Below are 144179 nucleotides of genomic sequence, written 5' to 3'. Positions count from 1 at the left end.
TCTTATCCAGTCAGGGGACTTTTCACAAAAATACTGGACTCCTTTATTTTCACTATCATGTGAAGTATCAGAAAATATCATATTGAGATTCTTATTCTTTTTCTATTAGAAAATAAAAAGTAGTCAGATGCAGTGGCTCACACCTGTAATCCTAGCTACTCAGGAGGTTGAGATATGAGGATCAGCGTTCAAAGCCAGCCCTGGCCAAAAGGACCTGAAACTCATATTTCCGATTAACCTGTAGAAAAGGGGAAGTGCAGCTTGGCTCAAGGGGTAGGGTGGTATCCTTGAGCTGAAGTGCACGTGGACAACTCCCAGGCCCAGGGGTAGGGCGGTAACGAGCTGAAGAGCTCAGGACAGCACCCAGGCCAAGTTCAAGCACCATGACCCACAAAAAAAAAAAAACAACAGAAAAGAAAAGAAAAAAAAGGAAAGAAAGAAAAGAAGAAGTATAACTACATTAATTTTTTTCTGATGTCCTAATTTTTAACCATTCTCCCCACATTTTAAAAATTAAATCTGTTTTTGTTGTTGTTGTTATTTTGCCAGTCCTGGGGCTTTACTCAAGGCCTGGGCACTGTCCTTGGACACTTTTGCTCAAGACTAGTGCTCTGCCACTTGAGCCATAGCACCACTTCTGACCTTTTCTGAGTATGTGGTACTGGGAAATGAACCTAGGGCTTTGTGCATGCTAGATGAGCACTTTACCACTAGGTAAGCTATACTTCCAGACTAAACCTGTTTTATAAAGTAAAAAGTTTGTGTCTAAATCCAATTGTGTCTATTTCTCTATGCATATTTGAAGGTAATTTTAATCATATATGTGTTTGTTTTATGTTGCTTTTATTTGTATACTGTGTATAGTTACACTCATTGTCTTACTAGTGAATTTGGTGGATTTTTTTCCCCAACTCAAAATTTTCTTTGATGACTTTTTGCTGTTTTCAGTATGAATCTTCCCAGAATTGAGACTGTTTTATCTCCTTCTAGTTCCTTGATCTTGCAACTGTCATTTATTTTTCAGTTTTCCATTCATAGTTTTACTAATATTTTTATCCATTTTTATTGTTTATTAAAAAATGAAACATTTCTCTAATTCAGATTTCCTCTTAGGAATTTAGGCTTTGGGATAATGAGCTGCAGTATGTAGACCAGCTTCTCAAAGAGGATGTGAGAAATAACTCTGTCTGGAACCAAAGACATTTTGTCATTTCTAATACTACTGGCTACAATGACCGCACTATATTGGAGAGAGAAGTCCAGTGAGTAATTGCCCTTCACTTAAGTCATTCATTTAGAATTTGCATGCCTACCTTGTTTCAGGCATTGGGAGTATAGCAGAGATCCAAAGTGCCTCTGATCCTGCCCTCATGGGACTGGATATGGAGGTGAAACACAAGTGATACCTTTAGAAATGTTAATAGTGTCTTAAGTTTCTTGATATTATTACTAGAGAGATGATAAAGAAGCCAAATTTCAGAGTGTCAGAAAGTTTATTATAGAATTGTTTCATTAAACGCTATTGGATTTTAGATATTAGCTCTCAGATGCCATGTTATCCTATTGCATGATCTTAGGCTGTGTCTTTCTTGTGGGGGAATGTCTCTTGCAGGATATTTAACATTACTTCTGGCTTTAAACAAATACTACCTGTACATATTGCCAAAGGTCCTTTGGGGGAAAAATTAACCCAGTTGAAAGCTACTGTACAAAAAGCTGTTAGAAGAATTAGAAGTTATTGAATGGTCATGAATTTTTATATTTAATTTGATGCTGATTTTATCACACCCTGCCTGTCATCGCCCTTGCTCTCATGTCTGCACCTACTGCTGCTGGATCTTGTTCTATAGGTAGGATTTTGCTGAGTGATTTTTGTTGTTGCTTTCCTCATAGAATTGGAATCAAATCAAATCCAGTTCTTGCTTTACCACTGAGCTGCTATATATGTGTGTGTATGTATGTGTGTGTATATACACACACACACATACACACACACACACACATTGTGCTGGACTTGGGCATTGTCCCTAAGCTATTTTGCTCAAGGCTAACACTTTGCCACTTGAGCCACAGCTCTACTTCCAGCTTTTGAGAAGTTAATTGGATTTTCCTATACAGGCTTGGCTTCAAACTGCAGTCCTCTGATCTCAGCTTCCTGAGTAGCAAGGATTACAAGCATGAGAATACTGGTGCCCAGTCCTTTTTTTTTTTTTTCTTCTTTCCAGTCCTGGGGCTTGAACTCTGCCGGGGCAGGGACTAGGAAAAAATAGAAGAGAGACAAACAGATGGGGTTTGGGAGGTCTACAGCCCAAGTCTGCAGGCTTGTTTATTTCCAAATCAAGGCTTATATACTTTCTTGAAACCAGGGAACTGCCAGGTGTTACATCCAGATGGTAAATCAGGGAACTGTTGGGGGTTACATTCATATGGTAAATCTCAGATCAGTTAAACAGAATAAGGCCAAAAAAACAATAAAGCAATAAAAGCAATAAAGCAATTATCTGATGCAAATCAAAGGATAGTTTGATTCCACTCTGGCTCCCAACAGAACTCAGGGCCTGGGTACTGTCTCTGAGCCTTTTTTGCTAAAGGCTAGCACTCTACCACTTGAGCCACAGCGTTACTTCTGACTTTTTCTGTTTATGTGGTACCAAGAAATCGAACCCAGAGCTTCATGCATGCTAGGCAAGCACTCTGCCACCAAGCTACTTTCCTACCTGAGTTGTTCCTTTAAGAAAAAAAAAAAGCTTCAGGGCTGGGATGTAGCTCAGTGGCAAAGCGCTTGCCTAACAAGTGCAATGTCCTGGGTTCAATCCCTAGTACCAAAAAAAGAAAAGAAAAAAAAAAAGGCTTTAGCCCAGTATTCTCTGTTCACTCTGCTCTAGTCTGATGTCTGGAGTTGACATACCTCTCATGCTTACATGTACTTTTATTGCCTTTCCACCTAAATCTGCGCTGTCACACTATGGCAGCTTTTAGTCATGCAGTGTTGTTTAAATTTCAGTGACCTGATAATATAAAAGACACTTCCTCAGATATCAGTACCCATATGATACTCGTGACCACCATATTAGGAACCATAGATAAGGAACATTTGTAGCATCACAAGAAATTCCAATGGGAGTTACTGAAATGATATTTTACATGTGTATTTGTATACAGTGATAGGTAGGTAGGTAGATAAGTAGGTAGGTACAGAGATTGGTGCGGAGACAGAGACAGAGAGTCTCACTAAAGAGCCTATATTGGTCTTCAACTTCTAATTTTCCTGGCTTAGCCTCTCAAATGCTTGGGATTATAGGTGATATCACCATACCAGGCAAAATTTTATTATCTATAATCCATGTAGTGATATTTAAATATAGGAAACTCAGACTTGATCATCCAGCACTGTTACTTTTCTGTTAGAAGTTGACTTTCTTGTCAAAAGTTTAAATACTTCATATTATTGTATGTAAAATGTATCCACATACTGGATTTCAAACATTGATTATTCCTTATTGACTATTTCTTAATTCTTAGAAGCAAAAAACACTAAAATATTGAAAATGAAAAGTTTAGGATTGTACAAATATGAGTTGACAGATGCAGATCCATGGGTTCTATAATTTAGTTATGAGCTAGGGCTTTGCCACAGTCATCAAGATAGCCTAGTATGGGGAAAGGAAGTGACATGATTGTGCCTCCTCAAAGTTGTAAATGTAACTTGTAATCCTATCACTGCTCTTTAAAAATTATATGCAGATTTGTTTTTGGACTTTTTTCCTTCAGGTATACTCTGGAAATGATCAAACTTGTACCACATAATGAAAGTGCATGGAACTACTTGAAAGGGTAAGAGATTATTCAGGTAGTTTTCTTTTTCTTTTTTTTTTGTCGGTTTGGGGGCTTGAATTCTGGGCCTGGGTGCTGTCCCTGAGCTTTTCAGCTCAAGGTTACCACCTTACCCCTTGAACCACAGTGCCACTTCTGGTTTTTTGGTGGTTTATTAGAAGAGTCTTAGCCTCCTCAGTAGCTAGGAGTATAGATGTGAGCCACCCAGTGCCTGCTTGTTTCACAGTAATTTTACATAAACAGCCTGCTGATATGTGTGTCATAGAATATGTTCTATAGAGCTGTGGTGGCTCACACCTGTAATCCTAGCTACTCAGGAAGCTGAAATCTGAGGATCTCAATTCAAAGCCAGCCAGGGCACTGAAGACATGGAGACTCTTATCTCTAGTCAATCTCTAGAAAAGGGGAAGTGGGGCTGTGGCTCCAGGGGCAGGGTGGTAGTTCTGAGCAGAAATGCTCGGGGACAACACCCAGGCCCTGGGATAGGGCAGTAGCCTTGAGCTGAGGCCCAGAGTTCAAGCCCCATGCCCCTTCCCCCCCCCCCACAAGAATATGTTCTGTGGTCAGATTTTAGGATTATGGTAACTTCTTAGAATGCCTTTATCCTTCTCTTCATCTTCCAAATAAGAAAAGATGTTTAGAATAGTTTGTAAGTAAACAATGCCACCAGGCACTGGTGACTCATGGCTGTAATCCTAGTTACTCTGGAGGATGAGATACATGGATTGCAGTTCAAAGCCAGTCCATGAAGGGAAGTCTGATGAGACTCTTATTCTCCAGTTAACTACCAAAAAACTGGAAGTGGTGCTGTGGCTCAAAGTACTGTAGTGCTAGCCTTGAGCAGAAAGCTCAGAGGCAGTACTCAGGCCCCAAATTCAAGCCCCAAAACCCACAACAAAAAAAAGAAAAAAAATGCCTTCTTTTTCGTTGCACATATGTTTGAACTCAGGGTTTTGCATCTTGTTTGGCTAGGTGGTACTCTACTGCTAGAGCTATGCTAAGCCATGCCTCCAGCTTTTTGTTAGTTATTTTGGAGCCAAGAGTTTCACAGACTTTTTTTTAACCTGGGTTTGGTTTCCAACCATGAGCCTTAGGATCTTCAGCTTCCTAAAATAGTAAGGATTACATGCCTGAGCCATTGGTTCCTAGTCACAATAAGCATTTTATTTTTTTGTTTATATGTTTGTTTCTAGTCCTGGGGCTTGAACTCAGTGCCTGGGTACTGTCCCTGAGCTTCCTTAAAGGTTAGCAGTCTACCACTTAAGCCACAGCGCCACTTTCAGCGTTTTCTGTTTATGTGGTTCTGAGAAGTCAAACCCAAGCCTTCATACATGCTAGACATGCTAGACAAGCACTCTCTCACTAAGCCACATTCCCAGCCCCTGAATGATGCATTTTAAATTAAATTTTTTATTTATGAATCTTCTAGTGGTATTTGTCAGCGTGAGTCCTCTAGAGTTTTATGTTATACAGCAGAATATATAGGACATGCTGTTTAAAAGCAGATTGTATGGATCACTGGCATTTCTGCTTTCATTGCTAGAGATCTTCAGTTTCGTCTTATTCCTGAAACAAAGGTTTTGCTTGCTTGGTCTCTTATGTAGTCAAGTTACTTGTTGAACTTAGAGACCCTCCAGTGAAACTGGGCCCAAAGAACACTGTGTGGACCCTATCACGTTTGTAGATGTGTCAGTGATTGGGGCCTACAGTCCCTGGAGAGTTGAAGGAATTTAAAAAAAAAAAAAAAAAGTCTGGCCGTGAGTTTGGCCTCATGGTAGTACTTGCCTAACATGTACGAAGACCTGAGGTTGATTCCTCAGTAACACATACACAGAGAAAACCAGAAATGAATGGTGCTATGGCTCCAGTGGTAGAGCTCTAGCCTTGGGAAAGCCCATGGACAATGTTCAGGCCCTGAGTTCAAACCCTAGGACTGGAAACAACAACAGCAACAAAAAAAAACCCAAAACAAAATAAAAGGAATAGCACTCTATTTTTCTTTGCTTTCCTCCTCCTCCTCTTCCTCCTCCTCCTTCGTCCTCCTCCTTCCTCCTCCCTCCTCCCTCCTCCTCCCTCCTTCTCCCTCCTCCCTCCTCCTCTTCTTTTCCTTCTCCTCCTTATTCCTTTTGTTGTTGGTGGTCATAGGGCTTGAACTCTGGGCCTGGGCAGTGTCCCTGAGCTCTTCAGTTCAAGGCTAGCTCGCTACCACTTGAGCCATATTGCTGCTTCTGGTTTTCAGGTGGCTAATTGGAGATAAGAGTCTCAGGGACTTGCCCGGGCTGGCTTTGAACTGTGATCCTCATATCTCAGCCTCCTGAGTAACTAGGATTACAGGTGTGAGCCACCAGCACCCAGCCTTTCAATTCTTTAAGGATTTATTTTTTGCTCTAATTTTGTATTATACAGTTTGGGTTATAAATGATAATTTTTAAACAGTTTTATTCAAATTAAATTAGTTATCCTGATAAGGCTCGGACAGTGGTCTTCTGGACTTGCACATGGTCCTGAATTCGATACTCATTACCATCAGGTCTTTTTTTCTTTTGATCTTTTGACTCCTTTTTGTTCTTCCTCTCAAAATTCAGTTAGTTAATTAATTAATTATTTTATCTAAGAATTCTGCAGGATTATGGCCTTTCCAGATACCCTAATCTATTAAATCAACTACTTGATTTGCAACCAAGTCACAGCTCCCCATACCTAATTGCCTTTCTTGTGGATATCTATGAAGACATGCTAGAAAACCAATGTGACAACAAGGAGGACATTCTTAATAAAGCATTAGAGGTGAGTTGATGGGACTTAGTATTTTGCCTTTGGTACTTCACATTTGATTGTGCTCAGTGCCCCTTTTCAATACGGTTACTCAGCAGGGATATTTCTGTTTTAGGAAAAGATCTGTATCAGTACTATTATTCTGCAGTGTATGTCTCATTTGAAAATGATGTGAGTTCACTTGTGTTTCAAAGGCATGTGGTTTTAGTTTGAATTATACATTTGCTTTAACAAATTTTTATTTTTCATTTCAGTTATGTGAAGTCCTAGCTAAAGAAAAAGACACTATAAGAAAGGAATATTGGAGGTATATTGGAAGATCTCTTCAAAGCAAACACAGTAGAGAAAGTGACTTACCATCAAATGTACAGCAGTAACATGACCTTGATGGGATGCTTTTATTTATTTAAGAGACTCTACAGCAAGAGTTTAAAACTAGGGTGATCATTTTCTTATCCATGCTGAAAAACACGCATTGCACAGGCATTGCTTTTTAACAAGAACTAAGTGTAATGTTTCTTAGGTGCTGCTATTCCTACTAGCTCTAGGAAATTTAATGCATTTAAAGCAAAGTAATTGGAGCAGGAAGGGGGAAGGAAAAGGTCTCATGATGGAACTCTACTACTTTTGAACTCTTATCAACATTTAATATGATCCTAGATTAGATGGTACAGAATCTACTCTTTCCTAAAAGGTATACAAGTAAAGATTTGTATCAGTGATGAGTACAGATAATTTGTATGCGATGGATTTAAAGGAATTTAAGCTTTGGTTCAGTCAGCAAGGAATGTAACTGTTACATTAGAGCTGCTATGCCACACTCACAGTATCTTGCTATCACTGTAACCAACTAATGCCAAAAGAATGGTTTTGTAATAAAATTACACATTGCATCTAAAACTATACCAACGTGTGACTTTATGTGTGAGTGTGTGTGTTTGTGTGCGTGTGCGCGTGCGCGTGCGTGTGCGTGTGCGCGCGCGTGTGCGCGCTTGCGCTGATCCTAGAGTTTGATCTCAGGGCCTGGGTGCTATCCCTGAGCTTTTGTGCTTAAGGCTAACACTCTACCACTTGAGCCACAGTTTTACTTCCAGTAGTTAATTGGACATGAGTGTTTTACAGACTTTCCTACTTCAGCTGGCTTTAATCTGTGATCCTCAGATCTCAACCCTGAGTAGCTAGGATTACAGGCATGAGCCACCAGCACCTGGTCATAGTTTGACCTTTAAAACTAGCGTTTAACTGTATACAGGCACATTGAGCTGAGATAAACAGTTGAGGAAGACCATTTTAAAACTAAAGAAAACAGAAAAATTATGTGAAAGGAAATGTCAACTATCAAAATGTAAACTGGTCCATTCTTAACTAAAAGCAACAAAATCCTCTCAAGGTAGTTATTTTATTTTATTTTTCATATAAAAAGGTGAATTTATTTGGGAAGTAGATGGTAAACTGACTGGCCAGGGACACAGTGCAGACTGGGGAGCTGTCATTGTCCCTGAAGGGTTCAAGGTAAATTCTTGTTTTTGTTTGTCAGTATGTATGGCTTGAACTTGGGAGCTCTTTTTGCTCAAGCCTAGCCCTCTACCACTTTGAGCCCAGTTCCACCTCTTTTTTTTTTTTTTTGTCACTCCTGGGGCTTGAACTCAGGGCCTGACCACTGTCCTTGGGCTGTCCTCAAAGGCTAGCATTCTACCACTTGAGCTGCAGCATCTCTTCAGGCTTTTCTATTTAGGTGGTACTGAGGAATTGAACCTGGGTCTTGGTACATGCTGGGCAAGCACTCTACCACTAGGCCAAACTCTTGGCCCACAGTTCCACTTTTAATAGTTAGTTGGAGATGAGTTTCAAGGGGACTTTTCTATCTGGAGAGGGGGAGGGGAAAGCACAAAAACAGTGAGACAAAGGGTGAACCAATTCAGCAGTGAGGCTCACTAGACATTATATTGAAATGAACTATACATGATTATCTTAATTGGCAAAATCCAACATCTTGTTTTAACGAAGGAAGTAGATACAGAAAGAACATATATCAACATAATAAAGGCTGTATACAATAAATCTAGCCAAAACTGAATTATGTGGGGCAGCTTTTGACCATTTCCTCTAAGTCAGAAATGAGACAAGTGTGTTACTGTCTTCATTACTATTAAATGTAATGCTTGAATTCTCAGCCTGATCAATAAAGCAAGAGAAGAGATTCAAATCAGTAAGGAAAAAGTTATATTATCCTTATTTGCTGATTCTATCCTTCAAAAACATTAAAGACTCTAGCTAAAAACCCTTAAATATAAGACTTTTATTGGACAAGTAACATGATACAAACTAGACAAACAAAAACTAGTGGCTTTGCAACATGCCAATAATGAAATCTCAGAAATAAATCAGAAAAACAATCTCATTCCAAAATTCTTAGGAATAAAGTTACTTGTGGAGGTAAAATATCTCTACAATGAAAATTATAAAACTTTGAGGAAACTGAAGAAGGTATCAGATCTCATATGTTCATGGTTTGGAAGAATTCATACTGTAGCTATACTGCTGAAGGCAGTCTGCAGATTCAAATTCCTAATGCTGGACATGGCAATGTGGCCTAATGGTAGAGTGCTTGCCCAGCATGCACGAAGCTGGGTTTGATTCCTTGGTTCCTCATTCACAGAAAAGGCTGGAAGTGGTAATGTGGCTCAAGTGGTAGAGCACCAGCCTTGAGAAAGTTCAAGGACAGTGCCCAGGCCCTGAGGTCAAGCCCCAGGATTTGAAAAAAAAATGCTAATGCCATTCACAGAAATAAAAAATTTCTAAATTTCAAGAATGCAAAATTTTGCCTTGAGAAATAATGAAAGATTCTGAGTAGACAAAGCAATCTTGAGGGAAACAGCAATGCCCTGATGGTTCAAAGCCGGTCCTTATGTGAAAATCCATAAGATTTACCTTCAGTTAACCACCAGAAAATTGGAAGTGGCACTGTGGCTCAAGTGGTAGAGCACAGATGAGCAAAAAAGCTCAGGGACAGTATCCATGCAACAGACAACAAAGACACTAGGCTGGGGGTTTGGCCTAGTGGTAGAGTGCTTGCCTAGCATGCACAAAGACCCAGGTTGAATTCCTCAGTACCATATACATAGAAGAAAGCCAGAAATGGTGCTGAGGCTTAAGTGGTAGAGCTCTAGCCTTGAGAAAAGTCCAAGGACAGTGCTCAGGCCCTGAGCTCAAACCCAGAACTGGCAAAAACAAAACAAAACGAACACAAAAAAACCCACCTAACTTTAATTACTACAGAGGAGTAGTAAAACAAAACAAAAACAAGAAAAACTAGCCTGATAATGGTACCAAACGACATGTAGACCAAGGACTCAGAAATAAATTCACATTGATAAGAGTTGTTTGATCTTTTACAAGGGAACCAAAATACATTCGTTGGCAAAAAAGGCTGTCTTTTCAACAAATGATGTTGGAAAAATTATGTTACTCTCTGTACAAAAATCAAAATAGATCGAAGAGCTTAACAAAGTGTGAAATTATGAAACTATACAGGAAAACAAATGACATAAGCATAGGTAACTTTCCCGAATAGGGCTGCATCATCCTGGAAATCAGCAGTCGATAAATAGAATTGCATCAAAATAAAAAGCTTCTGAATATTAAAGGAAATAAATACCATATACTCGAGATGACCTGTAGAATTGGATAAAAGTCTGTCAATTTTTTATCATACAAAGGATTAATATTTAGAATGTATGAAAAGCTTCAAAACTTAAATACCAAAAGAGAAGTCCAGCTAATCAGTGAGCAAATGAATTGGACACTTCTTAAAAGGAGTACAAGCTGGGTGCTAGTGGCTAATCCCTGTAATACTAGTGACTCTAGTAGCTGAGATCTGAGGATTATAGTTCAAAGCCAGTCTACAGCAAGAAAGTCTTTAAGATTCTAACTGCAAAAAAAAAATAAGTAGTGTCCTTGTTCAAGTAGTAGAATGCTAGCCTTGAACGAAAAAACCTCATATCCCCCCTCCACACACACCCAATAAATTTACAGAAGGCCAACATGCTTAGGCACAGAGGAAATACAGTGCAAATCAGAATAACACAGATTCCATATCACTCTTTAAGAAGAATGATAACTTTGAAGAAAACAAATATTAACAAATTCTGGTTAGGATGTATGGGAAAATAAACCCTTATGCACAGTTGAGAATATAAATCAGTACAACTACTATGGAAATCATTAAGAAATATACTACCATATGATCCTGCATTCTACTCCTGGGCAAAACTTGCAAAAGTATGTAAGTCAGCATACAACAGAAATATTTGCACATCCATATTTATAGTAGCACTGTTCACAAGAGCAAAATAATTGAATCAGCATAAATGCCCAACAACAAAGAAAATGGGGTACATGTGTATAATGGAGTATTATTCAGCCATAATAAGAATGAAATGATGGATGTAGGAAAATTTATGGAAATGGAGATCATAGTGTTAAGTAAAATAAGCCAGTTTCAGGAAAAAAAAATATATACCTTTCCACATATGTGGACTCAATTCACCCCAAAATAAGAGACATGATTGTAAGAGGGGGACTATGAGTAGAAGGGGGAAGGTAAAAGGAGAATGTGCAGAGGAAGTGAATATAATTGAAGTACTTCATAAATGTGAACATGCACAAATGTAGAACATGAAACCCTTTAGTAAATGTATAATAAAGGATGATATAGACGTATGCCTACAATCCTAGCTACTTAGGAGGCTAAGATCTGAGGATTGTCATTCAAAGCCAGCCCATGCAGGAAAGTTTGCAAGACTCAACTGCCAAAAAGCCAGAAATGGAGCTGTGGATCAAATGGTAGTCTGCTAGCCTTGAGCAAAGAAAGCTCAAAGACAGAGCCCAGATACTGAGTCCCAGGACGCAAAACTAAGATAAGTAGTGATTGCTCTGGTATCACATATACTTAAATCAAAACGATGACGATATTAACATGGGCCATGCACACATATGAACTGAAGATGTTGATAGGCATTAAGGCATGTGCATGCGTGATTGGTATACTCAAAGGCAATGTGGTGTCTTAACTGGCTTCATTTTTTTTTTACATTTTCCTAGTAAATAATAGGTTATAATATGATCATATGGGGAATTAGTATATGTTTCTATTATCTTCTAACATATCAACCGTATTGAAATAAATTACCATTTAAAAATGTGTCATAGCAGAACTAACAGCATTTAGTTTTACTCATTTCTTTCAATAGCCTGTATATAGAAGATTAATTTCTTTTTTTCAAAGTTCATGTAGTCTAAGTTTCTCATAGCTGGTCCATTTTCCAATTATTCTTTTTTAAAAATGGTCGTGGAGGGCCAGGAGTTTGGCCTAGTGGTAGAGTGCCTGCCTAGCATGCACGAAGCCCCGGGTTCGATTCTTCAGCACCACATATATAGAAAAAAGCTGGAAGTGGTGCTGAGGCTCAAGTGGTAGAGCTCTAGCTTTGAGAAAATCCAAGGACAGTGCTCAGGCCCTGAGCTCAAGCCCAGGACTGGCAAAAAAAAAAAAAAAAAAAAAAAAAGGTCGTGGAGGGACCAAGGGTTTGGCCTAGTGGTAGAACGCTTGTGCATGCAACAATCCATTCTTCAGTACCACATACGTAGAAAAAGCCAAAAGTGGTGCTGTGGCTCAAGTATTAGAGCTCTAGCCTTGAGGAAGTCCAAGGAAATTGCTCAGGTCCTGAGTTCAAGCCCCAGGACTGGCAAAAAAAAATGGTCATGGGGCTGGGTGCTGCTACCTCATGCCTTTAATCCTACCTACACAGGAGGCTGAGATCTGAGGATCATGGTTCAAAGCCAGCCTGTGCACAAAACTCAATTAACCACCAGAAAACCAGAAGTGGTGCTGTAGCTCAATTTGGTAGTGTTAGCTTGCAGCTGAAGAGCTCAGGGACAATGCACAGGCCCAGAGTTCAAGTCTCATGACTGACCAAAAACAACAACAACAGAAAAATGGTCATGGCTATATCCCTGTCATGATTTTCCTGTCATCTACATATATTTGTACATCATGTTAATTACATGTTAATTACAAACTATAAAGCCATGCATTTAGTAGCTCATGTCTGTAATCCCTGCTACTCAGGAGGCTGAGATCTGAGGATTGTTGTTCGCACAGGAATTAATTTAACTTGCTCCAAATTGTACCTGTTAAAAATAACCACTCTAAAAAATCTATGCATGTATGCATGTATATAATTATAAATGCATATTTAAGCTATTTGGAAGGCTGAAGCCAGAAAATGGCAAATCTGAGGTTCATCTGGGCACAAGAACAAGAATCTGTCACAAATAAAAAGGTCTGGCAGCATGCTGGTGGCCCACACCTATAAACCTAGCTACTCAGAAGGCTGAGACCTGAGGATCTTACTTCTAAGTCAGCTAGGACAGAAAAGCAATGAAGCTTTTATCACCAATTAGCTACCAAAAATTCGAAGTGGAGCTGTGGCTCAATTAGAAGAGTACTAGTCTTGGGCAAAAATGCTCACCAAAGGGCCAGGAGTTAGACCTAGTGGTAGAGTGCCTGCCTACCAAGCACAAAGACCTGTGTTTGACTCCTCAGTACCACATACCAAGAGTTTGGCCTAGTGGTAGAATGCTTGAGCATGCATGAAGAGCCGGGATCCATTCCTCAGTACCACACACATAGATAAAGCCAGAAATGGTGTTGTAGCTTAAATGGTAGAGCTCTAGCCTTGAGAAAGCCTAAGGACAGTGCTCAGGTCCCGGGCTTAAGTCCCAGGACTGGCCAAAAAAAAAAGGCTCAGCAAAGATATGGAACCAACCCAGATGTCCCTCAGTTGATGAGTGGATCAACAAGTTGTGGTATTTATACACAATGGAATTCTATGCAGCTGTCAGAAAGAATGACACCGCCCCATTTGTTAGGAAATGGAAAGACTTAGAAAAAATCACATTAAGTGAAGTAAGCCAGACTCAAAGGAACTTAGGCTCAATGGTTTCCCTCATTCGTCATAATCAGTAGAAACCTTGGGCTCTCCTAGCAGAGATTTACAATAGAACAAAATCTAGATACATAAGGCCATATAGTATGATGCTAATTGAAAGGACCTCCAGGATATAGAAACAAAAGCCATATAATAAGTGATTGTTGTCCTTAATATACTATGTTATCTCTCATCTCTTTTGCTGTCCCTTGGTTATCTCATATTGTTACAGTATCTCACTTTGTTATCTGATATATTGGATATATTTGTATTTGGTTATTTGAAAAAGGATAGGGAAGGGGGAAAACAAGATGAGGGGTGGGGGGGGAGGGAAATGGGGACCATGTCATGAGAAAGAGTATCAATGTATGTGAATTAATGCACCTTTTATCTGGCAAATATAATGTAACCCTTCTATCAATTACAATAAAAATTATATGGAAAAAAAGAAATTGCAAAGGGAGGGGGGGAATCTAGATAAGCAGGGGGAGGGTGGGAGGGAAATGGGGGTCATGTCATGAGAAAGGGTATCAATGTTTGTGAAGTTATGCACCAGATGGTGAATATAATGTAGCCTTTCTATTAATCACTATAAAAATTATTTATAAAAAAAATGCTCAGCAACAGCACCAAGATGCTGAATTCAAGCTCCAGGATTAACACAAATAAATGAATAGTTGGATAGCTGGGTGAATAATAAACAGGTATGGGATGTAGCTCAGCAATAGAGCAATTTCCTGGCATGCATGAGATTCCAGTCAATTCCAGCACTAATAAAACATTTAAGTATGTATTTAAAATATGATTGTACCTGTATGCCGGTGGCTCACACCTGTATTCCTATCTACTCAGGAGGCTGAGATCTGAGGATTCCAGTTCAAAGCCAGCATGGGTACAAAAATCTGTGAGACTCTTTAATCACCAACTAATCACCAGAAAACTGAAAGTGGTGCTGTGGCTGAAAATGGTAGAGCAGTAGTTTTGAGGTGAAGATCTCAGGGACAGTACCCAGGCCTAGAGCTGAAGCCCCATAACTAACAACAACAACAAAAAAGTGATTGCGTCCCTATAGTATCTGTGCAATATGAATATCCTTTCATGTCAATACATATAGGTTTACAGCATTATTTTTATTAGTAATTTATTGTTATATAGATGATGTACAGAGGGATTACAATTACATGAGTCAGGTAATGATTTCCTTTCTTCTTTTTTTTTTTTTTTTTTTTTTTTTGCCAGTCCTGGGCTTGAGCTCAGGGCCTGAGCACTGCCCTTGGACTTTCTCAAGGTTAGAGCTCTTCCACTTGAGCCTTAGCACCACTTCTGGCTTTTTTCTATATATGTGGTACCAAGGAATCGAACCTGGGTCCTCGTGCATGCTAGGCAAGCACTTTAACCACTAGGCCAAACTCCCAGCCCTTTCCTTTCTTCTTGTACTGTGGTTTCTGTTCCCTCTCTTCCAGTTCCTCCCTCTTGTTTCTGCCCACAAATGGTATAGTTCATCAGTGTCCACCGAGTTCCACTGCTGCACTTTTTCCCTCCAGTTCTGTACCCTCCTCTGAACCTGATCCTTTCTGAAGGTATATACTCAAATACATCATACGTAAGGTAAAGAAGACAGAAGCATCAAAAAATAAAAACTAAAATTTTAAAGAATGAAAAAGAGGACTCTTGCCATTCCTTGGAGTTTGTTTCAATATGTGTACTATTTAATATAAATTAGAGTCACTTGGACATTGTGCCTTTGTGTTTCTCTCCTAACAGTATCCTCTGGTGGTCTCACTGTGTGAATATCTAGAATCCTGTATAATTTACCATATTCCAGTGTATTTTAGATCTAATTTCCACATATCAGAGAGAACATGGACTGGTTTTTTGAGCTTCACTTACTTCACTTAACATGATTTGTCCAAGTTCCATCCAGCTCCCTTCCAGTATTATTATTTATTTATTGGCCAGTCCTGAAGCTTGAACTCATGGCCTAGCACTGTCCTTGGTCACTTTTGCTCAAGAGAAGTGCTCTGCCCCTTGAGCCACAGCTCCACTCTCAGCTTTTTCTGTGTATATGGTATTGAGGAATTGAACCCAGGGTGTCATGCACACTAGGCAAGCACTCTACCACTAGTCCACACTCCTGACCCCCAGCATTATTGTTTATTTATTTATTTTTGTGCATCATGAGGCTTGAACTTGGCCCTGGCAATGGCCCTGAGTTCTTCAACTCAAGGCTACCGCCCTACCTCTTGAGCCACACCCTATTTCCTGTTTTCTGGAGGTTAATTGGAGATGAATCTCAGGTCTCAGGTTTGTGCTGGGGTTGGCTTTGAACCTTGTTTCTCAGATCTCAGTCTCCTGAGTAGCTAGGATTACAGGTGTGAGCCACTGCGCCGGCCCAGCATTGTTCTTATTTGTGAATATACATGAGAAAACTTACTATTTTAACACTTTAAGTACATCGTTAATGGTAGTATGTTCTTCACAATTTTAATTTCACCCTTTCTTTTCCTTTCCCCCAACTTGCCCCTCTCATCCCTTCCCACAAATTGCATAGGTAATTTTCCACTTTTCATTCTGTCTAGTGTATACTGAATAGCATGATTGCATTTTTTTTCCTGCCATGGGACTTGAACTCTGGGCCTGGTCCTGGGCACAGTCCTGGAGCAATTCAGCTCAAGACTACCACCCTACTCCTTGAGCCACAATGCCACTTCTGGTTTTCTGGTGGTTAACTGGAGATAGGAGTCTCACTGACTTTTTAGGGCCCAAGCTGCCTTTGAACCATGATCCTCAGATCTCAGTCTCTTGGATAGTTAGGATGTCAGGTGTGAGCCACTTCATCTGACTGCATGATTACATTTGTTCACTCTTCTTCCCTCTGTTTCTATACTCTCTTTTATCCTCCATCCCCAGAAGAAAAGAAAACAGCATCACCACCACCAACCAAAAGCCCCATGTAGCCTTTTCCTGGAGTTCATTTCAATAAATAATATTTTAAATGTTCAGAAAAGTTACAACTTGTGTTTCTTCCTTAAGGGTAGTCTCCTGTAGTCTGTGTGGGAATGGCTAGGTTATTATGTCCAGTCATATTTTAGAATAAGGTGCCATTTTCACTCTGAGCTTGGCTTACATTACTAAACATGATTGGTTTTAGTTCCATTCATCTTGAAGCCTTCCAGCCTTCATATCACTTCCTAACCTTTTCCAAATTCTATTCTTTTCTTTGGTCTTGCTCAAGTTCTCATCTGTTGCTGGCTCTTGAATGTGTTAAACTTAGAAAATAGTGTTCTCTTGGTGAAGCCCCATAGTTTTCTTTAGGCTGTGATTCTCAAAGTTCAGCCGCATCTATGGTGGAAGGCCTGCTCTGGGCTGAATTGATACTATGCATTTCAAATAATTTGTTTATGTGTCCAGTCTGAAGATCATCCTTTGCTTTACTACGAGTGGAGTACCAACAGTTCCCTCGTCCAGTAACCAGCACCAGAATAAAACAATAGGTCAAGCCAGGGCTGGGAGTTTGGCCTAGTGGTAGAATGCTTGCCTAACATGCATAAAGACCTGGGTTCAATTCCCCAGTTACCACATACATAGAAAAAGCCAGAAGTGGTGCTGTGGCTTAAGTGGTAGAGCTCTACCACTTTGCGAAAAGCCCAAGAACAGTGCTCAGGCCCTGAGTTCAAGCCAGGACTGGCAAAAAATAAATAAGAATAGGTCAAGCCAGTCACCGGTGGCTCATGCCTACAGTTCTAGTTATTCAGAAGGCTGAGATCTGATTATTGTGGTTTGAAGCCAAGAAAAATCCATGAGACTCTTTTACAAATGAACATCAAAAGGATAGCCCCAGCCAGGCTCATGGGTGGCTCATGGGTAGCTCACAGGTGTAATCCTTGCTACTGAGGAGGCTGAGATCTGAGGATCACAGTTGAAAGTCAGCCAGAGCAGGAAAGGCTGTGAGATCCTTATCACCAATAAACTACTCAGAAAAAGACAGAAGTGCCACTATGGCTCAAGTGGTAGAGTGTTAGCCTTGAGCAAAAGAAGCAGAGGGAGGGACAGCACTCAGGCCCAGAGTTCAAGCCCCAGCACTGGCAAAATCAAACAAAAAGCCAGGCCAGTGATGGTGGCTCACAAGATCTGACGATGAAGGTTCAAAGCCAGACTGGGCAGGAAAGTCCAATAAACCACCAGAGAAGTGGAAGTGGTACTGTGGCTCACAGTGGTAGAGTGCTAGTCTTGAGTAGAAAACAGCTCAGGGACTACACCCAGGCCCTGTATTCAAGCCCCATGACCAGTAACATCAACAACCGAAGTAGAGGCGTGGCTCAAGGGGTAGTGTGCCGGTTTTGAGTGAAGAAAAGTAAGGGATGTGGTCCTGAGTTCAAGCTCCAGTGCTGCTTGAGTCTCTCTCCCTCTCTCTCTCTCTCTCTCTCTCTCTCTCTCTCTCTCTCTCTCTCTCTCTCTCTCTCTCTCTCTCTCTCTCTCTCTCTCTCTCTCTCTCTCTCTCTCTCCCTCTCCCTCTCCCTCTCCCTCTCTCTCTCTCTCTCTCTCTCTCTCTCTCTCTCTCTCTCTCTCTCTCTCTCTCTCTCTCTCACACACACACACACACACACACACACGCATCACAGTGCTTTACACTTACAATTCCAGATGTTCTGGCGGATGAAATGCAGATGACCGCAGATTGAGACCAGCTTGACTGAAAAATTCATCAGGATGATACGCCCAGCCTCAACCCACAGAAAAGCCGTGTGGGATGGTGTGTGCACACCTGTCACCCCAAAGATGCAGTAAATTTAAACACGTGGACCGCAGTTCAGGTTTGCCAGAGCAAATAGCCAGTTAAGCAAAATGTAGTGACTCTGAAAGTAGAGCAGGCCTAGTAGTAATTGCAAGGATCTTGTCAGCACTGATTGGCAAGAAGCAACCCCGTATCATGCCTGTCACCATCTGTAATACAGAGGACGCCGCCAGAGGGAGCTCGTGCACCCGGTCCTGGGCCGCTTCCGGTCACGCAGGCGCAGTGAGCCACGCGCGCGCCGCCGACCTCAGGCGCTCTAGCCAGGCAAGTCCAGGCTTCCAGGTAGGGCGGAGCGGCTGGCTGGGCGGCGCCGGTCCGGCCTCGGGTGGCATCGCGGGGTGTCGCGAGGCGGCTGGTGTGGGCCTCCGCGCAAGCGGGGAGCCGATTGTACCCGGTGTCCTTAGGCTCTGCACCTGGCCAGGCCCGGTCCCCGCAGCCCAGGCCCAGGTTGGAGCTCCACCCCCAGCAGCCGCTCCTCTTGCGCTCCCTGCGCCTCTGCTGGGCTGCACAGCGCTCTTCTGTGGGTTCTGTTTTCTGTGACCAGAACATTGCAGATTCTAGAAGAGGAATGCTGGCCCTGTGGCCCATACACTCTTCGTTTCCGTTCGACTAAACCACTTCCCCGTGGAGTCAGATCTTTTATCTGGGAACTGGAATAACAACAGTTCATCCGTTTGAAAAACTGATTAGAAGTTGACACTAAAAACCAGTTGAATTTTGGGGTGAGTGTTTTTGTTGGGAGCGAATGAGGTCTTTGGGATAATTACAAGGCTCTTGAAATGAGAGCAAACAAGAACTGTTATTAACATTGCTTATGAGGACTCAACGTAGATTTGAATATATTTATAGTGTTGTGCATATTTTCGTAATTGATGTTAGTAGCTTTTAAACATTAAGATTATCATTATTAGGAGTTTGAACTCATGGCCTCACTCTTTTTGTTTGTAACTGGCACTCTTACACTTTGGCCATACTTCGACTTTTGTGTTGTTTTTGTTTGTTTGTTTGTTTTTAGACCGGTTAATTGTAACTGTCTTGCATAGATTTGTCTGCCAGGCTATCTTCCAACCACATTCTCAGATCTCAGCCTCCAGAATAGCTAGGATCATAGACATGAACCACTAAAAGCTACCTTGATGTTGGTATTTTTTGATTGTGTATTGGGTAGTTTTTACTGTAATGAATACCTGGGATAAATGAGAAAAGATCTACTTTGGATCACAGTCTTGAAGATTTCATTCCAGTGGTTAGTTGGCCTTGTAACTTTGGACCTGTCGTGGAAGTAAGTGGTAGAGGAAGTTGCTTTACCTCATGGTTTCTGGAAGCAAAGAGAACACAAGAAGGGGCAAGGGTCCCATTATCCCTGAAGAGAACCTATCTAATGACCTTCACTTCCTTTGCCCTTTGGAGCGTACATACCCAAGCTATGACTGCAAATGAAAAAAGGAGGACCACAGGTTATGTGGATTTAGAGACAAGTAGATACAGATTTATAATGAAGTCTGTAAACTCTTCTCTAGTACAATTCTCTTGTAAAACCCTGGTAAAGCATCCAGCAATTTAATGTTCATGAATGTGTGCTCTTTTTTTTTTTTTTTTTGTGGGTCATGTGGCTTGAACTTGGCCTGGGCACTGTCCCTGAGCTCTTCAGCTCAAGGCTACCACCCTACCCTTGAGCCAAGCCCCACTTCCCATTTTCTAGAGGTTAGAGGTAAGAGTCTCAGGTCCTTTTGTGCCCGGTCTGGCTTTGAACCTTGATCCTTACATCTCAGCCTTCTGAGTAGCCAGGCTGAGCCACTGGGCCAGGCAGATGTGTGCTCTTTTAAGAGCACCTCTCCTCTTTCAAAATTGTGTAAGCTCTATAAAACCGGAATCCACCCCTAGCAGCACAGTGGGCAAAGGAAAAGTGTCGGGTATGGAGTATTTTGTGAATTGAAAGGATGATGATGAAGTTAGTCTGAGAAAAAGGATCGTGGATGACAAGCATTAAAAAGAAGAGATGAACAGGGACAATATATATCATGTTTCTGGTCATGTGAATGCAACATTTGGGTATCAAACAATGTTGAGTATAAAATATTATATAAAATATGTTCATTAGAAAATGAAATGCAGGGGCTGGGAGTTTGGCCTAGTAGTAGAGTGCTTGCCTAGCATGCACGAAGACCTGGGTTCAATTCCTCAGTACCACATACATAGAAAAAAGCTAGAAATGGTGCTGAGGCTCAAGTGGTAGAGCTCTAGCCTTGAGAAAGTCCAAGGACAGTGCTCAGGCCCTGAGCTCAAACTCAGGACTGGCAAAAAAGAAAGAAAGAAAGAAAGAAAGAAAGAAAGAAAGAAAGAAAGAAAGAAAGAAAATGAAATGCTGTCATTGCTGTGCTTTCATTTGATTTTTAATTTAATTTTCACTTATTGTTTGAAAAGTATACTCCTTCAATAAAGGTAACTACCGTTAAATTTAGTTATGAAAGACTAGGAAAAATAATTTCCGAAAGAACTTACCAAGTTCTCTTAAAATGAACACAAATTCTTGAATGTATGATAGGAAAGTGCCACAATCAAAGCAATAAACCTTTTGCATTTGCTATAAATTTCTCAAAGGCCATATTTCTTAGTTTATATGTAAATGTTTATTTATTTATTTATTTTGTTCATGGGACTTGAACTCTGGGCCTGGGCATTGTTCCTAAGCTCTTCAGCTCCAGGCTACCATCCCACCCCTTGAGCTACAGTGCTACTGCCACTTCTGGTTTTCTGGTGGTTAATTCTAGGTAAGAGTCCCACGGACTTTTTAGTGCCCAGGCTGACTTTGAACTGTGATCCTCAGATCTTAGCCTCCTGAGTAGCTAGGATTACAGGTGTGAGCCACTGGAGCCTGGCAGTTAGTGCATTCTTTGTTGTTCTTGTTGTTGGTGGTGGTGGTGCTTGTAGGGCTTGAACCCTGGGCCACAGCGATGTCCCTGAGCTCTTCAGCTCAAGACGACCACCCTACCCCTTGAGCCACAGCACCACTTCCAGTTTTCTGGTGGTTAATTGGAGATAAGAGTCTCATGGACTTTAGTGCCCCAGCTGGCTCTGAACCGAGATCCTCAGATCTCAGCCTCCTCAGTAGCAAGTATTACAGGCATGCGCCACTGCACCTGGCTAGTTAATATATTCGTAACCAGTACTTGCTCTGTGCCTTTTGCAGCTACTAAATAAATTAGTAAACAGAATCCTGCTACCTCAGCATATGTTCACATACGAGAATTTGCCATTACTAAAAGTGCTAGATTACAGCCAGGCACTGTGGCTCACGCCTAATCCTAGCTGCTCAGGAGGCTGAGATCTGAGGACCAAGTTCAAAGCCAGCCCTGGCCCAAAGAGACCTGAGATTCATATCTCCAATTAACCTCTATAAAATGGGAAGTGGGGCTGTGGGTAGGTCAGTAGCCTTGAGCTGAAGAGCTCAGGGACAGCGCCCAGGCTAAATTCAACCCCCGTGACCCACAAAATTAAAAATGCTAGACTATATTAAGAGGGTGTGTGTGTGTGTGTGTGTGTGTGTGTGTGTGTGTGTGTGTGTGTGTGAGAGAGAGAGACAGACAGACAGACAGACAGACAGACAGAGAAAGAGAGAGACAGAGACAGAGACAGAGAGCACAGATGAACAGATTCATTGAGTGTGAGAACACCAGAGGAAAAACTGGCTGAGATCAGGAGGGGGTAAATTACACATGATCAGATAGTGTGTTTAGTTTTTGTTTTTTAGTGCCATTCCTGAGGCTTGAACTCAAGTCCAGGGCACTGTCCCTGAGCTTCTTTGCTCAAGGCTAGTGCTCTACCACTTGAGCTATACCCTTATTCCTGGCTTTTTGGTGACTTTGAACTGTGATCCTCAAATTTCCACTTCCTGAGTAGCTAGGATTAGAGGTTAGTGCATTCTTATCGAGTACCTGCTCTGTGCCAGGTATGAGGGGATAGTTGGGCAGACCTCTCAAAGTCAGTTTAGAGGAAGAAGGATGTGTAAGTATGGATCTTGGTATTCCCAAAAGGATGCATTTGAACAGCAAAGAAAACACTGGAGTTAGGATGGGATAAAGGGAAATGTTTGAAAATATAGACCCTGGATTGGGTCCCTAGTGCCTAAACCAAAACATCATCCATAAAACCTCACAGAAGGCCAGAAGTTTGCCCTAGTGGTAGAATGCTTGCCTGGCATGCACAAAGACCTGGGTTCCATCCCTCAGTACCATATACATAGAAAAAGCCAGAAGTGGTGTTGTGGATCAAGTGGTAGAGCACAAGCCTTGGGAAAGCCCAAGAACAGTGCTTAGGGCCTGAGTTCAATTTCCAAGACTGGCAAAAAAACAAAACAAAAGACAATTCACAGAATAAGGAACAAAGCCAAATAGATGATCATTATTTTATTTTTTATCTCTTGAAACATTCCATTAAAGAAAAAAGATCTGCTGTGTGGAGAATGGATTGGAAAAGAAGGGAGAGACTATACAACAGAAAACAGTCAAGAAGCTCAGGTGAGTACTGCTGATGGCTCTTGCCAGAACAGAGGCAGCAGGGTGGGATGTTGTGAACAGATAGGAGAGATTTGGGTGACAGAACTGGTTGCATGTAGTGCTTTCAAAGTCAAGGGAGGGAGGAATTGAGTTATCCAGGATTTTTACTTGAATGAGTGAGTAGGAAGGATATCTATGAATCATAGAGAAGGAGCCCTGGAGAAGGGCCATGCTAGGGAAGAAGGGAAATACTGAGTAGCTGTAGACTTCCCAGATCTTGGAACAGTCTACTGAGAAAGCACCTTAGAAGAAAGATGTGGGCTGCAGTAGAGAATTGTAAGTCAAATGCATTTTAGAAGGCCACTAACCCATTGCATAGAGACAGTCACCCTTTCTCTTTCCCTTTCCCTTTCCCTTTTCCTTTGCCTTCCTTCCTTCCTTTCCATATTTGCTCACAGCTGACAGTGCTCTACCACTTGAACTTGGTTACTTTAATTTTTATATGTGCAAGGACTCGAGTTTGAATTCAGGGCCTGGGTGCTCTCCCTAAGTTTTTTCACTCGAGGTTGGCATTCTGTCACTTTAACTACAGCTTTACTTCTGGCTTTATGGTAGTTAAATGGAGGTAAGAGTCTCATAGACTTTCCTGCCCAAGCTGATTTTGAACCATTGTTCTCAGATTTCAGCCTCCTGAGTTGCTAGGTTTACTTGATTACTTTAACTATTCTAAATATAGATGGACAAGATTTCTTTTATCTATCTCTTTAAGAGTACTTTTGAAGAATCTGGTGTATGTGAAAGAAGCTTTGGAGGCTGAAGCCTGAGTTATGAAAGTTACACAGTTTCAGCTGAAATCTTTGAAGAAGATGTGAGAGAGTAACACTCAATGGAGATGTGGGCCTGGAGTCTTTATGAGAAAGGAAGGAACTTGATCATCCTGAACACTGACAGACACTGCTAGGAAGTGAGAAGGTGGCCTTACTCAGGCAAGGAAGGCTGTCCAGTAAAGCTAAAGCAATTGCAGAGTTGTTTTCCTGAGCAACTCTTTTTTTTTTTTTTTTTTTTTTTTTTGCCAGTCCTGGGCTTGAGCTCAGGGCCTGAGCACTGTCCTTGGACTTTCTCAAGGCTAGAGCTCTACCACTTGAGCCTCAGCACCACTTCCGGCTTTTTTTTTTCTATATATGTGGTACCAAGGAATCGAACCCGGGTCTTCATGCATGCTAGGCAAGCACTTTAACCACTAGGCCAAACTCCTGGCGCAACTCTTTTTTTTTTTTAACTTTATTTTTCTGTCAGTATTAAGACTTGAACTCAGTGTCTGGGAGCTGTCCCTCAGCTTTTGCACTCACGAATAGCACTCTTACCACTTAAGCCCAGCTGCACTTCTATTTTTGGATGGTTAATTGCAGATAAGATTCTCATGAACTTTCCTATCCAGTCTGGCTTTGAACCTTGATCCTCAGATCTCAGCCTCCTGAGATAGTATTACTGTCATGAGCTACTGGCACCCAGCAAGAGTCAGTTATTTTTAATATTTCCGGTTTGAGGTGGCAGTGTTGTGCTGACCCTCAGCCCACAGCCTGGGAACTGAAAGGAAAGTGCCTTTATTTTTGAACTTACATAAGAGTTCAAAACTGGGGACAAAAGAATAGAGTTTTATGGAAAAGATTTTTGAGTTTAGGAGATATTTTTGTCTTTTAAAACTGAGATATAAAGGCTGGAAGTGTGCCCTAGTGGTAGAGCGCTTGCCTAGCATGCACAAAAGCCCTGGGTTCAATTCCTCTGTATCACATACACAGAAAAAGCTGGAAGTGGTGCTGTGGCTCAAGTGATAGACTGCTAGCCTTGAGAAAACTTGAGGATGGTGCCCAGGCCTGAGTTTAAGCCCCAGGACTGGCAAAAGTAATTAAATTAAGGTATAAATCATATGCCAGGTTCTGGGAGTTTGGCCTAGTGGTGGAGTGATTGCCTAGCATGCCTGGGTTCCATACCTTATTACCACATACATAGAAAAACCAGAAGCAGTGCTGTGGTTTGCTTGGTAGAGCGCTAGCCTTGAGAAACCTAAGGACAGTGCTCAGGCCCTGAGCTCAAGCCCAGGACTGGCAAAAAAAAAAAAAAAAAAAAAAATTATATCTGGCAAATATAATGTAACCCTTCTATTAATTACAATAAAAAAGAATATTAAAAAATCATATGCCATGAAATTACAATTTTAAAGTATTTAAATCAGCAATTTTAAATTATATTTCCAAGATTGTACAACCATCATTATTCTCTTTATTGAATAAGAAATTACATTTTCATTCTATCTGGCAAATATCATGTAACCCTTTTATTAATTACAAAAAAATAAACAAACAAAAAAAAGAAATTACATTTTAATAAGTAGCCATTGTTTATCTTCCTGATCCCATAAGTTATAGCAGCCCCTTATCTGTTTTCTGATTATATGGATTTGCTTATTCTGGGCATTTTATATAAATAGACTTATACAGTGAATTCTTTGGTCAGTTATAGGTCTTGAATGCTAGGCCTCGGTGCAGTCCCTGAGCTCTTCAGCTCAAGGCTAGTACTCTACCACTTGAGCTACATCGCCACTTCCTGGCTTCTTTAACTCAGTATATATATATATATATATATATATATATATATATATATATATATATATATATTAACATATATTTGTCACCAACAGATCACAAAGAGATAACAAAGTAGGTTTACTTAAGTTTACAATACAAATCCTGTGAAAACACATGTTTGTTTGTTTGTTTTTTTTTCTAGTCCTGGAGCTTGAACCCAGGGCCTCAGCACTGTCCTGCTTTCTCAAGGCTAGAGCTCTACCATCTGAGCCACAATACCACTTCTGACTTTTTCTTTTTTCTTTTTTTTTTTTTTTGCCAATCCTGGGCTTGAGCTCAGGGCCTGAGCACTGTCCTTGGACTTTGTCAAGGCTAGAGCTCTACCACTTGAGCCTCAGCACCACTTCCGCCTTTTTTGTATGTATGTGGTACCCAAGGAATTGAACCCGGGTCTTCATGCATGCTAGGCAAGCACTTTAACCACTAGGCCAAACTCCCGGCCCAGAAAACACATTTTTTTCTCTGCAGTTCACAATATTCTGTTCATATAAATTTAAAGCAGTTAACACTTGAAACTCATTAAAAAATCAGTAATTTAATTCATACTTCAGAAACTTGTGAAATGAAGGACTGGGTAGAAAAATACTAATAAATCTGTAGAACTACCAAATGGTCACAACATTATTTTCCTTTATAAAAACATCCCAATACAACAAAATAAACATTGAGGAAAACATGACAAGTTAAATCAGAGATTTTTTGGTTTAGTACTGTCCCTGAGTCTCATTTTTCAAAAGTCAAATTTAATGAAAGCCTATTTCAGGATTTACGTACAGCTCTTTCTTATCTCCTCTATGCTGCATGGGAAATACATTTAAGACAAGGTGACATGGTCATCTGCTTACATGGTCCCGGAATGACCCATTTTCCTATGTCTCTGCTGTAGGGTTATCTGAACCACTGATGCAACATAATCCTAAAGAACCTTAAGCTGCTAAAATATACCATGTGAAACTACAAATCAAAAGTGAATAATTTCAGTTATTAATAAATATTAAATTTCTAAAGGGATCTGTAACTATATACACTAAATTATGGTAACATAATATAGGGACATATATATACAGACATTCTAATTCCAGAAAATAGCCATTTCCTTGATCCTTAAAACAAAATTGGCCCGTTTCCATTTAATAACTTAATTTCAATCATTATGTGTTTCATTATATATATTTTAAGTTATCCCTGATGTAACATGAATTGGTGCTTTGTTCTTTTTATAATTGGATAATTTTCCACTTAATGATATAGCTTATATTAAGATATAGCTTATGAGTTGATGTATATTTGGATTATTTTCACTATTTGGGTATTCTAAATAATGCTGCCTTGACCATATGTGTATAAATGTGTGTGTCAATGTGTTTTCAGTTCTCTTGGGCATATTTTGAGCAGCTGAATTATTGTGTAGCAGATTACCTGTGTTTTGCATAGAAATAACAGGTAAATTTTTATAGTAGCTGCATTTTATACCCTCCTTAGAATTGTATAAGTATTATAATTTCTCTAATCTTCATAAGCATTCCTTATCTGATTTATTTTTATTATAATCACCATCATAGGTAGATATGAAGTGATCTACCAAGAGAAGTAATATCTCATGATTTCCCTCCCTGCACCCCCGGTATTGCAACTGAATTTAAGGCCTGTGCTTGCTTGGCTTGCTTGTTCAGCTAGTACTCTACTCCATGAGCCATGCCCCCATCTGGATGTTTTGATGATTATTTTGGAGATGGAATGTTCTTTCCTTTTTTAGTCTGAGATTAGGACTTGAATTTGGTACCTGCTGCTTTCATTCATTAGCTAGAGCTCTACCAACTGAGCCACACCTCCAATCCCTGGAGATGGAATCTTGAGGACTTTTCTGTTCAGGCTGACTGAGAACAATGTTCATCTGGATCTCAGTCTCTTGCGTAGTTTGGATTACAGCTACCAGCACCTGGTTTTACTTGCCTTGTTGGCAAATAAAATGGAATTTTTTTTTTGCTGTCTGTGGCTATATGGATGTTTAGGGAAATGCCTCTTCATGTCCTTTATATATTCTGAAATAGACTTTTGTTGTTGAGTGAAATATTTTAGAGTTGTCCATTAGACATCCAAAAGTGAAGAAAGCAAGTTCTAGCAAAGGCTAGGATTGAACTTATATTTCTGGGACCCATCAGCAGGCAGGGATGGAAAGCACAGAATCTGGTGAGCTCATTCAGAGTTAGTGGGGAGGTCTAAGGTCTAAGCTCAGAAGACCTAGCACATAGAGAGATGAGAAGGAGCCATTAAAGAGTGGTTTCCTCAACCCCATTACAGATAAATGGATACAAAAATGTGGTACATATATACAATGGGATTCTATATAGCCACCAGACAAGATAAAATAATGGCATTTGCTGGGAAGTGGATGAAACTAAAGCAAATCATGTTGAGTGAGATAAGCCAAGATCAAAGGAACAAAAGGCATATGATCTCCTTGATATGTCAATATTAGATCCGAACAGTACAAGAGCAATGACTCAATACTCTTGTACTCAAGATCATTGACATGATCTTGGAGATATAAATACATCTACATAGACGTAAAAATTTATGATGGGATATATATTCTATAGACAGATTGATATATAGATCAATATGTATATATGGCATACAAATTCTCAGCTTAATTTTAATTTTGTTCTTAAATTATGTGCCAGTGATTGCATATGGAGATTCCATTTTTAAATACTTGTTTGTTAAACTTTTTTTTCTTTTGGTGGGTCATGGGGCTTGAATTTGGCCTGGGTGCTATACCTGCACTCTTCAGCTCAAGGCTACAGCCCTACCCTTGAGCCAAGCCCCGCTTCCCATTTTCCTGAGGTTAATTGAAGATAAGAATCTCAGGTCCTTTTGTACCACAGGCTGGCATTGAACCTTGATCCTCAGATCTCAGCCTCCTGAGTAGTTAGGATTACAGGCCTGAGCCACCATGCCCAGCTGTTTGTTAAACTTGACTTTTGCAATATGATGTAAAAAAAAAAAATCACTGTTGTTAAAATCTTTTAATTTAAAAAAAAAAAAGTGGTTTCCTGGAAAGCAAATAAGAGAAGTGCTTTAAGTCAGACTTCTGGCTGACTGGTGAGGTATTTGTTCAGATAATGTCAGTTTGGGTCAGCTGGCAGTGTGGTGGAGATGTGAGGAACACCATGGAGAGAGTGGGTTTGGGCACTCTGATGGAGTTTGCTGAAAAGGAACAAGAGAGATAGGGCAAAGTTGAAGGGGAAAGTGGGGTGAAGATGTGATGTTTTAGTTAAAGTGGAAATCATGGCTTTCTTGGTAGTGTCGCAAAAGAAGAGAGCAAAAAGAAGTGTCGCAAAAGAAGTGATTTCCTAAGCCAGGAGAGAGGCTAGTTTTGTAGTAACAGGAGAAAAAGTAGTATGGGAAATTGCAGAAATGCTCTTTAATTGCTTCTGTGTTTCAGTGAAATGAGAGCCAAGATCATCAGCTGACAGTGGGAATATTAGGTTGAAGGGAAATGGTGATTTGGTTCAACCTAATGCCTTGTAGAGCTAACCTGTTGGTCTTATGAGATCCTTGCTGTGAGATTGCACACTGGTGGGATTTGGATGTTGGAAAGGAAAAGAAAGGGTTATAAAATTTTGGAGGATGGAAAGTTTAAATGAAATAATAGGGGTTTTGTTTTGTTTTATTTTGCCAGTCCTAGGTTTGAACTCACTCAGTACCTAGGCATTGTCCTTGAGCTTTCTCAAGTCTAGTACTCTACCACTTGAGCCACGGTATTATTTTTGACTTTTTCCATGTATGTGATACCAAGGAATCAAACCTAGGGTTTCTGGCCCCAGAAGTAGATTTATTTTTATATATTTTTTAAACGAGCTTCGTATCAAGCAGTGCTGTATAGAAGGAGTCAAGATCAGGTCTGGATTAAAAGGATAATAGCCGGGTGCATTGCCTACCGTGGCTCATGCCTGTAATCCTAGATACTCATGAGGCTGAGATCTGAGATCATGGTTCAAGGCCAGCCCTGGCATAAAAGGACCTCAGACTCTTATCTCCAATTAACCTCTAGAAAATGGGAAGTGGGGCTTGGCTCAAAGGTAGGGTGGTAGCCTTGAGCTGAAGAGCTCAGGGACAGCGCCCAGGCCAAGTTCAAGCCCTGTGACCCCAAGGGAAAAAAGAAAAGACAACTGAGGCTGCTGAGAAATCCTGGGACTCTGATCCCACACTAGCTGACAGGTTTTGGTAGTGATGGCCTGGCTAAGGACTGCTCTGTGGCTTCAGCATCACCCTGAAACATGAGCATTTGAGGGACACCTGGGTTCTAGCATGCCATGGGAAAAGTCAGACTTCTGTTATTTATTTGTATACAGAGTTGCATTTGTAAAAGCAACATTTTAACAGCATTTTTAAAAAAAAAAAAAAAACAAACAAACTTCCTTTTTGGTACTTTGCACAGAGGGCTTTCACACCAGCCCCTGGGACCAACCAGAGCACTGACCAACTCAGATATCTGGATAGATACCTAGCTGGGAGAAAGAAGACGCTGCTAGAAGTAACATGCACATCTTAGTGTTCCTGTGCCTCTCACTGCTGTTGCTCAGCTGGCCACCCCTGTTACACTGAGTGCTTCTATTCTGTTTCGTAAGTACTTGCTCCCTCTGAAGGAGAAGCACCCTCTGTCCCAGACTTATCCTCAGGCCTATCCCTGTCTGTGTCTCTCCATCACAGCGTAAAGTGGCTCCAGTGTTAGAATCTTTGGTTATCTACTGCCAGTGACACCTGAGTCATCTTTCTCAGATTTATCACTGCTACTCTATATCAGGAATTTGTTCTCTCTTGCCCAGGATTGTTGCCACTGTGTCCCAAATAGTCTCTGAGCTTCAGTCTTTTCCATTCCCTTTCATTGCTGCTGAGTAGTCTTTGCTTATTAAAAATGTTCAGGGGCCAGGAGTTTGGCCTAGTGGTAGGGTGCTTGCATAGCATACACAAAGACCCAGGATTGCTTCCTCGGTACCATATACATAGGAAAAGCCAGAAGAGGTGCTGTGGCTCAAGTGGTAGAGCGCTAGCCTTGAGAAAGCCCAAGGACATCACTCAGGCCCTGAGCTCAAGCCTGGGACTGTCAAAAAAAGAAATGCTCAGGATTCAGGATGGGGGTGGAGCAGCTCTGTGACATTAGTGACATTAGTTCAATCCAAGAGCCACAAAAACAAACCTGAAGGTTTGGTTTGGTGTTTGCTGTGCTGGGGATGAAACCAGTGAGTTGCGCATGTTTTACCATTGAGCGCATTCCTGGTCTGCTCAGGCAGGAACACTCTAACTCCTTACCTGAAGTCAAGAGGCTTCTACTTACTACCCTACCTAATCTTTTTTTTTTTTTTTTTAATTTTATGCTGTAGCCTCATTGGGCTAACAAATAGACATTCTGCTTCTATTTTAGTAAATATACATGAATAACTACTTAATATGAAATGCTGTGGGTAAGTCGAACACCAATATCTTCCTTTTAGCCTAATCTAATCTGAATGAATCCAAACTTTAGTTTGTAATCAAAAAATATTTCTTATGGGAGCATCTGACATTGAGCCAAACAGTGATGACAAAGGTAACTGAACTTGTGAGGGTATGAGGCATGAGAGATGCGGTCATTTCTAGGCCACCTTCTGTGTCATCCAAACTCCTTCACGGAAATAAAGATGAACACTATCTGTAATTACTACTCCGTGTCTTCTACTATATTCTAGGAGCTGACACAATATGGAAAGGAAACCCCAGGAGAGCAGGAAAGGTCTCACCCACAAAGCAGTATCCCGAATTGTTGTTCTGCTGCTCGCCATGGCCTTCATGAATGTGCTTCTTTACCTCTGCCTCAACCAACTTTTCATTTCCCCTCAACAATCCACTGAGGACCCCAGGTCCTGTCCTTATGGTTACTTCAGAATGGGACAGATGAAAGGCTGCTCTCCTTGGCTGTCCTGTGAGGAGCTGAGGACAGAAGTGAGGCAGTTAAAGTGCATTGGGGAAGGAGCTGTGAAGAAAGTAAGTGCATCTGTTATTGATTTGTATCTTTTTTGTTGTTGTTTCTGGTGCTGGGGCTCCAATTCTGGGCTTGGGCACTGTCCCTGAGCTCTTTTTTGCCGAAGGCTTGTTCTCTACCACTTGAGCCACAGCACCACTTCTGGCCTTTTTAATAATTGGAGATCAGAGTATGAATAGGACTCTCCTTTGTGGGGAGGCTTTGAACCTCAATCCTCAGGTCTCACCTTCTGAGGTTAGTGTCATCTTTTTGGGAGAGTGATTTGGCTATAATAAGCCAGGTGTGGTGGTTGTAGCCTGAGCAATGTAGTAAGCCTGGTTCCAAACCAAACCAAAACAAAATGAGCCAGAGATTACTACACTCTAGGTCGTGATTACCCTAATAAGATACTCCAGAGTGGTGGGGAAGGGCATGGAGGGGGGAGGGAAAAAAGCTGCATGTATAGAAAACTAGTATAGTAACTTTAGAGTACTTACTTACATTATCGTCCAACCCTTAAGTGGAATGTTTTGTAGATAGTAATTGTAATTAAGAACCATATCTGGCAATAGGAGGAAAAGGGAGATGAAAAGTGTGTATTGTTTTGATTTTCAGAATTACTTATTTATGTGGAAAACCACAAAAATGATTATGAGTGAAGGGATTATGAATTCATTCTTTCTTTCTTTTTTTTTTTTTTTTTGGTCATGGGGCTTGAACTCTGAGCCTGGGTACTGTTCCTGAGCTCTTCAGCTCTAGGCTATCACTCTACCACTTGAGCCACAGTGCCACTTTCAGTTTTCTGGTGATTAATTGGAGATAAGAGTCCCACAGTCTTTAGTGCCCAGGCTGGCTTTGAACCTTGATCCTCAGATCTCAGCCTTCTGAGTAGCTAGGATTACAGACACGAGCTACCGGCGCCTGGCTAGCTCCTGCTTTTATAGTTGAAATAAAGCTTCAAAACCAGAGACCATATTAAAATTTTTTTACATACAAATATTCTTATTTTTGGTTTACTATGTGCTTTTTAGCACTAATGACTGATAGGCATTGTTTATATTTTGTTTGTCTGGGGATTAAATTCAGGGTCTTGCATTTGCTGGGCAGGCACTGTACCACTTGAGCCATTCCCTCAGCCCCCTCCCCACTTTTTTCTTTTTTTTTTTTTTTTTCGTACAAAGGAAAGTTTATTTGAAAATAAAAGGAAAGTAGAAAAAGAAGTAGAAAGTAGAAAAAAAAATGATTTAGCAGACTCCCCAAGAGTGAGAAGGGGATTTTCTAGTCAACATGGGGAAAATATGAGGTTTCATTCGTCCATTAGATATTTGGTCCCTAGTTCTCTCACTTTTGGGGAATGTGTCTTTGCTTTGATTTGTTAAGTGGCCGTAGTCCTCTGTGGAGTGCCTTTCAGAGTGGATGTAAGTTCCTATTTGGCTGCATCTCTCCCTCCCATCTTGCAGCACAAGGGCAAAAGTGGTAGCGCTTGCTTTCCTAGTTTTGCATGGACTCTAAGCATACACATGGAATCCACTATCCCTGCCATCCAGGAACAGAAAAGTGATTTATGGGGCCGGGAGTTTGACCTAGTGGTTAAAGTGCTTGCCTAGCGTGCACGAAGACCCGGGTTCGATTCCTCGGTACCACATACATAGAAAAAAGCCAGAAGTGGTACTGAGGCTCAAGTGGTAGAGCTCTAGCCTTGAGAAAGTCCAAGGACAGTGCTCAGGCCCTGAGCTCAAGCCCAGGACTGGCAAAAAAAAAAAAAAAAAAAAAGTGATTTATATATTTCTGACCATGCCTCAGCCCTTTTTGCTTTTAGTTATTATTATTTTTTTTTTAATAGGTTTTAACACTTTTTCACAAGAAAGTGTGGACTGAGATCTTCATGTTTTATGCTTCCTCGTGTAGCTTGGTTAATAGCCAGTTAAGTTGAAATAACAATTTGTTTGCCACTTTGTGCCTAAAGGCACAACTCTTGGGTTTGCCTTCCCCATACTGAATGTCTGCACTGCTACTTCTGAATCATCCTTTAAGATCATCAATCAAACCACTCAACACTTCTCCTGCTGGTTGGCTCTCAGCATCCAGACCACAGGCATTCCCTTCTGCCTTCTGCCCTAAAATCATAGTTGCTTACTGTGCTAAATGCTTTTGTTTATTCACAGTTGGGTCTTTACATCTAGACTAAATACAAGTCTGCAATAACAGAGAGTGGATTTGTGTTTCATTGGCTTCTGTGTCTTCTATACCATACCTGTCCCTTAGAAGGTATTTGTTTCCCCTTGTGCTTTAGGTGACAGTTTCAGCTTGTGTTTCTATGTCTTCGTTTCAGGTCTTTCTGTCTGAGTGGAAGGAACGCAAGGTTGCTCTCTCTCGGCTGACAAGTCTGGAAATGAAAGATGATTTTTTGCATGGGCTGCAGATGCTAAAATCTCTCCAAAGCAAACACATTGTCACACTGATTGGCTATTGTGAGGATGACAACAGTATCCTTACTGAATATCACCCCTTAGGTTCTTTGAGAAACCTGGAAGAAACATTTAACCTTTCAAAGTACCAAAATATGAATACATGGCAGCACAGGCTGCAGTTGGCTATGGGTTATGTTAGTATCATTAACTACCTGCACCACAGCCCTCTGGGTGCACTGGTCATGTGTGATTCTAATGACTTGCCAAAGACATTGTCCCAGTACCTGCTCACAAGTAACTTGAGCATTGTGGCAAATGACTTGGATGCCTTGCCCCTGGTGAATCACAGTGCTAGGATGTTTGTGAAGTGTGGCCACAGGGAGCTTCATGGGGATTTTGTGGCTCCAGAGCAACTGTGGCCCTATGGAGAAGATACACCTTTTCATGATGATCGTATGCCTTCCTATGATGAGAAGGTTGACATCTGGAAGATTCCAGATGTCTCCAGCTTCCTTTTGGGTCATGTCGAAGGGAGTGATATGGTTCGGTTCCATTTATTTGATATTCATAAGGCTTGTAAGAGCCAGAATCCTGCAGACAGACCCACGGCTCAGGATATTCTGGATGCTTATCAGAAGGTTTTTAACTCACTCAGAGATACTGTAAGGTCTCAGACAAGAGAAATGCTATAAAACCCAGTCTAGTTGTTGAAGGGTGGGATTTAAATACCGAATCAAAATTACAACTCTTCTGTGATGATGGGGGATGTTGCTTTAGCTTGGGGTTTTCATTGTGTTTTTCCAGTTAGCTATGTGGTTCTTTTTCTACAACTGTTTGCACATTTGATATGTTCATATCTCCTGTCAGCAAAGCAGATCTGATTTCCCGTTTCCATGGACACTTGCTTTTTGGGGCCGATACAGAGAAGCAATGAGGCTACACAGTATCTAAATTAACTAATAAAAAAATGCAATCATAAAGAAACCTTACCTACCCTAATAAAGTTATAAGCTCTTAAGAAATATTAATAGAGATTTGAAAATAGTACAACATGAAATACATGTAGCCATTTATCAAAGAACATTTTTTTTCTTCCAAATTTAAAAAATGATGAGATACAGGACTCTAGGCATTCACACACACAGTGAGACCAAAGGAAGATACTCTTAGGGGAAGAACATAAGGGCACAATGCCTCTGAACCTCTGATCATATAAAATAATATTTATCAAATTAACCCCAGGAAATGGAAATGAGGCTTTTTCTTTCTTTTCCTTTTGTCTTATTTGTTCTTTTATTGGCCTTTTGGGTGGGAATAGACACAGAAATAGCAGGAGGAAGGATGAACAAATGCAGCAGTGGTACTCAGTAAACACTGTCAAAAATGAACTGTGCTGCTGGGTGTGGTGGTCATGGCTTTAATCCTAGGTACTCAAGGGGCTGAGATCTGAGGATCTCAGCCTGGGTACTAAAGAACGTGAGGCTCTTATCTCCAATTAATCACTAGAAAATGGGAAGTGGGCTGTGGCTCAAGGGGTAGGGTGGTAGCTGAAGAGCTCAAGGATAGCACCCAGGCCCACAGTTCAAGCCCCATGACCCACAAAAGAAAGAAAGAGAGTTGGGGAAGGGATGGTGGGAGGGAGGAAAAAAAAATGAACTGTACAACTTGTGGACAGGGCCAGGAGGGAAAAACTGGAAGAGAGTGAGGAAAGGTTGGCATTTTCCAAAAAGAAGTACACTCATTACCTGACTTGTGAAATGGTAACTCCTTGGTACATTACCTTTACATTAACAATAAAACAAATGATGATGACAAATTTAAAAAGGGAGAGTAAAAATAGAAAAGAAATGATGAGGGGTAGCTCAAAAATGGTAAAGTCTTACTAAGCATGTGTAATATCCTGGGTTCCATTCCAGCACTAAGAAAACAAAACAAAATATTGAACATATGGAGGTTGTCGAACATGTACTCTCCTTTTTCAATCAGTATTCTCTGTCATCTCTGTGCAGTCCTCTTTCCAGTGAGGTAAGAGAACTATGAGAGTATGATCTTGAGATTTTGAATGGATAGGAATATTTAAAAATAGCAAGTTGAAGTATATCATGTTACTAACCTTGGATGGTGCTTTGAAATTCCTTCTGAGCTGAGTTTTCTGTGTGAATACATCAAGTGTCCTCATTACTAGAGAGTGTCAGGAGTTTCTCCTGAATATTAACTACTTCAGAAAATTCTTTTCTAAAGCTGGGCATGGGTAGAGCACACCTGTAATACCAGCACTTGTCCAATTGAGGTAAGTTTGAGTTCCTTGTGGACTATATAATGAGATCACTGCTTGAAAAAAAAAAAAAACATACTTCTCTATAGTATGAATATCCTCATTTTAGGGGATTTGGTATACATTAAAGATCACTAATAAGATGGATACAGCTCATGTTCAGAACCAAAGATGATCTATAGTGGACGCTGCCTTCCCCCAAACTGGAGTAGGTTTCAGAATCATCTGGAATCATAGACAGCTGAAGCCTGTATGAGTTCCTGTCTCAATAGATCTCGATTAGAGTCTAAGAATTCCCACTTGTAATAGGTTCCTAGTGATGATGGGACTCCCTGGGACTTCATTTTAAGAAGCGCTACTCTTTATTGTCAAGTAGGGCACCACTGGCAGTAGGAGAGAAAATATTTTCAGCATGTCCTTTGTCATAGGGTAGCCCTTGGATGCAAGGCATGTAAGTCTTTCACCACAATGTCCAAGTCACTGTGAAGCTCACAAGACACATGCTCGATCTTGGATTTATTTATTAAGAAAGTTCTGGCTGGGCACTGGTGGCTCATGCTTGTGATCCTAGCTACTCAGGAGATTGAGATCTTGAAGATCATGGATGGTTAGAAGCCAGCCTGGGCAGGAAAGTGTGTGAAACTCTTATCTCCAATTAGCTATTAAAGAAATTGAAATTGGAGCTGTGCTTAAGTGGAAAAGGGTGAGCCTTGAGCTCAAGGATAATGCCCAGACCATAAGTTCAAGCCCCAGAACCAGCACAAAAAAAAGGGGGGGCGGGGAAGGAAAGAGAAGAAAGAAAGAAAATCCCAGCTTAACCAGTTAGAGTCAGCTAGAGTTAAAAAGATAATAACGTATTGGGTGAAAATATGAAGAAACTGGAACTCTTTTTTTTTTTTTTTTTGCCAGTCTTGAGCCTTGAACTCAAGGCCTGGGCATTATCCTTGGGCTTTCTCAAGGCTAGTGCTCAAGCACTTGAGCCACAGGGCCACTTTCAGCTTTTTCTGTGTGTGTGGTACAATAGGAATTGAACCCAGGACTTCAAGAATGCTAGGCAAGCAATACCACTAGGTCATACTCCCAACCCTGAAACTGGAACTCTTATGATATCAATGTAAAGGATACAACCACTAGCAAAGAACATCTTACAGTACCTCTCAAATTTTAAAATAGCCAGGTGACTGGTGGCTCACATTTGTAGTTCTAGCTACTCAGGAGGCTGAGATATGAGGATCACAGTTCAAAGCCAGAGGGCAGGAAAATCTATGAGACTGTTATCTTCAATTAGCCACCAGAAAACTGGTGAACAGAAGAGCTCAGGACCTGCACCTGGACTCTGAGTTCAAGCCCCATGACCACCACCAACAAATAGTTTAAAATAGAGTGACCATGTGACCCAGCAATTCTACATTCAAGTATATACCTAGAAAGATTCAAAACATCTTCACACAAAAAGCATGTCTACATTATCCATGAATGTTCATGGTACAATTACAAAGATAAAAATATAGCCCAAATGTCTTTCAGTGAGGAAATAAGTAAACAAAAAGTGTAGTATATTGGTGGCTGGGAGTTTGGCCTTGTAGTAGAATGCTTGCCTAGCATGCACAAAGACCAGGGTTTGATTCCTTAGTACCATATACATAGAAAAGGCTGAATGTGGTGCTGTGGCTTAAGTGGTAGAACTCTAGACTTGAGAAAGTCAAGGACAGTGCTCAGGCCCTGAGTTCAAATCCCAGAACTGGCAAAAAGAAAAAAGTATATATCTGCACGACTTTAATCCTGGTGCATGCTTCAGTGTTGGTGAATTTTGAAAGCATGCTCAGTGAGAGAAGCTACTCAGAAGATAGCATGTTACATGATTCCATGTTCATATAATGGCCCGAATAAAAATTCATAGATACATGTTTTTCAGAGTCTACTAGATTGGGGTTGAAAATTAGGACTTTATTACTACTAGTTGCAGGATCTTTGAAGGATGATGAAAATGTGGATTACTAAATTTCACAAATGGAAATTTTTATGATACGTGAATTATATTTCTATAAAGCTATTGAACATTTTCCTGTAAGTCTGTGCATTTCTCATGCTCCACTTTCTATAGAACTGATTTGGGGGCTGAGAGCATAGCCTGGTGGTAGAGTGCTTGCCTAGCCTGCACAAAGATATGGGTTCAGTTCCTCTGTACCACATACACAGAAAAGGCTGTGAGTGGTATTGTGGCTGAAATGACAGAACATTAACCTTGAAGAAAAGTGTCTAAGAACAGTTCCCAGATCTTGAGTTCAAGCCCCAGGACTAGGGAAAAAAAAGTGACTTGGTGTTTTTTTGTTGATGTTACAGTTTTGTTTGAAGATATTAAATTGGAAAAACTAAGGTTTAAAGTAATTTTTATTTGCTTATGATTTTATTGTAACTGATCTATCCATGTATACAGTGCATTCAGTAATCTCCTCATCATTTTCCCTTACAGTTTTCCCCATGACCTAATACATTTTCAGTAGGTTTAATTGTTCCATTTCATATATGCTGGAATCTGTTTGGACTGTATTCACCAGAACCAATTGCTCCAGCAAACCCTGTTTCTGTTCCCCTCTCCCCAACCCCTCATTGATCAAATAATTTATTTTTAAACACTAGCACTAAGGCTAAAACACACAGCATAGTATGGAGGAACAGGACTGTACTAGGATGAGAAGATGTGCTTTTAATTATTTGTTACTGATATCCAGGCCCTAGTGGGAGTAATAACCAAATTTTGTTCTGTCTCCTGAGGTTCTCTGATGCTTTATCTTTTCAGTGCTAGTCATTAAGCAGGAGCACTGGTTTGGGGAGTTCAGTCTTCATTTTGTATTTTGATATAAACCAGAGCCAACATCAGAAAAATGTATGAGATGAAATTATATTCAACACCTCCATGAGGAACTGTTGCCATATAACTAGCTGGCTAATTATTTTTTTTATTATTATATTTTTTATTGTAATTAGTAAAAGGGTTACATGATATTTGCCAGATAGAAGGTGCATTAATTCACGTACATTGATACCCTTTCACATGTCTTGGTACCCATTTCCCTCCCCCCCTAGCTGGCTAATTATTAAAGATTCATTAGAAGAAGTAGGAAGTGAACCATAATCAGTATCACCAACCATCCTGCTTACCTTCCTCCAGCTGTATTCAAAGCAAGTATTTAGCCCAGGAGTGTGGCCTAGTGGTAGAGTGCTTGCCTAGCATGCAGGATTTGATTCCTTGGTACCACATACACAGAAAAAGGCCAGAAGTGGTCATATTGCTCAAGTGGTAAAGCACTAGCTTTGAGAAAGCACAAGGACAGTGCCCGGGCCAAGTTCAAATCCCATGTATTTTTTTTTTTTTTACTGTATCTGGATATTTTATTTTTTTATTTTTTAATTGTCAGGGTAATGTGGAAAGGAGTTAAAGTTACATTTGTCAGGCAGTGGGTACATTACTTCTTGAACAGTGATACCCCTCCCCATGTTTTTCTCCCACTTTCCTCTCTGCCCACCCCCTCCTTATTTCAAATAAACATATATACAATATACCAGTTACTAAAATCAGATACAATAACAACATGAGATAAGAACATGAGGAAAGATAAGAGCATGAGGAAAAGAAAAGAGAAAAGAAATAACTTCACATAGTACCTTAAGAACAACAATCACAAAGATAAACCTCTTCTGGAGTGGTGCTCTCACTTAGCACCAGCTTATTGAAGTGGGTTGGGGCCCCATTAAAGTCACAAATTTTGACTGATGGTAAAAAGTCTGAAGTTTATTGTGCCGCCCAGCGGGGGATAACTCAACTTGGGAGTGAGCAGCCCTCAATTCAAAAAGCAAGGGGAGGGGAGTTTATAAAAGCAAAAGCCACACATAGCCACACGCAGTTGGCCAATAATTTTTTACCACTTAACCATACCAGTTCTAGACTGACCAGTGGCAGTCATGGTAACCATACAAATGACCCTATCATTGTAAAAGTCAAAATTGGCACTCGCAAGACTTGGAAGTGGAAATAAGTGCTTGTTTTTGCAAATTGACCCCATATCCCTGGCATGACATTTCCAGTACATTTGCTGTTGGTCTAAGGATTATCTGATAAGCTTGATAAGTTTTTAGTAACTTGTCCTCAAAGCTAGCTTATGTTGACAATTTCCATCAATTTTAATCTTGAACCCGTTACACTGTATGGCCATATGTACATAGCTTTTGAGCTATTGCAATCCTCTGCTAGGAGAGTCCTAGAGGTATACTAATTATTACAAAGGAGGGAAACCAAGGAACCTATGTTTTTTGGGGTCTGGCCTACTTAATATGATTTTTTCCCAAGTCTTTCCATTTCCTTACAATGGGGCGATGTCATTCTTTCTGATGGCAGCACAGAATTCCATTGTGCATAAATACCACATTTTCTTGATTCATTCATCTACTGAGGAGCATCTGGGTTGGCTCAATATCTTAACTATGGTAAATGTTGCAATGGCCATCGTTGTGCTACTGGCTTTAGTATGTCCTTGTTTATAGACATTTGGGTGGGATTGCTGGGTCATATGTTTGGTCTATGAGGAACAACTATACTGATTCCCATAGTGTTTGAACAAGTTTATACTTGTGGGCGTCCTTCTCAGACATCTACGAGGGGGGTAAGATGGTGGTGGAGCCCACGAGTAATCCCAAGAACAGAGACTAAGTAGACAACACTCTCGGTGCAGATCTACCTTTATTTTACAAAACGTGCTTGCTAAATACAGATCGAGTGGTCACAGCCACGTCATCAAATAAGGACGACCATCAGGCAATGGTGTCCTGAGACAAGCCCCACTTGCTCCAAGTGGGTGGGGTTGGGTGCCCTCTGGCTCCTGACTGGTCACTGAATGTGTATGTGCTGAAGGGCAGATGGCAAACAGCAGGGTTCCGAGAGCTACCCCACATATACTCACACCATCAGTGTAGCAGTGTTCCCTTCTGGCCACATCCTCGCCAGGATCTGTTATTAGATTTCTTGATAATGATGGTTCTAACTGGAGTAGGGTGGAATCTCAAAGTTGTTTTGATTTGCATTCTTTTATGGTCAGAGATGTCAACCATATCTTCTTGTCTATAGGCCATTTGTATTTCCTCTTCAGAGAAGTCACCAAGTCTTTAGCCCACATTTTTAATGGGATGGTTGATTCTTTGAAGATTTGTTTTGGAGAGATTCAATTTTTTGAGCTCTAGATGTATTTTAGATATAAGGCCTTTGTTGTATGGCTAGTGAAGATCTGTTCCCACTTTGTGGGCTTCCTATTTAACTTGCTAGCTATGTCCTTTGCCATACAGAGCTCTACAGTTTAATGCAGTCCCATTGATCCAAACTTTCTTTAATTTGTTGCATTTCTGGGCCTTTATTAAGAAAGTTTTTTTTGTTTGTTTTTGGGGTTTTTTTGGTGCCAGTCCTGGGCTTTGTTCTGAGCCTGAGCTTTGTTCTTGGGTTTTCCCAAGGCTAGAGCTCTACCACTTGAGCCACAGCACCACTTCTGGCATTTTTTTCTATGTATGTGGTACCAAGGAATTAAACCCAGGTCTTCATGCATGCCAGGCAAGCACTCTACCACTAGGCCAAACTCCTGGCCCCTTTATTAAGAAAGTTTTGACCTGTGCCAAGGAGCCCTCATGTATCTCTTATTCTTTGTTGTAAAGTTTTCAGGGTATCTGCTTTTACTTTAGGTCTTTGATCCATTTGGAGTTGATTCTGGTGCAGGGTTTAGTTTTCTACTGGTGTTTAGCCAATTCTACTAGCTCCATTTGTTGAAGAGGCTGTCATCTAGCCAGTATTTTTGGCTCTCTTATAGAAGATTAGGTGGCCTTAGTTCTTCTGGTTTATTTCTGGGTTTTCAGTTCTAGTCCATAGGTCCTCAGGCCTGTTATTATGCTTGAATAGGGTGGAGTTGTAGCCTATCTGCAATAGTTGATGAACTTCAAAGACTCTTTGACTTTGCCTGAAGCCACTATTTTTTGTTTTTTGTTTTTGTTTTTTTTTTGCCAGCTTAGCTGCAGTGGACAAGGAGTGGGTCCGACTTTGGCTCTATTTATCTAGATGCCCCACCCTGGGAGGACTGTCTCCCTCCAGGGCAGTGAACTAATCTTCTGGCTGAGCTGACACTTGATCCTTTGCCCTTTTGCAAAATGGCACAGCAGACATGCTGCTTAGGCTCCAGTTTTCTGCTAACTGGCCTGACAGGTTCATTTCCAGTAGCCAAGATGGCACTGTTCTTGATTAGAGGGAGAAGGGCTCCCTTTCTAGTGCTGTTCTGTGAGGAGTGATTAAGTCTTTTGTGGGGTATTCATGCTTCCCTTTAGTTTTTGGAGCTGTCCGTGATCTGTGCACATGGCCTGTGCTGTAGGTAAGTGGAGATCTATACATTCAGGCTCTGGGGCCTTTGTCCCAGTGGTATTGTATGGAGGACAGCTGCTGCCTGGGCCTCTACTAGAGCCATCATCACCAGGGCTGGAATCACTGCTGCAGTGGCTGCTGTAGCCACTACCACTCTTGGGGCCACCACCGCTGGAGCAGGAGATGCCAGAGCCGGAGTTGCCACAGGAGCTGGAGCCTCTGGAGCCCTACCATGGTAAATGGAGACAGAGTAGCCTCGGAAGCCAGAGCCATTGAGGTTGCTGGAGCTGGAGCCAGAGCTGGAGCCATCGGAGGAGGAGTTGCCACCAGACCTGGAGCTGGAGCTGCCAAAGCCAGAGCAACAGCTGCAGCGGGAGCTGACTCGAAACTCAGCTCAAAACTGTTTTCTTTTAAGCAGATTTTCTAACTTTTTTTCTCTCTGGCTGAAATCTCTGTTCTATTAAAGCGCACTTGGTATGATTCTTCAGCTGAGAACTTTTCAATAGGGTGCTAAATCTGGTTTCTTGGCTCAGCTGGCCTCCATCTATCATTCTGCCATTTTCCTGTAGTCTTTTTTTTTTTTTTTTTTTTTGCCAGTCTTGGGCTTGAGCTCAGGGCCTGAACACTGTCCTTGGACTTTCTCAAGGCTAGAGCTCTACCACTTGAGCCTCAGCACCACTTCCAGCTTTTTTCTATGTATGTGGTACCGAGGAATCGAACCTGGGTCTTCATGCATGCTAGGCAAGCACTTTAACCACTAGGCCAAACTCCCAGGCCTTCCTGTAGTCTTTAATGATGTAATGCCCAGATTTCAAGATCCCCAGATGTTGGGGACTGACTGTGGGGTCAGTGACAGTGACTGTGGGGTCAGTGATCTTGGACCCGCACAATTGAGTACGCAAGGAAGTAAACTCTTATGATTTTGGGCTGTGTCAATAGCTTCTCATTTAACCTATTTTGGACTTGATCGCTTCTCATTCAACCTATTTGAGACTTGATACTGTTTGTACGAATGTAGCCCCTGGCAGTTCCCTAGTTTTAGTGAAGTGTAAGGTCAGAACTTGAAATAAACTGGGCTACAGTCTTGGGCTACAGGCTTCTTAAGCTGTGGCTCCTGATTTGGGCTGTAGTCCTCCCGAACCCCATCTGTTTGTCTCTCTTCTATTTTTTCCTAGTCCCTTCCCCCTATTTCAGGAATCTCAATTTGCGAACCCTGGTTCGCTGCTGGCTGGCCCAGCACCCAAAGACCACCAAGTTGCCGACCAATGTAATGCATTCCAGAGTTTTATTGCAAGCTAGAGCCAGGGCTGTCAACCGTCACTGATGCAGCAGATCTGAATTGAGAGCCCCGATCTTCCAGTTGGAGGGGTTTTTATATAGTTACAGTTAGGTCTGAGTTGCTGCTAAAGGGTGATTGGTTACAAAATACAGTTACATGTATGCTTTTGTTGATTGGATGTCTCTACCTGGCTAGTCCCAACCCTGTTATATGTTAGGGTCCGTGATCAAAGGAACGAGTCTGACACAAAAGCGGAATTTGGAAGTTAAGTTAAACTTAAGTTTTATTCCGCGCCTAGCATCGAGGATCATACTGACGGGTCAGGGCCGCCTCTAAGATGTGAGTGAGAGAGCGGCCCGCCTGATCTTACAGGCTACTTTTATAGGCCCCAGCCATGTGGTTGGGCTGGCCACATACAGGTGGCCAATGGAATTCAGCATGGTTGATTGATGGCTGGGGCAACCACTGACACCTTTGCTGTTTGAACGGACCTATCATTTCAGTGGGCTTCTGGCACACTGCTCTGACGACAAAGGAAGGGGAGGGAATTCCCTGGCAAGCCAAGGGGGTAAGGGTGGGGAGGAATTCTGGTAACTCCACCTGGTTTAGCTGCTCTTGTAATCTGAGCTGTTATCAGAGATTCTGCAGCCCCTGCCTCAGGTCAAGTCCTTTGTCATAAAGATGGGAAATGCCTAGAGTGGATGGATTTTGGGGAGTCAAGAAAGGGGTCCCTTCATTATTGAGCTTTGTTATTGAAAATTGACTGGCCTTGGGGACTGTTTTGTAAGTCTTTCATGGTCAAGTCAGAATGAACATAAATGAAAAGTTTTGTTTTGGTCATCTTCTTCAAGCAAGGACAGTTTATATTTTTACATACATAACAGAATGGCTGTTCAAATAAGATGGAGTTACTCAGGCTAAGATGGAGTTACTCAGGCTAAAAACTGGTCCTTACAGTATACTCTTTGTTCTGTGTTAACTATTGTATGTTTAGGAATTTTTGTTTTTTCTTGTTTGTTTATTGCTCTACCACCTGGATTAAAGAGGGAAACATTTTCTGCTATAATTTTACTGAATAGGTTATCTATACCTTTAGTTTATATCGTCTATTTTCTTTCATGAATGTAGGCTTGTCATATATTTTTTTTTTTGCCAGTCTTGGGCTTGAGCTCAGGGCCTGAGCACTGTCCTTGGATTTTTCTCAAGGCTAGAACTGTGCCACTTGAACCTCAGCACCACTTCTGGCTTTTTCTAAGTATGTGGTACCAAGGAATTGAACCCGGGTCTTCATGCATGCTAGGCAAGCACTCTACCACTAGGCCAAACTCCCGGCCCTAGGCTTGTCATTTTTACATAGTGTTTTTGAAAACATGTCTTTGCTTGAAAAACCTCTGCTTTATATCCAGTCCTTTAAATCCTATTTTCAATGTGTTCTTTTCTATTAGGTAAGCTTTCATTGAGTTTTCTAGTTTTTTTTTTTTTTTTTTTTTTTGTTGGGGTAATGTATAGAGGGGTTAGTTACATTCACCAGGTGCATTACATCTCACACATTGATACCCCTTCTCATGGTTTTTGTCCCCATTTCCCCCCACCCCCTCCCAATCATCTTGTTTTCCCCCTTCCCTTTCCTATTTCAAATAAACAAATAAACATATATACAATACACCAGGTAACAAAGTCAGATACAGTATCAAAATGAGATTAACCAAAGGGCAAAAAAGAGAAGAGAAATCACATAGTACATTAAGAACAACAATCACACAAGATTTTTTTGTTGTTGCTTGTTTTTTAGTTTGGACTGTTGATCTTTTCCAATATTTCAGTGTTTCCCCAAAACTTGTGGCCTTTAATTCCTATTTCATATCCAGCAGTCTTCATTATTTTATTTAGATGTTTGTTTTGATTTTCTTGAAGCCTAACAAGTTGTTTATATTCTCTTTGAAACCATTCAACAGCTTAGATATCTCTTTAATTTCATTGAAATCATTGTTTGGAAATTCTTCCTCTTTTCTATCATTTAAGTCATTTATTGTGGATTTGTTGACATTTGAGGAAGATATGTTGCCTCGTTTATCCATGAGTTATGGGACTTAGGTGGTTTGTGTGTGTGTGTGTGTGTGTGTGTGTGTGTGTGTGTGTGTATGAATCATAGGGCTTGAGCTTGGCCTGGGCACTATTCCTGAACTCTTCAGCTCAAGGTTACCACCCTACCCCTGGGCCTATGCTTTGTCCCTGAGTTCTTCAGCTCAAGGCTATTGCCCTACCCTTGAGCCAAGCCCGTTTTCTAGAGGTTAATTGGAGATAAGAGTCTCAGGTTCTTTTGTGCCAGGGATGTCTTTGAACCTTGATCCTCAGATCTCAGCCTCCTGAGAAGCTGGGATTACAGGCCTGTGAGCCACTGTGCCCCAGCCGGGACCTAATTTTTAGGTGGAGCTTTCAATATTCCATGCCTTTTAGTTGTTCAGAAACAACTTAAGAATGGTTATTTCCTTATTAGTAGAACAGTATAATTCTTCTGATGAATAAGTAGAGTTCCTTTGTTCCACATTTTCTTGATCCATTCGTTCACTGAGGAGCATATGGGCTGGTTCTATAGCTTTTGACTGCATCCTCACCAGCATTTATTATTGTCTTCTTGACAATGGCCCATCTATTTGGTGTGAGGTAGAATCTGTGTTTTCATTTGCATTTCCTGTATGCCACAGATTTTGAACATTTCTTCTTGTGTTAATTAGCCATATTTACTACTTCTGAGAAGTTTCTCTTTGAGTCATTAGCCCATTTATGAATTGCATTGTTGTTTCTTTGAGGGTTTATTCTCGGAGGATTTAACTTTTTACGCTTTAGGTATATTTTGGATATTAGGCCCTTGTCTGCTGCATGACTGCTGAAAAATCTTCTAACATTCTATGATCTTCCTATTTAGCTGGTTAGCTAGTCTTTTGCCATGCAGAAACTTTTAAGTTTGATGAAATCCTATTATCAATTCTTTTTTTGATTTGTAGTGTTTCTGGATTTGTATTAAAGAGTTTTGACCTGTGCCTAGGAGCCTTCGTGTTTCCTCCATCTTTCCCTGTAAAAGTTTCATTCCTAAGGAAATGTAAAGACATTCCTAATGTAAAAACATTCCTAAGGAAATGTAAAAAAAAAAATTAAAACCTGAATATGAATTCTCTCAAGATGGCATTTTACTATTGCTTTCTGAGGTAAAGGAAGTCACAGAATATTTTTCTTCAATAAGGCTAATCTTTCCCACTAAAGTAGTGTCTGTCTCACAAATTCTTATACTGAGATTAGTGCTTATACTGTATGGGCTTTTCCCACATCTAGAATTCACAGTCTTTCTCCAGGGATATATATATTTTTACTTTGTTAATGAAATCTTTCACTTCACCTCACTGTTCTGTGGAATTAGATGGGCTTGAAATTCTTTCTGTATTTCTTCTGCTGGCATAATTTCTCTGGTTCGTTGTCTTTCCATCACCTTTATAGTTTCTGGTTCTTTTCCTCTATTCACTATCTTTTGTGTTACAGGAGTCTTCTCAGTCACAGAGAAAAAAAGTGGTAGCAGCTCCTAATCTGCCATCTTTCCCTACCTTCTCCCCCTGTTTTTCTATTGCTGGAGATTTAAGGTCTTTCAAGTACAGGATCATACTATCTGCAAATAGAGGTGATTTAAGTTCTCTCTCTTAGTTGTATCTCCTTTCTTTCTTTTTCTTTTTTTCTTTCAACTTTTTTCTTTATTTGTTCATTTCTTGCATTTGAAGTACTCTTCGATGACATCCTTGGCCTGAGACTCTTTGCCATAGTCCTTAACCACTACACAGCTGCAACCAACCACTTTACGGGGTTTCCCCTCTCGATCAATTTTGCAGAGGCCTACCCACTCCCCCAGTCTTTTGTTGTCATCAACGTTAATAAGGTTGATTTGGTGCTCAGCACAAAGGGCCTCCACCAACTTGACATACCTGGGTTCACTGCAGTTGGATGCAAGCACACAAAGATGTGCTTGGCGTTTGTCTAAGGCTTTGGCAGCTTCACGGATTCCACGGGCTAGGCCGTCGTGGATGAGGGAAGTCTTCAGCACCTCTTGTAGAGCAGTATTAACGTCTATTACACCTCCAGCAGCAATGCCTTCCTCCGCCATGGCGGTGGGTTACGGGTGAAGCCGAATCTTGAGTGCACCCGGGCCTCTGCCTCCGCGTGGCTTGGTGGCGGCAGGGAAAGAGTCTTTCTTTTTTTTTTTAGTCCCTCACATGAAGAGTATAAGTACTATATTGAATAGGAGCAGAGTGAGTGGATACACAGCTCGTTACTGGCATTAGAAGAAATGATTTCAGAAGAATTCTGCAAAGATGGCAGAGGTTTGGGGCCGGGAGTTTGGCCTAGTGGTTAAAGTGCTTGCCTAGCATGCACGAAGACCCGGGTTCGATTCCTCGGTACCCCACATATATAGAAAAAAACCAGAAGTGGTGCTGAGGCTCAAGTGGTAGAGCTCTAGCCTTGAGAAAGTCCAAGGACAGTGCTCAGGCCCTGAGCTCAAGCCCAGGACTGGCAAAAAAAAAAAAAAAAGATGGCAGAGGTTCAGGGTGAGACTGAGCTCTTACCAAGATACCCATTTTAGCAGTGTAGTGGAAAGGTTATAGTTAAAGAATGATACCAAGTAAGCTGTAGTAGCATAGATATCTCAGGAAAAAGGCAGCTTGCTTAAGAAGACAGTTCTGAGCCCATACCAGCGGTGGTTGCCGATCCCCAGAGCCACTGTGCCAGGACAAAGGCACTGGAGCCTGAGCACTCAGCACCTCACTTACCTGTAGCACATACCTGATGACTATGAGCACAAAGCGTCATCCTGCTGGCTTCAGATAGACTCAGACGACCAAGGGGCAGTGTGAGTACCTCATTACAAACATTCTCACTCCTCACAGAATGGCATTGGGAAGGTAGCCCCTCCTCCACCAGCCGAGAGCAGCACCATCTTGGCTACTGGCAAAGATCCTGCCAGCCCAACTAGCAGATAACTGGAGCCTGAGAAGTGGTGTTGGCAGCGCCATTTCTCAAACCAGTGTTAGATCAGTGTTAATCAGTGCCCTGCCTTGGAAGGAGCAATTCTTCCCTGGGCATTGCAGCTTTCCTCACCTGGTAAAGCCAGAGGTGGCTCCACCCAGAGGCTAATCTCTGCTGAACAATAGTGGCTCCAAGATGGATCAGAGTGAGTTCTGTAGCTCACCATAGACTCCAGATACTCCATTCACATTCAAGCTACCAAAAACAGCCAACTTTCTCCTGCCGGACACATAAAGCCCTGCCAGTAAATTAACCTGGATGGGCAATCACAAAGACTCCAAATCTATAAGGCAGAACATTTTCTGCCCACTCAAACTGATTGGAAAAACCAAGTAAGCCAAAGGAAAACGAATCATCACAGGAGATAAGACACTTCATAAAGAGACTACATCCTGAATCCAGTGGAGACATGTTTCCCCCCAAAAAAACCTGAAGAATATTTTCTTTCTACTCATAATTTAAAATATTTAATACTTTTTTCATTTTCACTTGTTCCTCTTTTTGCCATTTTTTTCTCCATCCTTTTTCCTCCCTTTTTTTTTTTTTTGCCAGTCCTGGGCTTGAACTCAGGGCCTGAGCACTGTCCTTGGACTTTCTTAAGGCTAGAGCTCTACCACTTGAGCCTCAGCACCACTTCCAGCTTTTTTTTTTTTCTATGTATGTGGTACTGAGGAATCGAACCCGGGTCTTCATGCATGCTAGGCAAGCACTTTAACCACTAGGCCAAACTCCCGGCCCCTCCTCCCTTTCTTTCATTATGGATTTGTTCTTTCCTTGAAACATAATGACAGCAATTAGTAGTAGTCCTCCATCATTGCATACATACTTGTTTTGAATTATGTTTTTGACTCAGCCCCTGCTTTTTAATATTTTGGTTTTTAATTTTAGCGTTTCTTATTTAAGAACTCATAATTGTGAGTTTTTAATCATTAATCTCATATATATATTATATTTTTTATTCTTTTTATTTTTTAAGTTTAATTTAAATTTTTTATTCATATTTTCCCTTTCTATCATTTTTGGTCACAGTTATTTTCACTCTATTCCTTTCCTTCATTACTACATTACTCTTACATCCCTATATTATTATTCTCTTATTTCCCTCTCTTGTCTTTCATACTATCTATCTCTGGTCCTTTGCTCTTTCTTCAGTTTCCCTAGTGTATGGATCTACAGTTGGTTGACCCAAACTGTACATATATTTGTTCAATTATAGTATAGGTCCAGAGTGATTCAAATCTCAGGGATGGGATTATGGTTTGTGTTTTTTTGGGAGAGGGTGTTCAGTGGTGGTGTTTGATTTTTTTTTTGTAAGTGCACAAAAGGAGAAAGAAAGAGTAAAAATACCAGTCTAAGATTGTGAACCACTGTAGTCTGGGAAGCTATAGAGCACTAGGTTTGTTATTATCTTAAAATTGTAATCTTGTGTGATATTAGTCTTGCTCCCATTTTCAAATGGGCAGAACAGGAAACTCAAGAAAAATGGGAAATCAAGGAATTGCATCTCCCATTCAAATTAAAAGGCAACAGAGCAGTCAATGGAAAACCTAGAGGAGACTCCTCTGTTCTTTTTTTTTTGCCAGTCCTGGGCTTGAGCTCAGGGCCCGAGCACTGTCCTTGGACTTTCTCAAGGCTAGAGCTCTACCACTTGAGCCTCAGCACCACTTCCGGCTTTTTTTTCTATGTATGTGGTACCGAGGAATCAAACCCGGGTCTTCATGCATGCTAGGCAAGCACTTTAACCACTAGGCCAAACTCCCGGCCCCAAGAGAGACTCCTCTGTTCTAAAAATGCTATTGGTAAACATGATCAATGAAAAGTTTGAAAGCATGAAGGACGTATGTGAACGTGAATGTGAATCTGATGAAACCAATCAACAAATAATGGAAGAATAAATGGAATCCACAAACAGAAAGCTGAATGAATTCCAACAAAAGTCCAATGAGAGTAAAGCTTCTGAGATAAAGGACTTCAAAGAGAGCACTCAAATTGAAACCAAGGAGGTAAAGAAGTCCATACACAATCTAAAATAAGAGATGCAAGGCATCAAAAATGTCCAATTAGAAGAAAAGGAGATTAAGAGCAAAGTAGAAATTATTGATAACAGGTTAGACAGTTTCTCTCTGTATCTCTCTGTGTCTCTGCTTCTGTCTCTCTCTGTGTCTTTCTCTATGTCTTTCTCTGTCTCTGTCTCTCTCTTCACCAGTCCTGTGCCCTCAACTCAGAGCCTGGGCAATGTCCTTGGACAGTTTTTGCTCAAGGCTAGTGCTCTGTCATTTGAGAGACATTGCCACTTCTGGCCTTTTCTGTGTATGTGTTACCAAGGAATCAAACCCAGGGCTTTGTGCATGCGAGGCGAGCATTCTACTGCTAGTTAATAGAAGGGTTACATTATATTCACCAGATAAAAGCTGCATTACTTCACAAACATTGATACCCTTTCTCATGTCTTGGTCCCCATTTCCCCCCCCTTTACCCCCACCCTCATCTTGTATTCCCTCCTTTCCTATCCTATTTCAAATAACCAAATAAGCATATATAAAGTATATCAGATAACAAGGTAAAATACTGTAAGAATATGAGATAACCAAGGGACAGCAAAAGAGATGAGAGATAACATAGTACATTAAGGACAACAGCCACTCATTATGTGGCTTTTGTTTCCTTATCCTGGAGGTCCTTTCATTTAGCCTCATCCTATATGGCCTTATGTATCTAGGTTTTGCTCTATTGTAAATCTCTGCTAGGAGAGCCTAAGGTCTCTACTGATTATGACAAATGAGGGAAACCATTGGGCCTATGTTCTTTTGAGTCTGGCTTACTTCACTTAATATGATTTTTTCTAAGTCTTTCCATTTCCTTACAAATGGGGCGATGTCGTTCTTTCTGACAGCAGCATAGAATTCCATTGTGTATAAATACCACATCTTGTTGATCCACTCATCAACTGAGGGTCATCTGGGTTGGTTCCATATCTTTGCTATGGTAAATAGTGCTGCAATGAACGTCATTGTGCTAGTGGATTTAGTATGCCCTTGTTTCTGGATGGTTGGGTAAATGCCAAATATTGGAATTGCTGGGTTGTAGGGGAGTTCTATGTTTAGTCTTTTGAGGAATTGCCATACTGCTTTCCATAGTGGTTGAGCGAGTGTGCACTCCCACCAACAATGTTGTAGTGATCCCTCCTGGCCACATCCCCTCCAACCTCTGTTGTTATTAGATTGCTTGATAATGGCCATTCTAACTGGAGTGAGGTGGAATCTTAGAGTTGTTTTGATTTGCATTTCTTTTATGGCCAGAGATGTCACATTTCTTTATGTGTCTATAGGCCATTCTTACTTCTTCTTCAGAGAAGACTGTCTTTAATCTTGAGCCCATCTTTTAATGGGATGGTTGTTTCTTTGGAGATTAGTTTTGGAGTGATTCAATTTTTTTACCTGTTAATATATTTTAGTTATGAAGCCTTTGTCTGTTGTATGGTTATACACTGGTTTTTATACACTGATCATGAATGCTATGACCATTTCAAACTTGCTTATAGTTTTAATGTGTACATAAGCTTAAGGATATCTATCTATCTATCTGTCTGTCTATGTATATGGTGATATATTGTGAGAGGAAGCCATGAGATTACATGAATAGTGAAGGATCTTCCAAGAAAGGGAAATCCCTTTTGTGGCCCTAAGTTAGAAACTCTAGACTTTCTTGGGTATGGAGGGCTTTTTTTATTTTTCTTTTTGTCAGTCATGGGACTTGAACTTTGGGCCTGGGTGCTGTCCCTGAATTCTTCAGCACAAGGCTAGTGCTCCACCACTTGAGCCACAGCACTACTCTGGTTTTCTGGTGGTTAATTGGAGAACTGGGACCAGGAGCGTGGTCTAGTGGTGGAGTGCTTGCCTAGTAGCATGCTTGAAAACCTGGGTTCGATTCTTCAGTACCACATATGTAGAAAAAGCCAAAACAAGAGTTGCATGGGCTTCCTTGACCTAGCTGGCTTTGAACTGTGATCCTCACATCTCAGCTTCCTGAGTGGGTAGGATTACAAGTGTCAGCCACCAGTGCCCAGCAGAATAGACTTTTTGACCAAGCTGAAAGAGCTAGGTTTGAGAGTGATGAGGGCCACCTACAAACCTTTATGGTTCAATTCATAGTTGGGACGAGAGAGACACAGCTAAGTGGATGGGCAATAGCTGTGAACCTGGGAATAGACTAGTTGACAAGTAAAGGATGGGAGATTGGCACAGCTGGGAGAGATGACAGAGAGTGAAGATGTGAGAGATACTGATCAAGATGCGTTGTACTCATAAACCAGTAGGATGAAATGAAATCCCTTTGTACAACTGCTGACAGATTAAAAACAAACAAAAAAACCCCAAACTAACAATTGGTCTATTTCCCCACTAAAGAACATTCAGATATAGTGCTTGCTTTTGTAAACATCTTGGTTACAAATATTATAGTAGTTTTATAAATATGTTCAAGTTTCTCTGGCTTATAATCAGAAATGGATCCACATAATCTTCCTTCATCCTCTGGCATTTTAAACTCATATGAGATAGGCAACACTAGGAAGTTTTTTTTTTTAAGAATTTATTAACAATGTAATGTAACCCTTCTATTAATTACAATAAAAATATATGAAAAAAATTTATTAACATTGATTTTTACATCATATTTCAAATGACATAGTTAACAAACAAGTATTCAAGAAGGGAATCTCTATATACAATCACTGGCACTTAGATTTTAGAACATAATTAAAATTAGGCTGAAGGTTTGTATGTCATACTAATCTATGTAATAAAACATTATGTCTATGGAGTCATAGATTTTTATGTCTATGTAGTTGTGTTCATATTTCCAATAGCATGGGTATGCAAATATTGAGTCCTCGCTCTTGTACTGTTTGGACCAAATAGCCACATATTAAGGATACCATGTGCCTTTTGTTCCTTTGGTCTTGACTTGTCTCCCTCAACCTGATTCGCTCTAGATTCATCCACTTCACTATGAAGTTTTTTTTAATGCATTTTGGATGGTGAGAGGTACAGGGGAGGGGACTATGTATTGTTTACCACGGCATTTTCTAGAATAGAGGACTCTAAACTCTGTATGATGAGTACAGCAGGTATTTAGCCAAGTGGCTTAGAAAAGTTGAGAGCGATTGGGGTGCAAGAGCCTCTCCTCTAGATGTTTCTCTTCTCCAGAGAAGAAATATGGTTTGCTCATAGGAGTAGAAGTTTCTTTGCTTCTTCCCTTTTAATTTCTACTTTTTGGGTGTGTGTGGGGGGTGGTTCTGGTCTGGAAGCATGGAGCTCAGGCTCTGCTTGCCCCAAGGTAGGGCGTAGTAGAGGGCCCTGCGGGCCTCCGGCCCCTCCTCGGTACCGCACCGCCTCCGGAGCACTCAGCTCCAGTCACTGGAGGCCAATCCGGGGCCTCCCCCCGCGGGGATTTCAGGCGGAGGCGGTGACGGCATAGGAGGGGGAGGCGATGTCGGGCGCGCGGCCTACGGCAGAGGAGAGGCGCCGAACTGCGGGGCTCGGCGGCCGGTGGGCGGAGGCGAAGGCTTCGGACTCAGACATGAATGCCGAGCGGGTCGCAGGCCCGGCGCTGGCCGCGCTGCTGCTGGCATCGGTGCTGAGCGCCGCGCTGCTGGCCCCTGGCGACTCTCCGGAACCGGGTGAGCGCGCGCCTGGGGCGGGCCGGCCATCGCTCGCCCGGCCCGGCCCGGCGCTGGCCGGACTCAGGCCTGCCCCACTGTCTGTCAGGCCTGAGCCACTCGGGCCTGGGCGCTCTCAGCTACGGCTGCAGTCGTCTTGGCGCGGAGCGAGTGGCGCCTCTCTCTTCCTCTCCCCCTCGCCTCTCCCGGTGAAGGCCCAGCGCTGGAGGTGTGCGGAGGGGGGGGGGGGGGCGGGGCCAGAGGGGCGCTGCGCCCGGGGCGCTGGGCCACCGTGCTAGCTGAGATACCTGGCATCTAGACACTTGGGAGTCAGCTCTGCAGAGTCTGAAGCACAAGGGGCAGAACTCGTGACTCTTGGTCAGCACAGGGATTATTTGCGCCGCGCCAACAGCGTGCAGCCTGCGGGAGGTGGCGCGGCGGTGGGGGGTCTGGGGTCTGGTGTTGGGGGAGCTACCTTGCTTGCCTCCTTGATTCAAATTCAGCCGCCAGGCTGGGCTTGCTGGCTGCGTTGCCCGGGGTGGCAAGGGCACTCTCTCAGGCCGGGAGCCGGGAGGGGGGGCGCGGCTGGGTGCTTTGCCTCTGGTAAATACTGTGTAGCTGGGACAGGAGAAGCACCAAGTTGGTCCAGTGATACCCAACTTGCTTTGTTCTGGAGCTCACCCGGGGAGAGGGCATGCACCGAGAGCACTGTTGGTGGAACTTTTTGGGCTATCTACAAATTGGTGCGGGTGTAATAGAAAACAGGACGACTTCTGTGACCCCGAAAGGCTGAAGTTTTGCATTTCTAACAAGCTGTTTAGGCTTTCGAGCTCACAGCCTGGTTATTGTGGCTGAGAAATGTTGGGGTTTTGAAATCATACAACTTTGGTTCAGATCAGTGATTTCATTGAAAAACTTTCATGAGCATGGTCAAAAACTCTTTTGGTCCTTACTATGTTTATTTGTAAAATGAAGAAAAACTTAGCTTATATTCGTGATCACATGGAAACTATTAAGTTGCATTTCTCTCTAATTCGTATTAGATTTAGACCAAAGAAAGCATGTAGCGCTGAAAATGGACCAGGCTTTGCTACTCATTCACAATGAACTTCTGGGAACAAACTTGGCTGTCTACTGGAAGTCTGAATATTGTTATCATGTATGTATTGTTTGTACACTCATAGTTTTATTTACTGTGGAGTCCTTATTGCTCATGTATCTAACACTTTCCCCTGCAATTTGACAGGTAAGGAAATAAATGAGAATTAGAGGAGCTATAATAAAAAAATGAGACCCTTTCTAAAAAGTAACCAGAGAAAACAGGGCTGGAGGTGTTGCTGAAGTGGTAGAGCACCTTCCTAGTAAGCACAAAGCCCTTAGTTTGAACCCAGTATGGAAAAAAAAAATCCAACGAAAAGCCCAAAGTATTAAATTTATAAAGAACACATTACATTAAATGCATATAAGCAGTTATACTTTATGATGTTGTAGATGTTGGAATACAAGGGACCAGTAAACTTTAGCATTTACATAAACGATAAATATTTTATATGCTAAATAAGAAGCCTCTAAATTCATTTGTTCCCAAAGCACACAGAAAACAGTGGTGGAAACTACAAAGTGAAGTTGTAGAAAGAAATAATACACTTTTATCAGACTGTGACAGACTAATAGTGGTAAAGTTAAAGAGCATGGATTTTGTAGTCAAAGTTCCAGGTTGGAGTACTGCCTCCGTTACTTGGTAACTTTGAATGTAATATTTTTGTGCTCTGTTCCTCAGTGTCTTTACTTGGAAACCTAAAAGATTAAAAGAATCTGCTTACTAGCTTCTTGTGAACATTTAAGGATGCAGAGTATGTAAACTGAAGCAGAGTAACACCTTTCTATTATAAATACCAGTCTTACAGGCAGTAAGTGTAAGAAATACTTGTTGCAGGAATTAAATAGAAAAGTAGACAACTGAAGACATCTGTGTATTTCCCAATAACATCAATTATTTCAAATGAGAATAAATAAAAAGACTTAATCCCATCTCTCTGCCAAATAGAAAATGAGCTATTACACAATAAGAGCTATGATACAAACATTAAATATTTAATAGAAAAATGTTTAGGCCAGGCATAAGTAATTACTTTGAAAAAATTTTAAGTATTCATGACAAAGTTGATGACAAATGTCACAGGTCCTGTTACCTGAGGGCTTCTTCTATTGTTTTAGGAAACTTAGTTTTATCTGTATAGCAATCCAGGAGACAGGTAATGCAGTAGAGAAAATTTTATAAGTGATTCTGAGATTAAGTAAAATATAGTGACTTTTTCTGTACATAACTGTTAAGTGGCAGCATGGTTAATTTATTCATTTCTGTAGTATTAGAACCTGAGCTTTCTCAGAATTCTGCTTCCTAATCTGAAGGAAAAAGGGAAATGCAAGACTATTAAGTATGGATCTCAAAGTTTTGGAAAGCAAAAAATCCAAACAACAACAAAAAGAGAAATAAATATGTAAATTAGAAAAATGTAAATTAGAAACAAGAGAACAGAAATAAGTGAAGACATGAGATATATTTTAAATTAAACAGTCATAGTTTCTGATGAATATAATGTAACCATTCTATTAATTACCATAAAAATATATTAAAGGAAAAAAGTCAGAGTTGACAAATTTAAGGGAATAATAAAGTTTAAGATGATTTGAAATTAAGATAAATATGACTTGAAATTAAAATAATTATGTTGTGAATAGATTAATGAAATTTACTAGGTGATAAATTTGACATTCAAAATATACTAGATGTGATGGCAGACTTCTGTAATCTCAGCATTTGGGAGACTGAGGAAGGAGAACATGAGTTTAAGACCTAGATTTCAGTGTTCAGCAATTTCTTCTTTTCTCTCCCTCCCCCTACCTCTCTTTTTGGTGGGCCTGAGGATTTAATTTGGGTCCATTTCTCTGCCATTTCTTTTCTTTTTAAAAAATGTTTTATTGTAATGTATAGAGGGGTTACAGTTACATTCACCAGGTAGTAGGTGCATTGATACTCCTTCTCATGTTTTTTTTCCCACACACATTGATACTCCTTCTCATGTTTTTTTCCCCATTTCCTGTGGATTCAAGTCCATGGCTGCTGCAAAGATCTGGAGCATGAATGTTCAGACATCACAGGCTTATCTATTTACAAACACAGATTAACTATAATAAACCAAGCAAAGCAAAACTGAAAGGCCTTTCTACCTGTGTGCTTTTATGACTAAATCCCCATGATTGATACGGCTGATGGCTAAGAAATGGGCTACGAGTGGGAGAAATGGGAGAAATGTCCCGATTGCCTGAGATGCCACGCAGACCCAGCCTGCTCCAGGCCCCAAGCCACCTCGGTCACTGCATACCCAGCTTTTTGTTGAGTTAAGGTCTTGCTAAATTTTTTTTTTTGAGGTTAGGATTTTTTTTTAATAATTTTTTTTATTGTAATGGAAGGGTTACATTATATTCACCAGATAGAAGGTACATAACTTCACAAACATTGATACCCTTTCTCATGACATGGTCCCCATTTCCCTCCCACCCTCCTCCTTGATTTCCTCCCTTCCCTATCCAATGTCAAATAACCAATTAAGCATACATAAAATATACCAGATAACAAGGTGAAAAAGTGTAACAATATGAGATAACCAAGGGACAGCAAAAGAGATGAGAGACAACATAGTACATTAAGGACAACAGCCACTCTTTATGTGGCTTTTGTTTCCTTATATTGGAGGTCCTTATATTTAGTGTCATACTATTTGGCCTAATGTCTCTAGATTTTGTTCTGTTGTAAATCTCTGCTAGGAGAGCCCAAGGTTTCTACTGATTATGACAAATAAGGGAGACTATTGGGCCTATGTTCCTTTGAGTCTGGCTTACTTCACTTAATATGATTTTTTCTAAGTCTTTCCATTTCCTTACAAATGGGGCGATGTCATTCTTTCTGATAGCAGCATAGCATTCCATTGTGTATAAATACCACATCTTGTTGATCCACTCATCAAGTGAGGGTCATCTGGGTTGTTTCCATATCTTTGCTATGGTAAATAGTGCTGCAATGAACATCGTTGTGCTAGTGGATTTAGTATGCCCTTGTTTCTGGACGGTTCGGTAAATGCCAAGTATTGGAATTGCTGGGTCATAGGGGAGCTCTATGTTTAGTCTTTTGAGGAATTGCCATACTGCTTTCTATAGTGGTTGAACAACTTTTCACTCTCACCAACAGTGTAGTAGTGATCCCTCCTGGCCACATCCCCTCCAGCATCTGTTATTAGATTTCTTGATCCTGGCCATTCTCACTGGAGTGAGGTGGAATCTTAGAGTTGTTTTGATTTGCATTTCTTTTATGACCAGAGATGTTGAGCATTTCTTCATGTGTCTATAGGCCATTTTTGTTTCTTCTTCAGAGAAGACTCTCTTTTAAGTCTTTGGCCCATCTTTTAATGGGATGGTTCTTTCTTTGGAGATTAGTTTTGGAGTGATTCAATTTTTTGCTTGCTAAATTTTTTAGGGATAACCTTGAACTCAGGGTCCTCTGCCTCTTTCTCCCGAATAGCTAGAATAACAGTAATATACTTTTTTGCCAGCTATGAAATTATTTTTTTCACTTTCTTAAAATATAATATGAAAATTGTCTTAAGAAATTGAGAACATATCAAGAAGTAATGTACCGCATTACCTGATGACTGTAACTGTAACCCCTCTATCCTGACAATAAAATACAATAAAAATTGAGAACATAAAAAATAGATTATGAAAAGTTATAAAAAGTTTTTTCTCTACCTAAATTTTTGTACTTTCAATAAATTCTTCTTTTTTTTTTTTTGGACAGTCATGGGAATTGAACTCTGAGCTCTTTAGCTCAAAGCTACCACCCTATCCCATGAGCCATAGCACCACTTCTGGTTTTCTGGTGTTTAATTGAAGATAAGTGTCTCATGGACTTTGTACCCTGGCTGGCTTTTAACTGCAATCCTCAGATTTCAGCCTTCTGAGTAGCTAGAATTACAGTCATGAGCCCCTGTGCCTAGCTAAAAATATGTACTTTTTTAAAAATACATACTTTTTTTTATTAAAGAATTTATTAATGTTGATTTTTACATCATATTTTAAATGACAAGTGTTCAAGGGAATCTCTATTTACAATCACTGGGACTTAGTATTTAGAACTTAATCAAAATTAGGCTAAAGGTTTGTATGTCATAGAAACATATTAATTTATGAAATAAAACATTATGTCTATGGAGTCATAGGTTTTTTTTTATATTTCAATTATTTTTATTACGTTTTTCCAGTAAGTAAAAAAGAGGACGTGTAATACCAATTTCTTTATGACAAAATGTTTGTAAAATATTAGGCTTACCTTACCAGGCTCAGAGTAACTTCTAAGATTTGAACAATATTTTACAAGGAATCAGCTTTTGTGCCTCACACGTGTTTGTTTTTTTTTAGTTATTTGTCTGCCTTTTTTATTTTTTTAATATATTTTTTATTGTAATTAATAGAAGGGTTACATGATATTTGCCAGATAAATGGTGCCTTAATTCCCACACGTTGATACCCTTTCACATGTCATGGTCCCCATTTCCCTTCCCCCCTCCCCCACCCCTCATCTTGTTTTCCCCCTTTTGGAATCATAGGTTTTTATGTCTATATAGTTATGTTTATATTTCCATTACCATGTCCATAGCATTGGGTATGTAGATATTGAGTCCTCGCTCTTGTACTCTTTGGATTTAATAGCCACATAGTAAGGATACCATGCGCCTTTTGTTCCTTAGGTCTTGACTTGTCTCACTCAGCATGATTCGCCCTAGATTCATCCACTTCCCTGCGAATGCCATTATTTTATCTTGTCTGTTGGCTATGTAGAATTCCATTGTGTATATATACCACATTTTCTGCATCCATTCATCTGCAGTACGGCATTTGGATTGTTTCCATCGCCTGGCTATTGTGAATTGTGCAGAGATGAACAAAGCTGAGCAGGTGTCCTTTTCACATCTTGGGTTATGATGTTCAGGGTAGATGCCCAGAAGTGGTATGGTGGGATCGTAGGGAAGGTCTATTTTCAGTTCTTTAAGAAATCTCCACACTGCTTTCCAGAGTGGCTGAACTAGTTTACATTCCCACCAGCAGTGTAGTAGGGTTCCTTTTTCTCCACAACCCCGCCAGCAACTGTCTTTGTCTGAGTTCAAAATCTTGGCCATTCTTGTTGGAGTAAGGTGGTATCTTAGGGTTGTTTTTATTTGCATTTCCTTTATGACCATAGATGATGAACATTTTCTCATATGCTTTTCTGCCATTTTAATCTCTTCTTCTGATAAGTCTCTCTTTAGTTCCCTTGCCCATTTAGTGAATGGTTTATTGGGTTTTCGGGAGATTCGTTTCTTGAGTTCCCTGTAGATACTGGATATTAAGCATTTGTCAGATGTATTATTGGTGAATATCTTTTCCCAGTTGGTTGGCTGTGTCTCTACTTTTGTGACTATGTTTTTATCTGTACAGAAAATTTTTATTTTTAGGTAGTCCCATTTATCAAGTCTCTCTCCAATCTGTTGTGACCTTGGGATTCTGTTCAGGAATCTTTTGCCTGTGCCTAAGAGTTCCAATGTCTCTCCTACTTTATCATGTAGCAGTTTCATGGTTTCCTGTCTGACGTTGAGGTCTTTGATCCACTTTGAGTTAATGCTTGTGCATGGTGAAAGGCTAAGGTCAATTTTTATTTTTCTGCATGTGGCTGCCCAATTTTGCCAGCACCAATAATCGAATAGACTGTGTTTGTTCCACTGTATATCTTTGGCTCCTTTGTCAAATACAAGTTGCCTATAGGTATGTGGTTCTATTTCTGGGTCTTCTGTTCTGTTCCACTGATCTTCTCATCTGTTTTTGTGCCAATACCAAGCAGTTTTTGTTATTATGGCTCTATAGTAGAGTTTGAAGTGTGATATTGTAATACCACCAGCATTGCCTAGAATTGTTTTGCCTAGAATTGTTTTGGCAATTGTTAAACTCAGGGCCTGAGCACTGTTCTTGGACTTTCTTAAGGCTAGAGCTCCACCACTTGAGCCATAGCACCACTTCTAGCTTTTTCTATGTATGTGGTACCAAGGAATTGAAGCTGTGTCTTGGTGCATGCTAGGCAATCACTCTACCACTAGGCCAAACTCCTGGCCCTCAATAAATTATTCTTGTCCTATATAAAGTCCCCACATCACTCCAAAAGAAATTGACTTGCTCTCTGAGTTCTTCTGCAATATAGGTAGTGTGTTAATTTTAAAACCTTGCAAAGACATGGAGAGAAATTCAGGCCAATCTTTCTAATTAATATCAGTGCAAAAGTTTTTTTTTTTTTTTCCAGTCCTGGACTTGAGCTCAGGGCATGAATCCTGTCCTTGGACTTTCTCAAGGCTAGCATTCTACCACTTGAGCCTCAGCACCACTTCCAGCTTTTTGCCATCTATGTGGGATACCGAGGAATCAAACCCGGGTCTTCGTGCATGCTAGGCAAGCACTCTACCACTAGGCCAACCTCCTGGCCCATAAAAGTTTTTAAATTCTATCAAACAGATAGCGTATGTAAAGATTTACTAATGACATTTTCAGTAGGCATCATGTGTAAGGGAGGTGATACAATTTTGACAAGAAACATATAGGCAAAATGGAGAAACAGTTAATGTACTGATATGAAGATTAGCATAGGAAAGATGACAGCACTTCCTATATTTATTCATATATTGAGCACAATTGCTATGGAATGCTTTGTAGAATCTGCATAAATGATTCCAGATTTCACATGAAAAAATAATGAGCCAAAGGATTACTGACGGCCCAAAAGGAGACTGGGCAAAGTGGAGACTTGATGTAGTAGATAAGACACATGATGAAGCTACAGTCACTTCGTAGCCAAAATGACTTTGGTCTTTTTTAACCACCGTACTAAAATAAATATAAAAAGTAGAACTGATCTATTCAACAGGCTGAAATAAGAGCATCATGGTTTGAAACCAGCACATGAAGAAAAGTCTATGAGACTCATACCCGATTAGCCTCTAAAAAGCCATAAATGGAACTGTGGATCAAGAGCTAGAACATTAAAGCTCAGACACTAAGTTTAAGCCCCAGAACTAGCACACAAAAAAATGTAAAGTTGAATTTATGTATCTCCTATTCCTTCTTGTAAAGTTTTCAGTGTATCTGCTTTTACCTCGAGGTCTTTGATCCATTTGGAGTTAATCCTGGTGCAGGGTGACATAGAAGGATCCAACTTTAGTTTTCTGCAGGTGCTTAACCAGTTCTGCCAGCACCACTTGTTGAAAAGGCTGCTTTTCTTCCAATCTATTTTTTTGGCTCCCTTATCAATAAAAAATCTATTTAAAAATGTTGAATTTATGTATTTTTTTTCCAATCTTGGGACTTGAACTCAGGGCGTGGGTGCTGTCCCTGAGCTTGTTGCTTAAAAACTAGCCTTCTACTACTTGAGCCTCAGTGCTACTTCTGGCCCTATCCCTGACCCTGAAATTATTTTTCAGTTAATCAAGTAACAAGAAATAAATGAAATTGTCAGATTAGTATGTTTAAATAAACTTTAAAATTTTTAAATATATGTTTATTATAATTAATAGAAAGATTATATTCATCAGATAGAAGGTGCATTACTTAACAGAAATTGCTACCCCTTCTCATGTTTTTGTCCCTATTTCCTTCCCCTTTCCTCCTCCCCTCATCTTGTTTCCCCTTCCCTTTCCTATTTCAAATAAACAAATAAACACATATACAATATATCAGATAACAAGTTTCAAGATACTATAACAATATGAGATAACCAAGGGACCAAAGAGATAAGAAATAACATAGTTCATTAAGAAAAGCAATCACACATTATATGGCTCTTGTTTCTGTATCCTAGAGATCTTTTCATTTAGCCTCATCCTATATGATCTGATGTACCTAGGGTTTGAGCTATTGGAATCCTCTGCTAGGAAAGTCCTAGATGTGTACTAATTGTTACAAATGAAGGAAACCATTGAGCCTAAGTTCCTTTGGGTCTGGCTTACTTCACTTAATATGCTTTTTTCCAAGTCTTTCCATTTCCTTAGGAATGGGGTGATGTCATTCTTTCTGAAGGCTCATAGAATTCCGTTGTGTATAAATACTACATTTGTTGATCCATTCATTTACTGAGGGGCATCTGGGTCAGTTCTGTATCTTTGCTATGGTAAATAGTGCTACAATGAACATCATTTTGCTAGTAGCTTTAGTATTTCCTCGTTTCTGGACATTTGGTATATGCTAAGGAGTGGAATTGCTGGGGAACTCTGTTTAGTCTTTTGAGGAACTGCCATACTGCTTTCCATAATGGTTGAACAAGTTTACACTCCCACCAGCTGTGTAGTAGGGATCCCTCCTGGCCACATCCCCTCCAGCATCTGTTGTGATATTAATAAGATTTCTTGATCGTGGCCATTCTAACTGGAGTGAGGTAGAATCTCAAAGCTGGTTTGATTTGCTTTTCTTTTATGGCCAGAGATATCGAGCATTTCTTCATATTTCTACAGGGCATTCTCATTTCCTCTTCATAGAAGTCTCTCTTTAAGTCTTTAGTCCATCTTTTAATAGGATAGTTTTCTTTGAAGATTTGTTTTGGAGAAATTCAATTTTTGGAGCTGTAGATACATTTTAGATATGAGGCCTTTGTCTGTTATATGGTTAGTGAAGATCTTCTCCCACTCTGTGGGCTTTCTGTTTAACTTGCCAGCTATGTCCTTTGCCATACAGAAGCTCTGCAGTTTAATGCAGTCCCATTTGTCCAAACTTTCTTTAATTTGTTGTGTTTCTGGGTATTTATTAAGAAAGTTTCAACCTGTGCCAAGGAGACCTAGTATATCTCCTATTCCTTCTTGTAAAGTTTTCAGGGTATCAGCTTTTACCTTGAGGTCTTTGATCCATTTGGAGTTAATCCTGGTGCAGGGTGACAGAAGGATCCAACTTAACTTTCTGCAGGTGCTTAACCAGTTCTGCCAGCACCACTTGTTGAAGTGGATCTTTCTTCCATTCTATTTTTTTTTTTGGCTCCCTTATCAAAGATGGCCATAGGTCTGTGGGTTGATTTCTGGGTCTTCAGTTCTATTCCATTGGTCCTCAGGCCTGTTCTTGTGCTAGTACCAAGCTGTTTTGGTTACTATAGCTCTGTAATAGAGTATAAAGTTTGGTATTGAAATTCCTCCAGTGCTGTTCTTTCTGCTAAGGACTGTTTTCGCTATACAGAGTCTTTTATTATTCCATATGAAATTTTGGATTGCTTCTACTATTTCCTTGAAGAATGACACTGGGACATTGATGGGTATTGCATTGAATTTGTAGATAGCCCTTGGCAGGATTGCCATTTTCACGATGTTAATTCTTCCAATCCAGGAGCATGGGAGGTTTTCCACTTCATCAGTTCTGCTTTAATTTCCTTTTTCAGGTTTTTAAAGTTTTCATCATAGAAATCTTTCACTTCCTTGGCTCAATCCTAAGTATTTTATTTTCTTTGAGGCTATTGCAAAAGCAGTTGCTTTCCTGATTGCTGCCTCCCTTTTCTCATTGTTGTCATACAGGAAAGCAGTTCTTTTTTTTTTTTTTTTTTTTTGCCAGTCCTGGGCTTGGGCTCAGGGCCTGAGCACTGTCCCTGGATTTTCTCAAGGCTAGAGCTCTACCACTTGAGCCATAGCACCACTTCTGGCTTTTTGCTACATATGTGGTACTGAGGAATCGAACCCGGGTCTTCGTGCATGCTAGGCAAGCACTCTACTACTAGGCCAAACTCCCAGCCCCGAAAGCAGTTCATTTTTGAGGGTTACTTTTGTATCTTGTTCTTTGCCAAAGTTTCGAATCAGCTTAAACAACTTTGGAGTCTATAGGGTTATTTAAATACAGAATCATGTCATTTGCTAAGAGGGTAAGTTTCATTTCTTTCTCTATTTGGATCCCCTTTATGCTTGCTTCTTGCTTTTTTGCTCTGGCTAGGAATACTGCATTAAAGAGGAGTGGAGAAAGTAGGCATCCTTGTCTCATTCCTGACTTTAGAAGAAATGGCTTTAGCTTTTTGCCATTTAGTATAAAGCTAGCTGTAAGTTTGTCATACACAGCCTTTATTTTTTCATATATTTTTTATTGTAATTAATAGAAGGGTTACATGATATTTGCCAGATAGATGGTGCATTAATTCCCATACATTGATATCCTTTCACATGTCTTGGTCCCCATTTCCCTCCCCCCACCCCCACCCTTTATCTTGTTTACCCCCCTTCCCTATCCAATTTCAAATAACCAAATACAAATATATCCGATATATCAGGTAACAAAGGGAGATACTGTAACAATATGAGATAACCAAAGGACAGTAAAAGAGATGAGAGACAACATAGTACCTTAAGAACAACAATCATTCATTATATGGCTTATGTTTCTGTATCCTAGAGATCCTTTCATTTAGCGTCCTACTATATGGCCTTTTGTATCAAGGTTTTGCTCTATTGCAAATCTGCTAGGAGAGCCCAAGATTTTACTGATTATGACAAATGAGGGAAACCATTGAGCCTAAGTTCCTTTGAGTCTGGCTTACTTCACTTAATATGATCTTTTCTAAGTCTTTCCATTTCCTAACAAATGGGGCAATGTCATTCTTTCTGACAGCAGCATAGAATTCCATTGTGTATAAATACCACATCTTGTTGATCCACTCATCAACTGAGGGACATCTAGGTTGGTTCCATATCTTTGCTATGGTAAATAGTGCTGCAATGAACATTGTTGTGCTGGTGGATTTAGTATGTCTTTGTTTCTGGATGATTGGGTAAATGCCAAGTAGTGGAATTGCTGGGTCATAGGGGAGCTCTATGTTTAGTCTTTTGAGGAACTGCCATACTGCTTTCCATAGTGGTTCAACGAGTTTGCACTCCCACCAACAGATATACAGCCTTTATTATACTGAGGAATGTTCCATGGATTCCTAGTTTCTGCAGAGCTTTTAGGAAAAAAGGAGTGTTGGATCTTGTTAAATGCATTTTCTGAATCTATTGAGATAATCATGTGATTCTTGTCCTTGCTCCTGTTGATGTGATGAATTTTGTTGACATGCCTATATTGAATCAGCTTTGCATCCCTGTGATGAGTCCTGTTTGATTGTAGTGTATAATTTTTTGATGAATTGTTGAAGTCAGTTGGCCAATATTTTGTTGAGAAGTCTTGCATCAATATTCATCAAAGAAATGGGTCTATAATTCTCTTTCTTTGATGAATCCATGTCTGGCTTTGGGATGAGGGTTATGGTGGCTTCATAGAGTGAGTTTGGCAAAGAGCCTTCACTTCCAATTTCATTGAAGCGTTTGAGGAGTATTGGTGTGAGCTCTGCTTTGAAAGCCTTATAGAATTCGGCTGTGAATCCATCAGGTCCTGGGCTTTTCTTGGTTGGGAGGTCTCTTATTGCCATTTCTATTTCAATACTTGAAATAGGTCTGTTTAGTTATTTTAGTTCTTCTTGATTCAGTTGGGTATGTTAATATTGGCTAGAAATTCATCCATCTCTTCAAGAATGTCTAATTTGTTACCATAAAGTTTTGAAAAGTATTCCCTTATGATGTTCTGGATCTTGGTAATTTTTGTTGTGATATTTCCATTCTCCATGCTTTTGCTAAGGGTCTGCCAATTTTGTTAATTTTTCAAAGAACCAACTCTTTGTTTTGTTGATTCTTTCTATGGTTTTTTGGGACTTTAATTCATTTAATTCTATTTTGATTTTAATAATTTGCTTCCTTCTACTGGAATTCGGATTGGTTTGTGTCATCGTCAGAGGGGGTGAAGAGGCGATGGAGCACACAAATAATCCCAAGAACACAGACTCTGGAGACCATACTTAAGGTGCAGATCTAACTTTATTAAAAAATGTAGTCGCTTATATACAGCACATCATCCACTGGCAGCCACCTCATACCACCAACAGCAAATAGGGCTTCCTGTTGTAACCATCAGCAAATGGTGTCCTGAGACAGGCGCCCTTACCAGGAGTTTCTGGGAGCTCCTGCTGGCAGCTTTAAGGATCCTTTCCTTGGTCTCTATTGATCCTGTACAGATTAGGATTATAACGTGGCAGTGGTATATCCTTTTCTGGTCAGGTCTGTTTGGAGTTCTAAAAACTTCTTGTATCTGGATGGGTCTGTCCTTCTGGATATTTAGGAAGGTCTCTGAGATGATTCCCTGAAGTATATTTCCAATTCCATTGACCTCCTTCTCCAGGCCCTCCTCAATACCTATTTGCCTTAAATTAGGATTCCTAAGTGTATCTTGGAGCTCCTGAAGAGATCTGTCATATTTCTTATAGTTTGTATGAATCACTTTCTGGTCTTTCTCTATAAATTCTAGGTTACCTTCAACTCCAGAGATTCTCTCTTCTGCATTGTCTAACCTGCTATCAATACTTTCTACTCTTGTTCCTTCCAATTGGTCATTTTTGATGTCTTACATCTCTTGTTTTAGATTGTGTATGAACTTCTTTACCTCCTTGATTTCATTTTGAGTGCTCTCTTTGAAGTCCTTTATCTCAGAAGCTTTACTCTCATTGGACTTCGTTGGAATTCATTCAGCTTTCTGTTTTTTTGGATTCTATGAATTCCTATATTATTCTTTGATTCACTTCTTCCCGTTCACATGCATCCTTCTTTAGTTGATCAGTTAAGATTATATTTGTAATAAATTTTCAAGAAAACTTGAGACAGATTGAGTATTATTTAGCCATTCATAATGGAAATTACTGAAATGCTTATTTTATCTATCATTCTCACTTTTGGAATTTACCTTTGGGAAAGAATTTAGGGTGTAAGAATTTCATGTATTGATCTTTTTTCTTTTTGTCTGTCATGGGACTTGAACTCTGGGCCTGGGTGCTGTCCCTGAGCTCTTCAGCTCAAGGCTACTGCCCTATCCCTTCGGCCACAGTGACACTTCCTGTTTTCCAGTGGTTAATTGGAGATAAGAGTTTCACATTCTTTAATGCCTGGGTTAGCTTTGAACTGAGATCCTCAGATCTCAGCTTCTGGAGTAGCTAAGATTACAGTTGTGAGCCACCGCACTCTGCTTCCTGTATTGATCCTTTAAAGTAATATTTTAATAATACAAAAAGCAAGAAGATAAAAGCCTTAAAATATATCCTAAATATATCATCCTGAATATATTTTAAGTAGTTGATGAGTTGTAATGTTTCCATCAAATATAGTAAATATGCTCTTTAGCATTCTGAAAGTTTACTTAAATAATTTTTAGTAAAACAATTTAATGTCTGTTAGTGAAATATGAATAAAAAGTTTAATTATATTTTTACAGTCATTATTTTAATAAAAATAGCTGATAATTTAATCTATTATTGAGGTATAGAAGTGTTATAAGTATGAAGAAAAAAAATCATGTTAGGATATTCAAGTGGGGCCCTGGAATGTGGCCTAGCATTCATGAAGCCCTGGGTTTGATTCCTCGGTATCACATACATAGAAAAAGCCAGAAATAGTTTGTGGCTCAAGCGGTAGAATTCTACCCTTGAGAAAGTTCAAGGACAGTGCTCAGGAACTAAGTTCAAGCCCCAGGACCTGCAAGAGAGAGAGAGAGGGAGGAAAAGACAGAGAGAACTTGTGTGAGTGTGGGAGAAAGAGGGAGAGAGACAGAGAGAAGAGAGTGAGAGAAAGAGAGGATATTTAAGTGGGTGCTCATGTCCTTCAAACACTGAAAGACTTAGAAATGTGTAACAGGGCTAGATGTGGCTCATTGGTGAAGCACATGCTTAGACTATGTAAGGCCCTGTGTTAGATCCCTAGTATTACTGAAAACCCTCTAGAAAACAAAATAAAACACAATTCCTAAGCATTCACATGTTGTGTTTTTATCTTACAGTGCTTATATCAGTTTCTGGTAAATGTTTCTTATAGTGGAAAATCTGGGAAGCCAAGCATTGCAGCTACCCCTCTCAGTACCCAGCATGGATCCATTCTACAAATTAATGATAGCTTGGAAGAGAAAGAAATTTGTAGGTTTGTGCCTGGTTTGATTTAAATTAATTGAAGTCTGTATTTTTCTTGTGCTTTTTTTTTCTACATTTTTTTTTTGTTTTCTCCTTAAATATTTGTCTTGGGCTTGGAGTTTGGCCTAGTGGTAGAGTGCTTGCCTAGCATGCATGAAGACCCGGGTTTGAGATTCCTTGGTACCACATATGTAGAAAAGCCAGAAGTGGTGCTGTGGCTCAGGAGGTAGAGCCTTGAGGAAAGCCCAAGGACAGTTTTCAGGCCCTGAGTTCAAGTCCCAGGGATTGCAAAAACATATTGTCTTTATCGTTCCTGATATGTAGCTAAGAATGAATATTCTATATGATAATTAGCAAAGACAGTTTTTTATTTTTTGATCTAATCATTTGTCTTAATTTTACCTCATCTTTGTAGGTTAGAATACAAATTTGGAGAGTTTGGAAACTATTCTGTCTTGGTAAAGCATACCAGCAATGGACTAGGTGAAATTACCTGTGACCTTGTTGTTAATAAGAATCCAGTTGACAGTAACCTTCGTATGTATATGCCTTTTATTTGTTGTTGTTGTTGTTATAAAGTGTTACAAAACAAAGCAATACATGAAATTTTAAATAGTTTAAAATGTACAGGGTGAGAGTTTGGTCTAGTGGTAGAGTGTTTGCCTAGCATGCGCCAAGCCCTGGGTTCAATTCCTCGGTACATAGAAAAAGCTGGAAGTGGTGCTGTGGCTGAAGTAGTGATGTACAATTCTTGAGAAGGCTGAAGGATAGTGCCCAGGTCCTGAGTTCAGGCCCAGGACTGGCCAAAAACAATAAATAAAAACAAAACCAAAAAACCTCTTGTTGCCAGGCATGTGATTCACACCTATAACCCTAGCTACTGAGAGGCTAAGATCCGTAGATTGCAGTTCCAAGCCAGCCTGGGCAGAAAAGTCTCTGTAAGACTCTTATCTTCGATTAACCACTCAAAAACTAGAAGTGACACTGAGACTCAAGTGGTAGAGTGCTAGTCTTGAGCACAAAAAGGCTCAGGGATATTACTCAGGCCCTAAATTCAAGCCCCACAATTGACAAAAAAGAAAGAAAAGAAAAAAAAACCCTCTTGTTTCTATTTCTTGGAGTTCATTTCAATACACATTATTTTATATGATCATATGCTCATAGCTATTGAGCCTTTGTGATCCTCTCCTAAGAATATCCTCTTTTCTGTGTGAATATTTAGAGTTCTATTTAATTTATGTCCAGGTGTAATTTTTTTGTCGTTTACTATTCATTGTGTTTACCTGTAGATTTTTATAGGTACAGTCTAATTATTACACATGAGGAAGGAAAACCATGCTATCTATCTATCCATCTATCTATCTATCTATCTATCTATCTATCTATCTATCTATCTATCTATCTATCTATCTCCTTCCCTCCCTCTTCCCTTCCTTCCTTTCCCTTCCCTTCCCTTTCCTTTCCCTTCCTTCCTTCCTTCCTTCCTTCCTTCCTTCCTTCCTTCCTTCCTTCCTTCCTTCCCTCCCTCCCTCCCTCCCTCCCTCCCTTCCTCCCTCCCTCCCTCCCTCCCTACTTTTTCCTTTTCTTTTTCTCCTCCTTCTCCTTCCTTCTTTCTTCTTTGTTTTTTTGAACTCAGGGCTAGAGAACTGTCCTTGAGCTTCTTTTTTCTTAAGGCTAGCACTCTACAACTTGATTTGGACCCCTCAATATAATAAAGGTATATATGACAAACTTATAGCTAGCATTATACTTAATGATGAAAAGTTAAAACCATTTTCTCTAAAATCAGAAACTAGACAAGGATGTCCACTCTCTCTGCTCCTTTTCAATATAGTGCTTGAGTTCCTAGCAAGAGCAATAAGGCAATAAAAAACATAAAGGGGATCCAAAAGGAAAAGAAGTAAAATGATCTTTCTTTGCAGATGACATGAACCTGTATTTACAACACCCTGTAGATTTGTCTCCAAAGTTATTTGAGCTGATCTGAAAATTTGGCAACGTAGCAGGGTGTAAAATGAACCCACAGAAATCAGTAGCTTTTGTATATGATAACAATGAGAAGTGTGAGATTGAAATTAGGAAAGCATATCCATTTGTAAGTCTCAAAAAATTAAAATACCTAGAAATTAACCTGACCGATGATGGGGGGAAACCTCTACGATGAAAATTTTAAAAGTCTGAAAACATATTAAGCAGATTTAAGGAAATGGAAACACCCTTCATGTTCATGAATTGGAAGGATTAACATTATGAAAATGGCAATGTCGTACAAGCTACCTATAAATTCAATGACATATCCACAGGATTGTTAATAAAACTAAAAAGAATTTTGGTTGCCTCTGGGCTAACAAGGGCAGGTGATTTTGACTAGGTTGATTTAAAAACTATCATTTGAAAACTTTACCTGAGAACAGTGTTATATACCTGTATTCCAATACTTATGTTTATGGCCAGCCAGGGTTATGTAGCAAGTTTCAGGACAGTTTGGACTACATAACAGGATCCTGTCTGAAAAAAGCAAAAACAAGCAAGCAAAACAAAGAATATACAGAAAAACCCCAAATTAAAAAAGATAAAAGTGAAAAAAGAAAAGTCAAGATACATTTTTGGTGTCAGGAATTTGGCTTAGTGGTAGAGTGCTTGCCTAGCATACACGAAGACCTGGGTTGATTCCTTGGTACTACAAAAAGTCAAAAGTGGTGCTTTGGCTCAAATGGTAGAGCTCTAGCCTTGAGAAAGCCCAAGGACAGTGCTCAGGCCGTGAGTTCAAGCCCAAGGACTGGCCAAAAAAGAAAAGATATATATTTTGTTTTTCCTGTTCTAACTGTAACGTAGGTTAATGTAACCTAAATGTGAATTATTTCAAGAATTCCACTAGTGTGATAGGTTGACAGGATATTTACCCATTCTAAAAAAATAATCAACAGAGGCAAATAACCATCTAATGGAAGAACTTTACACTAGGGGTTCAGGTAATCACCATTTAGCTCCTCCATTACCGTATTGTAAAAAGTATCTCCTTCACTATTATCAAAGCAGCTATAGCTATAGCTTTGTGTGCAAAATAGTTTTAAGTTTATAGAAATGTTACAAAAATAGTTCCCAAATATCCTATGCTTACACCCATAAACTGTATAATCTTGTTATGATTATTGAATCCAAGAAGTTAACATTCATACAATACTGCTCTGCAAACTTATTTAAATTTCTCAATTTTAATTTTTTATGGCCCATGATCCAATTCAGGGTCCTGTGATGTATTTAGCTGTCAAAACTCCTTTGTTTACTCCAAGCTAGGATTATTCCTTACCCTTTCTCTGTCTTTTATACTCTTGACAGTTTTGAAGATTATTGACTACTTGTTTTGTAAACTGTGCTTGGACTTATATTTGTTTCATATTTTCTCGTGACTAGGTAGAAATCTTGTAATTTTTAGTCAAATATTACCAGGGTGATATGGTATCCTCCTCAGCATAGTCAGGAGACACATGAGTTCAGTTTGTCTTTTGAGTGATATATTGAAGTACGTAGGGATGAAGGGACATGATACCTGGGATTTAAAATAATTTAGATCTGGTTGATACAGGCTCATGCCTGTAATCCTATCAACTCAGTAGGCTGAGATAAGAGGATCACTGTTTTAAGCCAGCATTCCCAAGAAAGCCTTAAAATTCATATTTCTAAGCACCAAAAATTCAGGAAATAGAGCTGTAGCTCTAGTGGTAGAATGCTAGCCTTGAACAAATAAAAGCTTAGGAACAGTGCCCAAGCCAAGTTACAGCCCCAGGACAGGTACACACATGGCACACACACACACACAGACACACACACACACACACACACACACACACAAATTAAATCAACCAAAAGAGAGGAAGGCTAGCACTTTTATTTTTGCAGGTTGGAGAACAAATCCAGAGTTTTGCAAATGCTAGGCAAGTGCTATGTCATAATCTTAAACCCAAGTGTGACAGTATCTTGATAGATGTGGAATCTGGGTCATGGTTATATAATTATCTGTACTTTTTGTAGATTTGGTATGTTTCACAATAAAAGTAATAAAGATTCCTTCATGAAGAGTGTTCTTAATTGTTTATAGGAAATTTATCATAAAAGTCTAAGCTTTTTTGACATTTGTTCTCTTTTTCATTGGTAAGTTAAAAGTAATGACTTAAGAACTTTGATGCTTATGATAATTTTGATGATAATGTTTTTCTTTCTATTTTCTAGCTGTAACTATTGCATTCCTCATTGGTTTAGCGCTCATTGTTGCCCTATCCTTGCTAAGGCTCTTGATGAGGTAAGTTATTGGGAAGATTATAACCTGGGTAGTCTGACTTACCAAATGAACATTATTCTGTTCATGTGGAGTAGCTAACTGACTTTTTCCCCGTTTTGTTTTTTTGGTGTCAGTCCTGGGACTTGAATTTAGGGTCTGTACACCCTCCCTGAACATTTTTTTGCCTAAGCTGACACTCTACCATTTGAGCCATCTCTGGCTTTGGTTAATTAGAGATGAGACTCATGGTCTTTCCTACCCCAAAAGATGCTGGCATTAAACTGAGGTCAAGCACTTACAAAGAGGAAAAAACCCATCTCTTCCACTGCAAAACCTTTGCACTTGATTTTGCCCTGCCTGTTTATTGGCAATATGCTATTGTTGACACTATTGCTATTGTTGTTTTCTATTTCTTGCCGGAATGCTTTCCAAAATACTTGCAGAAAGTCCAGGGAAATGTGTGTATTATCTGAATCAGAAATAAAAGAGGAATAATAAAGAAGCTTCCTTTCATTTAGAGAACACATATGTACAAGAGAATTAGTGTTTTAATTTTTTTGTTGTTTGTTTGTTTGTTTGGTGGCCCATACGTGGAGTGCTTTAATTTTTTTTTTGCCAGTCCTGGGACTTGAACTCAAAGCCTAAGTGCTGTTATTGGGTTTTCTCAAGGTTAGAGCTCTACCACTTAAGCCATAGCACCATTTCCAGCTTTTTTTCTATGTATGTGGTACTGAGGAATCAAACCTTGGTTTTCTTGCATGCTAGGCAAGCACTCTACCACTAGGCCAAACTCCCAGCCCCTAGTGTTAATTTTTTTTTTTAGTTATTTCAACTTCTTTATATGCCCTTCCTTAGCTATTTTAATATTTTTCATGTGACAGTGACATAAGCAATTCTGGATAAACTCAAAGTAAGAATTGCATTGTGAGGAAAAAAAATTACAAATGGAAGGACTGACTATATGGATTTTGTTTGAATACTAACTTTTGCAATGGAATTATAAACATGTTAGAGACAAACTGAATTGGCTATTTGGTGATAACAAGAAATTATTGCTAATATTTAAACTATGATTTAATGTTAGGATTATGTTTATAAGAAAAAATATAATTTTATTTTTTCTTTTCTTTCTTTTTTATTTTTTTTGTCAGTCCTTGGGCTTAAACTCAGGGCCTGAGCACTGTCCTTGGGCTTTGTCAAGACTAGAGCTTTACCACTTGAGCCTTAGCACCACTTCCGGCATTTTTCTTTGTGTGTGGTACCGAGGAATCGAACCTTGGTCTTCATGCATGCTAGGCAAGCACTCTACCACTAGGCCAAACTCCCAGACTCCCCAGCCAAAAGTTTTATATTTTAATGATACTGACATATATGCTAATATGTAGATGAAATGATGTCTGGGATTTTCAATAAAATAATCATAGCAGAGATGAAAGGCAGGGAGAATGAAGTGAGATTGCATGTGGATATTTGGTGAAGCTGACGGTTCATTATTTTAGTGTCTCTTCTGTACATGCTTGAAGCTTTTTTTTTTTTTTTTTTTTTTTTTTTGCCAGTCCTGGGCTTGGGCTCAGGGTTTGAGCACTGTCCTTGGACTTTCTCAAGGCTAGCATTCTAACACTTGAGCCTCAGCACCACTTCCAGCTTTTTTTTTGTTATGTATGTGGGGTACCAAGGAATCGAACCCGGGTCTTTGTGCATGCTAGGCAAGCATGCTACCACTAGGCCAAACTCCCGGCCCCTGCTTGAAGCTTTTAATGACAATAAAGGGAGCAGATCTATGCATTGAATGATTCAAATGTGGCAAAGTTAATGCCAAACACATTGACACCTTTGTTTTTGGTAGGCTAAGATTTACTTAAAAATTTTTTTTTTGTCTTCCTGTGCTGGGTAGTGATTTGAGGTGTGTGTGTGTGTGTGTGTGTGTGTGTGTGTGTGTATGTGTATGTGTATGTGTGGTGTAAGTGTGTTTGTATGCGTATGCATGCCAGTGTTGAGGCTTGAACTCAAGGGCCTGAACATTGTCCCTGAGCTATTTTTGTCAAGGCTAGTGCTCTAATTTGAGTTACAACTCTACTTACAGCTTTTTGAATGGTTCATTAGAAATAAGAATCTGACAGATTTTTCTGCCCAGGGTTTTGAACTGCCTCCTGAGTAGTAAAAGATTACAGGCATAAGCCACCCATGCCCTGCTGAGATATACTTTTTTTTGAAAGATTTTTACCCCAATTAAACATATTGTTGTTGTTGTTATTATTATTATTATTTTGCCAGTCCTGGGCTTGAGCTCAGGGCCTAAGCACTGTCCTTGAACTTTCTCAAGGCTAGAGCTCTACCACTTGAGCCTCAGCACCACTTCTGGCTTTTTTCTATGTATGTGGTACCAAGGAGTCAAACCCAGGTCTTCGTGCATGGTAGGCAAGCACTCTACCACTAGGCCTAACTCCCGGCCCCATTATTTAAAGAAAATTCAGTTAATTCTTTTTTTTTGTGTGTGTGTGTGTGTGTGTGTGTGTGTGTGTGTGTGTGTGTGTGTGTGTCGGTTGTGAGGTTTGGACTCTGGGCCTGGGTACTGTCCCTGAGCTCTTTAGCTTAAGGTCACTGCCCTACCTCTGAGCCTGGGCACTGTCCCTGAGCTCTTCAGCTCAAGGCTACCCCCTTACCTACCCTTGAGCCACAGCACCACTTCTGCTTTTCTAGTGATTAATTGGAGATAAGAAGAACCTTATAGGAGATAAGAAGAACCTTATAGGCTGGCTTTGAACTGTGATCCTCAGATCTCAGCTTCCTGAGTTTACAGGTGTGGGCCACTGCACCCAGCAATGTATTAATCTTTTGTTAATTATGCAAATGAATGTAATATTGTCAGGATATCTTTTAAAATTAAATCAACTATATTAAAAAATAACTCTAGGGGCTGGGAGTTTGACTTTGTAAGAGTGCTTGCCTAGCACACAGGGCCAGAGTATGGTCTGGTAATGGTAGAGTGGTAGTGGTAGAGTGCTTGTTTAGCATGCATGAGACCCTGCATTTGCTTCCTAAGCACCACATACAGAAAAAAGCCAGAAGTGGTGCTGTGGCTCAAGTGGTAGAGCACCAGCTTTGAGAAAGTCCAAGGACAGTGCTCAGGCCTTGAGTTCAAGCTCCAGGACTGGCAATAAAATAAAATAAATAACTCCAAATATTAACCATTTGAATTACTCCAAACTGCTTTCCAGTTTTCTCAGTGTGCAACCAAACAGGGATATTGGGATTAGGCTTTTTGTATGTATTAATTTGTCTTTCTATCTGTTTATACAGAGTCCCTGTTTTTGCAGCTGTAGCTCATCGTGTTACAAGGCTCTTAGCTCTTGTGTTGAATAATTGCTCTATTGAGTACATTTGATTGCTGCCACTTTTTTCAATTTTAATTTTAATTGAATAATAACACAATAATTATATATTTGTACAATGGAATATTTGATTTTTAAATTTATGTATTAATAGGAAATCTGGTCATAAAACCATTTCATATAATTTTCACAACTCTTAATTAACTGCCCTTTTATAATTCCTGTTTAACTAGTGAGGACTAATGAGTACTATGAGTACTTATGAATCAAACATTTATAAGTATGGCTACTCTAAATTTGACTTTTTTTGTGTGTGTGTGTGGTTTGGGGGGCTTGAGCTCTGGGCTCTGACCCTGCGATTTTCAGCTCAAGGCTACTGCCCTACCCCTGGAGCTACAGCCCCACTTCCCATTTTTCTAGTGATTAATTGGAGATAAGGGTCTCACAGGTGTTTATTGCCAGGATGGCTTTGAATCATGATCCTCAGATCTCTGCCTTCTGAGTAGCTAGGATTATAGGCATGAGCCATCTCGCCTGGCCTTGACTTTGGTTTTTTTTTTTTTTTTTTTTTTTTGTGAGACATGTTTGAACTCAGAACCTCAAGCTCACTAGGAAGGTTCCATAGCCCTGAACCATGCATTGAAGACTTTTTGTTCTGGATATGATTATTATTTTTTAATTTTTTATTATCTTTAAGTAGTTGTACAAAGGAGTTATCATTTAGCATGGTAATTTGTGAATAGAATTCATCTCGAACAGTGTCAATTTTTTTTGCAGATTTTAAATTACATCAGTTTTATTCATTCAAATATTCAAATATTATCTGATACAGTATAATAGAACTAATTTTTTTTTGTTAGCCATGGGGCTCAGAGCCCCTTAATTTTTTGCTCAAGGCTAATGCTGTACCACTTTAACCATACTGCCTGCCACTTCCTAGAATTTTATTATATTTCCTTAAGTATATATGCAAATGCCAAATTCACGTATAAGATGTAATTTCCTCACCAACTACAGATCTACAATTAAAAAAATTTTTTTGTTTGTTTTTTTGCCAGTCCTTGGACCTGAACTCAGAGCCTGAGCACTGTCCTTAGGCTTTTTCCTCAAGGCCTGCACTCTACCACTTGAGCCACAGCACCACTTCTGGCTTTTCTCTGTATATGTGGTACTGAGGAATTGAATTTTTTAGGGGGTGGGGGCTGGGAGTTTGGCATAGTGGTAGAATGCTTGCCTTCCATGTACAAAGACCCAGGTTCGATTCCTTGGTACTACCATACATAGAAAAATCCAGAAGTGGTGCTGTGAGTAAAGCCCAAGACAGTGCTCAGGCCCTGAGTTCAAGCTCCAGGACTGGTTAAAAAAAAAATTCTTTTTTTTTTGGTAAGTCATGGGGCTTGAACTTTGGGCCTGGGCACTGTCCCTGAGGTCTTCAGCTCAAGGCTACCACTTACTCCTGAGCCACAGCCCCACTTCCCATTTTCTACAGAATAATTGGAGATAAGATTCTCTTGTTCTTTTAGTGCCTAGGCTGGCTTTGAACCACGATCCTCAGATCTTAGCCTCCTGAGTAGCTAGGATTACAGGCATGAGCCACTGCGCCCAATTGATTCAAGATTTTTTTTTTTTTGCCAGTTCTGGGGCTTGACCTCAGGGCCTGAGCACTGTCCTTGGGCTTTTTCCTCATGGCTAGTACTCTACCACTTGAGCCACAGCACCACTTCCAGCTTTTCTATGTATGTGGTCCTGGGGAATCAAACCCAGGTCTCTGTGCATGCTAAGCAAGCACTCTACCATTAGGCCAAACTTCTCGTCTGACTCAAGAAATTTTAAAAGCAATGCTCAAATTCTGTTTTAGTATGCAGTGTCACAAAATCTGAAATTCAGAAGCAAATCAGACATTATATATCATTTTTGAATAATGAAAATAAATAACATCCTTATATAAAAGTAAATGCCACCTATATAAGCATACTTCTAACTTCTAGAAGTGGGTGGGTGGAATAGTAGTATAAAGTAAACAATTTGCTCCTATTTTTATATTGTGGGTTTATATTTTAATGTTTTCATTCTGTGAAGCAAATTAAGACTTTCTATCTGGCTTGCTAGAATGCTGTCTTGAGAATGAATATTCTTAGCCCAATGTTTAATTCATTTTTTTTTCCTTTCCAAGTATAAGAGCATCAAAAACTACAGAACAGAGTGTAGCTCAGTGGCAGTGTACTTGTCTAGCATGAACAAGGCCCAGACTCCGATCCCCTGCATCAGACACCCCCCAAAATGAAAATTTGGCAGTTTCTCAAAAAGTTCAACACAGCTTTGCTTAGTAGTACATGCCTGTAATTCCAGAACTAGAGTGGTAAGGCAGAAAGACTGAGTTTGAGGTCCACCCTGAACAATACAATGAAGCCCTGTCTCTAAGAGAAAACAAAAAAAGGAAAAAGGAAAAAACAATTAAACATAGTGTCACCATTTCACTCAATAATTCCTACCTAGGCAAGTACTAAAGAACTGAAAACACAGATGGAATATATATATATATATATATATATATATATGGATGGGTATATATATATCACATTTATATATTATATAAATATATATCTTATATGTATAAAATTCAGCCATAAAAAGAGAAATTGTATCATGTGTCATTTGCAAGGAAATGGATGAAATTTGTTATCATATTAAGTGAACAAAGCTAGATTCAGTAAAAAGTTAACATGTTTTCTCTTACATTCAAATGCTAAATCCATATATTTTGTTGATTAAACCTCTTCTATTTTTTGTTTGTTTTGTTTTTTGCTGATTAAAAAAACATGCTATTTAATCTTTTAAGCATTAAAATAGATTTTTGGTGCAACTGAGCAAATCTTTTTTTTTCTGCTGAAAGCTCTGCAGAAGGCAGAAATGTCCACTCGAGTGTCCATCAGGAATATGTTTCTATCCTTCTGCAGATGGCTAGTGAGCATGGGAGCTGGTCTTGGTATTTTTAAGAAAAGATGTTGCTTTCTTCCGTGGTACTCATCAGGACTGTTATCTTCCTATTTTTGTCTTCCTGGCTATAGCTAGGATGACCACACCCATCTTCCATTGGAGTCTCAAGGCCTTTTCTTTCCAGGCTAGATTGATAGGTGCATACCACCATATTCAGCTATAGATTGAGAAGAAGTCTCAAGAACTTTTCTGCCAGGGTTGACCTTTAACTATGATCCTTCCTATCTCAGCCTCCCAAGTAGCTGGTATTATAGATATGAAACATACCCATATGATTTATAAATATTTTAAAAATTCTAATCAAGAAAATTTGTCTTTTATTTACAGTTTGTATGACTTTAATAATTGGATTTCTAAGGCAATCAATTCTCGAGAAACTGATCGTCTCATCAATTCTGTGAGTTATTAGAATGCATTATGTATTGTCTATGAAGTTTACTGCATTTAAATTCACACTTTCCTATTTAATAATCAGTATTACTAGGCAAGCACCCTACTTCTGAATTACATTCTCAACTTGGGTCTTATATTCTTCTTCTACTTCTTTTTTTTTTTTTTATAAAGGGTCTCATTTCATATTAGTCTTCAATCTATCCTGAAACTTGTCATTCTCCTTCCTTAGCCTCCTGAATGCTGGGAATATTGGGATTGTAGGTCTTTACCACTGACATATTTTGTGGGGGAGAAGGTATTGGGCCTTCTGCATGCTAGAAAGGCACTCTACCACTTACGCCAGGCTCCAGCCATATATATATATATATATATATATATATATATATATATATATATACATACATACATACATATATATATATGTGGCTTGAATTCTAGGGCCTGGGCACTGTCCTTGGGCTTTCCTCAAGGTACGTGCTCATCACACTTGAGCCACAGCACCACTTCCAGCTTTTCTGTGTATGTGGTACAAAGGAATCAAACCCGGGTCTTTTTGCATGCTAGGCAAGTACTTTACCACTAGGCCAAACTCCTGGCCCCCAGGGCATATATTCTTATTTATTTACTTATTTATTTATTCATTTATTGTCAGGATAATGTATAGAGGGGTTACAGTTAAATTTGTCAGGTAGTTGGTGCATTACTTCTCACACATTGATACCCCTTTTGTCCCCATTTCCCTCCTCTTACCCCCTCCCACTCATTGTGCTTCCCCCCCATCCTTTCCTATTTCAAATAAACAAAATAAACTTATATACAATAAACAAGGTAACCAAATCAGATACAGTAACAACATGAGATTGACCGGAGGGGAAACAAAATAGAAGAGAAATAGCATAGTACATCAAGAACAACAATAACACAAGATAAGCTCTTGTTTCCATATCCTAGAGTTCCTTTCATTTAGTCTCATCCTATATGACCTGATGTACCTAGGTTTTGAGCTATTTGAATTCCCTGCTAGTAAGTCCTAGGTATGTACTGATTATTACAGTTGAGGGAAGCCATTGAGCCTATATTCCTTTGGGTCTGGCTTATTTTACTTACTATGATTTTTTCCAAGTCTTTCCATTTCTTTAGGAATGGAGTGATATCACTCTTTCTGAAGGCAGCATAGAATTCCATTGTTTAAGTACTACATTTTCTTGAACCATTTGTCTATTGAGGGGCATCTGGGTTGGTTCCACATCTTTGCTATGGTAAATAATAGTTCTGCAATGAACATCGTTGTGCTGGTGGCTTTAGTATGTCCTTATTTCTGGACATTTATAAATACCAAGGAGTGAAATTGCTGGGTCATATGGGAGCTCTGTGTTTAGTCTTTTGAGGAATTGCCATACTGCTTTCTGTAGTGGTTGAGTGAGTTTACACTCCCATCAACATAGTAGTAGTGATCCCTCTTGGCCACATCCCAGCCAGCATCTGTTGTTATTAGATTTCTTGAGCATGGTCGTTCTAATTGGAGTGAGGTGGAAACTCAAAGTTGATTTGATTTACATTTCTTTTATTGCCAAAGATGTCAAGCATTTCTTCATGTGTCTATAGGCCATTCTTATTTCCTCTTCAGAGAAATCTCTCTTTAAGTCTTTAGCCCACCTTTTAATGGGATAATTGTTTCTTTGAAGATTTGTTTTAGAGAGATTCAATTTTTGAGCTGTAGATATCTTTTAGATATGAGGCCTTTGCCTGTTATATGGCTAGTGAAGCTCTTCCCTGTGGGCTTTCTATTTAACTTGTTGGGGTATATATTCTTTTTTTTATTTTTTGTTTTTATCATTTCAAGTTTATTAAAACTTTTAGCAGTACATATTATCCAGGTTGCAGATTATCAAAAGATCAACTCAATGAAGTCCACATTAAAAAAAACCCAGACAAACAGAAAACAACTCAAACAATGAAACAACATAGAGATATTCATCAAGTCTCTTAAAATCTGAGACAATAAATTTATACAATTTACTCATCCACTTTTGTCTTCATCTGTTCCAGGACTTGATTCAGGATCAATTTTTTTATTTTTATCATGTACATGGTCATTTTCTTGACCTTTTGATTTTTGGTTTTCCTTTTCCTTTGAGGCTCTTGTCTTTTCATCCTCCTTATTTTTCAGTGTAGAGGACATTAATTCATTGTTCTGACTGCTTTGTTTTATTTTTATTTTTTGCCAATCCTGGGCCTTGAACTCGGGGCTTGGGCACTGTCCTTGGGCTTTCTCAAGGCTAGAGCTCTACCACTTGATCCACAGAACCATTTCTCGCTTTTTGCTATGTATGTGGTACCGAGGAATCGAACCCTGGTCTTTGTGTATTCTAGGCAAGCACTCTTCCACTAGGCTAAACTCCTGGCCCCTTTGTTTTATTTTTGATAATGGACTTTGACCTCTATCAGCCTTTTTTCCCCTCCTGTTATTATTTGAACTACTGTGATCACAATTTTTAGAGTATGTTTTTTTCTCACTCTCAGAATTTTCTTTGCTGTATGAACTCCTATTTTCTTGGTTTCTGTATTTTTCTTTGTTTCTGCTTTGACTTTCTTCTCTCTCTGAGCTCTGTGAATCTCTCCTTCTTCTCCTCCTATCTTTACTTCTTGATGTTCCTGGTGATGTTCTTCTTTCTTGAGTTCGTGATCTTCCTCTTCTTCTATACTCCTGTTCTCTGTATCTATGGTACTCTTTGCTTCTACTGCGATCTCTGTCATAGCTTCTAGATAGCACTCTTCTGTTCCTGTCCCTACCTCTGCTCTGTTCCCTTGTTCTACTATTGTAATTGTGTTTGCTTTTAGTTGCATCTCGTTCTCTACTTCTAGACTGTGCATGTCTATTTTCTTTGCTTTTACTATAATCATGCTCATTACCTTTTGATTCTAACTATTTAGATTTCTCTTCTACTCCTTTCCTGATCTGTGCCTTTAGAATCAGACTGCTTTTCTTTTTCCTTAACATTCCCATTATCCCTTTCTTTACTCCTTCACTTCAACCTTTTTTCTTCATGTTGGTTATGTTTTGAATATCTTTCCATACTTTTTGATTTTTCTTTACTCTTCTACTTTTAGATTTGGCTCTTTTCTTCACTTTGTTTTTATTATATTTATCATCTTTTTCTAAATTCCTTCTAATGTCTCTCTCTTTGCTGTTAGATTTATGCTGTTTAACTTTCTTTTTCTTTTCTGTTTTTTTTCTGTCTGGACTCTCAGATATATGCCTGTGATCAGTTATTTTTCTTTCTTTCACTCTAACTGGGCTCCTTTGATTTTCTTTAACTTGCTGTTATCGCCTTTGATCCATCTTTCACCACTTGTCATTCTCATTCTTTGAGCTATGTGCATCTCTTGCCTCCAATGTGGAGGAGTTTTACCACGTCGGAAACGATCCCTTGATCTTGATCTGGAAGGATTTCTATAACACCTTGATCCTCTTCCTTTAATTTTCCTGCCAGACCTAGTAACTAAGAGTCATCTCTGATATGAAGGAGGCTGAGAGTTAGGTAGATTTTACACTCTCTGTCTCTCGTTCTCTCTTTCTGGTTTTCCTTCCTTTGTCATCAGCTTTTGGAGGACTTTTTCTCATTAGAAATCTATTTTCTGGCATAGGAGGGATTTCTTCTGGATGGACAGTAGACTGGGGATGTGCTTCAAGATTTTCAGCTTCACTTTCACTAGAAGAGCTTTTCTTTCGCTTCTTTTCCTTCTTATGTTTTCAGGCTTTTTTCCTATGTTCCTTTGTTTCTTCTTTCTTTCTTTTTTTTATTTCTCTGCAGAAGCACTTTCAGAATCAGACGAGTCAGAAGAGGACCGAGAATCACTTGAGCTAGCTAAACCACTAGATGAAGATGGTGATCTATGCCTTTTCTTTTCTTCTTTCTTAACTTTAGATTTGGAAATTAGCTCTCCACAACTGAGTATTCGCACTTCAGCAAATGGTTTGCTAGCTGCATCCATTTTCTGATTTTCTATCTCTCTCACAACTTCTTGACCAAAGATCACTTGCCCCAAAACAACATGATGCCCAGCTAAATGAGGAGTTGGTTTTGTTGTTATGAAGAACTGTGAACCATTCATATCCTTCCCTCTGTTAGCCATTGACAAGACAAATTCTTTGTTGTGTTTAATAGCAAACTCTCATCTTCAAAAAAATCTTTCATGGGGCCGGGAGTTTGGCCTAGTGGTTGAGTGCTTGCCTAGCATGCATGAAGACCCGGGTTTGATTCCTCGGTACTACATACATAGAAAAAAGCCAGAAGTGGTGCTGAGGCTCAAGAGGTAGAGCTCTAGCCTTGAGAAAGTCCAAGGACAGTGCTCAGGCTCTGAGCTCAAGGCCAGGACTGGCCAAAAAAAATAAAAATCTTTTGTAAGTAGATTCTCCTCCTCTCCTACTTCTTTCACTGGAGTCACCACCCTGAACCATGAAATCCTTGACTCTGTGAAAGAGGCAACTCTTTTAATATAATGGCTTCTGAGTTGATTTCCCTGTCCCCTTTTCACCTGTACAAAGGCAATGGAAACTCTCACATGTTTTGGGGTACACCTCAGAAAATAATTCAAATACAACTCTTCCAGTAGGTTGATTGTTAATGGCAATGTCAAAAGAAAATATCGAGGACTCTGGACCTTTATTCCCATGGTTCCAGTGTTCTGTTGGGGTCCTTCTTGGATGTCTACGAGGGGGGTAAAATGGTGATGGAGCCCACGAATAATTCCGGAACACAGACCACTACTAAGGGCAACCAATCTAATCTTGTTCCAGCACCGTTACTTTCCTCTTCCCTAGGATCTGCCCTTTAAAGTGCTTCAAACCTATTGCCGTCAGAAAAGGCGCTAAAGACTACTAACGGCTTCCCTCTCCTGACCACCCAGTCCAGGCGTGGAGGGAATGTGGGGTATATATTATTAATAATGACCAACTGCCCGCAGCTCTTAGGAAGGTTCCATGTCTACCTGTTTTCAGTGAGGTTGGAAGTCTGGGCTTTGATACAATGTGTAGTTGGAGATACTTTTCATTCTTGCAGTCTTTCCAATTAAGTAGTCTCAAGAAGAAAACAAGTGAAGGACATGAATTGCAAATATATAAGCACTGATAATTTAATGATTAAGCATGCCATTACATTTGAGCTAATAGATTATCAGCATGTTTGCTTCTATACTTGTACAAGGTATACTTAAGAACCAGTTGTTTTTTAGTGGATGTAGTGGCTCAAGCCTGTAATTCAACTACTCAGCAGGTTGAGATCTGAGGATCTCGGTTAAAGCCAGCCCTGGCACTGAAGTCCCTGAGACTCTTTTCTCCAGTTAATCACCACAAAACTGCATGTGGTGCTGTGGCTCAGGGGGTAGAGCAGAAGCTTTGAGATGAAGAGCTCAGGATGGTGCTCAGGCCCAAAATTCAAGCACCATGACCAACCAAAAAAGAAAGAGAACTAGTTTTTTGAATCATTACACATAGACACTTGCAAGATCTGTAAAATGTACCTCTGAATGTTCTCTTTTTACAAATATAAATTATCTTCATCTTTCTACTTTATTATCTTCCCTTAAATATCAGATAATAAATATACTGTAATCCTTGGCATTATTTTTTTCTGTAACAAACATTCAAATACATTTTATTGATTAAAAACAAAATGATACCTAATAAAATATTAGTTAAAAACTATCTCTTCCTTTAAACATGAATAGAAAGTTACATGATCACAATTTTGTTTAGAAATATTTTAGAGAAGAGAAAGGGGAGTTATTTCAGAAGGTATATTCTGTGTACAAGATGATTAGTATTTGATCTAATCCTTGGCATTATTGAAAAACATCTGTCTCTCTCTCTCTCTCTCTTTAAGGACCTGGGGTCCCCAAACAGGGAAGATCCTCTCAGTGCTGTCTGCCAACCAGAAGCACGACACTTGTCTACCTTGCCACACCGTCTCCGCTCTGTGGATACATTCAGAGGGTATGTGGGCTGCCTTGTAACACAGTGGTGCATGATCTTGATATCTAATATATGTTATATATGTTGAAATAGAGGTGTGGGAGTGAAGTGTGTCAAGGTAATGTCATTTGTATATGAGAAAGTGGATAGATATGGGCCATAAACTGTGCTACCACAGTGGTCTAACAACTTTGAAAATTCAGCAGTCTACAAAGAAAATACCAACATTCAACTTTCAGAAAGTGTTTATCTTTCAGCATCAGCAGAACAACCTAAATATCAGGCCCTTTTGATAACAGATCCAACATAATGTCACAAATTCTTGTTAATTGGTTTTAGATTTCATAGTTGAGTAAAGCACAGAACCAAATTCTGAAAATGAAATATAAAACTGTATAGTTGAAAGTAAATTTATATAGGCATTAGGTCTTTCATTTCTACCCACTGAAGGTTTTAAAACTCCAACAATAACCTTATAATTTCTTTCTAGTCTCTCCAGAGTGAGTTCTGAGTTCTCCTGGTAAGAGTATTTGAAGCTAAACAATATTGGTCAAGTTTCTCTTATCCAAAATTGTTGGAAATAAACCTATTTCAGATTTGAGATTGTGGAATATATGCATATACACACATAGTAAGATATCTCAAAGTCAGGATCTAAGTCTAAACACAAATTTAGTTTTGCTTCATATGTATATGTATAATACACACATGTATCCCCAAAATAATTTTAAACAATATTTTTAGCATGCTTGTTTTTTCCCTCATATTCTGTTAGTGGTGATTGTTTTGATACTGGAAATTGAATCTAGGGCTTATATTCTCTATACCAGATTTACACTACCTGCCCCATGCCTATATTTTGATTGTGAGGTTTCATAAGAGGTCAGATGTAGAATTTATGACTTATGACTTCATGTAAGCACTCAAATTTTGGATTTTGGAGTATTTTTCTATTTTTAGAGATACTTAGCTTATAAAACAAAATTTTAAATTGCTAACAGTTTTTGAGTTCTCTGTGTGTCAGTAACTGTTTTTACTTGTCCTAATTTATCTAATCTCTTAACAATCCAATAGTATTCTTTTTTTTTTTTTTTTTTGCCAGTCCTGGGCTTGAGCTCAGGGCCTGAGCAATGTCCTTGGACTTTCTCAAGGCTAGAGCTCTACCACTTGAGCCTCAGCATCACTTCTGGCTTTTTTCTATGTATGTGGTACCAAGGAATCGAACCCGGGTCTTCATGCATGCTAAGCAAGCACTTTAACCACTAGGCCAAACTCCCGGCCCATTTTTTTTTTTTTTTTGCCAGTCCTGGGCTTGAGCTCAGGGCTTGAGCACTGTCCTTGGACTTCCTCAAGGCTAGCACACCACTTGAGCCTCAGTACCACTTCTGGCTTTTTTTTTTTTTTTTTTTTTTTTTTTTTGCTATGTATGTGGGGTACCGAGGAATCGAAGCCGGGTCTTCGTGCATGCTAGGCAAGCACTCTACCACTAGGCCAAACTCCCAGCCCCAGTATTCTCTTTTACTTTGCCTGTTTCATAGTTGATGAAAAAAAATTGACTAATTTAAATAACTTTCCCAGTTACTCAGGTTTCAAATGGGAAAGCCTGAATTTTATTTTAGGCAGCTGGGTTACAGAGATCTCACATTGCTTCGACTCATCATTCTGCACAGTTTTCATCAAACATTAGTATATTCCAGTGCATTTTATTGTATTCATCTTTCTTTCTTATTATCACTTCCACTTCTGGAGATCAACTGTGCACAGTCAGAAGCCAGCATCAAGTGCCGAATATTTAGATATATGTGATGAGATTATTGCTTGGTGTTCATTTACTGAAAGAAAATGACCCAGGATACAAATCTTTAGTTCTCTGATTCCAATGACTGTTTACCTTCTATAACAGTTTCTTACAGAGACGTCTAATTAATTAGCATAAAATTGAGTTATTGCAAATATTTTGCTGTTTTCAGTTTATATGATTTAATAAAACTACATTTTTTCCTTAAGAAATATTGGAATAGCAACTGAACTTTAAATGTGTGGTCCCAATTGATGTACTAAAGGGGAATAATGTCTTGCTCTTTAAATCTCTATGTTGTAGAATCATGTTGTGAGTGTGAATATCATTCCTTGTCATATTGCAGTCATTTATTTATTTTTTGTGGTTTATGGGGCTTGACCTCTGGGCCTGGACGTTGTCCTTGAGCTCTTCAGCTCAAGACTACCGCTCTACCCTTCAGCCAAGCTCCACTTCCCTTTTTCTAGAGGTTAATTGGAGATAAGAGTCTCAGGTCTTTTGGGGCCAGGCTAGCTTTGAAACTTGATCCTCAGATCTCAGTCTCCTGAGTAGCTAGGGTTACAGGCATGAGCCACCACGCCTGGCTTTCAGTCATTGCCTGTAATATTGCAAACATTAAAAGTATTCTCTCCTTTGGCTTTCAGGATAGCTCTTACCCTCATGGTCTTTGTCAATTACGGTGGAGGAAAATATTGGTACTTCAAACATTCAAGTTGGAATGGTAAGATATTAGTGGTATTGTTCATAGTTCTTCTCAAAGCAGCTAGAGGAAAGGAGAATCCCTCAGCATTTTCTCCAGGAACTCCATAGATGAGTTCTGGCCTTTCCTAGCCACTGAGCTCCTGCCCACTGTGTGCCATGTATCTATAATATGTTGCTTTCTATGAAAACATGAAAACTGAACAATAACAACAACATACATCTGTGAGACTCAGATGTAAAGAAATTAGTTTCAAAATGATCCTTGTCACAGTGTAGGTAGGGCAGCCACCATATATTGGAGATTTTGCCTTCTAAAACTTAATTTTTCTTGGTGTACCATCACTGGATGGTGCTGGATAGTCTGACTTGGTAGTTGCCTTAGGAGTACATTTTGTGGAAACCAAGAGAACAATGTAGTATACTTGACTATTAGGGACAATTGACATTCCAGTTTTCTTTGTCCTGTGCGGAGATCATGTCTATAAAAGACTAGGCAAGGCTTTTTTAATTTTTGTTTATTTTTATTTTTGCCACTCCTGGGCTTAAGCACAGGGCCTGAGAACTGTCCTTAGATTTTCTCTAATCTAGGGCTCCACCACTTGAGTCTCAGCACCAATTCCAGCTTTTTTACTATGCATGTGGTACCAAGGAATTGAACCTGGGTCTTCAAGCATGCTAGACAAGCACTTTACCACTAGGCCAAACTCCTGTCCCTAGGGAAGGCTTTTTAAAGGGGTTCTTTATGGTCATATTTGATCATTGGCACCCTGTTCCACGTAGTGATTACTGGTGGAAAAGTAAAGCAGATTCTCAATTCAGACTTGAGTCTAGATGGCTATGGGACCTATTGTGTTTAAGTATTTCTTTAAAAAAAGATTATATATCTCAGGATATGTGATTCTCTTTTGTACAGCTAACTATGTTCTATATTGTTGCCCCAGACCAGAGTTTTAGTTTTTGTGTCAATATATAATAGAATTAATTTGGAGTATGGGAAGTATTAATATCCTAGAATCCTGTTTCTTACTGTTTGTATACGTGTGTTCTGCAGGACTGACAGTAGCTGACCTTGTATTCCCATGGTGAGTTGGCAGTTTACCATCAATTCTTCCACAGGTTATGTGTAGTTCTTTTTCTTTGAAATGATGCTGGAGTCCTAGTTTAAAAAATTGTTGTTATTAAGGTGTGTACAAGAGGGATTACAATTTTATGATTCCGGCAATGTGTACATTTCTCTTTTGGACAGTATCATCCCTGTCTTTGCTTTCCCCTAGTTTCCCCTTCTTGTCCCTGCCTACAAGTTATATCATTCATTTTCCATGTAATGTATACTGAATACCATGATTACTTTTGTTCACCCTTCCTCTTTCCTTTTCTGTGCACCCCCAAAAGCCAAAAGCCAAAATACAAGAAAACAAAAAATTGCATACAAACATGACCACTACCACCAAGAACAACAACATAAATACCCCATGTTTCTGTTTCCTGGAATTTATTTTGATAAATAGTATTGATAAATTTATTGATAAATAGTATTGATAAATATTCATGAAAGTTATGTCTTTGGGTTCCTCCTCTAAGATTCATCTCCTTTGCTCTGATGGTGTGTATGGATGCCTAGAGTTCTAAGTATCATATCCAGTTATATTTTAGATCTATCTTAGACATGTGAATGGAAATGTGCAATTTGTCTCTCTGAGTTTGGTTTACCTGATTTAACATTATGTATTCTAAGTCCATCTCTCTTTCTCTTCCTTCCTTCCTTCCTTCCTTCCTTCCTTCCTTCCTTCCTTCCTTCCTTCCTTCCTTCCTTCCTTTCCCTTCTTCTACCCCTCCCTCTTCTCTCTTTCTTCTTCTTCTTCTTTTTTTTCCCAGTCCTGGGCCTTCACTCAGGGCCTTGGCACTGACCTTAGGGCTTTATCAAGGCTAGTGCTCTATCACTTGAACCATAGCACCACTTTTGGCTTTTTCTGTGTATTTGGTACAGAGGAATTGAACCCAGGGCTTTATGCATGCTAGGCAAGAACTTTACCATTAGGCCATGCTCTTAGCCCCTAGGTTCATCTATTTCCCTGCAAATGACGTAATATTCTAATGGATGAGTAAAATTCCATTTTATATATTCATCATTTTTTTTATCCACTCATTTACTGGAAGTCAAAACATTGCTATTATGAATAGTGCAGCAGTGAGAATGGATGTGCATGTAACATTCTGGCTGTGGTATAGCTGGGTCATAGGGAAGTTCTGTGTTTAGTTTTTTGAGGAACCTCCATAATACCTTCCAGAATGGTTGTACTAATTTACATTTTCACCAGCAATGCACTAGGATTTATTTTCCTTATATAACCATGCCAGCATTTGTTGTAGTTCGAATTCTTGATGGTGGCCAATCTAACTGGGGAGAGATGGAATCGCTGTAGTTTTGATTTGCATTTCCTTTATGGCCAGGGTTGTCAAGCATTTTCTCATGTGTTTATTTGCCATTCGTACTTCTGAGAAGTATCTCTTTAGCTACTTAGCCCATTTGTAGGTTGGTTAGTGTTTTATTTTGGAGGAGAGTAATTTTGGAGTTCTTTGAATGTTTTGGATATTAGGCCTTCTGGATGTATTGGTGGTAAAATATCTTTTCCCAGTCTGTTGGCTATCTTTCTAGTTCAGTGGCTTTGCTGGGCAGAAACTTTTTATTATTATGTAATCCTGTTTATCAAGTCCCTTCTCTCTGCTGTGTCCCTGGTACTCTTCAAGAAGTTCCTGCCTGTGCCTATAAGTTCTGCGTTTCTCTTAATCTACTTTGCAATAGTTTCCATGTTTGAGGTCTGATCTTAGGGTCTTTGATCCACTTTGAGTTGATATTGGTACATGGTGACAATCAGGGATCTAATTTTAGTTTTTCTATGTAATAATGTCCAGTTTTCCCAACACTACCTACTCATTGCAAAATCTTAATTTTTTTTTTTTGGTGCATATAGCCTTTTTTTTTTTTTTGCTAGTCCTGGGGCTTGAACTCATGGCCTGAGCACTGTCCTTGGGCTTTTCCCTCAAGGCTAGTACTCTGCCACTTGAGCCACAGCACCATTTCTACTTTTTTCAATGTATATGGTACCGAGGAATCAAAGCTGGGTCTTCGTGCATGCTAGCCAAGCATTCTACCACTAGGCTAAACTCCTGGCCTGGTATAGCCTTTTTTAAGACCAGCATTGAGCAAAGCATGTGTTTATTGTTATGAAGTCTATGCAAAAGTTGTGTTACTGGATGGTTTTTATTCTTTGGTATAATATTTATGTTTGGGTACATTCATGATGAATGGTTTTCTAAAAACTTGTGTATTTATTAGCATACAGTAGTTATACAAGAGAGCTCCACTGTGATATTTTCATACATATGTACAATGCATTTTGAGCAAATTTATCTTTAGATTTATTATACTTCCTAACAACTCTCCCCACGATTGATTGATTGATTGATTGATTTATGCCAGCTCTGGGGCTTGAACTCAAGGCCTGGACATTGTCTCTACCACTTGAACTACTTCTGGATTTTGGTAGTTAATTGGAGATAACAGTCCCATAAACTTTTCTGTCCAGGCTGGCTTTGAACTGTGATCCTAAGATTTCAGCTTGCTGAGTAGCTAGGATTATAAGCACGAACCACTGGTGTCCTTATCCATTTGTAATGAGTTTCATGAAATAACAAGCTAGATCCTGTTCACCCCTCAGTATCCTTTCTTTTCTTCTTCCCCTTTCTCCCTTATCTCCAGACAGCCCCCTTTTACATTCATGCCCTAGCATCACCATCACCTTCATCTTCCTACTCCTCCTCATTATCATCATCAAAATTTTTTTCTTTTTATGCTGATTCTGGGAACTTGAACTCACCTATGTGCTGTTACTGAGGTTTTTGGCTCAAGATTAGAACTCTACCACTTTAATTACAGCTCCATTTTTGGCTTTTTTGGTGGTTAGTTGGAGTCTCATGGACTTTTCCTCTTGGCTTTGATCTGTGATCCTAGATCTCAGCCTTCAGAGTTGCTAGGATTGTAGGACCCAGTACCCAGCATTATGAAAAGTTTTGGGTCTAGGTGATTTATATGAACAAAGACATTTAATTTTGTTTTTGTTGGATGTTGGGCTTGAACTCTGGACCTGGACTCTGACCCTGAGCTCTTCAGCTCAAGGGAACTGCTCTACTCCTTGAGCCACAGCATGACTTCTGGTTTTCTGTTGGTTAATTGGAGACAAGCGGGGCGCCGCTGCAACCCCCTAGCAGGTCCCAACATGGTGACCTCCCTGGATGTCCATGTCCGAATCTGCAACCAGGAGATCTTCAGGTTTGACCTGGAGGTGAAAGAGCTGATCCAGGATATTAATGATTGCTCGGGATCCTTAAGTGCACTCACTGAACTGAACACAAAAGTCAAGGAGAAGTTCCAGCAGTTATGGCTCAGCAGACAGGAGCTGGAGCAGTCGGCTAAGGAGCAGGACAAGGAGTTGGAAAAGCACATCCTGTTGCAAGAAGTAGAGAACCACAAGAAGCAGATGCTCAGCAATCAGACCTAATGGAGGAAAGCCAATCTTACCTGCAGAATTGCGATTGACAACCTAGAGAAAGCGGAGCTCCTGCAAGGAGGGGTTCCCCTGAGGCACAAAGGTAGCCCTGCTTTAGTTTCTCTTTGGCCTTGGAACCCCAGAACCGCAGCACCCCTGCATTGAGCGCCTCTCCCTGTGAGCCCAAAGATGGTACTTAATACCGTTGGATGTATACGAGCTTTTATGTTTTAATGTGCTGATCCTAGAGCTTGAACTCGGCCTGGGCGCTGTCCCTGAGCTCTTCAGCTCTAGTAACATTCTACCTCTTGAGCTACAGTGCCACTTGCCGTTTTCTGGTGGTTCATGGGAGATGAGAGAGATGCCCTGCTGGCTCTGAACCGTGATCCTCAGATCTCAGCTCCTGAGTAGCTAGGGTGACAGGTGTGAGCCACTAGGCACCTAGATGAGTACATTTTCTTTCGGACAGTGTCCCCCAGATCCCCGCTCCTGTCACTGCCCACAAGTTACATATGGTCATTTTCCATATCGTGTTTACTGAATACCCCGAGTGCCTTTGTTCACTATTCTGTACAAAAAAAAGACAAAAACAAAAATTCAAAAGCAATTAAAAAAAAAGTCTTCAGGGACTTTTGTTCTCAGGCTGGCTTTGACCCATGATCTTCAGATCTCAGCCTCCTGAGAAGCTAGGATTACAAGCATGAGCTAATGACACCTGGCTAAAACATTTGATTTTTGATCAAAGACATTTGATTTTATTTTTGAGCTTGGGTTTATACTCAACCTGATGATCATCTGTTCCATGCATTTTCTTGCAAAGGATACAATTTCATTTTTATTTTATTTATTTTTTGCCAGTCCTGAAACTTGAACTCAGGGCCTGAGCACTGTCCTTGGGCTTTCTCCAGGCTAGTGCTTTACCACTTGAGCCATAGCACCACTTGTGGCTTTTTATATGTATGTGGTACCGAGGAATTGAACCCGGGTCTTCATGCATGCTAGGCAAGCACTCTTACCACTAGACCAAATTCCTGGCTCAAAATTTCATTTTTTTTTATTGCTATTCAATTATCTTCATTCTCTATGCCTTCCTCAGTACTTATTAACCTTAAATTGAGCTTTTTAATTGAATGTTAGAACTCTTGAAGAGTTCTGTCATATTTCTTGGATATGATTTGAATAATTATGGTATTTATAAAATCTAGACAATCTTCACTTTTGGAAATTCAATTTTCTGCATCGTCTAACTTGCTGTGAATATTTTCTGTTTTTTGTTATTTTATGATCAGTGTGATGTGTAGAGGGAGGGGTTACAATATACTTATTAGGTAGTAGGTACATTACTTTTTAAAAATAATATTCTACGGTCAGCTTAATGTATAGAAAGGTTACAGTTACAGTTGTCAGGATTGGGCACATTACTTCTTTTTTTCTCAATCATGGGGCTTGAACTCTGGGCCTGGGAGTTGTCCTTGAGCTCTTGAGTGTAAGGCTACCACCTTACAGCTTGAGCCACAGCACCTGTTTTCTAGTGGTTAATTGGAGATAAGAGTTCGTGCCCTGGCTGACTTTGATCCTCAGATTACAGTTACAGGTGGCATGAGCTACCTTGCCCAGCTAAAGTACATTACTTATTTACAATATCTATTAACCTTAGATTCAATACCTATTAGCCTTAGATTAGGCTTCCTAATTCTATCTTGGAGCACCTGAAGAGATGTGTCATATTTCTTTGACATTTTTTGAATAATTTCCTGGTCTTTCTCTGTAAACTCTAGGGTATCTTCAATTCTGAAGATTGTCTGTTTTGCATCATGTAACCTGCTATCAATACTTTCTACTGTTTTTTTTTCTCCCTTTCTTCTAGTTGGTCATTTTTGGTGGCTTATATCTATTGCTTTAGATAGTGTATTGACTTCTTTACCACCTTGACTTTTTAAAAATTTTTCTAATCCTAGGCCTCAGGACCTGAGCACTGTCCTTGGGCTTTTTCAAGGCTAGAACTTTACCATTTGAGCCACAGCACAACTTCTGGCTTTTTTCTATGTGTGAGGTACTGAGGAATCGACCTGAGTCTTCATGCATGCTAGGCAATCACTCTATAACAAGGCCAAACTCCTAGCGCCTTAATTTGTTTTTTAGTGCTGTCTCTGAATTCCTTTAGCTGAATGGCAGTACTATCAATGGGCTTTTGTTGTCGGTTTCTATTTGTGGATTCCTTTATTAATTCTTGATTAGCTTCATCATGTTCACTTATAGCCTTTTTTGTGCTTTTAAACTTTCCATTCCTCATGTGTATTTGGAGAGCATTTTGAGGACTCTCTTCGAGGTTGCCTGTTTATTTTGAGTTGGAGATGAGATTCTTTGACTTACGATTTTTCTTGAGTTTTTTGTTCTCACCGGGGATATGGGAGCAAGTCTAATACCATACAAGATTATACTTTTAAGATAATATCCAACCCAGTGCTCTATAGCTGCACAGACTATAGAGGTTCACAATCAGACTGGTATTTTCACTTTTTCCTTTTTTTTTTTTGGTGGATCACTGGGTTTGTACTCTGGGCCTGAGTGCTGTCCTTGAGCTCTTCAGCTTAAGGCTACTGCCCTATCCCTAGAGCCTCAGCCCTCTTCCTATTTTCTAGTGGTTAATTGGAGATAAGAGTCTCAGGGACTTTAGTGCCCGAGCTGGCTTTGAGCCTTGCTCCTTAGATCTCAGCCTCCTGAGTAGCTAGGATTACAGGAGTGGGTCACCACACTAGTTCTCTCTTTTTGTACATTTAAAAACAGATCCTATACCACCACCGTACACAATTTTAAGGCAAAAACCAACCTGATCTGTATGAGATTTAAATCAATCTGGACCTCCAGTAAAATTTAACAAATGCAATCTGGGTTAACAACAATCAACTGCAGATTCACTAACTATGGAAATTAAAGAAGGAGCAAAGGACCAGACGTAATGAAAGGCAAGAGGAGAAAATAAGAGAGTAATGTAGGGCTGGAAAGGAATAGAGTGAAGATAACTGATACCTAAAGTGAGAGAAACAGAAAAAGAATGAATAGAAAATTAAAAAAATTAAACAAAATAAAATTAAAGGTTCACTAACATGTTTATAGTGCCATCTTGGGCTTTTTTTCATATGTTTTTTATTGTAATTAATAGAAGGGTTACATTATATTTGCCAGATAGAAGGTGCATTAATTCACATACATTGATACCCTTTCTCATGTCTTGGTCCCCATTTCCCTCCCCCCACCCCCACCCCTCATCTTGTTTTTCTCCCTTCCCTAGCCAATTTCAAATTCAAATAACCACAGCCTGGGCTTTTCACCATGTATTCTCACAAGTCTTTCATAATCAAGTGGTTTCTGGCCAAGAAGCAAAAGCAAAATCTTCCCATTCCCCAGTGGATTCAGATGAAAACTAGTTACAAAATCAAGTACAACTCCAAGAGAAAACACTGGACACAAGAAGACACAAGCTGGGCCTGTGAAGAATATACCAGTTGCCCACATATTTGTGCTTCAGCATGAACAAATTAGCCTGAAATGTCACTACTGCCTGAACTGACAGTTGGGCATTTTTTAGACTGAATTTTCTTTGATTGCTTTAAGAATGGGCATACTAAATAATATGTGAGATACTAAAACAATAAAAAATAAAAAGGGATATAAAAGATAAATATAAATGATCAAGAATTGAAAAACACCTTAATATGTGAATTTAAAGAAGTAATACTAAAATTAAAAACACAGATTTAAAAATAGAGGATTGAGTAAATAAAAATATAATATGAATTAAGTATATACACAATGAAAGAGGATATCTACTAATTGCTGTTGCTAAATTTCTAGGAGTAAACAGAAGCACAATGAAGTTAGGGAAAAAATGGTTGGAGGAAAACTGGTAAAAAAAAGAAGCAAAAGCGAAAATGAAAACAATGAAAAAAGTAGTAAAATTTAAAAATTTTTAAAGAGAAAAATTTAGCTTATTTGAGGAAACTTGTGTGTCCCCTGTATTCAGGATCCAGTATCTTGATGGAGCCTTGGATTTCTGAAGGGCCCCCTTTCTTGACTTCCCCTAAAATCCATTCCCTATTGGCATTTCCCTATTCATGACAAAGGAGTACTTGACTCAAGCTGGGGGCTGTAAATTCCCTGATAACAGCTCAGATTACAAGAGCAGTTTAACCAGGTGGAGAATTCTTCCCCCACCCTACCTCCTTCACCTGCCAGGAAATTCCCTCCCTTTCCTTTGTCATCAAAGCAGTGCTCCAGAAGCCCACCTAGTTGATAGGTCAGTTCAAACAGCAAAGGTGTCAGTGGTTGCCCCAGCCATCACTCAAGTATGTTGAGATTCCATTGGCCACTTGTGTATGGCCAAGCCCAACCACATGGCTGGTGGCCTATAAAAGTGGCCTGTGAGATTACACGGGGTTGCTCTCTCACTCACATCATACTGCCCGGTCAGTATGATTCTCTATGCTAGGCGTGGAATAAAACTGTTTAACTTCTGCTTTATGTCAGACTCATTCTTTTGATTACGGACCCTAATATTGGGGGATTGGACCCTAACAATTTCCTTGTGATGACCCGTTTTTCCAATCAGATTGTTTGGGTGGTTAGAAAAAGTTCTGCCTGACAGACTTTGGGACTTGTGACTGTCCTCCCAAGCTAATTTACTGGCCGAGTGATGTGCTTTATACCTCTTGCAGGAGAAAGTTTGCTGCTTTCTGTAGCTTGAATTTGGGTGGAGATGTAGCCTATCAGGAATAAATGATGAGCTTCTGAAACTCTCTCTGACCTAGGGTTGGAGCCACTATTGTTTTTGTCCAAGGGGTGAGGCCCCCTATAGCTTTGTTTAAGAAAGCTGCCTCACCCTGGGAAGTATTTCTCCCTCCAGGGCAGTAAACCTAACCCTATGCTAAGTTGACACTGGTCAAATTCCTTTTCCCTTTTGTGAATGGTGCTGCAGAGTCTGCTTCTTAGGCTTCAGTTTTCTGCTAGCTGGTCTGGCAGGGTCTTTGCCGGTAGCCACGATGGCAGTGTACTTGGCTGGTGGGGGAGAAGCTATCTTCCTAGTTCTGTTCTGGGAGAGGGAGTGAGTCTGTCTTATGTGGGGTACTCAAGTTTCCCCTTGGAGCTGTCTAAGATCTACAGCTCTGAAGATTTCTGCTTGTGGTCTCTCTGTCTGCATTGCAGGTAAGTGAAGAGCTGAGTGCTTAGACTACAGTGCGTTTGTCTTGGCCAGCTCTTGTGGGAAGCAGCAGCTGCCTATGCCACTGGTGCTACTGCTACTGCCATCACTATCACCCTAGCCACTAGTATGGGCTCAAAAATGTTTTCTTCAGCAGTTTGCCTGGCTTTTTTTTTTTTCTCTGTTTGAGATCTCTGTGCTAGGACAGCTCACTTGGTGTGTCTCTATCTCAAACTTTTCACTAGAATGTTAAAATTGGTATCTTGGCCAGAGCTCAGATAATCTCAACCTGAACCTCCATCATCTTTCCAGAATCCCTTGTCTGGTTGTTTGTGTTGCAGTATTTTCATCATGATCTTTCACTGACAACTGTTTGGGGAGGTTATCCCTTAAACATTTCATTTAATGCTAAAGAACTTCCTCCTTAGATGTTACTCAAAGATGTACTGTCAAATCCCTCAGCCCTAATAAAGTATGCTCTAATACCTACCCGATGTTATTGCAGTAATAGATAACTTTAAGTGGACAATTGTAAGGTCTTAATGGTGCATAAACAAAATATTGAGACAATATTCACCTAACTAATTGCTTTCATTTTTAGGTTTGTATTTATTATGGGATCTTCAATTTTTCTCTCAATGACATCTCTATTGCAACGGGGATGCTCAAAATTCAGATTGCTGGGGAAAATTACATGGAGGAGTTTCCTATTAATTTACATAGGAATTTTTATTGTGAACCCCAATTATTGTATTGGTCCCTGTAAGTATTTCCACTCTTTGTTGGTCTGTAATCAGATTGAAATCTGTAATATACTATGTGTGTGTTTGTGTGTGTGTGTGTGTGTGTGTGTGTGTGTTGTGTGTGTTGATGCTTGAGACAAAAGTTAGAACATTGCTAGGAAAATGCTGTGCTGTTGAGTTATATCCCAACCACAATTTATTATTATTTGAAAAAAATGTAATTCCTCTATTATTAGAAATTAGTATTGGCCCAATGATTTTGAGCATTATTTTATTGCTTTAGTATTTTAGAACTTGGAAGAGCCTTTGTGACTATTCAGACCATCCCTGTGGTATGAAAGAGAAATCAGGCCTAGAGAGGTTTTTGGTTTTTGTTCTACTTGTGTACATGTATTGAGAGAGAGTAGACTTGATCAGATTACTTTCTATCCTGATACTTTGGTTTCATTGACTGTCTATGTTGGGTAGTAGTTTATGAATCCACTTCTTTTATTATATGAATGCCAGCCAGATTTCTAGACAGGATGATATTTGTTACTAAGTTGTAGGTAGTGAGTCAGGAAAGTTGAGAGAAGGATGTAAACTCTGTGCTTTGAAACAGTAAGGATTAGAGAAGTCAGTCAGGCTTACTGTGTCATTGACAAAAGAGGACCAACTATATAGATGATAGCAAAGTCAAGCCTTCAGGCAAACTACTGAAGACTTAAGGCACTAAGAGGAGAGACAATAGTCACTTGTACTTCATGTCACATAAAGTTGGATTTGTTAGACTTTCCAAAGGGGAAAAAAAAAAGCAATTGTCCCTGTAGATTTCATTATAGGATTTGCTAGAGGACTATTTTTTTTCCCCGCAGAACTTCCTTCTTCCTTCCTTTCTTCCTTCCTTTCTTCCTTCCTTTCTTTCTTTCTTTCTCTCTCTCTCTCTTTCTTTCTTTCTTTCTTTCTTTCTTTCTTTCTTTCTTTCTTTCTTTCTCTCTCTCTTTCTTCCAATTGTATTTTATTATGAGATAATATATAGATGGGTTAGAGTTACATTTGTCAGGTAGGGGTACATTATTTCTTGAACCTTTTTGGCCCCTTTCTCCCACCCCCTCCCAATCATCTTTTTCCTCCCTTCCCTTCCCTATTTCCAATAAACATATATACAGTATACTGGGTAACAAAGTCAGATACAGTAACCACATGAGATTAACCATAAGAGGAAAAAAGAGAAAATAAATAATTTCACATAGTATATTAAGAACAGCAATCACAAAGATAAACCTCTTGTTTCCATATCATAGAGTTTATTTCATTTAGAGAACTACTTTATGATTAGTGCTAAACCTCTGAAAAATAAATGAGAGAACTTAGATTCAAAGCACTCTTCATTCACTGGAAAGAAATACGAAACCTTGATACAATTACAAAGAGCAGTCCCCGGGTTCAATTCCTCGGTACTGCATACACAGAAAAAAGCCGAAAATGATGCTGTGCCTAATGTCGTAGAGTGCTAGCCTTGAGAGAGCCCAAGGACAGTGCCCAAATCCTGAGTTCAAGGCCCAGAACTGGCAAAAAAAAAAGTCGCCTCTTGGGGTTCCTCATAATCACTTGCTACTTTCACTCATCATTGAGGGGAGAGTTTGCTCTAGAATACACTGTGATTCTTTCTTTGTGGTTTTCATATCCAGAAAATATTGTCAATCTTAGCTACCTTTTCTCTTTCCATTTCATAGAGTCTTATATTAGAATAGTGAAGGCAAAAATGTGAATAATAACCAGACTAAATCAGCCATCCAAAATCTCATGATGGAGGTTGTCATCAACTCCATCCCTCAGGTTGTAATAATACAAAGAATGAATTTTTGGTCGATGAATGTATTCAGCATAGGAGCTTGGGTGGTAATCGGTAGTGCATTTTTTTCTCTGACAAATGGAGTTTACAATTAGCTATAACCGTGCTTCCTTATGATAATATATTATGACAATATGTCTCTAACCTATCAAGAATTCATAATTATCTCAATCTTCCCATTTGCAATTAGGAATCTCTGCTGGTTTCCTATCCTCTTGCAGTACTTTTAGTGATGCCATCATAGAGCCTGTACAGCAGAGTGAGTTGGTGACTTGTGTTGGCTTATAAGTTGCTGGTGCACATGTTGGTTGTGTTTGTATTCCTGAGAGGAAGAGACCAGGAAATGAAATTCAGGGAAAATAGGAGATAATATCCTTGCCTTAGTTCCATACCTGAGTAAGATACTTTTATTTTTAGTCTCCTGATAGACAGTGGGATTGATCTGTTTTTTGGAACTAGATTTTATCCTTGTCTCATGACCATGTATATTTCCATCTCCAAAGATGTAGGTGTTGCCTTGGAATAGTGAAGTGTGTGTGTGTGTGTGTGTGTGTGTGTGTGTGTGTGTGTGTGAAGTATGATTCCTAATGCCTAATGTATCTTCTGCAGTATCATGGGATAAGATACGAATTCCTGGTGTTCTGCAACGGTTGGGGATGACCTATTTTGTGGTTGCTGTGTTGGAGCTCCTCTTTACTAAATCTGTACCTGAAAATTATGCCTCGGTGAGAAATTGTGTTTTCTAAACATGGGAGAGGAACAATTGAGTATAAAGTTACCAGAATTTTTTCAGTTCTGAATGTAATGTCGTTTTGTTTTCTTTTTGTGCTGTGTCTATGCTTTTAACTCAGGGCTTGGGCACTATTCATGAGCTCAAAGCTAGCATTCTACCACTTGACCCACAGCTTCACTTCTGGCTTTTTGATGGTTTGTTGGAAAAATGAGTCTCATGCACTTTCCTGTCTGTGCTGTCTGTGAGTGTTCATCCTCCTCAGATCTCAGCATTCTAAGTACTAGAATTATGGATGTGAATCATTGGCACTTAGCTCTGATTCTTTTAAATATTTTATGATTTTGTTCTATATTGTGCTTTCTAATATTTCTAATATTTTTTTTGGAATAGAAATCAGATACCATCATATAAACTTAAAATTTTTGAATTATAATTATACATTTCAACAAAATAATCATTGTGTGTTTTCTAATCACTATACTGATTTTAGTTCCATTCTGTTTGCATTTAGTTTACGTATGTTTTTTCTTGCCCCTAATTCAGGAGAGAACTTATTCTTCTCTTCAAGACATTTTTTCCAGCTGGCCTCAGTGGCTTCTCATTCTGATGCTGGAAAGTGTTTGGCTGGGCTTAACGTTCTTGTTACCTGTCCCTGGATGCCCCACGTAAGTGAACCTTAGACAGGTAATTCCTTTTGCATGCCTCTCTGTGATAAATAAGAGGTTCTGGGCAGCTTAAAGCTTTCATATTTCTTAAGTCAGAGGACTTCTTCTCTTTTATTCACCTTTTATGGTGTCCTTTGTATTGGAATAGGGGTTTGGTGTTGTCTTAGAGTCAAAGTGAGTACAACTTGGGCCTTTTGTCTTATTAGTGAAAGAGAAATTGCCAAAGCAAAAGAGCAGTGATGACAGTGAATAGAATCAGAGGGATATTTTTGGCATAAAAGTTACTTTATTTTTTTAATTTATTAATTCTTTGTTTATTTTAAATTGTTACAGTATGTTAATTCTAATCTAAATTGTTGACAGTAATATATTTATATATATTTGCATTTAAAAGTTGTTATTGTAAACTGATGTACAGAGGAGTTAGTTACATAGTCAGCTAAATAGTACATCTTTTTGTATACAAAGATTTTTAATTGGCACATACTAATTTTACAAAGGAAGTTTTACATTTCCATGCACAAATTACCTCTCTCATTCTCCTTCATCCCCTCTTCTGCTTTTTCACAGAATTTCAAGATGTTTGCTCTATTTTTTATAAGAGTACATATCATTTTTTCACTTTGTCCCACCATTTCTGTATTGGCCTTACTCCTCTCAAAGATAAATAATACAAAAGAAAGCAAAAGCAGGAACAAAGCTCATTTCCTGAAACACATTTAAATAAATATTATTTGATATGGTCAGATGCACATCACTACTGTGCCTCTGTGAACCTCTCCTAAGAATATTCTCCTTTGGTCTCACTGTGTGTGAATGCCTAGAGACCTGTATAATTTATCATGACCTAGTGTATTTTATTTTTACTTTGTGCATGTTTGGCTCTTTGAGTGGGGACATTTATATATATTCTCCTTTCCTAGTGGGTATCTTGGCCCTGGAGGCATTGGAGACTTGGGGAAGTATTCAAACTGCACTGGAGGAGCTGCTGGCTACATTGACCATTTATTTCTGGGAGATGATCATCTTTACCAACACCCATCCTCCTCTGTGAGTAAGCTTGGCTTTTACTTGGAAGTAGAATGTTAGATAGAGTGAGAGGAAATAGAAACCTGGTCAATTTTGAACTATGTTTATTTAGCAGAATGTTATGGAAATAGTTTTTATTTGGAAACATGGCTACTGACTTTAGTGTTTATTATTAAATGACAATTTAGATAATAAGATAAGAATACATCATGTAAGGTGTGTGTTTCTGTATGTTAGATAAGTGTCTGGGGAGCAGATTCTGAGACAGTGGTGCATACGCAGGACACATAGCAGGGAGTCCTTGTTGGATCAGTCACTGTAAGGAAGTGGCACTTCAGAGACACTTTACAGTTCAGAAGAGGCGACTGACCCACATGCCTAGGTTTTCAACTCTGTAAAGTCAAAGACAATCCAGAGAAGGTATTTGGCTCTGTGCTTTTGGTATTTAGTACTTTTAGCAGTTTGAGGAATGAATGGTTCACTTTTGAAAGGGTTATGAGAGTCTGGATTGTGTATTGGAGCATCTACATACACTTCTGCAGTTTTAGCATCTCTTGATAATTAAAGAAATACAGATGTATTTTTATCTATTTATTTCAATATTGGGAAGTAAGCTGTGAGCCTTGTACATGGTAAGTATATCCTCTACCACTCATTAGACTTTTACAATTTTTTTTGCTGGTCCTGGGGCTTGAACTCAGGGCTTGAGCACTGTTCTTGGTTTTTCTCAAGGCTAGAGCTCTACCATTTGAGACACAGCACCACTTCCAGCTTTTTTCTATATAAGTGATACTGAGGAATTGAACCTGGATCTTTGTGCATGCTAGGCAAGCACTTTACCATTAGGCCAAACTTCTGGCCCCACCACTTATTATACTTTTATCCCAAATGTATTTTAATTTTTTTTCCTCTCAAGTTCTGGACTGTTCCTGAACTCTTTACCTCAAGGCTATCGAGGCTAGCCAGTTTTCTGGTAGTTTATTTGAGATAAGAGTCTCATGGACTTTGGTACTTGGGCTGGCTTTGAACTGCGATCCTCAGATCTAAGCCTCCTGAGTAACTAGGTTTACAGGCCTGAGCCACTGGTGCCTGGCATATTCTAATTGTTATTTGCCAGAAAAGAAGTTAAGAGATTATTGCTTATGATAGGGATGATCAAAAGAGAACAATAAGATTACGGAGACATTCTGTAACGTATTGAAAATTGGTTGCACTTTAGGTTCAGGACTGTTAGCTAAGATAGGTGCAATTGAAGTGGCTCCTGATAGATGGTGGGTTATTTCTGGGCTCTGCATTTTCTGTACATGCTACTTTGTTTGTGGTGGGAAATATTTTGCCTGTGATCCTCATGAGTTGGCAGTGAATATCTATAGAGGAAGCAAACAACAAACAAACAAACAAAAAAACCCAAGAAAGCATTGACTATGGAATCTATTTAAATGTGTAATTATTTATTAATTCAATCTGACTTAATTGTGTTCCTTTTTTTGGTTGAGTGACTGCTGCCTTCTTGTACTTTTGTTAAGGTGCTTTATCACACTGAGGTGGCCTACGATCCAGAAGGAATCTTAGGGACCATAAACTCCATTATGATGGCATTTTTAGGAGCTCAGGTATTTGTTCATTTCATCAGGATACATTTTTTTGAAAGCTTGTGATTATTGATTTATGATAAATGGAAAAGCTATTTCATTAAAATAATCGGAAGTAAGTCCTCCTTCATGCTATGGGTCTAAAAAACTGTTTAAGTTCATCAAATTATGCAAATGTAGAATTCAGCACATTCAAATAAGGTTATTTTTGACAGCACTGGGGTTTGAACTCGGGGCTTCATGATGCTTGCTCTAACCTGTACTTGTGCTACTTATTATTTTAATTTATTTATTATTGTAGTGGTAGGTAGAGGCATTACAGTTACATTCATAAGGTAGTGAATACGTAAGTTCTTGAACACTGTTATCTCTTCCAATATTTTTCTCCTACTTTCCTTTCTCCACCTTTGTCCTTTGACTCATCATCTTGTTTTTCCTCTTCCCTTCCCTGATTCAAATAAGCAAATAAATGTATATACAATGCACCAGGTCCCAAGGTCAGATACGGCAGCAAAAGAGGATAAACCAAAAGGGAAAACAAAAAGAAAAGGAGGAAAAGTAAAAGAAAAAAAAGATTAAAGAAATATCTTACATAGAACATTAAAAACAACCACCACAAAGTTAAATCTCTTGTTCTCTATCCAGGAGTTCATTTTGCTTAGCTTCTTCCTATATGGCCACATGCACGTAGCTTTTGAGCTATTGTGCTTCTCTGCTAGGAACATCCTAGGCATATTCTAATTATTCCAAATGAGGTAAACCATGGAGCCTATATTTCTTTGTGTCTGGCTTATTTTGCTTAATATGATTTTTTCCAAGTCTTTCCATTTCCTTAGAAACAGGGAAATGTCATTCTTTCTGATGGTAGTATAGTAGTCCATTGTGCATAAATATCACATTTTCCTGAGTCATTCATTTATTGAGGGGCATCTGTGTTAGTTCCATATCTTTTTTTTTAAAGTTTCATAGTTTTATTCAAACAAATTTGGACAAAACGAGACTCACAGTGGCATTTCCATAGACAAACAGCAAGCATTTACCAAGTTCACCTATGCTTCGAACTCTCCCCCTCTTTCTGTCCCCTTCCAATTTTTTAATAGTCCCTCTTCTTGGCATTTTTTTTTCAGTCCTGGGGCTTGAACTTAGGGCCTGAGCACTGTCTTTGAGCTTTCTCAAGGCAAGCTCTCTACCACTTGAGCCACAGCACCATTTCTGGCTTTTTGTGTGTGTGTTTCTGAGGAAACAAACACTAGTCTTTATATATGCTAGGCAAGCATTCTACAAGTAGGCCAGACTCCCAGCCCCTTAAATTCAGGTCTTGTGCATGCTATGCAGGTGTTCTTTATTAGGTGAGCCTCACCTCTAGATTGCGTCAACCATCCTACTTATACTTCCTTCATAGCTGAGGTGTCAGATGTGATCCACCTTTTCAATGGCTATTTTGGCCTACATTGCCTTTAACTGGTGATCTTTCCTAACTTTGCCTTCTAATTAACTAGTATTATAGGATCCATAGATGAAAAAACAAGCGGTGGTTGACTGAGTCTGTGGCTCCATTTCCCTGCAAATAACAGGTTTTTACTCCTCAATTAAAGCTCCATTGTATTTTAAAATCTGTTCTGTTGACACTCAGGATGATTCTTATCTGGGTTATTGTGGACACTGGACATATTTATGTCCTTCCAGTATGGTGACATCTGTATGGAATGGAATCTCCTTTTTTACAATAGGAGCTGTAAGAATTTGAATCTTACTGTAGTTTTCATTGGCAATTCTCTGACGGGCAAGAAATTTTTCTTAAACTGACCATTTGATTTTCTTGAGAAAGATCTATTCAAATCATTATGCATTTCTGAATTTTATTCATTTGTGGGCATTATACCACATAAATAGCAAAGTCTTCCCCTAATCACCATTTCTCTTCACAGTTGCCTCCTTTGCCATGTAGCTTTCATTTGATATAATCAAAGCAGTCATTTCCTTTTGTTTCCTGTGCTAAGTTCTTATTTGGAAAACAACTACAAGTACCAACTACTACAATAAGGTCTCTGATCCATTTGGATCTTCGTTAGGGAGGGAGGAGAGTAGTCTCTAGTTTCAATATTTTACATGTAAATATTCAATTTTCCCAGGAACACTTACTTGAGTTTCTGCTTCATCTATTACTCATGGCCCATAGTAAGTTTATTTACATAAAACCTAGTGTTCCCACACTTGGCACATATGAACATATTTTTCTTGACAAATTTTTCCCTTGGTCATTAGTGACATTGTCAAGATTTTTTTCTGCGTCTTTCTACTGTATGAGTTTCTAGTGAGTTTCTAGCAGGCTATATAGTGGGCCTTCATTCCATAAGCCCAGAAATTTTATCTGTAAGATTTAAGATTATTTACATTCAGTACTGAAAGATGGACACATGTCCCTATCACTCTAGTTCTTCAAAGGTGTTTTGTTAATTTATTTCTTTTATTTATCTCTGAAGTTTTATGAGCCTTATTTCACTCTTCTGAGTGAAGAATTCTCTCAAATATCATTTGTAATATTGGTTTAGTGGTTATAAATCTCCTTAACTCATTCTTATCTTGGAATGTCTTTATTTCTCCTTCAAAGCTGAAAGACAGCTTTGCTGGGTATACTAATCTTGGTTGGCAATTATTTTCTTTCAGAACCTGGAGCACATCATTCCATGCCCTCCTGGAATTTAGAGTTCCTTCTGAGAAATCGGCTGTTAATCTAATAGCTTTGCCTTTAAATGTTACTCGGTGCTTCTCTCTTGCAGATTTTAGAATTCTTTCTTTGTCTTTTATTCTTGATAATGAAATTATGATATGTCTTGGAGAAGTACTTATCTGGCCAGATCTACTTGAGGCTCTAAATGCATCCTGTACATGGATATCCATGGTTTCCCCAAGGTCTGGGAAAATTTCTGATATTATTTCATTAAATAGGCCTGCCAGGCCACCAAAACTTAGCTCCTCTTTTTCAGGTATGCCAATGAGACGGATGTTTGATCTCTTTATTGAATCCCAAAGAGTTCCCAGTTGTTCTTCAGTCTCTCTTAATTCTTTATGCATATTTCTCCCTGACTCTAATTGGTTAAAAGTCCTGTCTTTGAGATCTGTTACTCTTTCTTCCATTTGGTCTACTTTGTTACTGAGGCTTCCTACTGATCTTTTCATCTGTCCTGTCTTTTCTGAGACTTCTTTTAGATCCTTTCACAGACCTTGTACTGCTTTCCTCAATTCTTTACAATTACTTCTTACAGTCTCCTTCCATTCTTTCCAATAGCAGCTTACAGTATCATCTACCTGCTCAGAGGGTTCATCAAATGTTTTAACTGATATTCCCTCGATTTCCTTCATTGTTTTTCTCAGATCCTCTTCTGTCTTTAAAGGCCATTTTTTTTTCTCTTTTTGCATTTCATTCACTTTAGAATGAGTTACCAGAGAACTAGGAACATTATATATCTTATCTTTTTTCCCCTTATTTCTGGTGCTTCTACGTTTAGCCATCTTTATATTTTGGGTTGGATACCTCTTCCACTTTTATGTGATAAATGGTTTTCTCAATCTGCTGTAGGGAGCCAGCTACCCCACTATCAATAATGCTCACCTTCTTTCCAAATGAATTCTAGGTAAATTCTTCCTATGGCTATGGTGGATGCAATTAGTGGGTGCAAACACAATGAATCTACACTACCAAAGTCTGAGGGACTGACTATTTGTAGATCTTTCAAGAGTGTAGATTCTAGAAACAATGCACTATACTTACAGGAAAAATAAAAAACTAAACCAGGTGACTGGTTTCCACAGAAACTAGTGATACTGGCTGTATTACTAAATCAATCTGGTACTGGTTACTCTAATCATTGTAATGAGCTCAAAGCTCTTAGTCACTCCTGTAGCATATTGCCTTGTGTTCCATTGGAGGAGTGGGAGCTGGGATCACAGGTTCCCCTCTTAGGGAGAAATCCAGTCTTTACAGCAACGTATAACCTGAGATGGAATGGGGATGAGCAAGACAGAGCACCCTTGTAGGTGAAGCTCACACAACAGCTGTTACTTTGGAGTTCCCTTCCAAGAGTGGGGCTTAAAATTCCATCTTAGCTGTCCCAACCTTGGCAGTGGTCACTGTCCAGGAACTTTTGTTACCCTATGCCTCAAGTCGAAATATGTAGCAAAGTTTGAGCAGGTCTTGATGATGACTGGTACTGGATACAGTTTCTTTCAGCTGGAAGTATGAAGCTCAGGGGCAGAGTACCTGACCAATTTGTACAACTGCCTGAGTTTGATCCACAGCAATTTTCCAGTCATATATTCATGTCATTTATCTCCAAGGCTATTTTTATACTTTACTATTCCTCGCGAGACCCGCGTGGACGACCCACCTAAAATTAGAAAGTGGCATAGCGTCTGCTCACATGCGCACCCAGCCGACTGAGTCACGACCACGCCCCCTAGTTCCATATCTTAGCTATAGTAAATAATCCTGCAAGGAGCATGGTTGTGCTGGTAGGTTTGGTATGTCCTTGTTTCTGGATATTTGGGTAAATGCCCAACAGTGGGATTGCTGGGTTGTAGAGGAGCTCTGTTTAGTCTTTCATCTATACGTTTTCCATACATCCATACATTCATCCATACAGTTTCCAGAGTGGTTGAACAAGTTTACACTCCTACTAACAGTGTAGTAGTATTCCCTTCTGGCCACATCCCCGCCAGCATCTGTTGTTATTAGATTTCTTGATCGTGGCCATTCTAACTGGAGTGAGGTGGAATCTCAGAGTTGTTTTGATTTGCATTTCTTTTATGGCCAGAGATGTTGAGCATTTCTTCATGAGTCTATGGGGCATTCTTATTTCCTCTTCAGAGAAATCTCTCTTTAAGTCTTTAGCCCATCTTTTAGTGTGATGGTTGTTTCTTTGAGAATTTGTTTTTGAGAGATTCAATTTTTTTTTTGATTATGGGGCTTGGACACTGTACCTGAACTCTTTAGCTCAAGGCTACAGCCCTACCCTTGAGCCACAGCCCCACTTCCCCTTTTCTAGGTTTTAATTGGAGTCTCTTGTTCTTCATTGCCTGGGCTGGCTTGGAACCAAAATCCTCAGATCTCAGCCTCCTGAGTAGCTACGATTACAGTTATGAGCCACTGCGCCTGGGGTAGAGATTAATTTCTTTCAAGCTGTAGATATATTTTACATATGAGGCCTTTGTCTGTTATATGGCTAGTGAATATCTTCTCCCACTTGGTGGGCTTTCTATTTAACTTGCTGATTGTGCCTCAGTCATAAAGAAGCTCTGCAGTTTAATGCAGTCCCATTGGTACAGACTTTTTTTATTTTTCTTTATTTCTTTGTTGTGTTTCTGGGCCTTTATTAAGAAGGCTTTGGCCTGTGCTAAGGAGCCATAGTGTATCTCCTACTCCTTCCTGTAAAATTTTCAGGGTATCTGCTTTTACCTCAATGTCTTTGATCCATTTGGAATTAACTCTGGTGTAAGGTGATAAATTAAGTATCCAACTTTAATTTCTACAGGTCCTTAGCCAATTCTGTCAGCCCGATTTGTTGAATAGGCTATCTTTCTTCCAGCCAGTATTTTTGGCTCCCTTATCCAAGATTAGATGGCCATAGGTCTGCTAGTTGATTTCTGGGTCTTCAGTTCTATTCCATTGGTCCTCAGGCCTGTTCTTGTGACAAGACCAAGCTGTTTTGATTACTCTAGCTCTGTAATAGCGTCTGAGGTTTGGTATTTATTTTCCTCCGGTGCGGTTCTTTTTCCTAAGGATTGTTTTTGCTATAGAGGGTCTTTCATTATTCCATATGAATTTTTGGATTGCTTCCTCTATTTTGTAAAGAATGGCATGGGAATATTGACAGGTATTGCATTGGATTTGTAGAGAGCCTTCATGATGTTGATCGTTTCAATCCAGGAACAAGAGAGCATATTCCTTTCCTTAATTTGGCTTTAATTCCCTTTTTCATCCCTACTTTTTTTTTTTTTTTAAGTTTTCATCATGGAAGTCCTTCACTTCCTTGGTTAATTCCTAAGTATTTTATTTTCTTTGAGGCTATTGCAAATGGAATTGCTTTCCTGATTTCAGCCTCACTATTTTTGTTGTTGGCATACAGGAATGCCATTAATTTTTTTCTTTTTAGTGGGTCATGGGACTTGAACTCAGCCTGGACGCTGTCCCTGAGCTCTTTAGCTCAAAAGCCATTGATTTTTTTATTAAATAATTAATTAACATTGATTTTTACATTGTATTTCAAATGATGTGTTTAACACACAAGTATTCAAGAAGGGAATCTCTATATACAACACTGACACTTAGATTTTAGAACATAATTAAATTAGGCTGTCATAGATATATATTAATCTATGTAATAAAACATTATATCTATAGAGTCATAAATTTTTATGTCTGTGTAGTTGTGTTTATATTTCCAATACCATGTCCATAGCATTGGTTATGCAAATATTGAGTCCTCGCTCTTGTACTGTTTGGATCTAGTAGCCACATATTAAGGATACCATGCGCCTTTTGTTCCTTTGGTCTTGTCTCACTCAACATGATTTGCTCTAGATTCATCCACTTCCCTGCAAATACCGTTAAAAAGCCATTGATTTTTGAGGACTAATTTTATACCCTGCTACTTTGCCAAAGTTTTCTATTAGCTCAAGTACCTTGGGAATGGAGCCCATATAGATCTTTACATACAGAGGCATGTCATCTGCAAAGAGGGTAATTTTTACTTCCTCTTTTCCTTTTTGAATCCATTTTGTTTTTGGCTCTTGCCATATTGCTCTAGCTAGGAATTCTAATATTGTATTTAAGAGGAGTGGGGAGAGTAGACATCCTTGTGTGATTCTTGATTTTATTGGGAATGGCTTTAACTTTTCACCATTAAGTATAATGCTAGCTGAAGGTTTGTCATACACAGTCTTTATTATACTGAGGAATGATCCATGGGTTCCTAGTTTCTCTGGATCTTTTATCATAGAGGGGTGTTGGATTTTGTCAAATGCTCTTTCTGCATCAATTGAAATGGTTATGTGGTTCTTGTCCTTGCTCATGTTGATGTGATGAATTATATTTATTTATTTATTTACATATATTTTTTATTGTAATTAATAAAAGGGTTACATTATATTTGCCAGATAGAAGGTGTATTACTTCACAAACATTGATACCCTTTCTCATTCTTTGGTCCCTACTTCCTCCCCTCCACCTTCTTTCCCCCCCTCCCTATCCTATTTCAAATAACCAAATAAACATATATACAATATATCAGATAACAAGATACTGTAACAATATGAGATAACCAAGGAACAACAAAAGATGATAAATAACATAGTACATTAAGGACAACAATCACTCACTATGTCTTTTGTTTCTATATCCTGGAGGTCCTTTCATTTAACCTCATCCTATATGGCCTTATGTATCCAGGTTTTGCACTATTGTAAACCTCTGCTAGGAGAGCACAAGGTTTCTACTGATTAGGACAAATGAGGGAAACCATTGAGCCTATGTTCCTTTGAGTCTGGCTTACTTCACTTAATATGATTTTTTTCTAAGTCTTTCCATTTCCTTACAAATGGGGTGATACCGTTGTTTCTGATGGCAGCATAGAATTCCATTTTGTATAATTACCTCAGTTGATCCATTGTCAACTGATGGTCATCTGGGTTGGTTCCAAATCTTTGCTATGATAAATAGTGCTGCCATGAACATCATTGTGCTGGTGGATTTTAGTATGTCCTTGTTTCTGGACGATTGGGTAAATGCCAAGTAGTGGTATTGCTGGGTCATAGGGGAGCTCTACGTTTAGTCTTTTGAGGAACTGCCATACTGCTTTCCATAGTGGTTGAGCGAGTTTACACTCCCACCAACAGTGTAGTAGTGATCCCTCTTGGCCACATCCTTGCTTCTGTTGTTATTAGATTTCTTGATCATGTGATTGAATTATATTTATTGAACCAACTTTGCATCCCTGCCATGAATCCTGTTTGATCATGGTGTATTTGGTTTTGATGAGTTGTGGAAGTTGATTGGCCAGTATTTTGTTGAGAAGTTTTGCATCAATGTTCACCAAAGAAATGTGTGTATAGTTTTCTTTCTTTGATGAGATCCTGTCTGATTTTGGAATGAGGATTATGTTTGTTTCATAAAATAATTTTGGTTTAAATTTCATTGAAGAGTTTGAGGAGTATTGATGTGAGATCTGTTTTGAAGACCTTATAAAATTCAGCTGTGAATCATCAGGTATTAGGCTTTTCTTTGAGGGAAGGTCTCTTACTGCCATTTCTATTTCATTACTTGAAATGGGTCTGTTTAGTTGGTTTAGATCTTCTTGGTTTAATTTGGGTATATCAATACTTGCTAGAAATTCATCCATCTCTTCTAGATTCTCAAATTTGTTGGCATAAAGGTTTGAGAAGTATTCCCTTATGATGCTCTAGATCTTGTAGTTTATTTCATGATATTTCCATTCTCATCCCTGTTTGGTTATTTGGGTGTGCTCTCTTCTTTTTCTTTTTTGGTAAGATTTGCTAAGGGCTCCCAATTTTGTTAGTTTTTTTCAAAGAACCTACTCTTTGTTTTGTTGATTCTTTCTATGTTTTTTTTTGGACTCCAATTCATTTAATTCTGACTTAATATTAATAATTTGTTTCCTTCTACTGCATTGGTGTTTGGTTTGTCACCCTTTTTGCAGGAGCTTAAAGTACATAATTAAATTATTGGTTCAAGATTTCTCCAGTTTATTTATTTAGGCACTCAGAACTATAAATTTACTTCTGAGTAATGCCTTTGTTGTGTTCCAAAGTAGCTGGTATTTTATGTGCTCCTTTTTGTTAAATACCATAAGCTATTGAATTTCTGTTCTGATCTCTTCAGTGAACCACTGGTCATTCAACAATGTGTTGTTAAGTCTCCATGTGTTATAGGATTTTGTATGTTGGCATTTGGTATTTAGTTCCAATTTTATGCTATTGTGGCCTGAGTGAATGCAGGAGATAATTTCATAGTTTCCGAATTTGCACAGATTTTTCTTTGGGCCCTAAAATGGGATCTGTTTTTGAAAATGTTCTATTGACTGCTAAATAGAACTCTGGTTTTGCTGGGTGGAATAATCTGCAGATACTTGTTTGGTGTAGTTGTTCAGTTCTGAATTTTCCTGTTTTTGAAATATCCAGATGTGACAGTGGTGTGTTAAAGTCACCAATGATCATGGTGTTTGGATCTATGTGTATGTTCAGTGGAAGTCAAGTTAGTTTGATGAAGTTGGGAGCTCTGGCATTTGGTGTGTAGATACTTACAATGATTATATGCTCTTTATTAGTACGTAATAACCTCTTTACACTAATTTTAGCTTGAAGTCTATTTTATCAGGTATAAGGATGGCAAGTTCAGCCTGTTTATATGGGCTATTTGCTTGACAGATTTTATTCCAACCTTTCACTTTCAGAATATCTTTATTTTTGCAGGCAAGATGTGTCGCTTGAAGGCAGCAGAAAAACGGATCTTGCTTTCTTTTTTTTAATCCAGTTAATCAGTTGGTGTCATTTAATTGGAGAATTAAGTCCATTCACAGTGAGAGTTAGGATTGAGAGGTGTTTGTTAGTTCCTGTTATTTTGTCTTTTTTTCCCTCCAATGGACTTTGTGTAGTCAGATTTTGCTATTATTAGGTGATAGTCTGTTTAGGTGCCATTTCTTTGTCAATATCATGTTTGTGTTGACTTTCAATGTGTAGGATATCTTTAAGAATTTTCTGTAATGCTGGTTTGGCCAATATATACTGTTTCAATTTTTCCTTGCTGTGGAAGGTTTTTATTTTTCCCTCAGCTAGGAATGAGAGCTTAGCTGGGTACAGTATTCTTGGTAGTTGGTAGTTATTTGACTTTAGGGCATTGCATACATAACTCCAAGCTTTTCTTGTTTGCAGGGTTTCTGCTGAAAAATCTGTGGTTATTCTCATTGGTTTTCTTTTATCAGTGATTGTTCTGTATCCCTGGCCACTTTAAGGATCCCTTCCTTGGTCTCTATTGATTATGTATGTATGTATGTATTATTATTATTATTATTTTGTGGGTCATGGGGATTGAACTCTGGGCGCTGTCCCTGAGCTCTTCAGCTCAAGGCTACCACTCTACCCCTGGGCTGGGGCGTTATCCCTGAGCTCATCAACTCAAGGCTACTGGCCTATACTTCAGCCAAGCCCCACTTCCCATTTTCTAGAGGTTATTTAGAGATAAGAGTCTCAAGTCTTTTTGTGCCTGGGCTGGCTTTGAACCTTAATCCTTAGATGTCAGCCTCCTGAGCAGCTAGGATTACAGGCATGAGCCACCACCCTCAGCTCCTGTATGGATTATAATGTGGCAGTGGGATGTCCTTTTCTGGTCTGTTCTGGTCTGGTGTTCCTAAAGCTTCTTGTATGTGAAAGGTTTTTTTTTTTTTTTTTTTTGAGATTTAGGAATTTCTCTGTGATGATTCTATTTAATATATTTCCTTAATCATTGGCTTGCTTTTCCACTCCCTCTTTTATACCAATTATCCTTAAATTTGGCTTCCTGTTATATTTTGGAGCTTCTGAAGAGTTCTGTCATATTTCTTGATTTTGTTTTGAACAATTTTCTGGTTTCTCTCCATGATGCTTATACCATCTTCAATTTCAGAGGTTCTGTCTTCTACACCTTCTGTTTGTACTTTTATTTTTTGCTACTTAAAATTTTTATTATTTGCATCAATAAAAAGTTTTCCTTCTTTCCACAGAAAAATGGCAATGCTGTCAGTGCATTTTTGATGGAAATTTCTTCTCTTAAGTAACTAGCTGAGAAACTTGAGCCACCACTGTCAAAGCTAGCATGCCAGGTCAAAGAAATGATGCTGCCATTTTGTTAGCACACAGGAAGAACACACATCTGTTAGGAATCTATGGACAAGTTCAGAAAATTGTTGCAGGGCATTGACTTTTTAGAGGTACAGAAAACAAAGGAGCACAGAATATACCTCCTGAAATTAAAAACAAACAAACAGAATCCAGTAGATCATAGTCACAGTGCTCCAACTTTATCACCTTCTGCCTAAATGATGTGCATTCATACCTTCCATTTTAAGTTTAGAGCATTATTTTCCAGCAGGCCATTTTTCATCTGATGTGTAAATGGCATTTTGTATACTGGTTTCCACCTAGCAACTAAAAGTAATAAGGATCAGGCAAAACCAGTCTCACCAAAACAAAAGCAAACCAATCATGTAGCTTTATGCATCTTTACTAAAAAGATGATCAACTCACAAATTTGTGCTCACTTTCTTAAATAAACCTTATAAAACATAAGAAAGCTGTCATGATTACTGTTTTGACTGAATGCAAAACAGTTTTTCTGCAAGCATACTGAATAAACATACAAATATATCCTTAACAAAATATTGTCAGATTAACATGTATAACCAGCTTCTAAAAAGGTACCAATAATCATGAGATTCAAATGACCACTATAAGGTGATCCTGCATGGTAACTGGGAAGTTTTGGTCAGGTTTGCATATAATCCATTTGGCTTTTTCATTAATTCATATGACAAACACCTTTTATGAGGAAATAGCAGATACATCATGATGAAACTCAAACCTAAGTGATTCAGAGGTATATGGAAAACTTGTCTTAAATTCTAAATGACATATAACAGAATCTTAAAATAGAAAGTATTCTTACCATGATCTAAACCTTAAATTGTGAAAGTATTATCTGACAGAATAACAAGTGGCCTGTTAATCACATCCAGGCCTTGCAAGCGAGGGGCACTCAGTGTATGGCATAGCAATTATTTCCAGATGATTCAAACATTCCTACGTATTATTAAACTATATCTGATAGGTTATTTTACTTAATAATCCAAAATTTCACTTATAAAAACAAATAGCAGCTGAGTGCGGTGGCTCACACCTGCAATCCTAGTTACTCAGGAGGCTGAGATCTGAGGATCATGGCTCAAAGCTAACCTTGGCAATATAGACTGACAGACTCTTATCTTCATTTAATTACTAGAAAGTGGGAAGTGGGGCTGTGGCTCCAGGTGTAGGACAGTAGCCTTAAGCTGAAGAGCTCAGGGACAGCACCCAGGCCCACAGTTCAAACCCCATGACCCACAAAAAAATAGCATCTAAACAAGGGAATTTCTTTCCACTCTGAAACTCACTATACTTTTGATTGTAATAAACATAAATTAAGACCATCTCAAAAACATTCTCTAACAATTAGGAAGAAATGCACACTTTTGTAGCAATTCCACAAAATATTTTCAATTCAGAAAACACCTGTCTTCTAGTAAAACCAGAATCCCTTATGGAGGTTATGAGCATTAATACTTTACCCCTCTGAGGTATAAATGCAGCTATATTTCCATTAAGTTGAAAGTGCATGATGCTAATGGTCTGCATGTATGCATAAAATTGGGAGTAATATCATCCTGACTGATTGAAAACTTATTTTTATATTTTTTATAACAATGGAGATTAAGCTTGAGAAAATACATAGTTTAGCCCAGTTTAGTCAGTAGTAATCTCAATCTCTAAACCAATGCAAATGATTATGACATCCAGAAAATGTTTAACAATGCATATGGATTAAAAAAGGAAAGTGAGCAGTGGAGACACATGAATATTTTAGATTCAACAAAGCACCATGAGAAACATACAATAAATAAGTGTTTAACCAGTCAAGCTTTTCCAAAAGAGAAAATCATTTTAACCCTTCAGCAAGTCTATGGAAATAGTATACATACAATAAAAGTGAGGAGGGAGCATCTAGAATACCTCCCACAGGCTTGCTACATCAGTGATGTTTCTGTCTCTCTTTATGGGAGCATGATGGCCAGCAGAGGACAAGAAGTCCACATGACAGTAGTTCAGTAACTCTTTTTTTTCACTACTGTTGCCACCTGAAGTTCTCATTACTTCTGAAGACCAAGAACAAGCCTAGTATAGTTGCAAAGAAGACTGTTTCCTGTGAGAACAAGTGCACAAGCTCCCCATGCAATTTGTATACTGGTAGGTACATCCAAACATCAAAAACATTTGCCCAATTGCTCCTCCAAAGGACAAACTAATCAAAATGTTGATGCTAGCCATGGCTGTAAAGTCACTCCAAACTCCCAGGCAGGGGCAGAAGCGTCCAGGAGACTCTGTACTCCTTTTTTGGGGGTTGGTTGTGGGACTTGAATTCTGGGACTAGGTGCTGTCCACCTGAGCTCTTCAGCTCAAGGCTACACTCTACCCCTTGAGCCACAGTCCATTTCCAGTTTTCTGGTGGTTAATTGGAGATAAGAGTCTCAGGGACTTTTATGTGTGGGCTGGCTTTGAACCACAGTCTTCAGATCTTAGCCTCTTGAGTAGCCAGGATTATAGGTGTGAGCCACTGTGCCCAGCTAGCTGTACTTTTTTTTTTAATCTCCCTTCCTTCTAGTTGTTCATTTTTGCATCTCTTGTTTTTTATCTTGCCTGGTCTTCCTTAGCTCCTTGGTTCTGGGAGAAGTCTCTGGCACGCTGGCTCACTTTGGGTCCTGGAACGTCTCAAGCTGGCTGAAGGTTGGTCCATCCAGGCAGCTTTGGTGGACACAGGAAGGGCTTAGGGAGAGGTGGAGATAATGGCTGCTCTGAGGTTCCTATTTTTTTAGTGGGAGCAGCTGCACACCAGTGGGGACCATGTGGGAATGGACATTGGCAGGAGTACATGGATGATGTTCCTGTTGAGATTGGCTGGGGCTCTCAGGTTTTCTTGGAGTATGAATAGCAAGAGTTTGGGAGCCACTTGCCACTTGTGTGTGGCTGTTGCTGCATAGCAGAGAAGCGCACACTTTTTTTGTATTGTTCTTTTCTTTTGGCTCTCCCTGGAGTTTGATCTTGTCAGCATAAGTCTTTATCTGTTTAAAAGTCTGATGGTGTGGGATTCTTGATAGAAAGTGAGACTTAGACCCTAAGTCTCTACTTGTTTCAAGAGTTTCAGTGGATTTACCTGGGAAAGTGTTGCCATCTTCCCGGAAGTTCTCTGTGCTACTTTTTTTTTAGATAAAGTCTTGCTTCCTACATTTGGGTACATGTCTCAACTGTAGTCCTCATGTGAGTGTGTGCGTGCGTGCGTGCGTGTGTGTGTGTGTGTGTGTGTGTGTGTGTGTGTGTGTGTGTCTTATTCCATCTTGGAGCTTGAACTTAGTGCCTGGGAGCTGTTCCTGGGCTGTGTTTGCTTTTGACTAGTCCTGTACCACTTGAGCCATAGCTCTTATTATGTTTTTTTTTGGAGTCTCACAGACTTGTCTGCTGGGGCTGGCTTCAAGCTGGGATCCTCAGATTTCAGGCTTCTGAGTAGCTAGGATTACATGTACCTGGCAGTCCTCTTGTTTTTTGTTTTCCACTGTAGCTGGATTGACAGATATGTTCTACCTGATCCAGCTTCTGCTGAGATGGAATCTTATTAACTTTTCTTCCTAGCTGGCGTTGAACCACTATCCTCTTGGTTTCAGTCTCCTAACTAGATTACAGGCATGAATTATTAGTGTCAAGCTCTATGAAGGCATTAATTCTGTGACATATTTTAGCTGATCAGTTTTTGGATAAAGATTCACCACATGGGTATGGTGGGTATACCTATGATTCACCTACAATCTGCATTCTTGGCAGACTGAGGTAAGAGAGTGTTGTCAGCTTTTTTTTTTTTTCTAAGATACTGTCACGAGCAAGCAAGCAGGTGAATGAATGAACAAACAAAAACTGCTGGAGGTGGCAGTGTTTGGCTATTACTAGCTGTGGTAATTTAATTATGTGTCTTGTCTGTTGTTGTTCACATATAATTGTTTTAGTATGTTTGTCCTACTGTGGCAAATTACCTGAGGCCGGGTAATTTATCAAAGTGGAAATTTATTTCTCATAGTTTTGGGGATTAGGAATTCCAGATCAGGTTGTAGGAATTTTTTTGCCTTGTGAATATGTAGTCTCTTTCTAAGATGGCAGCTTGAGTGCTCATTCTCCAGAAAGGAGGAGTGCTGTGTTCTTACACAGTAAAAGATTAAGGAGTAGAGATACTGGACTTTGTCTCAAGCTCTCTATCAGAGCATAAAATGTGTTCAGGAGGGCAGAGCCCTTATATTATAATCATATCCCAGAGGCTTCTGATACTTTCACCTTAGTGATGAGGTCATACATTTTAGAGGGACAGACATTCAAATCTTAACAAACACTGTATATGGCTTCAGAGTATGTATATTTTATGCCACAATCAATACTGGTTAATCTTGGTGTGTCTTCCCAAAGTTCTCATTGATGTTTGAAATTGTTGAGAAAAGTAAACTGGTAGGGGGAAAAACTTGTACCGTAGTATTCATAGAATTTTCTGTGATGATGAGAGTATTTACTCTATCATTAGGTACTAACTAGCCAGGAGAACTTTTGAGTACTTGAATGTGGCTATAGTATTACTAAGTATTTTTTTTTGCCAGTCTTGGGGCTTGAACTCAAGGGCCTGGGCACTCTGCCACTTGAGCCAGATCACCACTTATGGCTTTTTTGTGTGTATGTAGTTTCAGTGAATTGAACCCAGAGCTTCATGCATGCTAGGCAAGCACTTTGACACTAGGCCACACTACTAGCCCCTGACTGAGGCATTTTTAATTTTATTTGATTTAGAACAGATATAAACCATATATATTTTGGTGATGAAGTAATTTTAGTTAGAAATCCTATCTTTATAGCACTTGATGTTTTTATATTCTGTTTTTATGTATATTCAGATTTCTTCTTGATGCTGTGGTCAATCTAGGGTAGAAGTTGAGAAAGTGCCCTGGATCTGTACTGCCAAAGTTTAATTTAAGTCTGTCACTTACTGGTGACTTTAGGCATATTACTTGACTTCTCTTTGCCTTGCTAGCACCTTATAAATAGGTTAATTTATACGGAGTTTTAACTACTAACATACAGAAAGCATTCAAAACTGTAGCTATTTTAATAAATTATTAACACTTTCTTAACCTTTTATCACTTGGAAAATGACAGCTAGGCTGGGTGCAGTGCCTCATACCTGTAAACCTAGCTACTCAGGAGACTGGGATCTAAGGATTGTGGTTCAAAGCCAGCCCAAGCCATAAGACTTATCTCCAAAAACCAGAAAGTGCCACTGTGGCTCAAGGAGTAGGGAGTGGTAGCCTTGTGCTGAAGAACTTAAGGACAGTGCCCAGGCCCAGAGTTCAACTCCCATGACTGACCCGCTCCCCCCCCCCCAAAAAAAAATAAAACAAAACAGCCATGGACCAGTGGCTCATGATTGTAATCCTAGCTATTCAGGAGGCTGAAATCTGAGGATCTTTTTCCTTGGGGGAAAATTTTCCTTGGCTCCCATCACTTTTAGAAGGAAGCCCTCACATGAAATGAGACCTATTGAGCCTACTTCCTAACCATTTTTATAGCATTTCCCTATCCCCCGGCTTTTCCACCTCAGCACAACAAGGTACAGTGGTGCCTTTCACTCTTGGATATACTCCTGTGCAGTTCCGTTCTGTTCAGAATGCCCTTCCACTTTTGACCATCTATGCTTGTGGCTGTTTGATGTCTTCCTACTTTTGTTTAACTTCTGGTTTTTTAAATTTTTTAAAAATTGTAATGTTTAGAGGGATTATAGTTATATTTGCCAGATAGTAGGTGCATTACTTCTCACACATGATACCCTTCTCATGTTTTGTCCCCATTTACCTCCCAATCATCTTGTTTCTCCCCCTTCCCTTTTTCCTGGTATTTAAAAAAATTTTTTTTGGTCATATTGTTTTCTTCTTCAGGCAGGAAAAATACTATTGTACTATAAGGATCAGACCAAAAGCATCCTCATTAGATTCACTGCATGGTGTTGTATTCTAGTAAGTAACTTCTCACTGAGCCTGCTTTTCTCACTTTATAGATTTAAAAAGAAATAAAGTATTTAGCAGCAGCACTTATATATAGCAGATGTTACCATGATGTGACAAGAAACATTTTTCACTGAAACCAGAGAGGAATAAGTCTTAGAAGTGTGCATGCGTGCTGGGGATGGAAGCCCAGCAATCCATGTATGTACAACACTTAAATTATCAAATTTTAATCTGGACAGTGTTTGGCATTGGACACCGGAATGAGCAATGCCTCAAGAAGAGTGGATTCTAAGTAGGAAGCTTTATTAGAAAAACTAAGCAAATAAGAGCTTTATAAAAAAACCAACTCCAGATTTATATATAAAACATGATTATAAGTTTGGCCAAATCTTAATTATGTTCCTAACTTTGTAATCATGTTTCTCTTTGGATTCACATAATTTATTAATTTTTCTTTTTCATCTCAGAGGAATACTGAGGATTTATTTTAGTTATACCTTTTAAAATGTATTCCCAATTAAAAGATAACAGGCACTAATTTTATGAGACTGATGCACTGCCTACTGCGCTAAGGAGGCAGATAAAAGGCACTAATTTTAGTCTTCACTAAGAAATTAAGTAACTTTGGTTTTGATGCGCAATTATGTTTTGGGAATATAGTATAAAAATTCAACATATTTCTCTTCCTCATTACAGGGGATTATTTCTGTTGCATTGACAAAGGCTTCTGCAAATGATGGCTTTATTCCAATAAACAAAAATCTTTGGTAAGCATAGAAAAACAATGTCATCTTAATATTGATGGTTTCTCCTGTTGACATTGATTATGTTACTCAAGAGCTCTGTAAACCCTCCTTACTTAACTTCCTGCAGGTCCATTTCATATGTCACCACACTGAGCTCTTTTGCCTTCTTCATCTTCCTGGTGCTCTACCCTGTTGTTGATGTGAAGGGACTGTGGTCAGGAGCCCCATTCATTTACCTAGGTAAGTTAGAAAATTTAAGCAGAGATTTGGTGACAGAGGTCTAGAGAACTGGTCAAGAGACCTGAGCTTCTGTAGTTCTGTGCCTTTGAGCTCCTGCACAGGAGTAAGGAATAAGCAGAGTGAGAAAGCAACAGTGCCTGTGTTGTCTCAAGTCACATAAGTCTGCTCTGAAGCAGTCCACCTTTGCGTGCGTGTGTGTGTGTGTGTGTGTGTGTGTGTGTGTGTGTGTGCGCGTGTGCATGTGTGTGTGCGTGTGTGTGTGCCATTCCTGAGCTTGAACTCACGGTCTAGGCACTGTCCCTCAGCTTTTATTTTGATCAAGGCTAGTACTCTACCATTTGAGTCACAACCCCATGGTGGTTGATCAGCGATCAGAGTCACATGGATTTTCCTGCTCAGCTTGCCTTTGAACTACAATTTTCAGATCTCAGCCTTTTGAATAGCTTAGATAATAGTGCCTAGCTCCCACCTCATTTTTATCCATTTAGGTTTTCCAGTTATCGTATTCATGAGCTCAACTTATTTCTTTAGGTAATACCAGTTTAGACTTTTAGATTTTTAAATAAGACTTCCATTTCTCAATGTAAAGGTACTACTTTAAAGTTTATGCATGATAAGGAATATTATTATATTTTGTTACTTTGTATTTATAAGAAATAATGTATTTATAAACTTGATTTGTTAAACAGCAACTCCTTTGTACAACTACTTGGAAACAATAAAAATTCAATTTAAAAAAAGGAATGAAAAGGTCATATCAAGGTTTAAATGGAATGGTTTAGATGTATTTCTAAAGGACTAAGAGTAGATCATTTCAGTAACTCAGTTCTTTGAATCTAGTGATAATTACATTCTGTGGACCTCAAATTTTCTATCTAGAAAGTATAAGTTATGTAATCTTCCTTTTTGAGTTATTGGGATGGGGCTATATCTCAGTAATAGGGCATGTACATTGCATGCACGAAGCCCATCCTCAGAAAAATCCATTAGTAGACAAATATTTTCTCATATTTTAAGAATGCTGAGGTGGGAGGGGGTTTCAGCCTTTGAGAGAAAGCATCGACACCAAATTCAAGTCTGGGTCCAGGATAAATTCCAGACCCTCCGAAGGGTGAAATTGAGATGCATTGAAATCATAAACTGACATGTTGAAATGAAATCCTTAAAGGTAATAAGAAGAATACAGTCTATACTTAAATAGCTCAGATATGCTCTATTTATTTTTGGCAGTTGCAAATTCATGCTTTTTGTCTTTGTTTTTCTGAACCCATTTCAGTATTTAAAAAGATAATCTAATATGCCTCAGGAAAAAATACTCTGTTTCTTTCCTTAAGGAATGAACTCTATTCTGGTGTATGTTGGCCATGAGGTGTTTGCGAATTATTTTCCCTTTCAGTGGAAGCTGGAGGATAAGGAGTCACACAAAGAGCATCTGACTCAGAACATAGTTGCCACTGCTCTGTGGGTACTTATTGCTTACATTCTCTATAAAAAGAGGATATTTTGGAAAATCTGATCAGTGACTGCTGAAATGTATTGCTGGAAGATATAGTGATGCATCCATTCAGAAAATCATCAGTGTTAATGTTAACAATGTGGAAATCTGCTATTTCCAGATTATTGTGAAAGATGCTGATGTCCTCAAGCCATTTTGCCATTACATATGTTCTGCCTGTATATCTGTGACTTAAATATTTGGAATGTTATGGTCTTTTCTTTCTCCATCTTACATGAAATAAATACATTTGGAACTTTATTCAATGGAAATCTTCCTTTAAAAATTGACATATTATCCCGCCATACCACTTCTGGGCATCTATCCTGAACAGCATGACCCAGGATATTATAAAGATACCCGCTCAGCTATCTTCATCTCTGCACTATTCACAATAAATAGCCAGGTGATGGAAACAATCCAGATGCCCTACTGCAGATGAATGGATACAGAAAATGTGGTATATATACACAATGGAATTCTACATAGCCAACAGACAAGATAAAATAATGGCATTCGCAGGGAAGTGGATGAATCTAGAGTGAATCATGTTGAGTGAGACAAGTCAAGACCTAAGGAACAAAAGGCGCATGGTATCCTTAATATGCGGTTATTAAATCCAAAGTGTACAAGAGCGAGGACTCAATAACTGCATACCCAAAACTATGGACATGGTAATGGAAATACAAACATAACTATATAGAAAAAAAACCTATGACTATAATCATAATGTTTTATTTCATAAATTGATATGTTTCTATGACATACAAACCGTTAGCCTAATTTTGATTAAGTTCTAAATACTAAGTTCCAGAGAATGTAATTAGAGATTCCCTCCTTGAACAATTGTATGTTAAACTTGTCATTTAAAATATGATGTAAACTTATGCCATATAATGAATGATTGTTGTTCTTAAGGTACTATGTTATCTCTCATCACTTCTATGGTCCCTTGGTTATTTCATATTGTTACACTATCTTACTTTGTTACCTGATATATCGGATATATTTGTATTTGGTTATCTGAAATTGGATAGGGAATGGGGGAAAACAAGATGAGGGGTGGGGGAGAGGGGAAGGGAAATGGGGATCAAGACATGTGAAAGGGTATCAATGTATGGGAATTAATGCACCATCTATCTGGCAAATATCATGTAATTACATGATATTAATTACAATAAAAAATATAAAAAATTGACATATTAGTTTTAGAGAGGTTTCATGGTTCTGGTCTCCACACAGTGTGAACATTACATTGTATACCAATCAGTTTCATGCTTCCATAGTGAATAAAATAGTCTAAGGTTTATGGGCTCAGTTGTATGGCTTATTGATAGAGCACATGTCTAACATGTGTGATATACTGGTTTTAATCCCTAGCACAAGAAAGCAACAATGAACCAAGCCAAGAACAACAACAACAACAAACCCCTCAAATAATGCAAAGTGCACGTCTAACTGGTCCTATTTACTGAAAACTGCCTTCCATATGAACATTCATGACAACAAAGAAAAATACTATGATTTCATGTGGCAAACTATGAAGCTTTTGATGAAATAATATTGTATAAATTTTTTACTAAGTATAACTTAATGCTTTAAGAAAGCCAGAGTAATTTTATTTCTAGATTTTAATTCTCTGGTGAATGAAAAAATAGTCTATCTGATATTTTATCCTTTTTTACACTTAAAAAAAACAAGATATATGTTTTCTGGCCTCCTACTCTTGCTTATCTCCCTCCCTCCCTCCTTCCCTCTCTCCTTTCCTCCATCCCTTCCCTCTCTCCCCCCCTCCCTCCCTTAGTCCTGTTTACCTAATCTATCATCTATTTACCAGTCCGTCCATCTTTAACTATTATCTATTTTCATTTCTTTTTCTTTTTTTGCCCATTTTAGGGCTTGAACTCGGGGCCTGGGTACTGTCCTTGGGCTTTCTCAAGGCTAGCGCTCTACCACTTGAGCCACAGCACCACTTCTCGCTTTTTCTTGTATACAGTACCAAGGAATAGAACTGGGGTCTTTGTGCATGTTAGGCAAGCACTCTACCATTAGGCCATGCTCCTGGCCCCTAACTATTATCTGTTTTCAAACTAGCTGTATTCAACCCAATTAAACTGTTAGTTCCACATGTCTCAGCTCCTAAAACTGAGTGTGTTGATAAGAGATCATTTGGCTAATACCAACTATTTAGGATTTAGAACCTGATAGTTCGTTACCTCCAATTAGATGCATGAATACAAAGTTGTCCAAGATAGATGTTTTGAAGAGTTCAACACAGTGATACACTCTTAGGTTTCCATTCATCATCACTGCAAATTGAGTGTGTATCTAAGAGTTCATTCGGGTAACAACAATCCATTCTAATTTAGTAGCTGATATCCCAATTAACATTCTGGGATCATTGAGTTCAAAACTGTCTTACATCTCCATTCTACAAATGTAAACCAAGCAAATTGCTATCAGGTTCATGTTACTCAGGTCCTCACACTATGTCATTGTGCAAGATTTCATTTGGCTAATATAAAAAGTTTATGGTTAAAAAGGTGATATTCCAGTTAGCTTCAATATTTCCCATTGATTTGGTCAGAAATTTGTCATGTAAATTTTAATGCAAGGACATGCTGTTATGTCTGTAAATAGCTCAGTAACTCACACTGGGGAAGTTTACAGATTATAATTCAACTAATATCAACCACTTAAAACTAATATTCCTAGTTGGTCTCTACAAGGCATATTGAGTCCAAAGTTCTCCTAAATCTGTGTCCTGAATACTTCAATACAGAGAAATGCTTTGGGGGGCCATACTGTTCAGCATTTCAACCGGAGTGAGCTTTTAAGAGTTTATTTGGCTATTATCAGCCATGTAGATGCTAATACTCCTGTTAGATTAAGTAGCTCTTTGAAATCAAAGTGTTCTGTAGTATAAAGTTCAATTAACAGAGCAGCTGTTATTTCCACATAGATCAGCTACTAAAACAGTGAGTTCTTGCCAAAATGAAGTAAGTTTATCCAATTTCTAATCCATTTCATAACACTAAGCACAAACAGCCCTATAGGAATTCAGAAACAAAACTTCAATGATGCTAAAGAGTCAAATAAATTTTGCTTCTGTTTATTGTTCAGACACTCTTTTTCACCCTAAAGCTGACCTTCTCTAACCCTCACCTTCAACTAAACTGAGCTCAAAACTAAAACTAGCTGTAAACCATGCTATCAGGTATACAAATATATCCTTTTTTAAAAAAAAATTGAGGTAAATTCAACTGATTCTTGTTAAAAATAGATTGTGGTTTTAACTAGTAGCTGATCCAGTTCTTAACCCTAACCATAAATACCAGGCTCAGCTTCTCACACCTGTAATCCTAACTACTCAGGAGGCTGAGATCTGAGGATCGTGGTTCAAAGCCAGTCTGGGCACTAAAGACCATGAGACTTTTATCTCCAATTAATCACTAGAAAAGGGGAAGTGGAGCTGTGGCACAAGGGGTAGGGCAATAGCCTTAAACTGAAGAGCTCAGGGACAGCACCCAGGCCCAGAATTCAAGCCCCTTTTACCCCACCCCCAAATATCCATAAAGGCAATCAGAAACTAAATCCTATGATGTTAAAAAGTAAAAGAAAGGATACTCCTGTACTTTGCTTCTAGTAGTATGTAGTATGGTGTATGCGGCACCAAGGGAAGGAACCCAGGGATTTGTGCATGCTAGGCAAGCACTCTACCACTAAGTCACCTTTCCAGCCTATTAATTTCTTTTTAGAAGATTAATTTAATGATGTGAGCCACAAATGCTGGCCCACTGTCAGGTCCAGTTACCTAAAGGAGCCCAAACCTTGGCTCTATCTCCTGCAGCAAGTTTTTAACATCTGGGCAGTCTCTATCCTAATTGGATAAGCCTACAACTAACCTGAGAAAGTGTCTACAATGACAGTCAAATACCTATATCCATATCTCTCTGAGGTACTCACCTCAGTGAAATCTACTTCCTAGAACTCTTCAGGCAAAAGTTCAATAAGCTCTGGAAAGAGGTTTAGAGGTTGTTTTGTTATTCACTGGCAGCTGACACACCGACATACAGCAAAGGTAATACTCAGAAGAAAATTTATAGCTCTGAGTGCCTATATCAACAAATTGGAGATATCTAAGCTCCTGGAAAAAGAGCAACAAACCAAACCAAATCCATAGAAGGAAGCAAATTATCAAGATTAAACCAGAGGAAAATGAATTAGGGTTAAAAAAAAAACATAGAAGGAATCAACAAAAGAGTTGGTTCTTTAAAAAATAAAATTGATAGACCCTTAGCAAATCCCACAAAAAAGGAAAGAACAAACAAAATTGGAGAAGAAAATGGAAATACCACAACAGAAATTGTCAATGTACAGAACTTCAAACCTTTATGTCAACAAACTTGACTATCAGAAAGAAATGGAAGAATTTCTAGCAACTATAAATATATTCAAACTAAACCAAGACAATATACACCAAATAAATAGACCCATTTCAAGTATTGCAATAGAAATGGCAATAAGAGTCCATCCAGAAGCGAACTGCAGAAGATGGCGGCGGTTCAGTGTGAGTCTTTCTGAGCTCTCGCCAAGATACCAGTTCTAGCATCATAGGGGAAAGTTCATACCCAAGGATCCATCCTAAGTAAGCGTTAGCACCACAGAGATCTCAGAGAGGAGAAAGGCAGAAACCTGGAACAAGAAGACAGTGTGGAGCGGCATTAGCCGCTTGGAGCCGCCGCGAAGACAAAGCCTCCCTTCAGCACCTGAGCAGACAGCACTTCTCGGCAGCACAGACCTGCTGGCTCCAGACAGAGCCACACAGAGCCTGCATGAGCCCAGAGCTGTCACCTGGCCATGGCGTGGACCTGCCAGCTTCACAGAACCAGAAAATCCAGCCATTTGTGGGTTCCTCGGTGGACATTTCCACTTCTGTTCATGGAATGCCATTGGGAAGGAATCCCCTCCCCCACCAGCTGAGAGCAACGCCATCTTGACTGCTGGCAAAGACATTGCGAAACCAACTGGAACCTGAGAAGTGCTGCTGGCAGTGCCATCATTCAAAAGAGCAAAGGTTTTCCCAAAGGCATCCACCCCCAGCGCTAGTGGAAGTTCCTCCCCCTGGATGGGGCCACACTCCTGGTAAACGAAGCCACTTGTGGCTCCACTGGTTATTTTTTTCTTTTCTGCCCAATCAAGCAAACTAATCAGAAAAACCGCAAAGCCAAATCGCAAGAGAAAAAGACTTTTTGAAGTGTTTGGATCCTGAATTTAGTGGAGGCACAAGATTCCTCTCCCATTCCCTTCCCCCACAAAAAAACAAACTGAAGAATACCCCCCTTTTTTTCTTTCTTTTTTCTACCTTTTTGATTTGCATTTTTATGTGTTCTTTTTTTTTTGCCAGTCCTGGGCTTGAGCTCAGGGCCTGAGCCCTGTCCTTGGACTTTCTCAAGGCTAGAGCTCTATCACTTCAGCCTCAGCACCACTTCCAGCTTTTTTCTATGTATGTGGTACTGAGGAATCGAACCCGGGTCTTCGTGCATGCTAGGCAAGCACTCTACCACTAGGCTAAACTCCCGGCCCCATGTTCTTCTTTTTTTTTTTTTTGCCATCTTATCTCCACCTTTTTTTTTTTTCTTCTTTTCCCCCTGTTTTCCTTCTGTGATTGTGTTCATTCCTAGAAACATAGTGACAGCACTGGGTTCAGACTGGATAAAAATGATATGTTTATTGATATAGTCACCTGCTTTGCAATCTGTTGGTTTCTTAACCCTAGTATTTCTTGTCCAAGAACTCACAATTGTGTGGTATCTCCCCCCAACTTTTTTCTTTCTTTCTTTTTTTTTTTGGTAGGCAGGGATCAGCTTTATCAGCAGCATCTCCAACAGGCCTTCCTCCAGGATCCATAGGTTTCAAGGCTCATTCACAGTCTGAGCTGACTCACCATCACACTATGGTGGCAAAAACAATGGATCATTCTAACATAGAAATGGGAGCACACTTCACACTGAGTAATTGTGATAGAGTAGATTGAAAACGCCACAAACTGCCATCTCAGTATAGACACTTGAAAGCACATAAGAAGGTTGTAGTGTGTGGGGAAGATGATGGGGTCAAATAGGTTTCCTCTCAGGAATATACCTCATGTGAGTTGCCCTGGTGTTTCCTGGCTTTCTTCCTAGAGAAAGGCCTGGCACTGATCCAGCATCTACATCTTCCAGTGAGACATCCATATCTCTCATGCCTGAGACCCAAGTCTCCTGACCTTTGGCAACAGCACAGCAACATCTTTCTTGTTCCTGAGCCACAGGCCAAGTGAGATGGCTTGAGCTGGTTGTCAGTTACAGTGGCTTGGTTACCAGGGTTTCATATTCTGTTCCATTGTGAGGGAGGTAGGGTCACCTTTCAGGGCCCAATGGCCAAAGCTCCTTGCTCACAGAAGACCTCCCAAAGACATACTGGACTTTGAATCTCCCCTCCCACCTCACAATATACATGTGGATGTAGTAAACAGCACACCTTGTTTGTCAAATCCCAATGTCTTTAACTAGGCCTAGGTACTGGCCTGGTGTCAGGCTCAAGGAGCCTTTCTTAGGTAAGATCCAAACTTAACTGTCACTATTCCCCTCATCCTTCACAAGCCATTTTGCTTCACAGTGGCTTCTCAGCCTGCATTTTGCCCCTTGTGGAATTTTTTTTTTGCTAGTCCTGGGACTTGACCTCAGAGCCTGAGCATTGTTCTTGGGCTTTCTTTAGGCTATAGCTGTCCCACCGAGCCACAGCACCACTTCCAGCATTTTCTATATATGTGGTAGTAAGGAACTCACAATTGTGTGGGATCTTACCCCAACTTTTTTCTTGCTTTTCTTTTTTTGTTGTTTATTTTTACTTTAAAAAATTATCATTGAACTCTCCTATATATACCTTCCTCCTTTCTTTATATAGTCTTATTACTCTTCTGATTTTCATTTTCTTCATTACTATATTAATCTTACCCTCCTACATTACTCTTTTCTTACCTCCTCTCTTGTCTTTCATATTATTTTTCTATCTCTGGTCCTTTGTTGAACCTTCAGCTTTTATAATGCACGTATCTACAGTTGATGGTTGATGGTTGTTGAGCAATACTGTATATCTAGGTGTTCAATTATACTGTAGTTCCAGAGGGACTTGAATACAATAGCGATTGGATTGAGGGGTTTTTTTTTTGGTCATAAAACACTGACTTGTGGTGGCATTAGATTTGTCTGTAAGTGCAGAAAGAGAAAGAGAGAGAGAGAGAGAGAGAGAGAGAGAGAGAGAGAGAGAGAGAGAGAGAGAGAGAGAGAGAGAGAGGGAGGGAGAGGGAGACAGAGACAGAGAGAGACAGACAGAAGGAGAGAGAGAAAGAAAGAAAGAGATAATACCAATCTAAAATTGTGAACATCTATTGTCTGGCCAGCTAAAGAGCTCTGGGTTGGTTATATCTTAAAAATTGTAATCTTGTGCAGTATTAATCTTGCTTTTGTTTTCAAATGGGCAGAACAAGAAACTCAAGAAAAATGGCAAATCAAGAAATAGCTCTCCCCACCCAATATAAACAGGCAATGGAGCAGTCAATGGCAAAACTAGAGGAGAGTCCTCTAAATGCTATACAAATGAAATTGATAAAATGATTAATGAAAAGTTTGAAAACATACAGAAAGAGATACGTGAGGAAGCCATATCTAAATGAGATGAAACCATACAGAGAAGATGATACGTGAATGAGAGAAAGCCATAAAGGATGCCATAATAAAGGATTTACAAAGAAAAATGGATAAATTCATAGAATCCAAAACAAAAAGCTGACCAAACTCCAACAAATGTCCAATGAGAGTAAAGCTGCTGAGCTAACCACTTAAATGGAAATCAAGGAGTTAAAGAAGTCTATACATGATCCAAAACAAGAGATGAAAGGCATCAAAAATGAGCAATTGGAGGGAAAGGAGATGAAGAATAAAGTAGAAAATATTGATAGCAGATTAGACAATGAAGAAGAAAGAATCTCTGGGGTTGAAGATAATCTAGTTGTTATAGAGAAAGAACAGAAAATAAGTCAAACCAAATCTAGGAAATATGAGAGAACGCTTCAGGAGGATCAAGATACAATTAAGAAACCTAATTTAAAGCTAATTGGTATTGAAGAAGGACTGGTCTATGGTACTGGAAATATACTTCAGGGAATCATCTCAGAGAACTTCCCAAATATCCAGAAGGGTAGGCTCTTCCAGATACAAGAAGCTTTTAGAGGCCCAAACAGACCTGACCAGAAAAGGACATCCTACCACCACATTATAATCTGCACAGGATCAATAGAGACTAAAAGCAGCCAGGGAGAAGAGAACAATCACCTACAGAGGAAAACCAATCAGAATAATCACAGATTTCTCAGCAGAGACCATGCAAGCAAAAGAGATTGGAAGGATATATGTCATGCCCTTAAGACAAATAACTACCAACCAAGAATACTGTACCCAGGTAAGCTCTCATTCATAACTGAGGGAACAATAAAAACCTTCCATTCCAAGGAAAAGTTGCAACATTATGTAGCAACCAAACCAGCATTCCAAAAAATTCTCAAAGATGTTCTACACATTGAAAACCAACATAAACGTGATACTGACAAAGAAATGGCACCTAAAATTCATACCAGCCAAGTATCACAAGAACTTTCAAGCCACAGGCCCTAATGAAAGCTTTTAAAAATGATAGACACACAGACACACAGAAACACACACAGACACACACACAGACATAAACACAGACACAGAAACATCCAGACTCCCAGACACACGGACACAAAACCACAGACAAACACACACACACACACACACACACACACACACACACACACACACACAAAATCACCAGAGAGACACACAGGCAGACAGAGATATAGGCACAAACACATAGACACACAGAGGCAGACTCATAGACACACAGGAACACAGAGAGACACACAGACTCACAGACACACAGACAGACCCACAGACACAAAGACTCACATACAGAAACAAACACAGACAAAAAAAACTACAAAGATATACAGACACACAAACACACACACAGACACATAGACACAGAAACAGACAGACAGACATGCAGACACAGACACCCACACAGACACACAGTCACACAGACACACACACAGACACAGAAACACACATTGACAAACACAGACACCAACACACACAAACACACACACAGACACAGAAACACAAACAGACACGCAGACATTCAGAAACACACACACACAGACACAAGGAGAGACACACAGACACACAGACAAGTACATACAGGCAAACCCAGAGACAGACATATAGACACTCACACAGACACAGAGAAAAACAAACACAGACACACAGAAACACACACCGACATACAGACACATAGACAGACACACACAGACACACACAAAGACACACACAGACATACACAAAAAATACACACAGTCACCCAAATACACAGAGACACAAACAGACAAAAGACAGACACACAGACACAAAGATTCAGACACACACACAGAAAGACACACAGACACACACAGGGACAGACACACAGACATAGACACGAAAACAGACACCCAAAAAACATAGACATAGAGACACACACATACACACAGACAGACACAGAGACACAGAGACAGAAACACAGGCAGGCACACAGACACACAGAAAAACAGACACAGAGACACAGAGACACAGACACACAGACACACAGAAACAAACACACAGGCAGACACATAGTCACACACAGACAGACACACACACACAGACATACATGCAAACACACAGACACCAACACAGAAAGACACACACACACACACAAACACACAGGCAGACACATAGTCAGACAGACAGATACACACACACAGTCACACAGACAAACACAAAGACACACAAAGAGACAGACACAAAGAGACAGACACACAGACAGACACAGAAACACACAGGCACACACACAGACACACAGATAGACACACACACTGACAAACAGACACACAGACATACACACAGATCCAGAGACACACAGACACACAGACAGATACATGGAGACACAGACACACAAAGAGACTGACACACATCCAGACACAGAGACACCCAGACACAAACTCAGACCTAGACACACAGTCCGAGAAAGACAGACAGACAGACGGTCAGACACACGGACGTGTGGACAGACAGACATATGGCCAGAAAGATGGAAGGAAAGACAGATGAACAGACAGCAAATGGATGTACAAACAAACAGATGGATAGACAGATGGTTGGACGGACAGAGAGACATGTACAGACAGACGGACACAAGGACAGAGGGTCCTACAGACGGACAGAAAAACAGACAAACAGAGAGTCATATGGACAGAGAGAGTGAGATGGATGAACAAACAGATGGATGGACATACAGATGGATGGACAGACAGAGAGACAGACAGATAGATGGATAGACAGATGGAGAGATGGAGGGTCCTACAGCTGGACAGACAGACAGACATGAAGACAGACAGAGAGACAGACAGGCTGAAGGACCGACAGACTGAAGGATGGATGGACAAACCAACAGACAGAAAGTCTGAAAGACAGATGGACGGATGGAAGAACAAACAGATGGATGGACGGACAGAGAGACAGATGGACAAACGGACAGACAGCTGGACAGACAGACAAACAGATGGACAGACAGCAGAAAGGACAGAGAGAAGGCAGGACATACAGATGGACAGAGTGACTTACAGACAAATGGACAGATGGATGGAGAGTCCTATGGAGGGGAAGACAGACAGGCAGAGTGTCAGGTAGACAAACGGAGAGAGAGAGAGAGATAGACGTACGTACGGACAGACGGACACAGACTGACAGACGGATGGACGATCAGACGGACGGACGGACAAACAGATGGATGGACAGACGGACAGACGGACAATCAGATGGACAGATAGGTGGACAGATGGATGGATGGACAGACAAACAGATTCATGGACAGATGGGTGGACGTACAGACAGAGACAGATGAACAGATGGACAGATGGACGGAGTGTCCTACGAATACACAGACAGACATGGAGACTGACAGTCATGCGGACAGACACAGAGACAGACAGGTTGAAGGCCCAACAGTCTGACTGAACCATGGACAGACAGACTGACAGACAGACTGACAGTCAGACAGATGGAAAGTCAGACAGACAGACGGATGGAAGAACAGACAGATGGACAGAGGGACAGAGAGATGGATGGATGAACTAACAAATAGACAGTGGACAGACAGACAAACAGACGGGCAGACAGACGGACAGACAGACAGACTGATGGACGGATAAACAGACAGACAGAAGGATGGACATACAAATAGACAGACAGATCAACAGATAGACAATCAGACAGGCAAACAGACAGATGGATGGACGCTCAGAAATTGGTTGAACAGATGGATGGACAGACAGATGAAAGGACAGGCAGACAGACAGATGGACGGATGGACGGACATACAGACATACATACAGACAGACAGACAGACAGACAGGCGGAGAGATAGACAGAAAGATGGGCAGATGGACCGACAGACAGGCAGATGGACAGAGTGATGACGGACATAGGAGCTGACGGAAAGAGACAGACGAACAGACCAATGGACAGATAAATGGACAGATGGACAGACAGACAGACATGGACAGATGGATGAATGGATGGACAGACAAACAAAAAGACAGAAATACGGACAAACAGATAGATAGTCGGAATTATGGACAAACAGACTGACAACAGACATACAAACTGATGAACAGACAGACGGACAGACACACACACACACAGACAGACATACAGAGAGACAGACATGGGGACGGATGGACAGACAGACGGATGGACTGTCAGACATATGGTCGGACACACAGACCGACAGATGGACCGACAGATGGACAGACAGACTGATGCACGGATAGACAGATAGACTGAGAGACAGATGGGCGGACAGGTTGACAGAGAGACAGACAGATGAACGGATGGACACACAGATGGAGAGACAGATGGAGGACTGACAGACAGACTGATGCACAGATGGACAGACGGACAGACGGAAGGAAGGTCAGACAGATGGACAGATGGACAGACATACATAGACGAACAAACAGATGGACAGATGGACAGACAGACAGACAAATAGATGGATGGACGAATGGACAAATGGATGGACAGACAGAAAGAAGGACAGACGAACAGACAGATGGATGGACAGGTACACAGACACAAAGACAGACCGACGGACAGACAGACGGACACACGGTCGAACAGACAGACACATGGATAAATTGAGAGACAGACTAATGGACAGAGACAGACAAAAGGATGGACAGACAGATGGGTGGACAGACAGATGGATGGACAGATGGACGGATGAACACACAGATGGATGGAGGGTCCTATGGACAGGCAGATAGCCAGAGAGACAATCATGTGGAAAGACAGAGAGAGAGACAGACGAACGGATGGATGGATGGATGGATGGACACAGACAGATGGATGGACGATCAGATAGACGGACAGATGGACAGACAGAAGGATGGATGGACAGACAGACCGACAATCAGAGAGACGGACGGACTGGCAGATGGATGGACAGACAAACGGATGGATGGACATACAAATGGATGGGCGGATAGATGGACGGACGGACAGACAGGGATGGACGGATGGATGGACGGGCCTAGGAATGGACAGACAGACAGACATGGAAATAGACAGTGATGTGGCCAGACCGAGAGACAGACAGGCTGAAGCACCGACAGACTGAAGGATGGACAGACAGACTGACAGAAAGTCTGAGAGACAGACAGATGGACGGAAGAACAGACAGATGGATGGGCGGACAGAGAGACAGACAGACAGATGAACGGACAAATAGACAGCCGGACAGACAAAGAGATGGACAGACAGAAAGACAGACAGACAGACAGACAGAGAGAAGGACAGATAGAGAAGGACAGACATGTCAGGACAGACAGACAGAAGGATGGACAGGCAGATGGACAGAGATACAGACAGATGGACCGACAAACAGAGAGACACATAGATGGACAGACAAACAGATAGACAGTCAGACTGACAGATGGACGGACAGACAGGCAGACAGAAAGACAGACAGATGGACGGACGGACGGATAGACGGAAGGACAAAGAGACAGACAGACAGACAGAGGAAAGGACAGACACATGGACGGATGGATAGACAGATGGAGTGTCGGACAGACAGAAGGACAGGTGGACGTATGGACAGAGAGACAGACGGAGAGACAGAGGGACGGACAGACACATGGACGGATGGATAGACAGATGGAGTGTCGGACAGACAGAAGGACAGGTGACAGACGGAGAGACAGAGGGACGGACAGACAGATGGACGGATGGACGGAGTGACCTACAGACGGACAGACAGTCATGAGGACACAGAGACAGACGGACGGATGGACGGTCAGACGAATGGACACGTAGACAGACAGACAATTGACAGATGGATGAACAGACTAATGGATGGACGGACAGACTTAAGGATGGACAGACAAACAGACGAACAACAGATGGAGGGAAGGACCAACAGACACACTGATAGACTGACAGACAGATAGACTGACAGATGGACAGACGGAAGTTCTTAGAGACAGAGAGACAGACAGGCGGACAGAAAGACAGACGGATGGACAGACGGACGGATGGATGGCCGGACGGACAGACAGAGAGACAGACATACAGATAGACATACTGACAGATAGACACATGGTATGAGAGACACACAGACAGACAAAAAGACACACAGATTCATGGATGGATGGACAGACAGATGGTCTTACAGACAGGTAGATGGGCAGATGGACACACGGACAGACAGACAGACTGAAGGACGGACAGACAGACAGACAGTTGGAAAGTCTGAGAGGCAGATGGACGGATGGGAAGACAGAGACAGATGGACAGACAGACAGGACTGACGGACACATTGACAGACAGAAAGACAGACAGACATAAAGACAGACGGTTAGACAGACGGACAGACGGGCAGATGGACAGATGAACAGAGAGACGAACAGACGGACAGATGGACAGACGGAAGGATGGACACATAGAAAGACAGAAGGACAGACAGACGGGCAGACAGATGGACGGATGGGTAGACGGACAGATGGACAGATGGACAGGAGTGTAGCCTAATTGTTGAGTGCTCTCCTAACATGTGTGAAGCTTTGGGTTTGATACCTTGGTACATAAGCCACAAAACTGGTGTCAAAAAAAGTATGCCATTAATATGTCACTTTCTTACTAAAAAAATTCTCTTGAAACATGCTTTCCACTAAGGCCTAGTGGTAGAGTGCTAGCATGCACAAAGCCCTGGGGGTTCAGTTCCTGGGTTCCACATACACAGAAAAGGCTGGAAGTGGTGCTATGGTTCAAGTAGTAGAACGACAGTATCTGACATTCTTCCTTGGTATATTGTATATATGTTTATTTGTTTATTTGAAATAGGAAAGGGAAGGGGGAAAACAATGTGATTGGTAGGGGCTGGGGCAGGGAAATAGGGACAAAATAGAAGGGGTATTAATGTGTGAGAAGTAATGCACCTACTACCTGGCCAATGTAACTGTAACCCCTGTACACCTTACCCCAACAATAAATAATCAATCAATGAAAGCCCAAAGACAGAGCCCAGGCGCCAAGTTCAAGCTTTCATCTAACACTACTATTTGCAACACAACATTTTTAAATTTATTTCTATTCTTATTTTGGGTACTGATGGATACAACCTAGAAATGTACGTTGGAGGTCATCAGTGATTTTCTTTCCTTTTGCTCAAGGCTAGCTACAACTTGAGTCATGGTGCAACATCAGGACTTTTCTGTTTATGTGGTACTGAGGAATTGAACCGTAGGCCACATTCCCAGACTGTCAGAAGAAATTTTTAAGAGTTGTGACACGAAACATACATGTTTATGCTGACATATAAACCTAATTACTTCCCTCTTCCATCTTCTTTTGTGGCAGTCCTGGGGCTTGACTCAGGGTCTGGACACTGGGCCAGAGCTTTCTTTTCCCAAGAGCTAGTGCTCTACCACTTGAGCCAACAACTGCACTTCCAGCCTCTTTGGTAGTTTAGTGGAGATGAGAGTTTCATAGATTTCCCTGCCCAGGCTTGCTTCCAAACACACTCCTTAGATCTCAGACTCCTGAGTAGCCAGGCATGAGCCACCAGTGCTGGCTTACCATCTTTTTTGTAATAGAGACTGTTTAAAACTGTATAGTACTCTGGCTCCTGTCTCATTTTAGAAATCAGTTATAAAACCCCTTCAGATCCCCCAATTATTTTTTATTGTAATTAGTAAAAGGGTTACATGATATTTGCCAGATAGAAGGTGCATTAATTCACATACATTGATACCCTTTCACATGTCTTGGTACCCGTTTCCCTCCCCCCCCACACCCCCCACCCGTCTTGGTTTTCCCCCCTTCCCTATCCAATTTCAAATAACCAAATACAAATGAATTCAATATATCAGATAACAAAGTGAGATACTATACCAATATGAGATAACCAAGGGACAGCAAAGGAGATGAGAGACAACATAGTACATTAAGGACAACAATCATTCATTATATGGCTTTTGTTTCAATATCCTGGAGGTCCTTTCAATTAGCTTCTTACTATATGGCCTTATGTATCAAGATTTTGCTCTATTGCAGATCTCTGCTAGTAGAGCCCAAGGTTTCTACTGATTATGACAAATGAGGGAAACCATTGAGCCTAAGTTCCTTTGAGTCTGGCTAACTTCACTTAATATGATTTTTTCTAAGTCTTTCCATTTCCTAACAAATGGGGCGATATCATTCTTTCTGTCAGCAGCATAGAATTCCATTGTGTACAAATACCACAACTTGTTGATCCACTCATCAACTGAGGGGCATCTAGGTTGGTTCCATATCTTTGCTATGGTGAATAGTGCTGCATTGTTGTGCTAGTGGATTTAGTATGCCCTTGTTTCTGGATGATTGGATAAATGCCAAGTAGTGGAATTGCTGGGTCATAGGGGAGTTCTATGTTTAGCCTTTTGAGGCACTGCCACACTGCTTTCCATAGTGGTTGAATGAGTTTGCACTCCCACCAACAGTGTAGTAGTAGATCCCCCAATTTTTAAAACTGATTTCAAAGCAAACACAGCTATGCCCCTTACCTTATCATTCTTCAGGACCATAAAGTAGTAGTGGATGTTTTTGTTTCGAGCATATTCCTTTACTTGAGCTTTAAACTCCTTGTGGTCAAGTATTCTTCCACAGTATTCTAGGACAAAGTATTCCTGCAAAACCAAGAAAAGGCCTTCTCACTCATGACTTCAACTACTGGTAGGCCCAATGTAAACAAAGGCTTCATTGTGCGCTAGTCCAAAGTTCTGTCCTGCGTCAAAGAAATTTTTTAAATGTAAAGTATTAGGTAAACTTTAATAACATGTTATTAAAAAAATGGATCTGGCCGGGAGTTTGGCCTAGTGATAGAGTGCTTGCCTAGCAAGCACAAAGACCATGGTTTGATTCCTCAATACCACATACATAGAAAAAAGCCTGAAGGGATGCTGAGGCTAAAGTGGTAGAGCTCTAGCCTTGAGAAAGTCCAATGACAGTGTCAGGCCCTGAGCTCAAGCCCAGGACTGGCCAAAAAAAAATGTGCCTAAACAAAGACAACGTGGTTAATGAGGCCAAGGACTAAAGCAACTTTCAAATAATTAAACATGCCATATATAAGAAATTCAGGTCAGGTGTCAGCGGTCCACACCATGTAATCCTAGCTACTTCAGGAGGGGGATATCAAGAGGACTGGGTTTTGAGGACAATATGGGTATAATAATCCCAAAAATCTCATCGAAAAAGAAACAGCTGCATCAGGAGTCCACAAGAAGCTGAGATGACGAGGATCATGCTTCTAGGCCAGGTAGTGAGGGTGGTGGGCAGGGTGGGGGGCAGAGAGGGGCAGAGGGGCAGAGGAGACGCTGCTTCTTCAGGAACCTGAGCTGGCCATACAGCCTGCTGAAATGATCTCCTCCCGGCTGGGTACTGTCACCTCACACCAGTCATCCTAGCCACTCAGATGCCGAGATCTGAGGGTCACAGTTGAAAACCAGCCCAGGACTGAAAGTGTGTGAGACTCTTCACTCCGAGGGACCCCCAGAAAACCAGAACCGGGGCTGGCCGTGGCTCGGAGTGCTAAGGCGCTAGCTTTGAGCCGAAAAGCTCAGAGACGATCCACCTCTTTGTGGAACACTTCTTTGCTTTTCTTAGCCAGCTCACTGGAGGTGTCCGCTTCTGCTGTCTTGGGCTTTTTCCGTGTCTACAGAAGGAAAGAACATGGCTTCCTTGGTTGGATAAGGAAGAGGGAGATCACGACCTGACTGCCTTTCCTCACTCGCCTTCCATTCTCTCAGCCACCTCCATTTACATCCCATGTCAGATGGAGCTAGAATTGTCTCAGGTGGGCAACGGGTGTCACTTACCCAATGGTGCCCCAATAGCAGCCTCAGAGCAGATACATGCCTGCTTGTACCTCAACTATCTGGGTTGGCTAAGGTGAGCTTAGGAGGTGGGTCAAGTCTGCTACCTTGTGGATGGCAACAGAAGAGCAGCGCTTGAGCATTCCAAAATGCTCTTAAGGCTTTTTGCTTTGTTTTTTTTTTGCACTCTTGGTGAGGCCTGTGGCTCACGACTATAAGTTCAGCTACATGGGAGAATGTGTCCAGGGCATCCTCCTTCAAAAGGCTAGCCCAGGAATAAAAGTCTATGAAACATCATCTCCAAAAGAGTCAGCGAAAAAATGGTTTGGAGGTATGGATCAAGTAGTACAGTTCCAGCCAAGAAGGGAACTGTAAGCGCGAGTTCAAGTCCCAGTCGTGGCAAACCTCCCCAACCATCCAAATTTCTAAACTTTTCCTCAAACTCATAGGCCTTCACTCTCTAGTTTCTCAGTGGAAATGTGCCTGGCATTCTTCGTCTAAACTATAAAACAGGGCCAGGAGTGTGGCCCAGTGGTAGAGTGTGCCTGACTAGAGAAAGCTCAAGCTGGGTAGAAAAAAAAAAAGAAACAGAAAAGAAACCCAAAACCGTCCCAGCTGGTGATCTTACAGAATGACAGGCTCTGGTGCGACCATGAAGCGTGAGTCGTGCTCAACTTCGTGGGGTTTTCATCGTACGTGGGGGTTCCCAGGCCCACCTCAGCTTCGTGTTTGAGGCTGGCATCGTCCCCTGGGCTTTCCCAGGAAGGAGGAGGATCTCACTGAGTCTGCCTAGAAGAAGGTGAGAGACGGCAAGCTGTCACAGGGAGGAAAGAGCCCCGGCCCACCTGGATCTGAGAGCAAAGACAACATGGTTAACAAGGCCAAAGGACAACAAAAATCTTCTTTTATAAAAAATAAAGCAATTTTCAAAGAATTAAACATGCCCTAGATAAGAAATTCAGGTCAGGTACTAGTGGTCCACACCTTGTAATCCTAGCTACTCCAGGAGGGGGATATCAAGAAGACTGGGGTTTGAGGACAATATGGCTATAAAAACCCTAAAAATCTCATCTAAAAAGAAACAGCTGCACCAGTAGTACACAAGAGGCTGAGATAATGAGGATTATGGTTCTAGGCCAGGTAGGCAAAGAGTTCATGAGATCCCCATATCTCAGCAGAAAATTGGGACACGGTAGTACACGTTTGTCATCCTACCTACAGAAAAAAGTACCAAGTAGAAAGACTGCAGTCCAGGCCAATATGGACAAAGCAACATTCTATCTTAAAAATCACCGCAGTAAAAAGGGTTGGGGTTTGTGGGAATAACCTCTGCCCTTAATCATGTACACAAGTTTGTGTATGTGACTGCAAGCAGGAGCTAGAGGGCGCCTGGCCCTACCCACCTGGAGCAAGTGGGGTGTGTCTCTGGACACCATCGGCTGATGGTCTTCCCTGTTTGATGATGTAGCTGCGACCACTCGATCTGTATTTAGCGGGCACGTTTGTGAAATAAAGATCAGACCTGCACCAAGAGTCATGATCTCTGGGTCTGTGTCATTACTTGTGGGCTCTGCTGCCATCTTTGCCCCGCCACGTGGGCGTCCGAGAGGGCAACCCACAAGGGCTGGGCATGGTTCAAGCGGTAGAGCACCTGCCCAGCAAACATGAAACCCTGAGTTCAAATTCTAGTATCCCACAAGTAAAAAAACAAAGACATTTGGTATTTAAAGGAAATATGACAGAAACAACAAGCCTTTCAATG

The 144179-nt window shown here is 39.9% G+C and overlaps 5 protein-coding genes and 3 pseudogenes across 11 annotated transcripts in view; 5 read left to right on the top strand and 3 right to left on the bottom strand.

The window, feature by feature from the left end:
- Fnta (farnesyltransferase, CAAX box, subunit alpha) overlaps positions 1–7498 on the top strand; it is a 30089-nt gene extending 22591 nt beyond the window's left edge. Inside the window, exons 6-9 of the mRNA XM_090353839.1 lie at positions 1114–1262; positions 3772–3834; positions 6450–6621; positions 6864–7498. Of these exons, the coding sequence (XP_090209965.1) occupies positions 1114–1262; positions 3772–3834; positions 6450–6621; positions 6864–6986 (507 nt within the window). The 3' untranslated portion in view covers positions 6987–7498. The remainder of the gene's footprint in view (positions 1–1113; positions 1263–3771; positions 3835–6449; positions 6622–6863) is intronic.
- Positions 7499–18641: 11143 nt separating this feature from the next.
- On the top strand, positions 18642–38612 carry Pomk (protein O-mannose kinase). Of its 3 annotated transcripts, none has more exons than XM_090353837.1 (5): positions 18642–18675; positions 22833–22910; positions 29979–30163; positions 31267–31561; positions 33871–38612. In XM_090353837.1, exons 4-5 carry the CDS (start codon positions 31280–31282, stop codon positions 34639–34641), a joined length of 1053 nt encoding a protein of 350 aa, XP_090209963.1. In that variant the 5' UTR covers positions 18642–18675; positions 22833–22910; positions 29979–30163; positions 31267–31279; the 3' UTR covers positions 34642–38612. The 3 variants fall into 3 exon arrangements, with proteins under 3 accessions (XP_090209963.1, XP_090209964.1, XP_090209962.1); XM_090353836.1 differs by lacking the exon at positions 18642–18675 and adding an exon at positions 18692–19115; XM_090353838.1 differs by lacking the exons at positions 18642–18675; positions 29979–30163 and adding an exon at positions 18691–19115.
- An 8995-nt stretch (positions 38613–47607) lies between these two features.
- On the bottom strand, positions 47608–48082 carry LOC150049038 (small ribosomal subunit protein eS12 pseudogene; annotated as a pseudogene).
- Positions 48083–54442: 6360 nt separating this feature from the next.
- Hgsnat (heparan-alpha-glucosaminide N-acetyltransferase) lies at positions 54443–125133 on the top strand. Of its 5 annotated transcripts, XM_090353835.1 has the most exons (18): positions 54443–54641; positions 55664–55779; positions 69564–69700; positions 70106–70227; positions 73921–73990; positions 80626–80695; positions 86577–86686; positions 89108–89184; positions 90217–90247; positions 99511–99671; positions 102096–102211; positions 102763–102884; positions 103808–103934; positions 105440–105526; positions 122323–122400; positions 123088–123158; positions 123265–123377; positions 124712–125133. In XM_090353835.1, the coding sequence occupies exons 1-18, from the start codon at positions 54452–54454 to the stop codon at positions 124891–124893; spliced, it is 1980 nt and encodes a 659-aa protein (XP_090209961.1). In that variant the 5' UTR covers positions 54443–54451; the 3' UTR covers positions 124894–125133. The 5 variants fall into 5 exon arrangements, with proteins under 5 accessions (XP_090209961.1, XP_090209957.1, XP_090209958.1 ...); XM_090353831.1 differs by lacking the exons at positions 89108–89184; positions 90217–90247; XM_090353832.1 differs by lacking the exons at positions 89108–89184; positions 90217–90247 and having other exon boundaries at positions 124774–124875.
- Positions 82712–85368, bottom strand: LOC150049037 (peptidyl-prolyl cis-trans isomerase G-like; annotated as a pseudogene).
- Positions 92149–93807, top strand: Bnip1 (BCL2 interacting protein 1). Its single transcript, XM_090353741.1, has one exon. The coding sequence runs from the start codon at positions 93371–93373 to the stop codon at positions 93722–93724; it is 354 nt and encodes a 117-aa protein (XP_090209867.1). The 5' UTR covers positions 92149–93370; the 3' UTR covers positions 93725–93807.
- On the top strand, positions 96498–97352 carry LOC150049035 (large ribosomal subunit protein eL39-like; annotated as a pseudogene).
- An 8400-nt stretch (positions 125134–133533) lies between the features above and the next one.
- On the bottom strand, positions 133534–143997 carry LOC150049033 (uncharacterized). The gene is made up of 8 exons (XM_090354226.1): positions 143821–143997; positions 141110–141232; positions 138262–138415; positions 136700–136846; positions 134492–135014; positions 134212–134258; positions 133937–134011; positions 133534–133880 (listed from the first exon to the last, which is right to left on the bottom strand). The coding sequence occupies exons 1-8, from the start codon at positions 143995–143997 to the stop codon at positions 133534–133536; spliced, it is 1593 nt and encodes a 530-aa protein (XP_090210352.1).
- Between the last annotated feature and the right edge of the window lie 182 nt (positions 143998–144179).

The sequence above is a fragment of the Megascapheus bottae genome, chromosome 20, assembly GCF_031878675.1.
Source record: "Megascapheus bottae isolate mThoBot1 chromosome 20, mThoBot2.hap1, whole genome shotgun sequence".
NCBI lineage: Eukaryota > Metazoa > Chordata > Mammalia > Rodentia > Geomyidae > Megascapheus > Megascapheus bottae.
Note: the sequence above shows the minus strand (reverse complement) of the source record. Positions and strands in the feature narration are given on the sequence as shown.

Coding starts and splice junctions, on each gene's coding strand:
- Pomk (XM_090353837.1), top strand. CDS start 31,280: ATGGAAAGGAAACCCCAGGAGAGCAGGAAAGGTCTCACCCACAAAGCA. Junction 31,562..33,870: donor GGGAAGGAGCTGTGAAGAAA/GTAAGTGCATCT, acceptor TCTTCGTTTCAG/GTCTTTCTGTCTGAGTGGAA.
- Hgsnat (XM_090353835.1), top strand. CDS start 54,452: ATGTCGGGCGCGCGGCCTACGGCAGAGGAGAGGCGCCGAACTGCGGGG. Junction 54,642..55,663: donor TGGCGACTCTCCGGAACCGG/GTGAGCGCGCGC, acceptor AATTCGTATTAG/ATTTAGACCAAAGAAAGCAT. Junction 89,185..90,216: donor CAAACATTCAAGTTGGAATG/GTAAGATATTAG, acceptor TGTGTTCTGCAG/GACTGACAGTAGCTGACCTT.
- Bnip1 (XM_090353741.1), top strand. CDS start 93,371: ATGACTTCTGGTTTTCTGTTGGTTAATTGGAGACAAGCGGGGCGCCGC.
- LOC150049033 (XM_090354226.1), bottom strand. CDS start 143,997: ATGGCAGCAGAGCCCACAAGTAATGACACAGACCCAGAGATCATGACT. Junction 135,015..136,699: donor GTATGTCTGTCTGTGTGTGT/GTGTGTCTGTCC, acceptor CTGTGTGTCTAG/GTCTGAGTTTGTGTCTGGGT. Junction 134,012..134,211: donor CTGTGTGAGTGTCTATATGT/CTGTCTCTGGGT, acceptor GTGTCTGTGTGG/GTGTCTGTGTCTGCATGTCT.